The sequence below is a fragment of the Bufo gargarizans genome, chromosome 2 (genome assembly GCF_014858855.1).
Source record: "Bufo gargarizans isolate SCDJY-AF-19 chromosome 2, ASM1485885v1, whole genome shotgun sequence".
NCBI classification, from domain to species: domain Eukaryota; kingdom Metazoa; phylum Chordata; class Amphibia; order Anura; family Bufonidae; genus Bufo; species Bufo gargarizans.
The window spans coordinates 136,732,383-136,876,561 of record NC_058081.1 but is presented as its reverse complement, the minus strand read 5'-3'; the positions used below and the strand labels follow the sequence as shown (position 1 = coordinate 136,876,561).

The window sequence follows — 144,179 nt, the reverse complement described above, 5'->3', positions numbered from 1 at the left end:
TACCACTGGGGGTACTATGGGGGCTTCCGCCTACTGGTGAGTCTGGTGACGTTATCAGCTCTAATGGAAGGGCTTTAGTGCTGCCCTAGCCTGTAAAGCCGCCTATCAGTGCCGGTGACTTCACCGGGCTCACTGCTAGGTGGAAACATTGTACAAATGTAAACAAAACAGCCCTTACCCTGCGCAATACAAAGCAGGGCAGGGGAGAGCATCGGAGTATGAAATGTCAGAGAGGCTGAGTGGGGGGAGAAGGGATATGTCCGGGTTCAGAGCTGCTTTAAAGGGCATCTGTCAGCAGATTTATTCCAATGAAACTGGCTGACCTGTTACATGTGCGCTTGTCAGCTGAAGACATCTGTGTTGGTCCAATGCTCATATTTGTCTACATTGCTGAGAAAAAATAAAATTATGTTTTAATATATGCAAATGAGCCTCTAGGAGCAATGGGGGCGTTGCCTTTACTACAAGAGGCTCTGGTTTATTTGCAACTGTGGCTCCCTGTCCACTTTCACAGGGACTGGCAGTGAAAATGTCATCACAACTGGCCATGTCCGAGTGCAGAGGGCACGGCAGTTACAGAGAGAGGAGCGCCTCTAGGTGTAGTGGTATCGTCCCCATTTGCATATAATAAACCATCATACAGGGAGTGCAGAATTATTAGGCAAATGAGTATTTTGACCACATCATCCTCTTTATGCATGTTGTCTTACTCCAAGCTGTATAGGCTCGAAAGCCTACTACCAATTAAGCATATTAGGTGATGTGCATCTCTGTAATGAGAAGGGGTGTGGTCTAATGACATCAACACCCTATATCAGGTGTGCATAATTATTAGGCAACTTCCTTTCCTTTGGCAAAATGGGTCAAAAGAAGGACTTGACAGGCTCAGAAAAGTCAAAAATAGTGAGATATCTTGCAGAGGGATGCATCACTCTTAAAATTGCAAAGCTTCTGAAGCGTGATCATCGAACAATCAAGCGTTTCATTCAAAATAGTCAACAGGGTCGCAAGAAGCGTGTGGAAAAACCAAGGCGCAAAATAACTGCCCATGAACTGAGAAAAGTCAAGCGTGCAGCTGCCAAGATGCCACTTGCCACCAGTTTGGCCATATTTCAGAGCTGCAACATCACTGGAGTGGCCAAAAGCACAAGGTGTGCAATACTCAGAGACATGGCCAAGGTAAGAAAGGCTGAAAGACGACCACCACTGAAAAAGACAAACAAGCTGAAACGTCAAGACTGGGCCAAGAAATATCTCAAGACTGATTTTTCTAAGGTTTTATGGACTGATGAAATGAGAGTGAGTCTTGATGGGCCAGATGGATGGGCCCGTGGCTGGATTGGTAAAGGGCAGAGAGCTCCAGTCCGACTCAGACGCCAGCAAGGTGGAGGTGGAGTACTGGTTTGGGCTGGTATCATCAAAGATGAGCTTGTGGGGCCTTTTCGGGTTGAGGATGGAGTCAAGCTCAACTCCCAGTCCTACTGCCAGTTTCTGGAAGACACCTTCTTCAAGCAGTGGTACAGGAAGAAGTCTGCATCCTTCAAGAAAAACATGATTTTCATGCAGGACAATGCTCCATCACACGCGTCCAAGTACTCCACAGCGTGGCTGGCAAGAAAGGGTATAAAAGAAGAAAAACTAATGACACGGCCTCCTTGTTCACCTGATCTGAACCCCATTGAGAACCTGTGGTCCATCATCAAATGTGAGATTTACAAGGAGGGAAAACAGTACACCTCTCTGAACAGTGTCTGGGAGGCTGTGGTTGCTGCTGCACGCAATGTTGATGGTGAACAGATCAAAACACTGACAGAATCCATGGATGGCAGGCTTTTGAGTGTCCTTGCAAAGAAAGGTGTCTATATTGGTCACTGATTTGTTTTTGTTTTGTTTTTGAATGTCAGAAATGTATATTTGTGAATGTTGAGATGTTATATTGGTTTCACTGGTAAAAATAAATAATTGAAATGGGTATATATTTGTTTTTTGTTAAGTTGCCTAATAATTATGCACAGTAATAGTCACCTGCACACACAGATATCCCCCTAAAATAGCTAAAACTAAAAACAAACTAAAAACTACTTCCAAAAATATTCAGCTTTGATATTAATGAGTTTTTTGGGTTCATTGAGAACATGGTTGTTGTTCAATAATAAAATTAATCCTCAAAAATACAACTTGCCTAATAATTCTGCACTCCCTGTATTTCTCAGCAATGGACACATATGAACATGGGATCAACACAGATGCTTTCAGCTGCCAAGCGCACATGTAACAGGTCAGGTCAGCCCTTTAATTGTACAAGCGTATGAGGGAGTCTTGAGGGATAGCTGAAAGCCTACGGAGCATTTTACCATCAGCTATCTAAAAAATATGGACTTCAGTAGGGGGAGGAAGCTGGCACTAAAGTGGCTAGGGCAGCATAAAATCTAAATATGTCCCTGGCTCCATGAATTATTATTTTTTTACTTCCTGAGAAGGGGGACACATATCTGGGCATAGCTACTGTGAAGGGAGCACATATCTGGGCATAGCTACTGTGAAGGGGGCACATATCTGGGCATAGCTACTGTGAAGTGGGGACATATCTGGACATTATGTAACACCCCAGAGTGGTGTTACCACTCCTGCACCCTGCTACTGTCTTTATTGAGCTAACACAAGGTCATCTGTGTATTTTATTCCAGGTCCTCCACAATGTGCATTTATATTAATGTTATGCAACTGTTCATGTAATGTGCCTGGTTCACCACGCAGAGCTGTATGTAGGTAGAATGGAGCATTCTATTCCATTCTACTCCCCCTCCTGAAGGAAGGGTGGGGACCATTTTCCAGTTAGGTTTAGCTTACCCCCTGCTAGGGGAAGGGTGTGCAGGGGCACGTCTCTACTGGATCTGCCCATGTCAGCCAGAGCACCTTTAAGCTCTGCTGGCCATGGAGGCCGAAGCTTGAAGCCTCAAGAGACCGGAGGAAAGTTCCCTGGTATAACCTAGAGTCAGACTAAGAAGAGAGAAAGTGCAGCATTAAGAAGAAAGCAAAAATACTATTTAAGCTTGTCAGTACAGCAGAGTCAAAGAGAAGTGTAGAGCAGAGTTGAGTTTGCCTGCCAGTTTAATGCTAAAGCCTGCTAGAACCAAGACCAAGCCTGAAAACTGAAGAAATGTTTATTCAAATAAAGCTGCCATTGAACTTCATCTCAAGGTCTGGACTCAAGTTATTCTTTTAAATCCCTCAATTATTCTCCCTATTTATTGCTTCGGAACCAAAGCCTGGGGTCCAGCCGTATCCATGTAGGAGCACCGTGACAACCATAGAGAGACATTTAGGCCTCACTACACCACTCAGCATTCCTACTGAACCTGGGACGCGACATAGAGGGCCCTGGCTGGAGGCGGCCCGTTGCAATTACTGTGATGGGACACATTTTAGGGCATAAATACTGTGAGTGGGCACATATCTAGACAGAACTACTGTGTGGAGCACATATCGGGACATAACTACTTTGAGGGGCACATATCTGGCCATAACTACTATGAGGGGCACGTATGTGGCCATAACTACTATGAGGGGCACGCATGTGGCCATAACTACTATGAGGGGCACGCATGTGGCCATAACTACTATGAGGGGCACGCATGTGGCCATAACTACTATGAGGGGCACGTATGTGGCCATAACTACTATGAGGGGCACATATCTGGCCATAACTACTATGAGGGGCACATATCTGGCCATAACTATTACGAGGGGCACGTATCAGGGCATAACTACTGTGAGGGTCAAATATCTGGGCATAGCTACTGTGAAGGGCACATATCTAGGCATAAGTACTGTAGGAAGGTACAAGGGGTCGTCATTGATAGTAGGTATGTGTCACCGAGGTTCCTGGCCTCGGTGAAGTAAGAGCCGGTATTTTCATGTGTCAACAGCAGCTAATGCTGATTGACACTTTTGCTATTTAGTATGGCTGTAAATAGTTGATCCAGGATGGCTCTTATTGGGAGTAGTCAAAGTGCTGGGTGGGTAACTACTCCGCACGTTCCAGACCGGGTTTTGACAGCACCTGGCAATCCTTAAAAAGGCAGCTGGGCTCAGCATCAGAGAACACCCTGTGTGTTGTGATCTGAGCCCTGTTCTGGGCTGAAAAGCTGAGACCCGTGTGTTGGGAGAGCAGGCCACCTAAAGCCTGCATTTAGACTGCTGGAGGCAGAACCGCCGACAGGGTGACATTTTTTGTTATGCATGAACTCTCTACTTGGTGTGAACAAACACCAACCCTGCAAAGAGTGTTTTTTGTTTGACCTTATGTGTAAATAAACACGGACATTTGAATTACAAACTTGTACTTTGCCTCTGTACTGCATCCGCTTATCCCAACTACCAGAGCAAATCCCCACAATTGGTGGAGGATGCGTGCAAGTGCAGTGAGGCTGGCGTGAAGGCCGAAATATTTTGTTTTTTTCAGGCACGGTTGTACAGTGGATATAAAAAGTCTACACACCCCTGTTAAAATGTCAGGTTTCTGTGTTGTAAAGAAATGAGACAAAGATAAATGATTTCATAACTTTTTCCACCTTTAATGTGACCTATAAACTGTACCACTCAATTGAAAAACAAACTGAAGTATTTTAGGTGGAGGGAAGAAAACAAAAAGAAACTAAAATAATGTGGTTGCATAAGTGTGCGCGCCCTCTTATAACTGGGGATGTAGCTGTGTTCGGAATTAAGCAATCACATTTAAAATCATGTTAAATAGGAGTCAGCATACACCTGCCATCATTTAAAGTGCCTCTGATTAACCCCAAATAAAGTTCAGCTGCTCTAGTTGGTCTTTCTTGAAATGTTTTTAGTCGCATTCCACAGCAAAAGCCATGGTCCACAGAGAGCTTCCAAAGCATCAGAGGGATCTCTTTGTTAAAAGGTATCAGTCAGGAGAAGGGTACAAAAGAATTTCCAAGGCATTAGATATACCATGGAACACAGTGAAGACATCATCATCAAGTGGAGAAAATATGGCACAACAGTGACAAGAACTGGAAGTCCCTCCAAAATTGATGAAAAGACGAGAAGAAAACTGGTCTGGGAGGCTTCCAAGAGGCCTACAGAAACATTAAAGGAGCTGTAGGAATATCTGGCAAGTACTGGCTGTGTGGTACATGTGACAACAATCTCCTGTATTCTTCATATGTCTGGGCTATGGGGTAGAGTGGCAAGACGAAAGCCTTTTCTTACGAAGAAAAACATCCAAGCCAGGCTACATTTTGCAAAAACACATCTGAAGTCTCCCAAAAGGGAAAAGGTGTTATGGTCTGATGAAATCCAAGGTTGAACTTTTTGGCCATAATTCCAAAAGATATGTTTGGCGCAAAAACAACACTGCACATCACCAAAAGAACATCATACCCACAGTAAAGCATGGTGGTGGCAGCATCATGCTTTGGGGCTGTTTTTCTTTAGCTGGAACTGGGGCCTTAGTTAAGCTAGAGGGAATTATGAACAGTTCCAATACCAGTCAATATTGGCACAAAACCTTGAGGCTTCTGCTAGAAAGCTGAACATGAAGAGGATCTTCATCTTTCAGCATGACAACGACCCAAAGCATACATCCAAATCAACAAAGGAATGGCTTCACCAGAAGAAGATAAAAGTTTTGGAATGGCCCAGCCAGGGCCCAGACCTGAATCCGATTGAAAATCTGTGGGGTTATCTGAAGAGGGCTGTGCACAGGAGATGCCCTCGCAATCTGACAGATTTGGAGTGTTTTTGCAAAGAAGATGCTGCCATGCTGGTAGACTGATACCCAAAAAGACTGAGTGCTGTAATAAAATCAAAAGGTGCTTCAACAAAGTATTAGTTTAAGGGTGTGCACACTTATGCAACCATATTATTTAATTTTTATATTTTTTCTTCCCTCTACCTAAAAGATTTGTTTTTCAATTGAGTTGTACAATTTATAGGTCACATTTAAGGTGGAAAAAGTTCTGAAATGATTTATCTTTGTCTCACTTTTTTACATCACAGAAACCTGACATTTTAACAAGGGTGTGTAGACTTTTTATATCCACTGTATGTCTTACATCAAACCAGTGTCTCTCGACAAAATGGAGGCGGTCGTGAAAGCCCTCGTGGAGGCTAACTTGCAACAGTGGGAAGCTAATAAGCAGCAGGAAACCAACCAGCTGCTATTTCAACATGTGATGGCTTTACAAGCGGCAGGAGCATCCCACGATTCCCGGAAAGCAGCCCGTGTGGCGATGACCCCCCTCGGACGATGTCGAGACCTATCTGGCAGTGTTCGAAAAGGTGGCCGTGAGGGAGAAACTACCCCGAGATCAGTGGGCTGAGGTCGTCGCTCCGTTCCTGGCATCCGGACCCCAGCAGGTCTTTTTCGACTTACCGGATGATCAAGCGGCCGATCACACGACAGTGAAGGGTGAGATTCTGGCAAGACTGGGCGTGAATGTGTTGGTCCGGATCCAGCGAGTGCATCAGTGGGAGTTTAACACGGCTGAACCCGCGAGACCTCAGTATTATGATCTTTCACACCGGTTGCAAAAATGGCTGCAGCCTGACGTGCTGAGTTCTACTGCTGAGCTGTACCATCTGTTGGCTGATGTATTCTGGAGGGCCTTGCCATGCCCTCTCCAGCACTGGATCGGCCAGGTTTCTCCTGGTAATGCCCTTGAATTGAGATGGTCGACCTGGTGGAGCGCTATAAGGCTACCAGGACTCTACAGGGGTATTCTTTTGGGAGGGGGGCAGTCAAACCCCCGAAATCTCCACCCTAGACCCAGCGACTGGTGCCAGCAAAACCCACCTGGGATATACCCCCTACTGACCTAGCTCCGATAGTCTGCTGACTTTCCCTATTGGGGCGAACCAATGGATACCTCCACTCCTTGTATGCCAGGAAGCTGTGTGCAACATGTACCCCAGAGACTATAGACAATAGCCACCTGTGCTAGGTGGAAGTGGGAGACACTCTGGCGGTAGCTCAGCAGGACTCAGGGAGTCTGGTGTCCCTGGTAAGAGCTTCCCTGGTGCAGCCTGCCAAGTATACTGGCCAAAAAGTCGGGGTCATGTGCATCCATGGAGACTTAAAGGACTATCCCACCGCCCTGGTGTCTCTGTCCACGGTGTCCGGCAGGTGGACACACGAGGTGGCTGTTACCACCAACTTACATTATGAACTTATAATTGGGAGAGACTTCCTGGGTTTCCTGACACTGTGGCCTGATACAAAAGTTACTGATACCTTTGAGGTTGGCGTAACCCCAGTAGAAAGGCCTTGCTCAGGGGGAGGGCCAGAACCCTGGGAACCTAAGACCAAAGGGCCAGAGGTAGGGGTGGCCGCCACTTCGGTGGAAGAGGGGGAGACAACCCCGCTGAGTGTAATGCTGGGAGACGTGGAGGATTTGCCGCTGGGTCCTGAGGTGGCAGACCTCAACGTCTCCGTGGAAAATTTTGGTACAGCACAGCACTGGGACCCAACACTATCTCGGGCCTGGAAAAATGTTGCAATAGTTGATGGTGAACCTCAACAACCGGGGGCCGAGTCGATGTTTCCTCGTTTTGTGGTTCATCAGAAGATGCTGTATCGGGTAAACCAACTACGAGGTGAGCATGTTGAACAGCTGTTGGTACCCAAGGCGTATCGCAAGCTTGTGTTGAAGCTAGCCCACCAGCATGTTCTTGGGGGACACCTGGGATGGCAGAAAACGCAGGAATGGATACTGCAGCGGTTTTACTGGCCCACTGTGTTCAGAGAGGTGGAAGAATTTTGTAAGTCTTGCCCACCTGCCGGATAACTAGCCCCCAGCCACATTTCCGTAGTCCCTGGTACCTCTCCCACTTATTGAGGTTCCATTCGAGCGACTCACTATGGATCTCATAGGCCCAGTACCATGCAAAGAGTGATTTTTGTTTGAGCTTATGTGTGAATAAACACGGACATTTAAATTACGAACTTGTACTTTGCCTCTGTACTGCACCCGCTTATCCCAACTACCAGAGCAAATCCCCACAGTACTGTGAGGAGGCACATACAGTATCTGGGCATAGCTACTGTGAAGGGGGCACATATCTGGATATAACTACTGTGAGGGGGTTCATATCTGGGCATAACTGCTGTGAAGGGGACGCAAATACAGGCATAACTACTGTGAAGGAGGCATATCTGGGCATAGATACTGTGAAGGAGGCACAGTGTGGGCATTACTACTATGTGCAGATACAAAGGGGGAATAATTACTATGTGGGGGGCATTAAGGGGACTGGGTGTGTATAGTTCTTCTTTGGGCAGAGTTAGGGGTGGGCAGAGTTAGATGAGTGACCCAGTATGAAAAAAAGATATACATATTGTAAACATATTGACGCATATTCACAAGATGTTTTTTATTTTTGTACGTAGATGTTTATATTTGTATGTGTGGGGGTGTGGGGGGGGGGGGGGGGTGTTGCAGGTACATTCTTTGCACAGGGGCCCTCTGCTGTCTGTGTCCGCCGCTGACCATTATTATAGCCACCTCCTATACACAGCCTTTGGGAAAAGCCTACTAGGCCTCCTACTTGTATTTGCACTATAATGCCCATTATTTATTCAGTAAAAGAGAAACTATATTTTACCATAATCCAGCTTGGTCATTGGTCTCCAAATTTCATTATGCTGTCTGATCTCCTGCTTTATATCCTGCTACTCCTTCACCCAACATTAAGGGCACTCCAGCCACCACCAGGGGGGACCCGAAAATCCAGTGAATGCCCCAAGAGGAAGACGGGTTGCACCTCTCCAAGCTCTGCTATCCTTGACTGGGAAAGCACTGCAGCAGGGTTAGCCACCATGAGTACTACAACCACCCTCATTGCCTCAGTCACCACTCCCATCCTCACTGTCTCCTGAGATGCATCCCCTGTAGGCTGGCGTGCTGCACTTGATATTGCAGCTTAGCCCCATTTACATGAATGGGGCTAGTCCATGTGACTGACCGATGAATGTGACTTCACTGGCCTAGGAAGAGGCCGAAGTGCTCATGGACCGCTGCAGCCTCTTCATACAGCTGATTGGCAGAGGGAGTCATACCCCGGTTGATCTGATATTGATTACCTATTCTGATTGGCCATCAATATCAAAATCCCTGTGAACCCCTTTGAATCACAGCACTTATATTTAGTATGTGTATTGTATATTTATTATATATTGTACAGGAAAATTCTTTAACTAACACACAATCCGCAGGATTGGCGTCACTATCCGATTGGCGGGGGCCCAAAACTCTATTTTGCCACCAATCAGCTATTCTGTTGTGCAATGGAGAGAGAACAATGGGAACAGTGTGGCAGTAACCAGTTCTGCACACTGAAGAAGAGACTTAGATGTATAGATCCTGCACTAAACAGAACGCCTAATCAGCAGGGGTGAGGGTGGTGTCAGATAGGTAGTGATGGTCTATCCTGAGGAAAGCTTTCACCTGTAAAGGGTTGGACAACCCCTTTAGGTTTCATTTGTATAACCTATAAATGCAGCAGATACATCAGCAATATCAGATCAGCGGGGATTTGACCATGTTACCATTATTTTGGGAGTCAGTACAATTACAGTGATACAAAGTGTATATAGATTGTTTTTTTTTAAATGTTTTTTGAAAAAAATAATAATCTGTGCATCACTATATTTTGACACTGGTAACTGTTTTTTTATATTTCTATCTGCGGAACTGTAGTGTTTTCTGGCTTAGGCCTCTTTTACACTTGCGTTGTCCGGATCCAGCGTGTACTCCACTTGACGGAATTACACGCCGGATCCGGATTAACGCAAGTGTACTGAAAGCATTTGAAGACGGATCCGTCTTCAAAATGCTTTCAGTGTTACTATGGCAGCCAGGACGCTATTAAAGTCCTGGTTGCCATAGTAGGAGCGGGGAGCGGGGGAGCGGTATACTTACAGTCCGCGCGGCTCCCGGGGAGCTCCAGAGTGACGTCAGGGCACCCCACGCGCATGGATGACGTGATCGCATGGCACGTCATCCATGCGCATGGGGCGCTCTGCGCTCCCCGCTACACTTTACCATGGCTGCCAGGACTTTAGTGTCCCGGCAGCCATGGTAACCACTCTAAAAAAAGCTAAACGTCGGATCCGGCAATGCGCCGAAACGACGTTTACCTAAGGCCGGATCCGGATCAATGCCTTTCAATGGGCATTCATTCCGGATCCGGCCTTGCGGCAAGTCTTCAGGATTTTTGGCCGGAGCAAAAAGCGCAGCATGCTGCGGTATTTTCTCTGGCCAAAAAACGTTCCATTCCGGAACTGAAGACATCCTGATGCATCCTGAACGGATTTCTCTCCATTCAGAATGCATGGGGATAATCCTGATCAGGATTCTTCCGGCATAGAGCCCCGACGATGGAACGCTATGCCGGAAGACAATAACGCAGGTGTGAAAGAGCCCTAAAATTTTGTGGTATGTACAGTATGACTTTTTTGGATCACTTTTAATAAAAAAAAAATTTGAGGAAGTGAAGTGACCAAAACATTGATTCAACCATTTGGATTTTTTTCCATTACACATTCGCCATGCTGGATAAATACTTTTATATTTTGACAGCTTGAGCATTTTCAGACACAGTGATACCAATGACATTTATACTGTATTTATTTTGTTTATTTTTACGTGTGAAATGGGGAAATGAATGATTTGAGTTTTTAACTCTTTTCATTTCTTTTTCAGCGGTTGTTCTTGGCTCGTTTCTTGCTTGGCTTGTGCTGGTACTGCACATCCACTCACGCTACCTGGTCTATGAAAGCAGGATCCAATCCACTGCTTCGGGGTAACTGCAAGAAGTCATGCATCAAGACTAGGGTGCCTTTTTGCTTCTGCAGTTACAATCCAACCCATTTTCTACCCCAAGTCCAAAGGCAAATGAAAGTGTCAACCTCTAGAAAATCAGTTTGTCGTCCCTCATTAAAGCGTTCACAGACAGAACACGGTGTGTGTCACAATGAGGTCCCTCAGCATTAATGACATCACAAAGGGCAATGGCTGCTTACCTCCCTGGCATCAGCCATGTAGGATTATTTCCTTGGTCAGGTGTGTAACCATGCACATCAGCAGGTGAAGGCGTGTTTGTGTGGGTTTTCTTTGGCCTAGTGTGGGTATCCACAGGGGGAGGGGCCCAAAAAGGCGCTTTTTGCAGATAAGAATATGGCTACAGCATATTTTAACAGAACACAGAACAGACAAGCCACCTCACCCATTTCTAACTAGATAACCCTCTAGACCTGCATCTGTGCACACCCTTCCTGTTAAACACATCTACCAACCAGGTAATGCTACACCAAGTCCACTACCAATACCACTAATAGTAAGTGAATAATATTACCACCATACAATTACTGATCAATTAATACTGATTACAGTGCAGTAAAATCCAATGACTTACAGTTGATGGACATGTTTTCTGAATGGAGTAGTTCACTGGTCCCATTTTTTCCATCAGGCCCAGACCGCTATGATGAATTCTTTCAGTCATGACCTGTGTTTGCAGAGTTTGTAACAGAACCATCTTTGGCGTCTCATTTTTCCAGCATCCACACTACCTTTCCCAAACCTACACAAACTCCCTGTCCTGCTGATACCTCCAATTTTGTGCTTATGGATGCCCTTTTACTGTACCGTTACAGTGGCCCAAAATTCAGAATAGAATCATAAATAGTGCCACACAGACAGCAACCCTGAGAAAAGTGGCAGATAGATCCTCAAATAATAATAATAGGGTCAGATGCCCAGTGCCCCATATAGTGCCTCAGATTATTAGAATGCACCAAGCAGTAAAAGTGGCATCTTTTGTAATCCCCGTCGTAATAGCGATTCTAAATACTCCTAGAAAGTAATAATGCCGAACACTGTGCTCCTTACAAACTACTCATGCCCCACAGAAAGCAAAATTGGTTTGTGTGCCCCTTAGAAAGTAACAGCATACCTCCCAAATTTGAAAAAGCCCAAGGAGGGACATTATTAGTGGCATCTCTAACATTATTAGTGACACTAAGCTGCTTCCCAATGTCTATCTATACATGCCTCAATCCCGACCAGTCTCTTTTGTGTCCCATACAATATAATGCTGCCTTAGTGCCCCCTTCACAGTAGTTATGGCCTGTTAGTTTCCCCACACAGTAGTGATACTCCCTTAGTGCCCCCACGCAGTGGAATGCCTCCTTTAATGCCTCCACAGAGTAGTTCTGGTCCCTGTATTTTTAATTAAATAAAAAAATAACTCTTAGCCCTGTTCCCCTGGGGTATAGAGCGTACATGCTCTCCCCTGCAGCAGGCGCTATAAAGTGATTTCATTGTGTCTGCTGAGCACTAGAATGCAGGGACCAGGAAAGCCTCATCATAAGGGGTGCACCGCCAATTAGGGGAGGTGATGCGTTTGCCTCAGGCAGCAACAGGTAGGGATAAGTAGGGGGCAGTGGAAAGGCCTCGGGCAATGAGTGCTTTCATTGTGGAAGCGTTCATCTCTGCATATTCAACTGTATCGCTGTTTTCAGGACAATGATATAGTTGAATGCTGCGATGGGACATTGGAGCGATGTCTCCCTGCTCAACCATTCGCTCTAATGTAGCCTATGAGAGACTGTGTCGTCATCATCGTGCTGCCTGAGCCGGGCCGCATACAGTTCGGAAGAATGGAGGTAAGTACTTGAGTTTATTATTTCTATTTGGCAGCATGTTGTTGGGCCACAATTGGGGAGGGGGGGGGGGGGCAGTTCATTACTTTGTAATTGGGGGAAGGACCCTAAAAAGGGTTATTTGTGCACTGGAACACATTACTAGGGGGCCACTTATGGGGACATTTGTTCTACTGGGGGCGCTAAAAGGAGGTAATTTTTGTACTGGCACATTGTAAGGGAGCATGTTTTGTACTGGCACATATGAGGGTGAGGGGGGTAGTTTTGTATTGGCACACATTATAAGGGAGCATTTTGGCGCTGTCACACATTATAAGGGGGTATTTTTTGTACAACCAATGGGGAATTATTAATACTAGGGCATTATTGTTGGCTTTATTACTACTGAGTGACTATAAGGAACATGATTACTAGTAGGCAGTATGGGGCATTATTAGTTCTGGGACAAAATAAGGGACATTATTACTATTTAGGGTACTGTTACCGCATATAGCACTCTGGCAGAGAATTATTACTATTGGAGGACTGTTACAGAGGGGGGCACCCTGGCACAGTATCAGCTTAGCACAATTATTTTTGGAGGACACTGTATACAGCACTATAAGTGTCAAGGGCAGTATTTGCTGGGCACTTCTTTTTTAGGGCGCTGTGTGCCAATAGTTATTGAAGTGGGCACTATCTGTGTGGTACTAGTATTTTCAGGGAGACTGTTTCTGCAGTATAGTATTGGCGAGCACAGTTGGCATAGTAGGGGAGGCAGGATGGGGTGTTCATAAGGTGGGGAGGAGGATAAAAAGGTAGGAAACTAAGATGCAGAGACAAGAGAAGGCTGAAAGGTGTGCCAAACTCTGCAGAGACAAGTGATGGCTGAAAGAAATCATCACGATGGTCTGGTCTGAATGGAGAATATAAGAAAAGGGAACAGAGGAGACATCACTGGTTATTGTTGACCAATGTGTTTGTGAGATGATTTTATGGCACTTACTAATATAGTCTTCGTTGAAATTCTGCACCATTTTATATATTTCATACAGCATTCACCCTTGTTTGCCAAGTCTTGTGCTGTCCACATAGAGGTCTTGTCCATAAGATGGCTGCTGATGGAGGGTCATGTGACCGGGCACATCACCTCCATGTGATGTCCCCTGCATTCAAACACACTGTATCTGCAAATTCCCAATAGATCAAGTAGAGATAACAGGCGCAGTGTATTTAAATGGAGGCGGGGAGAACAGAGTTCACCACATAGCGAGACATTCAGCAGCGGGACACAGCCTGAAAGTCAGTACGGCCCCACTGGAAAAAGGGATTAATATTACGTACATTAGAAAGTAATATTGACCCTCTATTCCCCTAGGTAATAACAATGCCCCTGTGTTCCCCCTGAAGGTAATTACACCCCAAGAGTGCCAACTAAAAAAGTCATGTAGAATGCACCTTAAGAAAGTCATAATGCCTCTTAGTGCAACCTTAAAAAGTAATCATGTTCTTAAGCGCCTCCTTAAGAAGTAATGATGCTACCTAAATTGCTATAATGCTATAATTATGCTACCTAAAACTTGTAAGCACCTCACCACGATCCCCCAATGAGCACATCTAAGTGCCTGCACAACTAGAATCCCGGCGCACATACGTAGCTCAGTGCAGTGACACTGTGCCAGGACAGTTACGTCATCTGCTTGGTCCAACAGGCCTAAACCTGACTGCAGCCTGCGAGACGTCAAACGGCCCTACCACAGAATTCAACCGTATTTGCGTCCTATGGATTTGAGAAGTTTAGTTGATGAGTTGATAGTGGCACTTATTTGGGGATCGACAATCCTTTCCTTGCCCCACCATGTGAATGCGCCCAGTTCTCCCTGCCCCACACTAGCCATCCCTCTGCTTTCAAGTGACTATTTGAAAACAAAATATCTGAAAAAAACATAGTAATATTTTTTGTCCCTACCATTTTATCTAATCTAGGCCAAAAATCAAATAAAAAAGAAACAAACATAAGGCAGTTGTCAGTTGTTTCATATTCATTATTATATCATTTATGAAGCTAGTTGTAATTTGTATGTATTTATTTTACCTTTATTGCTCGTTCTGGGCTGTGGTCACATGGCTATGTCCATGCGGTTCTTTCTTATTTCCTGTGATGTAATGTCCATGGGCATGTCAGTGAGTGGAGTGTCTATGTAACTAGCTGGGTGGGAGGAGCTATAACTTAGCTCGGTGTTATGGGCAGTGATAGGGGAGTGTCTATGTAACTTGCTGGGTGGGAGGAGCTATAACTTAGCTCGTGTTAGGGGCAGTGATAGGGGAGTGTCTATGTAACTAGCGGGTGGGAGGAGCTATAAACTAGCTCGGTGATAGGGGAGTGTCTATGTAACTAGCGGGTGGGAGGAGCTATAAACTAGCTCGTGATAGGGGAGTGTCTATGTAACTAGCTGGGTGGGAGGAGCTATAATTTAGCTCGGTGTTAGGGGCAGTGATAGGGGAGTGTCTATGTAACTAGCGGGTGGGAGGAACTATAAACTAGCTCGGTGATAGGGGAGTGTCTATGTAACTAGCGGGTGGGAGGAGCTATAAACTAGCTCATGATAGGGGAGTGTCTATGTAACTAGCGGGTGGGAGGAGCTATAACCTAGCTCGGTGATAGGGGAGTGTCTATGTAACTAGCAGGGTGGGAGGGGCTATAAACTAGCTGGGTGTTGGGGGCAGTGATAGGGGCGTGTCTATGTTGGGAGGAGCTATAAAATAGCTGGGTGTTTTTATGGGTGGTGATAGGGGAGTGTCTATGTAACCAGCTGGGTGCGAGGAGCTATAAAATAGCTGGGTGATAGGGGAGTGTCTATGTAACTAGCTGGGTGGTCATCACACAGAGCGTGTTTTCCAGACCAAACAGACTTGTGAAACTGGCCTTACTCACACATATCTGAAGGACTTTCTTCCCACATCAAGCACTTGCATCTCCTAGGATGCTTGCAATTAGCTCTTGTTAAGCCCTTCCTCTCTGAAAGTAGCCCCTCACATATGGAGATACATACTATATAAGGCAGGGTTTCTCAACTCCGGTCCTCGGGACCCACCTACTGGTCAAAATTTGAGAATATCCCACAGAATAAATACCTGTGGTAAGTCCTGATGCACTGACACTAATTATATCACCTGCTCAATAGTAAGGAAATCCTGAAAACATGACTGGTAGGTGGGTCTCGAGGACTGGATTTCAGAAACCCTGATCGAAGGAGATATGTCTATGTTCAATATTTCTATGATTTTAGAAGAGGTTTGCATGAATAAAGGGGTCTGGGCTGCTAATGGGAAGAGAAGGTATCGGGGAAGCTGCTTTGAATAGTCCACCTCTAAATGCAGGAGAAGGTGGACCAAAAAAAGGGTGTTACCAATGATAAAAATGTAATTTACATAAAAACTTTTTTTTATTTCACAAGAATTGCTATTTGAATTTTATATTCATTGCATAGTAAAACTTTTTATGAGGTAATCCCTTTAATGAATGAAAGGTGTTTGGGTTGTTTCACTACGAGATGACTATGCCTGCACCGAGAGGATGAAAAGAGCAGGGTTTGTGTAATACAGCCCTTAGGGTGTCTTAACGTATGGCATAAAAATACACCACTAAATGTGCAATATTAATTCCATAGCAAAAAAATGCAAGTAGATTGTATGGCTAATTTTCTACTGATATGTGTTATGGATTTCAGTACAGAATTTCCCATAGCATTTAAGTCAGTGGCGTACCTGCAATAGAGGCAGACCACGCAACTGCTATGGAGCCTGGGGAGAGGGGGGGGGCTGGCACAGAACTTGTTCTCTTCCCCAGGTGAAAACATTGGACAGTCGTCATTAGGAGGCGCTCAAATAAAAGCATTTTTTACAGCTGCCATAGTGGTTGTATTATGTATTCACTGAGCTCCCTCTAGTGGTGGCTGCAGGCAGCAAGGTAGCTTTGTAATAGAAGAGAAGCAGGAGATTTATCAATGTATTTTTGCCAGTTTTCTGGTGTAAATACATTGACAAATATGGTGTTCAGAATGAGGCACCAACATAAAAGTCAGATAAAGAGGGTGAGGCCAAGGGAATTTGTATTTAATTAAAATTTGTATTTCATTTAAATGTCTTCCACTTGATAGAACAAATGTAACATTTTTAAAAAATCAGGAAAGTTGCACATGTTCTGCATTGCCTGGCGAGTGATTGATGAGTATACACTGGGAATCTAGGTGCAGGAGGCCCATACTAAGTTTTGCTATGGTGCCCTATGAGATCTGTGCATGCCCCTGATTGAAGTTTTTGATGAAATTCCTCACCCAAAGGCCTCTTGCACGCAACCGTATACGATCTTATGAGTGCGGGACAATAGTCCCGCGGGCTGCCCGATGTGCGCAGCCTCATTGTAATCTCTGATGCTGTGTGCTCCCGTGCGCACGATCAATGCCGCGACGGGACATATGGCCCGCTTACGGACCGTATATCTCAGAGGGCATACGGTCGTGTGCAAGAAGCCAAAGTCTGCAACTGTAACAATACAGCTTGGACCGCAGCGGCTCCCTGTGACGATACGCTGGCTTGCGCTCCAGCGTGGAACGCACCGGCCGTCTGCGATGATACGCTGGCTTGCGTTCCAGCGTGGAACGCAGCGACCGCCTGTGTTGTTACGCTGGCTTGCGCTCCAGCGTGGAACGCAGTGGCCGCCGGGCCTTCTGTGACTCCGCCCACTTACCATTCAGCCCTTAAATTGAAGACAGGCGCTAAGCAGGGTGTTCCACTAATGGAGTGCGCACCCTGCTAGCTCCATGGTATCTGAAGACTCTGTCCACATATCCAAACCTGGATGCCTAACTACATCGTGAAGGACTGTCTACCTTCTTGCCACTGGCTTTCTAGCCAGGACCAACTAACCGCAAGTATATGCCTGTTACCTGCTCTGATTAATGTCCTGGAACTCAGAGTGAACCTACTGCATAGTATATACCAAACTGTGGACATGCTATACTAACTCTGAACCTACTGCATAGTGTATACCAAACTGTGGACATGCTATACTAACTCTGAACCTACTGCATAGTATATACCAACCAAACTGTGGGCATGCTATACAAACTCTGAACCTACTGCATAGTATATACCAAACTGTGGACATGCTATACTAACTCTGAACCTACTGCATAGTATATATCAAACTGTGGACATGCAATACTAACTCTGAACCTACTGCATAGTATATATCAAACTGTGGACATGCTGTACTAACTCTGAACCTACTGCATAGTATATATCAAACTGTGGACAAACTGTGGACATGCTAATCCACCATAAGCGTTACTACGACCGTCATAGGAGAGAAAGTCCTCCCTACCAGGTCGGGGACTCGGTTTGGTTATCAACAAAAAACCTTCGGTTGGGGGTACCTTCCAAGAAATTGGGAAGACAATTCCTGGGTCCTTTTCCGATAGAAAGGATTATTAACCCCAACACGGTAAGACTCACCCTTCCTCCTCAATTACAGGTACATCCCACATTTCACGTGTCACTACTGAAGCCGTTTAGACCTAGACTGTTCCCATCAAATGACCCTCGACCCTTGCCTCCGATAGAGGTCCAAGGAGAAGAAGAGTTTGAAGTTGAGCAGCTCATTGATTCCAGAAGAAGACGGGGGAAGATCCAGTATCTCGTTAGATGGAAGGGGTATGGTCCCCAGGATGACTCTTGGGAAGATGTGCAAAACGTTCATGCTCCCAGACTCCAAAGATTGTTCCATAGAAGATTTCCCAATCGACCCTCTCCTAGCGGGGTACCCCGGAGGGGTCCATTAAAGGGGGGGGTACTGTAACAATACAGCTTGGACCGCAGCGGCTCCCTGTGACGATACGCTGGCTTGCGCTCCAGCGTGGAACGCACCGGCCGTCTGCGATGATATGCTGGCTTGCGTTCCAGCGTGGAACGCAGCGACCACCTGTGTTGTTACGCTGGCTTGCGCTCCAGCGTGGAACGCAGTGGCCGCCGGGCCTTCTGTGACTCCGCCCACTTACCATTCAGCCCTTAAATTGAAGACAGGTGCTAAGCAGGGTGTTCCACTAATGGAGTGCACACCCTGCTAGCTCCATGGTATCTGAAGACTCTGTCCACATATCCAAACCTGGATGCCTAACTACATCGTGAATGACTGTCTACCTTCTTGCCACTGGCTTTCTAGCCAGGACCAACTAACCGCAAGTATATGCCTGTTACCTGCTCTGATTAATGTCCTGGAACTCAGAGTGAACCTACTGCATAGTGTATACCAAACTGTGGACATGCTATACTAACTCTGAACCTACTGCATAGTATATACCAAACTGTGGGCATGCTATACAAACTCTGAACCTACTGCATAGTATATACCAAACTGTGGACATGCTATACTAACTCTGAACCTACTGCATAGTATATATCAAACTGTGGACATGCAATACTAACTCTGAACCTACTGCATAGTGTATACTAAACTATGGACATGCTATACTAACTCTGAACCTATGCATACTATATACTAAACTGAGGACATGCTATATACTAACCTTGCACCTATGGCATACTATATACTAAACTGAGGACATGCTATATACTAACTCTGAAGCTATTGCATACTAGATGCTAACTCTGAACGTTGCACAAGCTTATACTAACTCGTGACTCCTGTAATTCTGAGAGTCCCTCCTTACTATCAGTAAAACTAATTAGATGGATAGCGGTAAATGATTTTGTTACCCCAAACTCTCCGCCTAAGACTGAGAGTGACGCCTGGGGTACATACTGAGTAACCGCGAATCCCACAGCCAAACACAAGGGTGGTGGGATAATAGTGGATGTCCATTGCTTCCGTAGTTGAGATCCTAACTGATCAACTAGGTGCGTTACAGCAACACATGCAAAAATGCTTAGGGTTTTTGATTGATGGACTTTCCCTAAGGGCAGATTAGTAATATGGCACCCGTAGACTAAGTGTACAGGAGACAAGCCCGGGAATGCAGGGTCACCCATAATGCCATGCAGACAGCCAATCTGCAGATAGCCATACCCTGTGATGTCACAGCCCTATAAAACCCTCATCCTGTGCGGTCTCTGCCATTGTCCTGTGAGCTGAGCATAGGGAGAGACATGGGCTCATGGGCTAGGGACAGTGTTGTTGAAAATAATTAATAGAAGAATATTGGAGGGAGAGTGCAGGGAGACTGTAAGGAGAGTGCAGGGACACTTATTCTGTGTCGGTTTCATTTATTTATTCCTACATTTAATTATTCCTACAGCAGTCGTAAATGTTATTTAATACCAATAATATGGACGCCTTTATTATTCCACTGCCAACCAATACCATCCAGTCTGCACTCCTTAATGATGGCTCATCTTTTGCTGGCTATACTTTTTCCAAATCATCCTTCAAAGCCTCCATGTCCTAAAAAAGTCAGCAAGATGCAGAGAGAGGAGGAGCTGGATGTTCCTGATGACATATTCTCATCGATATTAGGGTACTTTCACATTAGCGGCAGGGGACTCCAGCAGGCTGTTCACCCGCCGGAACAGCCTGCCGGAGTCCCCTGCCGCTAGTGTGAAACTTACCTTAGATTATGTGGAAAAGGAGGAAAAGCAGATGGCAGAAGAAGGACTCACACCTGTAGAGCAGGAGAGAGATGGGGTTGGAGAAGTGAGTATGCCACAGCTGATTAATATTCTGTGTTTACTGTGATATAACCTTCAGGAGATTGCAGGCAAGAACAGCAATAATATGCATATTGTCTTCCTAACCAGCCAAAGCCCATACCAGCAACAGCCCCTGTTAAAAGGTGCATTACAAGTGACGAGTGACCATTAACAATGAAGACCAACTATACAGTTCGGTCTTCATTATTAAATGATGGGTAGCGGCAGGCTAATTGGCCCTGCGGTTCTAAACCGCAGCATGGCCACCCCGTATGGCAGTACCTTAAGGCAGAGTGGCCTGGGTATATCTACCTGATTTATAGCGATTCATGGCAAATTTATTCGTAACTAATCTAATTTCTTGGCGAACTTCAGCGAAGTTGCCGAAAAGAATTTTTCAAAACTTCACTCATTTCTGCTGATGACCTATGCTCAGGATGTACACAGATAGTACCTCCTTCAATAATTGACACACAGTGCCCTCAAAAATAATTGTGCTAAGTTGATACTATGCACACAGTAATAGTGCTCCCAAAAGTCCCATCAATAGTAATAAATCCCTCCCAGAGTGCTCTTAGTAGTAATAGTGCCCCCAGTAGTAATAATGTCCCCCGTTGTGCTCTAGAAGTAATTATGTTGCCCATAGAGCCAATATTACTAGTAATGTTCCCCATAGTCCCTCATTAGTAATAAAGCCCACCATAGTGACCCCAGTAGTAGCAGAGTCCATGAAAATGCCCCCAGTAGTAATCTTCCCATAAGTAATAATGCCCACCTATAGTGCCCCAGTAGTAATAAAGCCCACCACAGTGCCCTTGAGTAGTTATAAAGCCCACTATAATGCCCCCAGTATTATTAAAGCCCCTACAGTGTGCTCCAGTAGTAAATATACCCATTAATAATGCCGCCCACCACAGTGCCCCCAGTAACACTAAAGCCCCGATAGTATGGGCCAGAAGTAATAAATCCTGCCTATAGTGTCCCCAGTAATAATGAAGCTGCCTTGGTGTGTGAAAGTTGAAAAAATGCCTCCTTATAGTGTTTTACCCCCAGAAAAGAGTTGGAAACATGGGTAATTCAGGAATCTAAATACAACTTGACTGTCTCATAGTATAAATATGAGAAGCCATCCAACCCTGGGGTCTTAGTATCCAGCAACAGCAACTATTCCCTAAATACACTATCACTAGGCAGGTTGTCCAGCAAGGAATATAGTTTACAATTGAAGGTGTGGAACATAGCATTCGGGTCATAGAGCAGGTGCCCATCACTTCTCCTAATACCACAGATTAGATGCTCAGATTTGTCTCCAAGTGGCTTAGCCAAAAGAGAAGGTGGTTTGTTACCTATCTCATAGTAACAATACAATCACAATTTATCCACTTTTTGGAGAGCCAATCTGTTAAGCTGAGCACAGACATCTACCAAAGTCTGAAGTAGGGTTTATATGTAAAATTGGGAAAAGGATTGATTTATACTTAATATTTTGTGGGGGGGGGTTACTTTTTTTTTTACTTTTTATTTAATAACCATTTCCCCCCTTAGGGTCTAGAACCTGGGATCTTTTAATCCCTTGTCTTATTCACCCTAATAGAGCTCTATGAGGGTTAATAGGACTTTGCACTCTCCCTGCTGCCCTGTGCATAGTGCCCACAGCAGCAGGGAGATTACCATGTCAGCCAAGGCTTCAGTAGCATCCTGGCTGCCATGGTAACCGATCGGCGACTCAGGATTACACTGCTGGGGCTCTGATCGGAAATGCCACTGCACCACCAATGAAGAGGGGGGAGGGGACCCTGTGGCCGCTGCCACCAATGATTTAATACTGGGGGGGTTGGGGGGGCACTTTGCGCCACCAATGACTTTAATACTGGGGGAATTGGAGAGGCGCACTGCACAACCAATGTTTTTAATACTGGGGTCGGGGCAGGGAGGGCGCACTGCGCCACCAATGTTTTTAATACTGGGGTGGGGGGGCATTAACCCCTTAGGTGCTGCACCTGAGGGGTTAGCTGCCACTGATTGCAGCTCCCTGTCATAGAGGTCAGGTGCCGGCTATGTGATTCTGCCGCCGACACCTGCCTCCTGTATTTGTATTAATGGTTTAGTTATCTTCACTGGTGGCGCAGTGGCCACAGTCCCTCCCCTCGGTCTTGTCATTGGTGGCAGCAGCAGCAGTTGCACAGTTGGGAGGGAGAGACTCCCTCCTTCTCCACTGTGCTGCTGAGGGAACATGGCGCGAGCTGAGAGCAGCACGTGCCATGTTCTGTGATACTAGGCTGCGCATCGCTACCGGTACAAAAGTATCGATTGGGTATCGATAATTCGATACCCGTTGCAACCCTAGTCTGAAGTACAGAATATGCCTAGAAGGACGCTAGCAGACTCCAAATGCTGCAGACCAATAGCTCTAGCACAGGGGTGCACAACCTGCGGCCCCCAGAGCCATGGTTTGCGGCCCCCGCCCTGCTGGGCAGAAACACAGCTGATCCTGCAATCAGCTGTGTTTCTGCACAGAGCGCCGCACAGATGGATCACAGGTTTTGCTCCTGCACTGTAGCAGGAGCAGAAAGGGTCCCCGGCTATTAGTGAGAGCGGGGAAGCCGAGGAGAAGATAGAAGCGCTTTATTAGCGCTTCTGCCTTCTCCTCTTTGAGCACTCTGCAGTGTGGACCCATCGATCATGTGATCGCTGGGTGTCTCAGGAACAGAGGAGCGCTGCCCTGGTACAAAGCCTCCGCAGCAGGTTGGTTTCCCTGTAACTGGTGCTCCTTTGGATGCTCCAGGTACAGTGGTAATAGTACAAAAAAAAAGTCACTTATTGTCTCCCAAAGGTCTTTCAGTGACCTCTTGGGGACAAATTATGTGGTAAAAAAATATTTAAAAAAAGTTAAAAAAAAATATTTAAAAAAACGTGAAACTAAATAAATTAAAAAATTCAATAAAAAGGAAAAAGTGCTTAATAAAAGAGTGTTCACTGTCCCTCCACAGTCTTTTTATGAAAAAGTGCAAAATTTAAAAAAGTGACAGTGTGCCCCAAAGTCTTTTTATGACCTCTTGGGGGACATATTATGTAGCAGAAATATATGAAGTAAAAAAAAAAAAGATACATAAAAGAAAAAACACCCACACCAATCAAAACCGTCACCATTACCGCCCCATTCACGTGAAACTTTTCATATTATATAGCAAAACGGCCTACACAAAATAGAGAACTAATTATAATAATTTATTTTGGTGTCAGTTTGCATATTTAAAGAATAAGGAGTTATAGTTTGAAAAAAAGATACTTTTTAAAAATGTTTTGTACAGTTTCAAGCGTTAAGCCTTCCCTACTAGCAAGGTAATGTGCTTACTGGTTACTGCAGGGCGCCTATAACTGAATTGGCAGGAGATGGTAGTAACCAGTGAGCTCCGTCCTCTGCAGTGAAGGAAAACGCTGATTTATAAATAGTAGGCAGGATGGAAGGAAATGTCGCCACTTTTCTGGTAAAAAATGATTGGCTTCAGCAGTGACACGCTGCTTGTGGCCACATCACCCCGTAAGCCAGTCATTGTCTGGAGTGGTGTATGACCATGTCCATGCACTGCCTGGTGTAAACAGCGAAAGGCAATTCGAAGAACCGGAAAGGCAGGGAGCAAGTAAGTATAACTCTTCGGTTTCAGGGGTTATTCTGCAGCACGATATTTGGGACAATTACTGGGAACAAGTATTCATAGGAGCGCTCATATCTTATATCTGGCCAGTATAATCGTGCAGCTGATCAGTCGATAAACAAGGAATTGCTCATTTGTCGGCTGATTTGCATATTTTATCAGGATGAAAGATGTCCGATTATCTGCAGCACGACTGTGGCAGCGATCACTCCTCCCCAGTCACTTTGCACTGGCTTGTGTAATAGGCAGATGAGCGCCGATCAACATTTTTTTTATTTGCAGCCCCTTGAAATAGAGCGATGTGACAATGCGGCCCCAAGACCAAAAAAGGTTGTGCACCCCTGATCTAGCATTTTCTGGTTGAAGTCCTTCTTAAGCTTAAAACCAATACCAATACAGTGACCTCTCATAACAGCTTTATGAGCCTCCCATAGGCAAGCTGCCGAAGAAACAGAGCTCTCATATGTAGTAAAATAGTTTAAGGGTTAATCAAAGGTCTCTTGAAGAGAGATTCATTCAACTGCCAATGACAGATCCGTGTACGACTCTGAGAAGCTACAAAGGAGGTCAGAGGGCATAAAATGACCATGTCACAGAACCTATACGGGCTGACTATAAGGGTCCATTCACACGTCCGCAGTGTTTTGCCGATCCGCAAATTGCCGATCCACAAAACACCGGGCCGGCACACCAATAGAAATGTCTATTCTTGTCCGCAGCTGCGGACAAGAATATAACATGTTCTATTTTTTTTCCGGAGCTGCGGACTGGAAGTTCGGGGCCGCGCACCAGAAATGCGGATGCGGACAGCACACTGTGTGCTGTTCGCATCTTTTCTGGCCCCATTGAAAATGAATGGGTCCGCACCTGTTCCGCATAATTGCGGAAAGGATCCGGACCCATTCAATGGACCCGTGAATGGACCCTTAAAGGCAGTGTCAGAATTTTACCAAGGAAATTGTCAATTCTGGTATGGGTTCTATGAGGGGGTAAATAAAAGGAGAAGGATCTGTCAGTGGGGTGATTATGCTATCACAAGTTGTACAATGAATATTGACAGATAAGTTTACAGAAATCCCTAAACAAATGAAGTCGGGATGATTGGAGGGATACTCTGGCCATGGTTTCAGAAAAAGTTATATTAAAGTCTCCCCAAAATAAAACTGTAGAGTGCAATCAGATATAAACAGCGCGCAACAACTCAGAGGCAGAGCCACCACTGTCATAAAGCAAAGGATATTCTGGAAAAGCAAAAGATATTCTAGAACCAGTTTATAAAACTACGTTTAGCATGAGATGACAGGTAATTGGCTTAGCTATCTAGGCTCTAGAAGAGGATGGGGGAGGGGAGTATAAAAATGAGTATGATGGAACTAAAGCTGGTTCCTCATCGGATGACACACTAATGTGCATGGAGAGCTCCCAACTCTCCCTCAACAGATGATGTTGAGGGAGATAAGGTTCCCCCCTGAAACTGGCTGCGGCTTTTTCCATTCTCCAAATAGCACCCACAGGTGTTTAATACCATTGCAGACAGCAGAGATCTCTGATCTACAGGCCAACTTGATTTCAGATACAGGAGCTTTAATGTCCTTTTCTGTTGGAAATATATTTGCCACTTATGTTGATGTCCTAGGAGGAGAGTCAGGGCTACCCCAAAGGTCTGACTCCGTAGATGTCAATACGGCTCTTAAATAAAACGTGGCACTTAGTTCCTTAGGTGGGTCAAACCATTGCCCTTCTTGTGGCTCAGGTGTGGGTTGACCCTTTTGGGAGGATAGTTTCTCATGGCTGGGGAGGAAAAAAAGTGACCAGCTATGGTCTACAGCACAGTAACCTTGTCTTGCAGAGAAGTCAAGAGTTCTGAGCACCCCTAGGAGTAGATGTCTTGGCTAGATAAAAAACTGCTATGTCATGTGAAATACAGTGTTTTGGAGAGTGATTGCGAGTTTCCAAAGGAAGAGAAGAAGGCTGTAGCAACTTTGAGAGGGCCCATGAGAAAGAGTTGTGCTAGGAAACTGCCTGCCTCGTGGATAATGGTGTTGGTGCTCAGCCTCCCAGACCTAGTCCAGTAAAAAGTTGTGGGGAGATATAGCCCTCTTAGCATGTGATCCCTTCCCCACCTCCCCAATTAGGGCCAGACAATTCAACGCTAGGCCACCATTGCTCTTTTGAATGGCAGGAGCCATACTGAGTGGCTTCCAGACACGTCCTTCAACAGGAGCACATTTAATTATATTTACTGTAGATCACAGGAAACTTGTTTCCACTTTCACATTAAAGAATATTTTTTCTAATAAACCCTACTGTGATTCATTGTTACACATGAGAGATCAAGGGCGTACATTTATAAGCATACAGTATGTACTTTTTATGTTATTTTTACATGTAAAACTCTGTTCACTATAATGTACATGCTCCTTTAAGAGTTTATAGGCATTCTTAAGAACCAGTTACATATCTTTCTTGATTATACTGTAATAACTTTAGGCTACTTCAATTCCGCTATTGAGATCGATCATAGGATCTCAATAGTGGAAGAAAACGCTTCATAGAGAGTGACAAATACAATAATCAATTCATTATTAATCTTCCTTTCCTAAAAAGCTTCTCTGGGAATTAATTAAAAAAAATTATTGAATATACCTAATTATTAGTTTATAAATAATAAATGCTATTTGAGAATGTGTTTGTAATAATGTCTCATTTTCTCTAGGGGGAAATCATCAGGGAAAATAAATTAAATGTCTGCTGCCTTATTAGCACACACAAAACAAGTCCTAAAGCCTCATGCAGACGTCCGTGGAACACGGTCTGTGAGATACCGGACTGGCATGGCAGGAGCGCATGGCGTCATAGCAACCAATGACGCCGTGCGCTCCTGCCATGCCAGTCCGGTATCTCACGGACCGTGTTCCACGGACGACTGCATGAGGCTTAACTCACAGCTGGATGGGTCAGTTCAAAGCAAGGAGCTAAAGAGCTGTCTCAGCTCTCCTCACAGCTCTAACTGTCACAAATTACGATCCTACACACAGCAGATAACCTAGCTGATATCATCCAGCAGTGAGTTAGGATGGGTTTTGTGTGTACTAATAGGGCAGTGGACATTTTATTTCTCCTGATTTTCCCCTAGAGAAAACAAGACATTATAAATAATAAATGCTATTTGGAAATGTGTTTATAATAAAGTAATATAAATATATATTCACTAATTTTCTTAATTCCTGGAGAACCCAGTGTCATTTAGGATCAGGAAATAGATTTACTTGAAAGGTCACAAGCAGGCCAGTATTAGTGATGGACGAACATCGGCCGGGACGGTTCGCGAAAGCGCGTTCGTGATTGGCCCCATTGACTTTAATGGGAGGCAAACCTGAAAAATCTTCAGTTCATATTTGCAGCCACCAAATACTTGTGCACAAATTATCCCACAACATGGACAGTGACATACCAGAGGGGCATCATTGGCAAAAATTACCACAAAAAATATGCATTTTTATGCGTCGTACAGGCCCCAAAAATTAGGCATTCACCTGACAAAAAAGAACTTGCGATTATGTGGCTGGAGGTACATTAAGCGGTCACTGGCTAAAATTTTTACTGTAGGCCAGTACAGGCCCCCAAAATTAGGCATTCACCTGACAGAAAAGAACTTGTGATGATATGGCTGGAGGTACATTAGGCGGTCACTGGATACAAATTTAACTGTAGGCCAGTACAGGCCCCAAAAATTAGGCATTCACCTCACATAAAAGGCCTTTTATGCCGCTGTAGATACATAAGACAACGACCATTATTTGTTCTGGGTGGTGGCGGATATGTGTGGGCTGGTATGAGGAAATTCAATTACACGTGGTCATCACAGGTGTTGAATTCCTCCGAGATCCATGCCTCATTCATTTTTAGAAATGTGAGGTAGTCCACACTGTCGTGAGTTAGGCGAGTGCGCTTATCACGATCCCCCCTGCTGCGCTGAACATCCTTTCTGACAGGACACTCGACGAGGGGCAAGCCTAGAGTTCCATGGCAAATTATGCCAGCTCTGGCCACAGGCCAAGCCTGCATACCAAGTAGTCCAGGGGTTCCTCGCTTCTAAGAGCGTCCACATCGGCCATTAACCCAATGTAGTCGGACACCTGTCAGTCTAGGCGTTCCCTGACGCTGGATCCGGAGGGCGGCTGTCAATGGGTTGCCTGCAAGATTGATCTTATATCCGAAGTGACCAACACATCTTCAAACCGCCTTCTTCTTACCCGCACATGTTTAGTTGTGGGTGAAAATTCCTCTGCCAGTGCCCGCAACAGCAGAATAAAGCATCTCTCGTAGAAAGGCCTGGAAATGCTGCATTCTGCCAGCCCTCTGTGATGCTGGTAACATGTCCGCCATTTTGTGTTTGTACCGGGGGTCTAAGTACGTTGCCACCCAGTACTGGTCCTTGCCCTTTATGCTTTTTATACGAGGAGCATGAAGGCCCCCATTTGCACTAAATTGGAAGCGGTGGAGCACCCTGGCTCCTGCTCAACGCCCAGGAGAATGTCGTCCTCGGTCTCCTCCCCCTAGCCACGGACAACACCAGGGATCCCTGAAAAGTTTAAAGTCCCCCTCAAAGCCTGCTCTTCTTGCTCCTCCTCCTCCTCCCCCCAGCCACCATACTCCTCTGACTCCTCTTCAGACTCTTACTGACTTGTCTCAAATGGAGTAGCCTCCCCTGGGAATTCATTCAGCATTGCGACTTCCTCATCTTCCTGCTCCTGCCCCTCGACGGCTTGATCAATGCACGCTCCAGAAAGAAGGCGTTAGGTACGATGTCACTGATGGCGCCCTGGCTGTGACTGACCAGTTTGGTGATCTCATCAAATGGCAGCAAAAGTCTGCATGCGTCGCTCATGAGCAGCCACTGGCGCGGTGAAAAGAAACCAAGCTCCCCACAACCTGTTCTGCTGCAGAGTTCGTACAGGTAGTCATTAACGGCACGTTTATGCTGGAGCAGCCTATCAAGCATATACAAGGTGGAGTTCCAGTACGCCGGGCTGTCACAAATCAGATGTCTGACAGGCAAGTGGTGTCGCCACTGAACGTCAGCAAGGCGAGTTATGGCCCTGTTGTCACGGCTGAGGATGGGGGAAACCCTCAGCCGTGCGATGTTACACGTATGTGGAAGCTGCTTGGCCAGGTCAACAGAATTAGGGAGCAGGTCACCTCTTACAGCGTCCCTAACTCTGACCCTGACTCCTAGCTGTATGAGCCAACCCAGATGGTAGGAGGGCTCATACTCAGGAACCTCGGGTCCCTACTATCCCTCAGCAGATCCCTGAGCTAGGAGCTGGGTAAGACAACCTGTTCCTCCTAGACACGGAGGAACAGGAGTCTAAACTGGCCAAACTGCAAGGAAGAGGAAACATAACCAGCCTATGGATATGGCAGGTGAGTGAAACTACTTCCACACCTACCTGCCACAGACACACTGACTGGATCCCGTGCTCACATGCTGAATGTCCATACCAAACATGAAGGACACAGCACACACACATAAACATACAGGAACCCAGATCCATAGCTGCAGAAAGATAAACACCACACAAACATAAAATTAACATCATGACATGTTTTTATGACCACAAGGATGGCCCTCACTGGCAGATGGTATAAGACCAGGAGGATGACTCCAGCTTACAACAAGGCTGAAGTACCCCTCAGCTTCAGGTCTCATCTGAGGCTAAATAGCCCAAGTAGCCACACCCACACACAGACACACCCAGAGTTCACACACTAAGAAAGGAGTTAACCCTTCCTACACCAGGCAAGGAACGGAAACAACTTAAAGGGAAATACACACATAAAGATCACACTCCACCTGTTACCGCGGGCAACGGCATGCGTGGTAACCATGTTCTGGGAATCAGCCTGGAGGCCGAGACACTGCCACCACATGCACACAAACAACACGTTGCCGCAGACAACTGCAAGTGAAGGGAAAATGTCACAGTGCACACCATAGGCCGTGACACCTGTAAGATCTAAAATAGCAAGAGATTTTCCTGGCCTGCCGCAGGACGTCCTGGACCCTGGGGTATTTGGCCATCAATTGCTGCACCACAAGTTCAGGACGTGTGCCATGCACGGCACATGTATCATTTTGCCCTGTCTCAGCAGATTGGCACTGTTGTCGCACACCACTTTACTAACTGTCAAATTGAGCGGGGTTGGCCACTGATCAGCCTGTGACCGCAGAGCTGAAAGTAGTGCAGGACCGGTGTGGCTCTTGGCTTCCAGGCACAACAGCCACAGCACAGCATGGCAACGTCTCACCTGGGATGTCGAATAGGTTGTGGGAAGCTTGGGGGGCACAGCGGAAGAGGCGGTAGCAGTGGAAAAGGAGGAGTCAGCTGAGTAGAAGACGGAGGATGGAGCAGAAGGAGGAGAAGAAGAGGCAGGCCTGCATGCAATCCTTGGCGGTAACACCAAATCCACACGGGAGCCACAGGTTACATGCTTGACGTCCGTCAGAAGGTTCACCCAGTGGGCAGTAAAAGTTATGTACCTTCCCTGCCCGTGTTTGCTAGACCACGTGTCTGTGGTCAGATATATTCACTTGCTGCTAAACGTGGCCATATAGCTCTGGGATGCCTTTCTGGTAGAAATATTTCCTTCCGGGGACCTTCCATTGCGGTGTGCCAATGGCCACAAATTTTCTAAAGGCCTCCGAGTCCACCAGTTTATATGGCAGTAGTTGGTTACGCTTGACTTCCAGCATCTAGTCGTTGCTAAAAATAAGTGAGCTACTGGAATTCGGGAATTCGGTTATAGGGTGTTATGGAGTGCATATCCATGAAAAACAGAGCTCCGCGGGGGGGGGGGGGGGCTATATCAATGGTGAAACCACAATAATTAGACGCTATTCTAAATATGTCTGCCCATAAAGAAAGCACCTGCTGGCATGACCAGAGCACATGTAGGAGGGTACCCCTGCAACCGCAGCCCCTAGAGCAAAGGTGAGTGGCCCCCGGGTAAATTCTGCTTAGTTTGTCAGGGGTATAGTACCAACGTAAGCAAGTTTTGATTGCTGCTTCGTACATAGTAGTGCTATGAAAGGTTGCTGTAATAAATTTGAAGCTATCTGCCCACTCTGTTTCCGTAATAATGGTTTGTAGCTCATTATCCCATTCCCCAAGGGACGGTTGCTTTTGACCTTAGGGCTAAGTACATTGGCTTGATACCCGATTTGCTGAGGGGTTGGGCTGGAGCGGACCACATCTCAATAATCTCCCTATTAGCTATCACCTGATAAGGAGATTTGGATTGTAGCATGTGTCGTATTTGCAAATATTTAAAGAAGTCCACCCTAGGGATCCCAAACTCTCGCTGGAAGTCTGTGAATGACTTGATAATCCCATCTTTATATATCAGGTTAATACTCGCCAACCAGACAGATTTGTTTCTGGGAGATGTAATTCCAGAAGCTGGAGAGGGGATGAGTTCAGCAGGGAGATGGGTTGGTGTTTGCTATTATGATGGAAGGTACGCCAATGGTGAATTGAGGCGCTTAGAATAGCTGGTAGAGGAGGTGTTTTAAATGGGGAAGCACTAATACTATTTATAAGAAGGGACTTGAGATTCTTATTAAAGGCTAGTTCTGATTCAATTTGTACCAATGGAGATTTGGACTCTTGTACCCACCAATGCTTTAGGGCCTGGGTCCGGGTAGCTAAGAAATAGTGTATAAGGTTTGGGAGGCCCAATCCACCTTTGGTTCTAGCTTTCCTTATTATACCTGCGGCTATTCTCGGTTTACTCACTGCCCAAAGTTATTGAGCAGGCCTTGTGCCTTCTTAAAAAATAAGTTGGGGACCTTGATAGGAACCGTCCTGAATAAGAACAAAATGTTTTGGTAGGAATAACATTTGAAAAGTTGCTATTCGTCCTATTCAAGATATTTCATGTTTTTTATATGAAGCAATATCCTGTTTAATCGTGTCCAGTAGTGGAGCGTAGTTAAGGTGATATAACCGTGGTATTGATGGTGGAATGATTATTCCTAGATATTGTATGTGATCTTTGTGCCGGCATACATACATAATTCCTCTGGGTAGCCATCTTATATGCTTCTGGCATATGTAAAAAAAACTGTGAACTCTCATCTTCCCGAAGCCTGGGTCACCTATGATATAGATGGACACTTTTATTACCACTACTCTTTGAGGCCAGCTATAAAAGGTCATAAAGGCTATACCAGGCCCAGCTCATCCTGTCCTGTAAGATAAGATCAGCTCGCTATCAAGCCTGGCTGGAGCGTGACATCATTAATTTCCAGGTCTGGTTTGAGAAGAGCTAATAGCCCTTAATTAGCTCTGGGCATAAAACCAGTCCACGTTCATATTTCATTTATGAATCAACTTATGCCCTTTCTGACACCAGATCCAGGCTCTACAGAGTATTGTGGTTAATTGGGTATTAAATATAACTAGAGGATGTGATTCTGTAGCTGACCTATGGGTGGTAGAAGAACTACAGGTCCCAGCATTACCGTGTGTGATTCTTAGGTAAATAAATAAGGATCGCAAATATGTATTCTGTATAAAAATATGCTGATGTATCAAGGAGATACGGGCTTCAGTATAATCCTCATTGTAGGAACTGAACTTTGATGGGGTCATAAAACACTTGGAGGCCAATCCCTAGGATTGACAGTCACTCCGCTGCCATTGGCTGACAGGAGTAAGTCTCCTGCCCATGGGAGAGTTCATAAAAATCCATGCACAAGGACAGAGGAGAGAGACCCATGGAACATCACCAGACACTTAATTGGACATTGACGGCATATCCCTGTATCAGAAGAACTTTGAGTGTCTCCCCTGATACATACTGAAAAGGGGTTTGCAAGGATTCAAAAAGGACATATGAACGACCATCTGAAACCCTCCAGAGAAACTAAGTATTCTTTCATCTTTTTCCCTTTCATTTGAACTGTCGTGATTATTTATATTGTTATTATTATTCTGTAGATTTATAGTCATTTTCATTAGACTTGTATGCACTGCTTTTTACCGCTTATTAAAGATTATAAAATCTAAATAGCCAAGTCTTCCATATTCTAAGCTGCTGAACAACGTACCTTGCCTTTGAAGAGACGTTACCAGGTAGTTAATTAAATTGCATTTAGGAATTGTAGTTGGGGGTGATTGACTGCGGTTGGTCAGTAAGTGATATTCGGTTCATCCACTGATCTGTGTGATAGTGAATGACCCGGATAGTCGGCTCGTGGACCGGGAACCCACGTGGTGGCAGTTACCGAAGTGTAGTGGGGGGTGTTAGCCGGATGGTAATACCCCGGTCACGTGAGGTCTCTGTGTGTGCGCAGACTCCGTCACAGACCACTACGTCACAGCTGTGGGATCCGGAGCGATCGGATCCATAGTTCGTGACATTTTCGTCTCCAGTCAAATGGGAAATCCTTTTTAAAGGAATGCAATGTATGAGCTGGGATGTTCAATGGGAGAATTTGGGATTTGGTCTCATTCACCTTGTAGTAAGATAAGCGACCATATTCTTTAATTAAAGAGAGTGCGGTTGGCAAAGCTTTCTGTGGAGAAGATAGGGTCAGAAGTACATCGTTAGCGTATAGAGATATGCAATGCTGTCTATCGGCAATCTGAATGCCTGAGACTTCTGGGTGTGTTCTGATTGCCTGAGCGAGGGGCTCTATGGCTAAGATAAAGATCAGGGATGAAAGAGGGCACTCCTGGCAAGTGCCATTTGTTAAATAGAAGGGTGACGATAAGGCACCGTTTAGGAACACTTTTGCCGATGGTTTGGAATATAGAGCTCTCGTAGTAGTGATAAAGGCTTCCCTCATTCCCATGACTTCTAAAACCGAGAAGGCGAACGACCAGTTCAAGAGGTCGAACGCCTTCTCGGAATTGAGAGTTACCAGCAAGGCCCCCCCCCCCCCCCCCCCCCGCCCCCGATTAATATAGTCATTTAGATTTAGAGCACTACAGGGATATTATCCGTGATTTTGACAAAACCTGTTTGATCTTGATCAATCAGGAGAGGCAAGACTGACGACAATCTAGTTGCTAAAATTTTGGCGTAGATTTTCAAATCTGTGTTAAGCAGAGAGATAGGATTTAAATTTTGAGGTTTATCAGGAGGTTTGCCGGGCTTTGAAAGGGCCACTATTGTGGCTTCAAGCATTTCATTCGGGAAGGATCCCTCTTGAAAGGCCTTGTTAAACACTGGCGATAGGTGGGGTACCAATTGCTCCTGAAAAGTTTTAAAGTATAGATTGGAAAGGCCGTCTGGGCCTGGGGATTTGTGCAAGGGAAGAGAATTAATTGTTTTGATCACTTCAGCCTGATATATAGGGGCAGACAAAAGCTCGCTTTGATGAGATGATAGTAATGGAAGATTTAAATTTTTCTAATAAGCACCGATATCTGGAGTAGGTGCTACATACGTTTCAGCTTTCGGGTCATAAATCATACAACCATTGCTAGGGTGGAGGAGATATGGAATTCTGGACTTAGCTTCACATAGTTTAAGGCGAAGGGCGAGCAATTGTCCAGCCCTATTATCCTGGGAGTACTAGCGGGCTTTTGTTGACCTCAGATTTTTATCATATGTTCTAAGGGAGTGTATTTGAGTGGTCCTGTCAGAGGAGAGGGATTTTTTGTTGAGGGATTCTAGAGTGGTTAGTTGAGAAAGGAGATTTTGCATTTTAGATTCTCTCTGCTTCTTTACCTGATGCCCTAGCTTGATAAAAATGCCCCTGATAAAGACTTTATGGGCGTTCTATAAGCTGAAGGGGCTGGAGACTAAATCACTATTTAAGCTATAGTATTCTGCAAAAGCTTTGGCTAGTTCGGTTTTGTGAACCGTATTCGAGATAAGATAAGGGCTACAACGCCATAGGCATAGGGTATCTCTAATATTGTACGTTTCTTGGATAGCGAGAGATATGGGGGCATGATCAGACCACTTAATCACTCCTATGGTGGATTTAGTGACTAGCTGCAGAAGTGATCTAATTAATAGGAATAGATCAATGCGTGATTATGACTTATGCAAAGGCGAAAAGAAAGAATAATCTCGTTCAGAGGCGTGTTGGAGCCTCCAGATGTCGTACAGTTCTTCACGTATTAAATGGCCCTTTCTTATTTTCTCAACTTTGGCTAGTACTTTATTAAGAAAGTGAATTTGATGTTTTTTTGGTGTGTAAATAGCAGCTATAGTATACGCAATGTTATTTATAGTACATGCGATGATAATATATCTGCCATTAGTATCTGAAATAATGGTATTTGATGAGAAGGCAATAGAATTGCTGAAGGCGAGAATGAAACCCCTCTGCTTTTTACGATAGTGAGACTGCACGACATGTGGATAGAGATGGTGACGGATCCTATGGGCATCTTTACTGACAACATGTGACTCCTGTACACACAACACATCAGCTTTTGACTGGATTGCTTCCGACCATAAATAAAAACGCTTTTGAGGGCTATTAAGGCCCATAGCATTTAAGGAAACTATATTAAGAACCATGAGGTATTCTCTGAAAGCATAACTTGTTGGTTTGACCTATCAGAATAACTGTTATGAGCTTGTCATACCACCGCCCCCAACCGCCATACATGCCAGACTGTAAAGTGAGAAAAAGTTATAACACATACAAAAAAACTTAATGAAACAAATGAAACTAGAAAAATGAAATGGACCAAGGAAGGTTTAATAAACCAAAGTATACTCAATTACCTCGAGGGGGGGTATATATTCCGGACTTGGAGGACTTTCGGGGGTTAAAAGTCCTGGTTGATGCCTTTTCCTGAGAAAGGCTCCATGGCACTTTAAGGAAAGTTACATTTCAGTGTTTGGTTCCCCTCTTGGCACTGACTGTGTGCCATTCCGGTTCTAGATGGTGTGGGGGAGGATGTTTAGATTCTTTCGGGAATGAGATTGGAATGTTCCATGATCCCAATAAACGGCGGCCCTCATCAACGGAGGCAATGCTGTGTTGTTTTTTGTTATGGTTGAGAATCAACTTTACAGGAAAGCCCCATTTATACAAGATTTTATGCTCCCTCAGAGCGATGGTAATAGGAGCCAACAGACGTAATGTGGCAGCAGATAGATCAGCGTAGTGCTTCACCGCTTGATATGGCGCCGGCAGCTCTGGAAGTTGTCGGGCTGCTGACAGAACAACCTCCTTGGTTCTGTAGAAGTAGATCCTGGCTAGAGTGTCCCTAGGAGCTGTTTCTGGTAGATGCCTCGGTTTAGGGATCCTATGAGCCCGGTCAATGATCAGATCATGAGTGGAGCAGGAGGGTAGTAGCTTCTGCATGAGAGATTTCAGGTAGTTCATGAGATCCACAGGTCCGACATCCTCTGAGATTCCCCTGAATTTAATGTTATTCCGCCTGGAGCGGTCTTCCAGGTCATTTAGTTTAACTTTAATGCAGTCAATCTCACTAGAGATTTCCTTCTCATTATCTATAAGCTGATTGTGGGAAACAGCGAACTCCCCCATTTTAGATTCCACATGCGATAGCCTGGAGTCTATGCCTGTGATGGAAGATTGTAGTGGAGCTAGTAGAGAAGAGAAGTCCCTGTGTAGGGTTGTGCTGAACGCTATCAGCATATTTTTCAGGAGAGTGCCTTAAGCAGGCCTGTCTGAGGTGGTGAACTCCTGTAAAGCAGTACTGTAGAGATGGAGTAAGAGGCAGGGGACTCTGAGCTCACCTCGTCCGATGTTGTCTGAGAACCAGATCGCTGTTTTGCAGGACTCATCACTGCAGGAGAAGATGGCGCCCGGACTCCCAGGTGGTCCTGGCTTGGAGAAGCGCTGACTGGACCCGCTCTGACTGATCCTCCAGCAGCATGACCTGGGTTAGCTGGTGAGTAGTGAGGATGATGTGCGCTCAGGAGATCCTCACGTTTCCCTGGAGGGGAGGGTGCAGGAGCCATGGCAGTGTGCGGTGAAGACTGTTCAGGAGCGGCAGAGGCAGGCTGCGCTGCGTCCGCGCCATTATCAAAGCAAAAGTCTAGCCTGCCCTGGTTGGCTTGGGTCCTCTTTCTCCTTGGCATCGTAGATATGCTTATCTAGGGAGCCAGGCACAGTTGGTAAAGATTCTGCAGCTTGGAAGAGGGGAACTGACTGTGTTAAAGTCGGGTTGTGCCGGAGCTAGGAGTTCATGCGGCCATCTCGTTCGGCTGCCAAGCCTCGCCCCCTATCCACTAGGATTTAAAGGGAACCGGTCATTAGCTGTAACTCCCTAAAACGCCAACTCTGGAACCTGCTTCTATCTCAAGAATGAACACACATTGAGTGGAGAGCAGGCTTCTGGGTCTCTCAATTCACTGCTATGGGACTTCTGAAAATAGCCAAGCTCGCTTCCACACCTATGGGACATTTATGGCATATTCTGTGGATATGCCATAAATGTCCAGATGGTACAACCCCTTTAATATTATCTGCATTAAAGGGGTTGTCTGGGATCCTAAAAAATTTCATTTAATTGTGTAAACTTTGTATAGTCTCCTACAGAGCATAATAATTAGTGTTGAGCGAATCGAAGTTAACAAAGTGGAATTCAATACGAATTTCAGGAAAATTTTGATTCACCACGAATCTGAACGTAGACGGGCGTAGATAAGCTGCAGCTGCAACAGTTCCCATAGTGCTGTGTGCTGCAACATCAGCCAGAAATCTGCATGCCCACTACACGCTTAACTGAGCCAAAAACTCCACCCACTACACCCTCCATCAACCCCTTGCTGATTCCTCCTAATATCTTCTCCACAGAGGACGCAATCTCCGGAGAGAGACAGTAAAAGTAGTTCAAGTGCATTAGTAAGTTGGAGGCTCTTGCAGGGGAAGCACAGGGAAAGGGTAAAATGTATACCCAGAAAACCCCCTTAAAAAAGAGTACCTCAGACGCTGTATGTCAATAAGCTACTTATAGTTATGGAGAGGTAGCCACCCAGTCCATAAATGCTTCCTATTTTTGCTTGATTGATGTCCCTGAGGCAGACGCGTCATCACTATCCCTCTCTCAATCAAGCACGAATGGGCAGTGTTTAGGGATCATCCACTGTGACTCTTCAGCCGAGTGGCCCTACCTCCATGATTACAAGTAGGTAATTGGCATTAGTGGCCATTAAAGCACTTCTTCTACCAAATGCAGCTACTATTAATACACATTTAGAAAGTTATTAACTATACAACAAGACAATGAGAACTTTTTAGGGCTTTAAAGCTAATGATTGGTTCCCTTTAAATATTTCTTACAGAACATTTACAGGTCCTAGTTTTAATACATCATAGCTACAGATGTATGTTTTAACGTGACCAAAGGAGGAAGCTTTAGTTCCTGACATTTTGATGCCAGTGGCAATATGTGCTCTGCTGGCACTAGGAGATCCTGTTTATTGTGTGCACAGGTATTTACTTTTATGCATTAACCTAGTTCTGTCTTGGTAAATGGCACGGGTAACCTACATGTGCTCTGCTATTTCCTTTAGTCACAATTTGACATACTTTGAAATAAGACATCGTACAGTGTACTTATAACAACTATTTGCCTTGCTTGAAAATGGTTTATGTATAGTCAGAGGGGTAACATGTAGTATTTGAGCCTCAAAGCAAAATCTGTAATAGGGCCCCACTAGGGTTGTCACAATACCAAATTTAGATTCGATTTAGATACCAAAAAAGGTATTGCAATACTCTATACCATTCGATACCACGCAAAAAAAATAAAACACCAAAAAATCTGCGTGCATTCCGCATTTTATGGAATGTCTGGACCATAATAGAACAGTCCTATCCTATTTTTTTGGGGGAAAATACTAATATTAACAAAGACAGGTGCACTCTGCGGTCTTCCTAAACCCTCAAAAACTGATGTTAAAATTGAGAGATTAGCCAACATATCCTACTGTGGAGGACCTGTCTAAGCCTGAGCACCGTGCCAAGGTTTCTCAAGTAGCTTGGGTCCTAACACTCACCTACCTGTGCCATATGGGCAATACCAGGGGCCAGTGGGCGAATTACAGGAGCGTGAGGTCCAACTCCCAGGCAACTCACCAGTTACCTCCAGCATGTAACCATGCTTGCAATGGGAGGAGTCTGCCTGCGAGTACCACTCAAGATTGGCTGATATGGCCCAGGCCTCGCAGGTGCACCTGTAATTCGCCCACTGGCCCCTGGTATTGCCCATACGGCACGGGTAGGTGAGTGCTAGGACCCAAGCTACTTGAGAAACCTTGGCACGGTGCTCGGGCTCTGACATGTCCTCCACAGTAGGATATGTTGGCTAATCTCTCAATTTTAACATCAGTATGAGGGATTAATAAGATCGCAGAGTGCACCTGTCTTTGCAAATATTATCATATTGCTATATTGGTTATCACATCCACATAATTGCTATCTTGTGTAGGATGTTTATTGTGGTATTTGTGGTCCGCTGCGGCCATCCTTCATTGTATGCGTTTTTGCGAGTCCCACTCAAGACTGGCTGGTATGGCCCAGGCCTCGCAGGTGCACCTAAATGTGGCCTGTAGATGGAAAACAGTCTCATTTAAATTGGAGTTTATACACCTCCAGGCATCTCTATATACAAACAGATGGCGTGGTGTTACACAGGCAGGAAGTGCTCAACCCCACATGCAGTTGTGTATGTATATACAGGGGAGCAAATCCTGCACTTGTGGCCCATTGCTAATGGCGATCCCCAGCAAAAACGCATACAGTGGAGGATGCCCGCAGCGGACCACAAGTACCACAATAAACATCCTACACAGGATATCAAGCAATCTTGTGTAGGATGTTTATTGTGGTACTTGTGGTACCGAAAAACATTCGGAAAGTCTTCAAACCCATTAACTTTTTTAAATTTTGTTGTTTTGGCCTTCTGTTAAAATAAAAAAAAAGTTTCCCCCCACAAATCTGCACTTAATACCCCATAAGGACAAAGTGAAAACAGAATTTTAGAAATGTTTGTGCAGAAGCCTCCATATTTCTTAAAGGGGTTGTCCAAGTTATTTATATCCTTAGGATAGGTCATCAATATCAGATTGGTGGGGGCCCACTCCCAGTACCTCTGCCAATCAGCTATATGAAGAGAAGGCCGCGCTCCACAAGAGTGTTGCCTTCTCTTCGGTGTTTACCTGCTTGCCATCGCAACCACAGCGCTGAGCAGGTGTAATCACAAGTAAGGCTACTTTCACACCTGTGCTTTCCCTTTCCGCTATTGAGATTCGTCATAAGATCTTAAAGGGAGTCTGTCACCACATTTCAGTATATTAGACCGATCAAATAGGGTTATATGATCCACCCAGAACTTAAAAACGGTACCTTTGTTGTAGAAAACGGAGCCCCAGGCAGCACCTCCTAAACGGCTCATAACCCCGCCCTCCGTGCGCCTCTGCCCGCCCGTTTACTCCCCTCCCCTGTCCTTTTCCACTGCGGCTGTGCGGTCCAAATCGTAGCGGGCGCATGAGCAGTAGGTATTGCGATGCCCTGCCAGGAGCGGGCATCGCATTGCGCATGCGCCCGCTACGATTTGGACCGCACAGCCGCAGTGGAAAAGGACAGGGGAGGGGAGTAAACGGGCGGGCAGAGGCGCACGGAGGGCGGGTTTATGAGCCGTTTAGGAGGTGCTGCCTGGGGCTCCGAGGATTGAGAGACCGCCTTGGGCACTTGAGAGGGCTCATAACATAATCTTATAAGTTCATTTTCGGCTAAAAGAAAAGGCAGTTTTCTACAACAAAGGTACCGTTTTTATGTTCTGGGTGGATCATATAACCCTATTTGATTGGCCTAATATGCTGAAATGTGGTGACAGACTCCCTTTAATAGCAAAGGAAAGCGCATCATTGTCAATGGGGACAAAACTGAACTGAAGGGAACAGAGTGCACAAGAATGCATTCCGTTCCATTTCATTGCGTTCCCATGATGCACACAAAAGCGTTCCAAGCAGTGTTTCTCAGTGCGTCCTGGTATGCGGAGCACTTTTCTCTGACACAAAAGAAAACGGATCCGTCCCCCATTGACTTACAATGGTTTTAGAGACAGATCCGTCATGGCTATTTTAGAGATAATACAACCGGATCCGTTCAACGGATGCAGTTATATTATCATGAGAGAAGCGTTTTTGCTGATCCATTATGGATCCAGCAAAAATGCAGATGTGAAAGTAGCCTAAGCCGTCCATTTCACTTCTATGGGACGGCTCTTTGGTATTCACTGGATGGATTCGAAGGAGCTGTCCCACAGAGGTGAATGACATGGCTTGCTTGTAATTACACCTGCTCACCGCTGTGGTTGCCGGGGGTCGGACCCCCGCGATCTAATATTAATGCCCTTTACTGAGAATAGATCATCAATATAAATAAAGCGGACAACCCCTTTAAATGGAAGCAGTTTGGAACAACTAAGACTATTCCTAGTGCTGGAGGCCCACCAAATTAAGTAATTGGGGAAAAGGGCCTTGGTAAGATGGGTGACCAAGAACCAAATAGTCTAAGTGAGCTCCAAAGATCCTGTGTGCAGATAGGAGAAACTTCCAGAAGGTCAACCATTACTGCAGCATTCCACCAATTTAGGCTTTATGGCAGATTGGCAAGAAAGAAGCCTCTCATTAAGACACAGAAAAGTTTACAAAAAAGCACCTCAAGGACCCTCAGACTGTGAGAAACAAGATTCTCTATTCTGATGAAACTACGATTGAACTTTTTGACCTCAGTTATGGGCGTCATGTCTGGAGGAAACCAGGCAATACTCATCACCTGCTCAATACCATCCTACAGTGAAGCATGGTGGTGGCAGCATCATGTTGGGAGGTTTTTCAGTGGCTGGGACTGGGGAAACTGGTCAGAGTTGAGGTAAAGCTGAATGGAGCAGAGATATTTCTAATGAAAACCTGATCCAGTGTAATCTGGACCTCAGACTGGGACGAAAGTTTACCTTCCAACAAGACAATGACAGGTCTGTGACAGGTCTGTGCGATGAGCCGCACAGACCTGTCACTTACCAGTAGGAGGACCGCCGGCCAGCCACAGACAGCGCAGGTAAGTATAAGCTAAGTAACCATGGCAACCAGGACTGCAGTAGCGTCCTCGCTGCCATGGTAACCGATCGGAGCCCCAGCGATTAAACTGGGACTCTGATCGGAAATGCCGCTCCGCTGCCACCAATGATGGGGGGGAGGGGGGTTGTTAGCCTGTGGCCACTGCCACTAATTCTTTTAATACTGGGGAGGGAGGGGGGGCCGAACTGGCCACCAATGCTTTTAATACTGAGGAGGGAGGGGGGGCGCACTGGCCACTAATGCTTTTAATACTGGGGAGGGAGGGGGGTCTGGCCCCTGCTGCCTGGCAGCACCTGATCAGGGGGCTGAGATCCACACAATTAACCCCTCAGGTGCCGCACGCAGCGTTTTGGTGTCCGCCTCCAGAGCAGAATGGAGGCGGAACGGAGCCAAAATGATGCATTCTGAACGGATACGCATCCATTCAAAATGCATTGGGGCTGAACTGAACCGTTTGGGGCCGCTTGTGAGAGCCTTCAAACGGATCTCACAGGCGGACACCGAAATGTCAGTGTGAAAGTAGCCTAAGTCCTGAGTAAGGCCTCATACACACAACAGTATTTTTTCACGGTCCGCAAAACGGGGTTCCGTTGTTCCGTGATCAGTGTTCGTTTTTTCTTCCGTGTGTCTTCCTTGATTTTTAGAGGATCACCAGACATGAAGGAAAGTTAAAAAAAAGTCGTTTTGGTGTCCGCCTGGCCGTGCAGAGCCAAATGGATCCGTCCTGACTTACAATGTAAGTCAATGGGGACGGATCCGTCTGACGTTGACAAAATATGGTGCAATTGCAAACGGATCCGTCCCCCATTGACTTTCAATGTAAAGTCAGGAGTCCCTATAAGAGTTTTCTCCAATCCGTTGGTATATTTTAACTTGAAGGGTCCCCATCACCATGGGAACGCCTCTATGTTAGAATATACCATATATATATATAGAATATATGTTAGAATATATATCGTGAAAACTCAGATCTGACAGTATATTCTAACACAGAGGCGTTCCCATAGTGATGGGGACGCTTCAAGTTAGAATATCCTAAGAACTGTGTACATGACTGCCCCCTGCTGCCTGGCAGCACCCGATCTCTTACAGGGGGCTGAGATCCGCACAATTAACCCCTCAGGTGCCGCACCTGAGGGGTTAATTGTGCGTATCATAGCCCCCTGTAAGAGATCAGGTGCTGCCAGACAACAGGGGGCAGACCCCCCTCCCTCCCCAGTTTTAAATTCATTGGTGGCCAGTGCGGCCCCCCTCCCTCCCCAGTATTAAACTCATTGGTGGCCAGTGCGGCCCCCCTCCCTCCCCTGTATTACATTCATTGGTGGCCAGTGCGGCCCCCCCTTTCCCCCCCCCCTTAATAAAATCACTCCCCTATCATTGGTGGCAGCGGAGAGTTCCGATCGGAGTCCCAGTTTAATCGCTGGGGCTCTGATCGGTTACCATGGCAACCAGGACGCTACTGCAGTCCTGGCTGCCATGGTTACTTAGCAATTTTAGAAGCATTATACTTACCTGCGCTGTCTGTGACCGGCCGGGCGCTCCTCCTACTGGTAAGTGAAAGGTCTGTATTATAGCACAGACCTGCCACTTACCAGTAGGAGGAGCGCCCGGCTGGCCACAGACAACGCAGGTAAGTATAATGCTTCTAAAATCGCTAAGTAACCATGGCAGCCAGGACTGCAGTAGCGTCCTGGTTGCCATGGTAACCGATCGGAGCCCCAGCGATTAAACTGGGACTCCGATCGGAACTCTCCGCTGCCACCAATGATCGGGGGGGTGATTTTAATTGGGGGGGGGAGGAGAGGCCGCACTGGCCACCAATGAATGTAATACAGGGGAGGGTGGGGGGGCCGCACTGGCCACCAATGAATGTAATACATGGGAGGGAGGGAGCGAGGGGGGGGGCCGCACTGGCCACCAATGAATTTAATACAGGGGAGGGAGGGAGGGGGGCCGCACTGGCCATCAATGAATTTAATACAGGGGAGGGAGGGAGGGGGGCTGCACTGGCCACCAATGGATTTAAAACTGGGGAGGGAGAGGGATCAGCCCCCTGCTGCCTGGCAGCACCTGATCTCTTACAGGGGGCTATGATACGCACAATTAACCCCTCAGGTGCGGCACCTGACGGGTTAATTGTGCGGATCACAGCCCCCTGCAAGAGATCGGGTGCTGCCAGGCAGCAGGGGGCAGTTATGTCCACAGTTCTTAGTATATTCTAACTTGAAGCGTCCCCATCACCATGGGAACGCCTCTGTGTTAGAATATACTGTTGGATCTGAGTTTTCACAATGTGAAAACTCAGATCTGAAAAGCTATTATGCAGACGGATCTGCGGATCCGTCTGTGCGAAAGTAGCCTACGGACACGGATGCGGATGAGAATCTTGTGTGCCTCCGTGTTTTTTCATGGACCCATTGACTGGGTCCGCGAACCGTTGTCCGCGAACCGTTGTCCGTCAAAAAAATAGGTCAGGTCATGTTTTTTTGACGGACAGGAAACACGGATCACGGACGACAAACGGTGCATTTTCTGAGTTTTCAACTGACCCATTTAAAGTCAATGGGTCCGCAGAAAATCACGAAAAACGGAACAACGGACACGGATACACACAACGGTCGTGTGCATGAGGCCTAAAAGGTCTGAATACTTATGTCAATGCAAGATTTTAGTTTTTCCTTTCCAATAAATTAGCAAAGTTTTCTACCATTCTGCTTTCACTTTGTCATTATGGGGTATTGACTGCAGAATGATGGCAAAAAACTGGAATTGTTTTTATTTTAGCATAAGGCGAAACGTAACAAAATGTGAAACAAATGAAAGGATCTGAACTCTGAAGACTTTCTGGATGCACTTTATAATGGCAGTGTCTTCTTTTGTGGCTTTTATGGCCCAGGTCCAGGAAGCTACAGCTTTTTCATGGTTTTCAAGATCCCTGCTTGCAGTGGATAAAAATCTGCCTTGATCATGTGATGATTACACAAGTTTAGTGAGAGCAGGAGCGTACGGCGTCATTGGTTGCTATGACGCCGTGCGCTCCCTGCTGCCGGCACAGTACAGTAATACACTGGTATAGATCATACCAGTGTATTACTGTATTGCGGCGGCAGCAGGGAGCACACGGCGTCATAGCAACCAATGACGCCGTGCGCTCCTGCTTTCAGCAGGAATCCAGGCCGCGGTTCCACGGACCGCTCACGGCCGTGGAAAACGGCCGTGTGCATTCGGCCTTAACCTCCAGTGGAATTCCCCCTTTAAAGCGTGTTTGCATTTTCAGTAACCCGGCTTATTTGTGAGCTGTGCACTTAGAGACGGCACATTCCCCGCACCCTAGATCTGTTTGTCACTAACATAAAGCCTTCCTGTGTTCTCCTTTTTGAGAAAAAGTCTTTGGCCCGGTAGCCTATATGAAGAACAATGTACAGGCACATGAAGACTCCAACTGGTTTTACAATAACGTATGGGGCAGACCTTGTAAACACAGAACACATTCTTTTTATTTCCTAGGACACAGGATCAAAAGGGCAAAATCAAAGTCATCTGAAAAAGGCAATATAGCCATTTAAGCAGCTTCCTATGCTTACTTTATAGTGACATGGCACTGCAAACATCAAAGAGTAAAGAAAATGCAGCAAGCTACTGATGAGTTGTGATTAGTGTCAGTATATACTGTATACAGCCTTTATCACGCACTTCCATATCCTGTGGTGTACCTTCAGCAGCTGATCCTGCTGCTTTCCATGCTTCATGCTGAAATTTTTTCACACAACATCCGTTTTAGTATCTTTAAGGCTAGGTCTACACGACAACATTTGTCGCACCAATGTCGCGCGACAATTTTTATAATAATAGTCTATGGTGTCGCACTGCAACATGCTGCGATGCGACAGTCGCAAAAACTCAATTTGAGATGGATTTTTCTGCGACTGACGCGTCGCAGTATGTCGCATTGCGACACCATAGACTATGATTAGAAAAAATTTAGTAACTCTAATCAGATCACTGTTCTAAAAAGAGTGAATACAGAGATTAAAGGGGTTTTCTTGGATCAGGGAAAGGTCTGCTGTACTGAAATACTTCACAAAGCACTTGAAAAGAGTCACCTTGTTTTTGTGAAAAAAAATTACTTTATTTCTCTCCCTGTAGGCTTTGTTCATATCACTGTTCTGAGGTCTGGCAGGCTGTTCCAGCACAAAGCAGCCTGCCGGATCCTCTACTTCACCGTTGGATTCCCATTGACTGCAATGGGGTCAGGCAGTGATCCAGCCAATTTCCGGTATAAATGCCGGGCTTCGGCTAAACAAAAAACATTGCAAGCAACATTTTTTTGTCAGGCCAAAAGCCGGCACTTGCACTGGATCAGGCTGCTGGATCTCTGAAACAGAGATGTGAACGCAGCCTTATGTCACTGTCCCTCCCCTGACAGAGGTTAGAAGATCTGAGAGCCTGGCTGCACATTAGGTGATCTGACAGCCTATCTGTTTCCACTTCTTGCAGTGTTGTTGTTGGTAACGACCACACCTCTTGTCCCAGATGAAACTTGTGGTCATTACTGCTCCTCTATTTAGTCTGGACTCCCACTTCATACCATGCGGTTTATATTCTCTGCCTGGAGTTGGAAGAGCTGGTGTGTGGTCCTCATCTGAGTTTCTGCTCGTCCATTTTCTATTGAAGATAAGTGAATGTCTCTTGGTATTTTGTTACTCCCATTTGCTTGTGGTTTACTAGGCCTCAGGGAGATGCTGGTTCATTCACTCTCGCACCCCTCCAATCTATCCTCAACTCTGCTGCCCGACTAATCCACCTCTCACCCTATTACTCCTCTGCCTCTCCCCTCTGCCAATCCCTTCACTGGCTCCCCATTGCCCAACGAATTCACTTCAAAGTACTTACAAATACATACAAGGCCGTCCATAACCTGTCCCCTCCCTACATCTCTGAGCTAATTTCCCGATACACCCCCACACGCACTCTCCGATCCTCACAAGACCTCCTTCTCTCCTCTCCTCTTATTGCCTCTTCCCACAATCGACTCCAGGATTTCTCCCGTGCATCCCCCATACTCTGGAACTCGCTACCCCAACATATCAGACTCTCACCTACAGTGGAATCCTTCAAAAGAAACCTGAAAACCCACCTCTTCAGACAAGCCTACAACCAGTGACCCTGCTGCCTCTATACCGCCATGACCAACTTAACCCGCACCTACTGTGTCCTTCTCCCATACCATGTAGATTGTAAGCCCTCACGGGCAGGGCCCTCTCTCCTTCTGTACCAGTTTGTAACTCATTTTGTTTATGATTAGTGCAATTGTCTGTATTATGTATGTGCACCCCTTATCATATGTACAGCGCTATGGAATGAATGGCGCTTAAATAATAAATAATAATAATAATAATAATCTGGGAAGGAACCAGTAGTCTCAGACCCTGTCACTAATCTAACGGCTTTTTAGGGTTGCTAGGGTTTAGGTTTATGGTGTATGAATATTCCCACCTTCAGGATCTATTCATACTAACAGGAGTCAGGGCTAGCTTTAGGGTTTCCTTTGGTGGTCACCGTTTCCCTTTCCCTAGCCTTTAGGCCTAGTTCCTGGTCATTTTCCTTCTGTTGTCATTTTGGTGTTTCCCCCCCCCCTTACAGTGTGACACCTTAGCTGTCTGAGATCAGATTTTTTTTTTTTTCGAGGGACCAGGCAGAGGTGGAGAGACCAGGGGGATTTTCAATGTGATGGGCTGAATAGAACTTGTGATACTTCACTGGTTGTGCTCAACATAGGTGTTAATACTGCAGCAAGCAACGAGTAAGCAAGTGCCCCAGGTGCTGCTACCTACCAATAAGGAGGGACCTTTTCTGAATACCATGTTCTTATTCCTATGGGTCAAACTCTAATCAACTTGGAAGCAAGAAAAAGAGATCGGCGGTGCACTCCTAGGGTAGTGTCTTTTGACATATGTGGTGTTGTTACACGTAAGATGCATTCATCTTTTATGTCAGGGATACTCAACCTGCGGCCCTCCAGCTGTTGCAAAACTACAACTCCCAGCATGCCCTAATTGCTGTAGGCTGTCCAGGCATACAGGGCCACAGGTTGGGTATGCTTGTTTTATGTATATAGTTGTCAGTTGTTGGTCCTTTTCTGGTTCCTTAATGATTTGGCTGTGAGCAGAGGTTCCTATGGTGGTTGAGGAAGCTACTAGCTTAACGAAAATGATGGCTGCCTATATATATATATATAGAGTCTCCAGTGCTGTTGTCAATACAGCTGTGCAGTGAGGCAGGAGAGGTGCTGTGTAAAGGTACCAGAGTGAAGGATGCACTGGAAGGATTGTGTAGGAGCTTTGGCTATGTAGCTTTTTATTTACTACGCATTTTGGTGAACCATTCTCCCTTTCTTCAAGTGTTACAGGAGGACATCTTCACTTTTACAACACCGTGAACATGAAGACGTACTACCTCATTAGTAACCATTGCAACAGATACAAAGATAAATGCACCAGAATTCTGACTTAATTAATACCAAAAAAACTGTCATGCATGCCTTGTGTCCATATCAGACCACAAAGTGACTGCTCTGGGGCCCCAGGGTGGGGGCCTGTGCTTAACGCCTTCTGTTATCACTAAGAGCTAAACCTGCTGGTAGATTACCGGCGCTGGCATAGTGAGGATAAAAGGATAATACATATAAATATACAGGACATACAATGATATTTCCTAATAGCTGGTGGCAGTATCTCTACCTGTACTAGTTGGTGATCGTTCAGTAGTGTGGCCCCGTTGTTCCAAGCAGCGCTGTACAGATCTAGCAGAACGCTTTATGCTCTAACTCACACCTCACGCGCTGCTCCGGCCGGTAGCAAGCACACGCGTGGAGGAAACTGCAGGGATGAGTCCAGGAAGGTCTTCGCTCTCGGTGCCTCCATCAGGATGTCTTCTGTTCAGTCTTTCTGACTTTTGAGGATGGAGATAATACCACAGCATGCTACGGTTTTATCTCCGGCCCAAAAAACTGAACACATGCCGGATCCGGCATTTTTTTTCCATGGGAATGTATTAGTGCCAGATCCGACATTCAAAATACCGGAATGCAGAATCTATCGAAAAAAAAGTGAAAAAATAAATGCCGGATCCGTTTTTCCAGATAGCCCCGGAAAGACGGATCCGGTATTGCAATGCATTTTTTTACTGACTGATCAGGCGTTTTTCAGACTGATCAGGATCCTAATCAGTCTTACAAATGCAATCAGTTTTGCCAGATCCTGTGACGGAACTGCCTGCCGGATCACTGCCGCAAGTGTAAAAAGTGTCCTTAGTAGGAACAGGAGGAGAAAGCTGCTGACAGATACCTCTGGCAACATGCCCAGTCCTTAGATCAGGCATGGCCAACCTGAGGCTCTCCAGCTGTTGTAAAACTACAACTCCCACCATGCCCTGCTGTAGGCTGATAGCTGTAGGCAGCCTGGGCATGCTGGGAGTTGTAGTTTTGCAACAGCTGGAGAGCCTCAGGTTGGCCATCCCTGCCTTAGATGGAAGGCCGCTATACACATAGTTGGTTGGCTGGTGTAGCAGATATACATCTACTGTATGACCAGCTTTAGTTTACACTGTATACATATTAGACGGCTTTAGTAAATCCGCCCCAATATACTCAAAGGATTTAGGTGGTGTGCAGCAATTACATTATATTAGAACCGCACCCTCCCCCCTATAATTTTACTCAACCAAACTTAGATAACAGCCTTATGAAACTGGTCTGAAGTCATCTTCCCATAACATTCCATGGTGATAACTAGATATACATATTTAATTCTGAGTTAGTCATGATGATATAATACCGCTATTAATGATCATTTCATTGTGTCGTCATCTATCCTGCAGTTGAGAATCTGAATGATATGCGCTTAACATGAGCCTCCAGTAGTTGCTGGAGAAAGCAAGTATATAGGTGGAAGAACAATAGATTTTATTTTTCTAGCAAAATAAACTTTTTCTTCCATATCAGACCAGACGAGAGCACCTTAGGTTCTTTTCAGCAATTACATCCAACATCTTGACAAACGTGTTCTGAATACAGGATTTACTTGCTCGTCAGTCATAACAGACACATTCAATTATATGAGTTGCTAAATACTGAATACTTTGCTCTTCCTCCTATGAATAAACCCTAAAAAGTAATAAATGCAAATATCATTTGGGTATTTTTTATTACAATGTATTTATACGGGGACTCAATAAGCATTAGGAACCCTAAAGGACTCCTACTCGTGGAGTTATTATACCCGTTTAGAGCGGGGCTGTAATATTTATTTATTATACTCACTTCTATAGCGCTGACATATTCCACAGACATCATCGTCACTTGCTGTCCCCAATGGGGCTCACACTCTCACCACTGAGCCACCATGCTGCCCATGGGACATTGAAGGTACATCCATAGGAGACAACAACTGTGGAATTCAGCATCAGGTTTCTCCGAAATCCACGGCTGCAAAAACTGACCAAAATTTGCTTTTTTTTTGTAGAATTGCAGCACATCTCCCGCAAAGCAGCGGGTAAAACCTAGAGCAGAAACTGGCGTGGTGTGGACTGAAAACCCGCAGTGCAAGTCCGTTTTTCTGCAGGGTATGGATGAGATTTCTGAAAATCTCCGCCACTTTGTACTTTGAGGGTACGGCCACACACAGTTTTTGGATGAGGTTTTGCCCGCAGGATTTTTTTTGTCAAAGTCAGAAGTGGATTTAAAAGGAATCGGAAATATAAAGGCAGAATTTTTTGCTTCTCTTTTCTGATGGATCCACTTCTGGCATTGGCTGAAAATCCTGCAAGCAAATCCCTGATGAAATGGAGCAGCCCTGCAAATTTGTAAAGAAAGCGGGTGCAAACAGTTCTAGGGATCTGACCAGGGGCATACCTAGAAAAGGCTCAGCCCCCCCCCCCCCCCCCGTTACACAAGACCACCAGCTTTTAGCTCCTCTATGGAGCCATTTTTTATTATCTCTTAAAAACGGCTGCATAGAGGACCTGAAATGTCAGGTGAAACTTGGGCGATTTTGCTCCACTACTAGATTTTTTCCAGAGGTGGGACCCGCACCTATCAGACAATCGGGGCATATCCTAGTGATATGCCCCCATTGTCTAAGATGGGATAACCCCTTTAACTATGCAACTTTAACTTTTTCTGGGTGGTAAAAAACAGCAACACTGCCAGTGAGTTTTTACATCATAAATTTTGCGTCACTCTTTAGCGGTTTTTTTTGCGGATCAGTCATAGATCTGCAAAAACGCTTCCCTTAGGCTAGTTTCACACTAGCGGCAGGGGACTCCGGCGGGTGAACAGCCTGTCGGATCCGTCCTGCCACTAGTTCACGTGTGCCCCCGGACTGCCGCTCCATCCCCATTCCCCATTGACTATAATGGGGGTGGGGGCGGAGTTCCAGCAGCAGCACATGTCAAGAGGAGGCCGGACTAAAAGTACGGAATGCAATCCTTTTAGTCCGGCTGCCTCTCGGCGTGTGCTGCCGCCAAAACTCTGCCCCCATTATAGTCAATGGGGACGGAGCAGCAGTCCGGGGACACACGTGAACTAGCAGCAGGACGGATCCGACAGGCTGTTCACCCACCAGAGTCCCCTGCCGCTAGTGTGAAAGCACCCTTACAATAATGTGAAAGTAGCCATAAACGGAACCTATAAGCTGAATGGCATAACGGTAGTGTGAACCCACACTAGAGCTTTCCCTTTCCGCTATTGAGATCCGTCATAGGATCGCAATAGCAGGGAAAAACGCTTATGTTATTTTCCTATTCATTGTCAATGGGGACAAAACTGAACTGAACGAAACAGAGCGCACCAGAATGCATTCCGTTCGGTTGCGTCCCCATCGTGGACAGAATCTGCAAGCAGCGTTTTCTGTCCGCGATGTGGAGAAAGACGGATTCAACTCACAAGTCAATGGGGACAGATGAGTTTTCTCTGACACTAGAAAACAGATCCGTCCCCCATTGACTTTGAATGGAGACGAGTTTGCGAAGGATCCGTCTTGGGTATAGACATAATACAACCGGATCCGTTCTTAACGGATGCAGACTGTTGCAAAACCGCTGAGGCACCTGAGCAGAGCCTGTTGCTGCTGTGAAATAGGCCGAAAGGGTTAACCCGTGAGGAAGACTAGGTGAGGTGGAGGCTGCGGGATTTCCTCCTGGGAAGCCGCACGGATGGAAGGAGGTATGAGGAACAGGACAGGTTGCGGAGATGTGACTGAGGGAGGAGCGGTGCCTCAGGACAGGTGAGGTGTGCGGGGAGGAGCCGCACGGACCAGGCACTTGTGTGAGGAGGACATAGCGCACTCACTACTCTCCTCACCATGGACGGCCGGCGGGGGCTCGCCTATAGGAATGCGGGGCAGGTGGCGAGCTGAGCGTCTCCTCCGTGTGACATGCTACCGACAGGAGCTCCGACCGGGACTGGTATTATAGGGCAGCAGCGTCCCGTTACTGCAGCTGGTGCCGGGCAGTAATTAGGAGCGTCCTGCTGATGAGGTGCTAGGAGCACCCGCACACCGCCACCCGCCTGTACTGTCCGCCCCGGGCTGATGGGCTCCGAGCAGGACTTCGAGCAGCTCCGGAGCTTGTTCGCCGCCTGCGATGTGAACGGCTCCGGGCTGGTGGAGCTGGATGACTTCACGTCCGTGTGCACGGACCTCGGGCTCCAGCCGCGCCTCGTGCGTCCCCTGTTCCGCAAACTGGATGTGGACGGAGACGGGCTGATAGACTTCCAGGACTTCTGCGCCGGCTTCCAGGAGGTCTCCGAGGTCCTCAACCTGTCCGCTTATCACCAGTCTGAGCCGCCCCCTGCCTGGGAGGAGCTGGAGGGGAGGCTGGGGAACGAGACCCGGCACCTGACCAGGTAACGCCAAGTGTGCACAGCCGCCGCTAACCTTAGCGTTATGTAGTGTGTACAGGACGCGTTATTGTCACCGGAGACATGCCTCCCTCACATACATGTCATTGTCACCTGAGACGTGCCTCCCTCACATACATGTCATTGTCACCTGAGACGTGCCTCCCTCACATACATGTCATTGTCACATACGTGTGGCTGTCGCCGGAGACGTGCCTCCCTCACATACGTGTGGCTGTCGCCGGAGACGTGCCTCCCTCACATACGTGTGGCTGTCGCCGGAGACGTGCCTCCCTCACATACGTGTGGCTGTCGCCGGAGACGTGCCTCCCTCACATACGTGTGGCTGTCGCCGGAGACGTGCCTCCCTCACATACGTGTGGCTGTCGCCGGAGACGTGCCTCCCTCACATACGTGTGGCTGTCGCCGGAGACGTGCCTCCCTCACATACGTGTGGCTGTCGCCGGAGACGTGCCTCCCTCACATACGTGTGGCTGTCGCCGGAGACGTGCCTCCCTCACATACGTGTGGCTGTCGCCGGAGACGTGCCTCCCTCACATACGTGTGGCTGTCGCCGGAGACGTGCCTCCCTCACATACGTGTGGCTGTCGCCGGAGACGTGCCTCCCTCACATACGTGTGGCTGTCGCCGGAGACGTGCCTCCCTCACATACGTGTGGCTGTCGCCGGAGACGTGCCTCCCTCACATACGTGTGGCTGTCGCCGGAGACGTGCCTCCCTCACATACGTGTGGCTGTCGCCGGAGACGTGCCCCCCTCACATACGTGTGGCTGTCGCCGGAGACGTGCCCCCCTCACATACGTGTGGCTGTCGCCGGAGACGTGCCCCCCCTCACATACGTGTGGCTGTCGCCGGAGACGTGCCCCCCCTCACATACGTGTGGCTGTCGCCGGAGACGTGCCCCCCCTCACATACGTGTGGCTGTCGCCGGAGACGTGCCCCCCCTCACATACGTGTGGCTGTCGCCGGAGACGTGCCCCCCCTCACATACGTGTGGCTGTCGCCGGAGACGTGCCCCCCCTCACATACGTGTGGCTGTCGCCGGAGACGTGCCCCCCCTCACATACGTGTGGCTGTCGCCGGAGACGTGCCCCCCCTCACATACGTGTGGCTGTCGCCGGAGACGTGCCCCCCCTCACATACGTGTGGCTGTCGCCGGAGACGTGCCCCCCCTCACATACGTGTGGCTGTCGCCGGAGACGTGCCCCCCCTCACATACGTGTGGCTGTCGCCGGAGACGTGCCCCCCCTCACATACGTGTGGCTGTCGCCGGAGACGTGCCCCCCCTCACATACGTGTGGCTGTCGCCGGAGACGTGCCCCCCCTCACATACGTGTGGCTGTCGCCGGAGACGTGCCCCCCCTCACATACGTGTGGCTGTCGCCGGAGACGTGCCCCCCCTCACATACGTGTGGCTGTCGCCGGAGACGTGCCCCCCCTCACATACGTGTGGCTGTCGCCGGAGACGTGCCCCCCCTCACATACGTGTGGCTGTCGCCGGAGACGTGCCCCCCCTCACATACGTGTGGCTGTCGCCGGAGACGTGCCCCCCCTCACATACGTGTGGCTGTCGCCGGAGACGTGCCCCCCCTCACATACGTGTGGCTGTCGCCGGAGACGTGCCCCCCCTCACATACGTGTGGCTGTCGCCGGAGACGTGCCCCCCTCACATACGTGTGGCTGTCGCCGGAGACGTGCCCCCCCTCACATACGTGTGGCTGTCGCCGGAGACGTGCCCCCCTCACATACGTGTGGCTGTCGCCGGAGACGTGCCCCCCCTCACATACGTGTGGCTGTCGCCGGAGACGTGCCCCCCCTCACATACGTGTGGCTGTCGCCGGAGACGTGCCCCCCCTCACATACGTGTGGCTGTCGCCGGAGACGTGCCCCCCCTCACATACGTGTGGCTGTCGCCGGAGACGTGCCCCCCCTCACATACGTGTGGCTGTCGCCGGAGACGTGCCCCCCCTCACATACGTGTGGCTGTCGCCGGAGACGTGCCCCCCCTCACATACGTGTGGCTGTCGCCGGAGACGTGCCCCCCCTCACATACGTGTGGCTGTCGCCGGAGACGTGCCCCCCCTCACATACGTGTGGCTGTCGCCGGAGACGTGCCCCCCCTCACATACGTGTGGCTGTCGCCGGAGACGTGCCCCCCCTCACATACGTGTGGCTGTCGCCGGAGACGTGCCCCCCCTCACATACGTGTGGCTGTCGCCGGAGACGTGCCCCCCCTCACATACGTGTGGCTGTCGCCGGAGACGTGCCCCCCCTCACATACGTGTGGCTGTCGCCGGAGACGTGCCCCCCCTCACATACGTGTGGCTGTCGCCGGAGACGTGCCCCCCCTCACATACGTGTGGCTGTCGCCGGAGACGTGCCCCCCCTCACATACGTGTGGCTGTCGCCGGAGACGTGCCCCCCCTCACATACGTGTGGCTGTCGCCGGAGACGTGCCCCCCCTCACATACGTGTGGCTGTCGCCGGAGACGTGCCCCCCCTCACATACGTGTGGCTGTCGCCGGAGACGTGCCCCCCCTCACATACGTGTGGCTGTCGCCGGAGACGTGCCCCCCCTCACATACGTGTGGCTGTCGCCGGAGACGTGCCCCCCCTCACATACGTGTGGCTGTCGCCGGAGACGTGCCCCCCCTCACATACGTGTGGCTGTCGCCGGAGACGTGCCCCCCCTCACATACGTGTGGCTGTCGCCGGAGACGTGCCCCCCCTCACATACGTGTGGCTGTCGCCGGAGACGTGCCCCCCCTCACATACGTGTGGCTGTCGCCGGAGACGTGCCCCCCCTCACATACGTGTGGCTGTCGCCGGAGACGTGCCCCCCCTCACATACGTGTGGCTGTCGCCGGAGACGTGCCCCCCCTCACATACGTGTGGCTGTCGCCGGAGACGTGCCCCCCCCTCACATACGTGTGGCTGTCGCCGGAGACGTGCCCCCCCTCACATACGTGTGGCTGTCGCCGGAGACGTGCCCCCCCTCACATATGCGTGGTGTGGATTTTAGTGCAGGGTTTTAGGATGGCGGACGACATCCCCCATCAGAAGACGGGGCAGTGATTGGCGTATTTTGTGGTGGATTTTTCCGCCGTGTGATATACAGGAGGCGGCCGTCTGACATGTTACTTATAGGCTTCCTTCATATTTCCCAGAGCCTTTCAATACATGGAAAAAGCACTGTAATTGTTAGGTGTTTTTGAAGCATTTTCAACATTTTGGTTTTTTCCCCCACATTTTTGAGGTGTTGTAGAGGAGGAAATACCGTACAGACGTTATAGTCACTTCTGTACAGACACCAGTGTTACTATCACACCACATAAACCTAGCAGATGTGCCAAATGTATCGGTGTTTCCGGCTGTGTGGTAAGTTTGGTGCGTGTTATACTCTTTGGCTGTGTTCACACGGCATGTTTTGCCATGCTTTTTTACCTCCTTCCAGCGCCGTTCGGCCATTTCGTCCAGACATGGCTCCAAGTAGGGACATTTCCTTTCTTGGCGCAGTCACACCTTCACCATTTCAACCACGCTTTAAATTCGCTATAGTCACACAAGGCTGACTTGTCCGCGGTGTACGGAGTACGGGTTCCTTGCACTGTATCAGTGGGGCCGCAGCAAACGGTGGCCGAGCAGGAGCACACATTGTGGGATACACAGAGAGTCTGCTACCTCTGTAACTGCTCACATGCAGCGGGTGCCATAGCCTGGATCGGCAGTCCAGTCCAGGCTCTTAGAGTAGGAGTGCGGCTCTTATGTGAGAGCAGGGACCCGTGCAGACTTGACCGCCATAAAAAGGTGTTTGGGTGGTCACTAAGGGGTTAAAGGTAATCCTCTAGCCACAGGATGGCAGAAAACTATTAGATCAGTGGAAGTCCTACCGCTGGGACCCCCACAGTCACAAGAACAAGGAAAGGCTACTTTCACAAGCACGCTTTCAATTCTGCTATTGAGATCCGTCGTAGGATCTTAATAACGGAAGAAAACGCTTCAGTTTTTTCCCCATTCATTGTCAATGGGAACAAAACTGAACGAAACGGAGCACACCAAATGCGTTCCACTTGGTTGCGTCCCCGTCGCGGACAGAAAAACACTGCAAGCAGCGTTTTTGTGTCTGCAGTGTGGTGCGTAGCAAGACAGATCCGTCCTGACACAATAGAAAACGGATCCGTCCTGACACAATAGAAAACGGATCCGTCATGGCTATAGAAGACATAATACAACCGGAGCCGTTCATGACGGATGCATGCAGTTGTATTATGGTAACGGAAGCGTTTTTGTAGATCCATGACGGATCCGCAAAAAACGCTAATGTGAAAGTAGCCTAAGGGTCCATTCACACGTCCGTAGTGTATTGCGGATCTGCTAACTGTGGATCCGCAATACACCCGGCAAGCAATTGCGGACAAGAATAGGACATGTTCTATTTTTTTCCGGAACTGCGGACAGGAAGATGGGCAGTGCGCTCCGGAACTGCGGACAGGAAGATGGGCAGTGCGCTCCGGAAATGTGGATGCAGACAGCACACTGTGTGCTGTCCGCATCCATTCCATTACCTTAGAGAATGAATAGGTCCGCACAATTGCGGAACGGATGCAGACTTCAATTGCGGGCGTGTGAATGGAGCCTAACTCATATCCCATGGAGACCCCGAAATTAATGGTGTGGCATGTCACTGGTAGCTGTAAATAGGGGAGGTGTTATCAGTGATATCATTTTCTGGGTAAGTGTGTATACATAGATGTCAGTCACTGATAGTTGTACATGGGGAAGGTGTTATCAGTGATTGGTAGCATTCTCTGAGTAAGGCCTCTTGCACACTGCCGTGTTTCACGGCCGTATGCGGGCCGTGGAACCGCGGCCTGGATCCCTCCTGAGAGCAGGAGCGCACGGCGTCACTGGTTGCTATGACGCCGTGCGCTCCCTGCTGCCGCCGCTATACAGCAATACACTGGTATGATCTATACCAGTGTATTACTGTACTGTGCCGGCAGCAGGGAGCGCACGGCGTCATAGCAACCAGTGACGCCGTGCGCTCCTGCTCTCAGGAGGGATCCAGGCCGCGGTTCCACGGCCCGCATACGGCCGTGAAACACGGCAGTGTGCAAGAGGCCTAAGTGTGTATACATAGATAGCTGTCAGTCACTGATAGTTGTACATGGGGAAGGTATTATCAGTGATTGCATTCTCTGTGTAAGTGTGTATACATAGATAGCTGTCAGTCACTGATAGCTGTACACAGGGGAGGTGTTATCAGTTATTAGTAGCATTCTCTGAGTAAGTGTGTATACATAGCTGTCAGTCACTGATAGTTGTACATGGGGGAGGTGATATTAGTGATTGATAACATTCTCTGTGTAAGTGTGTATACATAGATAGCTGTACAAGGGGGAGATGTTATCAGTGATTGGTAGCATTCTCTGTGTAAGTGTGTATACATAGATAACTGTCAGCCACTGATTGTTGTACATGGGGGAGGTGATATTAGTGATTGGTAGCATTCTCTGTGTAAGTGTGTATACATAGATAGCTGCCAGTCACTGATAGCTGTACACAGGGGAGATGTTATCAGTGACTGATATAATTCTCGGTGTAAGTGTGTATACATAGATAGCTGTCAGTCACTGATAGCTGTACACACAGGAGGTATTACCAGTGATTAACAGCATTCTCTGTGTAAGTGTGTATACATAGATAGCTGTACAAGGGGGAGGTGTTATCAGTGATTGATAGCATTCTCTGTGTAGGTGTGTATACATAGATAGCTGTCAGTCACCGATGGCTGTACATGGTGGTCTTAAAGGAGTTGTCGCTTCTACAAATGGTATTTATCATGTAGAGAAATGTAATACAAGGCACTTACTAATGTAGGGTGATTAACCATATTACCTCCTGCCTGGATTCATTTTTCAATCACATTATACACTGCTCTTTTCCATGGTTACTGCAAACCATCAGCGGTGGTCGTGCTTGCAGACTATAGGAAAAAACATTGGCCTGTCTGGTGGCCAGGGCCGCAGGAGCGCACATAGGGTGGTGCTTTTTCTTATAGTATGCAAGCATGTCCACCGTTTCTGGATTGCAGGGTGGTAGTAACCCCTGGATACGAGCAGTTTATAATGTGATGGAAAAATGAATCCAACCAGCAAAGAGGGCAATATGGACAATCACAATACATTAGTAAGTGCCTTTTATTAACTTCTTCTACATGATAAATGCCATTTGCAGAACCGACACATTATAGAAAGAGGAGAAATGCAAGTGTATAAATGACTCTTTTCTAATAAAACTATAAATGGATCTGCTCCGCTCCTCCTGCTCTATAACATGGCGGCTGCAGATTGCACTGCGTTTTGAATATGCAGATGACGCAAGTCAATATTTGCCGTGAGGGCACTGTCTTCTTGTTCTGTCAGAATGTGTGTGTTGGCTGTTGTACACTTGGCGTCTTGGTCTGAGGTTCGCTCTTATGTCGGGATTTCTGTACTAATCTGTTGTTTTGCGGCACTATTGTGCAGATCCTGCTGAGGGCCAAACAGATGCTTCTCGGCAGAGAAATAGAGCCCAAGTATGTCTACAAAATGTGTTACACTTAAGGGGTTTCTGTCACCAGATTTAGCACATCGCTAACGTCAGCTAAACCTAACTAGCCTATTCCTACTTTATCTCTGCCCCCATTACGCCAGAAATCGAACTTTTATCATATGCTAATTAGTCTCGGGGGAAGGGGGGGGGGGCGTTGTTTCTGCTCCTAGAGCAGTGATGGCTATCCTTGGCACTCCAGCTGTGGTGAAACTACGACTCCCAGCATGCTCCATTTATTTCTATAGAGTTCTGAGAGCAGCCAAGCAAGGGGGGCATCTTGGGAGTTGTAGTTTTACCACAGTTGGAGTGCCAAGGTTAGCCATCACTGTCCTAGAGGCTCCGTTCTCCCTCCAAGTCCTGATTGACAGGGCCAGGCAGCGCTTGGATCTGTCTGCCAGCCCTGTGCTCTGGTGAAATCTCCTGCCGTTCAGTATTCAGCGCAAGCGCGGTGAGGAAGCTGCGAGCCTGTCAATCAGGACTTGGAGGGAGGTGACAAAGGTGGGAGAACGGAGCCTCTAGGAGCAGGAACAACGCCCCCCCCCCCCCCCCCTGCTCCTAGGGGCTAATTAGCATATTATAAAAGTTAGATTTCTGGAGTAACGGGGGCAGAGATAAAAGTAGGAATAGGCTAGATAGGTTTAGCTGATATTAGCACATCGCTAATGTCAGCTTGTTTAATAGGGTTAATTCTGGTGACAGAAACCCTTTAAAGGAGGTCTCTGAGACTTTGTTTGGGCAATGTAAAAAAAGGAATCTTCCCTTTATATATCCCACTGCTCCAAACACCAGCTGGGCTTTTCAGTGACTGAGTGGTGGGGACTGGGACTGGTGGGACATCTTAAAGGTGCGTTACAGTTGTTTCTTTTATTTTGCACTGCCCACTGCTTCCTGACAAATTTTACAAAATATTGGAGAACACCTTTAAAGAGGACCTGTCGCCGGTCCTGACTTGTCTGTTGTAGTGACTACTTGCATTCCCCATGTAATAACAATTGTGGAGCATCTATTCTTAAAGGGAACCTGTCACCTCAAAAATGCATCTACACCCGCCAGCAGTACCTCGACAGCCTGTTAATAATCATATGTTTCATCCTGTTGTCCGATGCTGCATTAGTTAAAAAAAACGCATTTTTATTCTCCATCAAGCGCTATAGTGCCGGCCAGCTTGAAGTCACTATAGCGCTGATGGAGAATGTAAAGGGGGAATATTAATCACCAATATTATGCGAATATCGATAATTAATATTCATAAATAGGAGGAGCCGTCTATTGATGACTCCGCCTATTTATGCCTTTATATAATAACACAATACCTTCGCTATGCTTTACACTGATCGCTACACTAGCTGCATGCACCTTACTGTACTATCGCCAATAACTACACGTTACACAGATAGGTACAAGTAACACAGTATTTATTACTACAATACACTGCGCACACAATACACTAACAATACAGCACTAAATATACAGTACTCAACTACACTACACGTTCCCAAATTCCACCCACAAACTAACTATACAATACACACATACAAGTAATATTAACAATAACCTACCCGTCTGCACTGTCCCTACGGGGTACACCGAGGGTTAACGGTGGTCTTACAGGGGTGTAAGCCGACCACAAACACAAAGGATTAACAATAGGGATAATATCAGAACTGTACAGCAATGCAGGGGATAAATACCCTGCAAGTGTACAGTGAAGGGGGGGGGGGGGGGTGTGTGGCAGGGTTTAACCACTTCAACCCCGCTAGCTGAAACCCCCTTCATGACCAGGCCACTTTTACACTTCGGCACTACACTACTTTCACCGTTTATCGCTCGGTCATGCAACTTACCACCAAAATGAATTTTACCTCCTTTTCTTCTCACTAATAGAGCTTTCATTTGGTGGTATTTCATTGCTGCTGACATTTTTACTTTTTTTGTCATTAATCGAAATTTAATGATTTTTTTTGGCAAAAAAAAAAGACATTTTTCACTTTCAGCTGTAAAATTTTGCAAAAAAAACGACATCCATATATAAATTTTTCGCTAAATGTATTGTTCTACATGTCTTTGATAAAAAAAAAAAATGTTTGGGCAAAAAAAAAAATGGTTTGGGTAAAAGCTATAGAGTTTACAAACTATGGTACAAAAATGTGAATTTCCGCTTTTTGAAGCAGCTCTGACTTTCTGAGCACCTGTCATGATTCCTGAGGTTCTACAATGCCCAGACAGTAGAAAACCCCCACAAATGACCCCATTTCACCCTAAGGTATTCGCTGATGGGCATAGTGAGTTCATAGAACTTTTTATTTTTTGTCACAAGTTAGCGGAAAATTATGATTTTTTCTTTTTTTTTTCTTACAAAGTCTCATATTCCACTAACTTGCGACAAAAAATTAAAAATTCTAGGAACTTGCCATGCCCCTCACGGAATACCTTGGGGTGTCTTCTTTCCGAAATGGGGTCACTTGTGGCGTAGTTATACTGCCCTGGCAATTTAGGGGCCCATATGTGTGAGAAGTACTTTGCAATCAAAATCTGTAAAAAATGACCGGTGAAATACGAAAGGTGCACTTTGGAATGTGAGTCCCTTTGCCCACCTAGGCTGCAAAAAAGTGTCACACATCTGGTACCCCAAAACACATTCCCCAGCTTCTCCTGAGTACGTCGATACCACATGTGTGACACTTTTTTGCAGCCAAGGTGGGCAAAGGGGCACATATTCCAAAGTGCACCTTTCGGATTTTGCAGGCCATTTTTTACACACTTTGATTGCAAAGTACTTCTCACACATTTGGGCCCCTAAATTGCCAGGGCAGTATAACTACGCCACAAGTGACCCCATTTTGGAAAGAAGACACCCCAAGGTATTCCGTGAGGGGCATGGGGAGTTCTTAGAATTTTTTATTTTTTGTCACAAGTTAGTGGAATATGAGACTTTGTAAGAAAAAAAGAAAAAAATCATCATTTTCCGCTAACTTGTGACAGAAAATAAAAAATTCTAGGAACTCGCAGTGCCCCTCACGGAATACCTTGGGGTGTCTTCTTTCCAAATGGGGTCACTTGTGGGGTAGTTATACTGCCCTGGCATTCTAGGGGCCCTAATGTGTGGTAAGTAGTTTGAAATCAAAATGTGTAAAAAAATGCCCTGTGAAATCCGAAAGGTGCTCTTTGGAATGTGTGCGGCTTTGCCCACCTAGGCGGCAAAAAAGTGTCACACATCTGGTATCGCCGTACTCAGGAGAAGTCGGGGAATGTGTTTTGGGGTGTCATTTTACATATACCCATGCTGGGTGAAAGAAATATCTTGGCAAAAGACAACTTTTCCAATTTTTTTATACAAAGTTGGCATTTGACCAAGATATTTATCTCACCCAGCATGGGTATATGTAAAATGACACCCTAAAACACATTCCCCAACTTCTCCTGAGTACGGCGATACCACATGTGTGACACTTTTTTGCAGCCTAGATGCACAAAGCGGCCCAAATTCCTTTTAGGAGGGCATTTTTAGACATTTGAATCCCAGACTTCTTCTCACGCTTTCGGGCCCCTAAAAAGCAGGGCAGTATAAATACCCCACATATGACCCCATTTTGGAAAGAAGACACCCCAAGGTATTCAATGAGGGGCATGGCGAGTTCATTGAATTTTTTTTTTTTGGCACAAGTTAGCGGAAATTTTTATTTTTCTGGTATTTTCTCACAAAGTCTCCCTTTCCGCTAACTTGGGACAAAAATTTCAATCTTTCATGGACTCAATATGCCCCTCACGGAATACCATGGGGTCACATGTGGGGTATTTATACTGCCCTGGCATTTTAGGGGCCCTAAAGCGTGAGAAGAAGTCTGGAATATAAATGTCAAAAAATTTTACGCATTTGGATGCCGTGAGGGGTATGGTGAGTTCATGTGAGATTTTATTTGTTGACACAAGTTAGTGGAATATGAGACTTTGTAAGAAAAAAATAAAAATAAAATTCCGGGCCAAAAAAAATGTCTGAATGGAGCTTTACAGGGGGGTGATCAATGACAGGGGGGTGATCAGGGAGTCTATATGGGGTGATCACGTCTGTATGATTTTTACGGATCCACGGATACATGGATCGGATCCGCAAAACGCATACGGACGTCTGAATGGAGCCTTACAGGGGGGTGATCAATGACAGGGGGTGATCAGGGAATCTATATGGGTGATCACCCGCCTGTCATTGATCACCCCCCTGTAAGGCTGCATTCAGACGTCCGTATGCGTTTTGCGGATCCGATCCATGTATCCGTGGATCCGTAAAAATCATACGGACGTCTGAATGGAGCCTTACAGGAGGGTGATCAATGACAGGGGGGTGATCAGGGAGTCTATATGGGGTGATCAGGCGTTCATAAGGGGTTAATAAGTGACAGGGGGGGGGTGTAGTGTAGTGGTGTTTGGTGCTACTTTACACATCTACCTGTGTCCTCTGGTGGTCGATCCAAACAAAAGGGACCACCAGAGGACCAGGCAGCAGGTATATTAGACGCTGTTATCAAAACAGCGTCTAATATACCTGTTAGGGGTTAAAAAAAAATCACATCTCCAGATTGCCTGCGAGCGATCGCCGCTGGCAGGCTGGAGATCCACGCGCACGTTCCCAGGAAATCTCGGCCCTCACGAGATGACGCGTATATGCGTCACTCTGCGCAGGGCCGCCGCCTCCGGACCGCACATCTGCGTTAGGCGGTCCGGAGGCGGTTAAGGAGGGGTTACAACCAGGGGTTAATCAGGGTAGGAAAAGGGTAAACCAGGGGGGGTATAATCGTAATCTAATTATACGCTATATCTATATATATTTATAGATCAATGGTTATAAATATATATACATATAGACGTACACACCACAATACAAATCTAGCTACAACAGACAATTCCCAATTCCACCCCACACTCTAGCTGTACATACATTCCTTAGCAGCCCACCCCAAAACACACACTCAGCTGCTACGGGAGTAAGCAGGCAGCAGTGAAGAGATAGGCAGGGAAGGGGTGAATATGGTTGGCACTGCAAGGGCAGAGGTACAATGCCATCCCAGCGTATACTCAGCCATCTCCAGGGGCAAATGGGCCTCTCTTCCTTCAGGCAGCAGTCCTCATGTGTCTCTGGTTCTAGTCTGGTTGCAAGAGACCCCTGTTCCTGGTTTCAGGCTCCTATATCAGCCTCAGAAACAGCTCACTGCCCCCTCCTCAGGGATGTGACATCATAGTGTGACTGTGACGTATGCCTGCCAGTTGGCCCCCTGAGGCTAGCAGCACCACACGCCCAGCCATGTCACAAACACAAGGTGGGGCCGCATAGTAAATAGGCTGATAAACTCAACAAAGTGCCTGAAATCAATTGATCCCTTAGGCTGGTTTCACACGGGCGTTGCGGATTGGGGCCGGATGCGTTCAGGGTGCGTTCAGTGAAGCTCGCACTATTTTGCAAGCAAGTTCAGTCAGTTTTGTCTGCGATTGCGTTTAGTTGTTCAGTTTTTTCCGCGCGGGTGCAATGCGTTTTGATGCGTTTTTCACGCGCGTGATAAAAAACTGAAGGTTTACAAACATCATCTCTTAGCAACCATCAGTGAAAAACGCATCGCACCCGCACTTGCTTGCGGATGCAATGCGTTTTTTACGCAGCCCCATTCACTTCTATGGAGCCAGGGCTGCGTGAAAAACGCAGAATATAGAACATGCTGCGATTTTCACCCAACGCACAAGTGATGCGTGAAAAACAATGCTCATGTACACAGACCCATTGAAATGAATGGGTCAGGATTCAGTGCGGGTGCAATGCGTTCACGTCACGCATTGCACCCGCGCGGAAATCACGCTTGTGTGAAAGGGACCTTAGCCTTTGAAGTCACCAGCCACCTGGAGACATATCCACCCCCCTGCAGGAACTGGCTGAACGCCGTACCTATGGGGGAAATTTAAGTATAATATATATATATATATATATATATATATATATATATGTATGTAGATACTTGGGGCGCATCTATATACATATATATACTAATTATAAACCTGGGGGCATACATGGGCAGTTATAGGCCCATACATATATATATATATATATATATATATATTTACACACACATACACCTGGGGGAGAGCCATGGCAGATACACATATGTCCTCCTGATAATATATATACACATATATAAGGGGCATAATGTATATTATAGAGATAGATAGATATATATTATAAGGGGCACGGTCTAAAGGAGGCACATATTTCCCACAGGGGCCACCATGAGCCCCTTGGGGATCACCATGGGCAGACGTGCGCAGATGCTGGGCACATCTGCGCACATCGTCCCATGATGCTGTGGTTAATGTATGCACATATATACCATACATGCCCGCACGTGTTTGCAGGCATGCATGGATATCTATGCATACATCTCAACCCTTCCTCAACAGAGAATAAAACTGCGTTTTTTTTGTTTGTTTTTTTTACTTGCGCAGCAGCGGACAACAGGATGAAACATATGATTATTAACAGGCTGCGGGCTACTATGAGGTACTGCTGGTGGGTGTAGATGCATTTTTGAGGTGACAGGTTCCCTATAAGGGCTGTTTCACACGAGCGGATGCCGTGCGTGACATCCGCTCCGTGAATGGCAGCCAAGACCCGATGCAGACAGCAGAAGCACGGAGCATTAACATGACTGATAATGCTCCGTGCCTCGAAATCACAGTGACAACTTTATCTCACCGGGATTTCGTAGTAAAGAGATAACAGAGAAGCACGGAGCATTATCAGTCATGTTACTGCTCCGTGCCTCTGCTGTCCGCATCGGGTCTTGGCTGTCATTCACGGAGTGGATGTCACGCACGGCATCCGCTTGTGTGAAACAGCCCTAAGGCTCTATATTCTGTCATTCCTGTATTATTCTTGGTAGAAGCCATGAATGAATGGTCAGCAGCTTCTAGTAAAGTTCTAGTAAAAGTACAGATGGGTGTTACTAGTTGGGGGGTCCCTGCACAGTCTACCACCAGCAGTGCTGATTGGACAGAGTCACACACTTACTACTGGTAACACCCAGCTGTACCTTTTACTGCAGACTGCTGGTGATTTGTTTGTAAACTTCTAGCAAGAATAATAGAGGAATTGCACAACATGGAGTCATAAGAATAGATGCTCCAGAATTGGTATTGCACAGAGGATGCAGGTTGTTACTAAAACTGACATGTCCACTTTAAGGCCCATAAACACAGCGGCACATAGCGCTTGTACAGGGGATCCACAGAAGCTAGCGTTTGGGGAACCAAGGGGATTTTTAAAGGCAAGTATGTTACAGACGCTGTGATTTTGCCATGGGCTCTGGTGTGTTCCCCCATGTAATGAATATCTCATTCTGCTGGACAAGAAAATACTACATATACCGTCAGGTTCAATTCACACTCATCTGGTGGCATCCACAGTTTGTGCCAAATGGTCATATGATCACAAAGTGCTGAAATCTGCACAAAGCCCCGATGGCATATTCAAGCAAGTGGTTTGATTGCTGTGGACCCCAAACATGGCTACTTTACTGTATGTATTGCAACCAGGAATGCTGAGAATCCAGCAGAAGCATGTGAGGAACGGGCCTGCGCTGTGTGTCCAGTTCTTGGTTTTTCAGTCATGTCACGCCGTTGTGGCATCATCTTCCAGCAGTCTCTGCTGAATCCGATGACATTTGCCCTTAAGCAGGATTATGTTCTCTGAAAGCAGCTTGGTCTGCAGCCGACGCGCACACTTACCTCTCACCTTCTCTGCCACACACATACTTCACCTCCATGTCTTGCCTCTAAAACAAGCCCAGGCAGCTGAGTCACTGACATTTACATGACGTTTTAAATTTCACTTGTGTCAGCCCAATGGAATAGGAGTAAATAGGAGTATATGTGTTTTCATGCCCCCAAAGACCTAAAAACCTTACTCACCTTTTACATGTCCCGCTGCTCCAGTCCCCGGCCATGGGCCTGCAGTATTCATGTGCCGTTAATCCTCCACATGACTGCTGTAGCCAATCACTGGCCTCAGTGGTTTCATGGCGTGACGCAGTGCATGCGTGACGCTGTTGAAGTCAGTGATTGGTTGCAGTGGTCAAATAGGTGATGAACGGAACGTGAACGCTGCAGGCCGGCAGGATGTTTTTTGTTTTTTTTCTTCATTTTATACCTCTGCCTGCTGCCTGCCCCTTTAAAAAAAAACAAAAAAAAAAAACATAGAAGTGTATCGATAATAACCCTGACCTGTAAAGTAAAAAAATGGAATGAAAATTTTGGCAGTACGTATATTAAAGATTTCCGGGTTGTCTCCCTTCAGCAAGTACCATTTATCATGTAGAGAGAGTTAATACAAGGCACTTACTCTTACTAATGTATTGTGATTGTCCATATTGCCTCCTTTGCTGGTTGGATTCATTCTTTCATCACATTACACACTGCTTGTAACCATCGGTTACGACCACCCTGCAATCCAGCAGTGGTGGTCGTGTTTGCATACTATAGGAAAAAGTGCCGGCCTCTATGGTGGCTGGGACCGTGGGATCACTCATATGCACGCAGCAGCTCCTGTCCCGGCCACCTATTATCTGTGCTGCAGGGTGGTCGTAATCCCTGGAAATGAGCCATGTGTAATGTGATGGGAAAATGAATCCAGCCAGCAAAGGAAGCAATATGGATGATAACAATACATCAGTAAGTGCCTTGTATTCACTTTCTCTGCATGAGACAACCCTTTAATGAAGCCTGAGAGGTGTGATACCTGTAACCTATAGCTCTGACCATCTTACAATTATGTGGGAATGTGGCAGTGGCTGGGACCTGTGTGGTAGAACCAGTTGGTGGAGGGCCGGTCAGGGTGAGTCACTGGTCATTGAGTCACAGTTAGAATTCTCCACCTAGACAGCAAACATTTGTGAGATGTGAGAGTAGGTATTTGTGACGGAGGAGTGTAAAACTGGTCTTAAGAGATACACCTGTTTGTAGAAGATAAAAAGAAAAGTGCCATCGCCCACATTCCTGGCGATCCAGCCGTAGCCTGCTGAGTCATTGCTTCTTACGCTGTTTATACGCTCATAATCCAGCTTTATTACTCTGCGTTCTGCATGTAAGCAACGGGCACTCGTTAGCAGTGATCACTTTCTGCAAACAGAATCTTTTCCTATGAAAAACAGAATCCTTTTCCTAGAACTGTTAAGAGTACTTTTACAGGTGTATACTGACGTGTATTTACTAGAGGATCTGCCTTCAGAAATAAGAGGCTGGCACCTTGAGGTGCCATAGATACTTGGTGTTGTCATGTGGAATATGCAAGAATGAGTGGCAATCTTTATTTCTGCATGATCCTATTTTGTGGTTCAGCCAAAATTCTGTAGAATGTGAAGGGGTTTGTGGAAACCTTATTTACATGCATGAGATGTGTGTTCCCCCATTTTAATGGAGCGGCAATCATGTAGGTGCACTGCCACTCCATTCAGTTCTATGGCACTGCTGGAGATGACGGAGCCCTGTACTCAGCAGTCCCTGGAATGGGGCCACCTGCAGTCAAACCCCCTCCTGTGGATAGGGGATCCATATCTGCCGGGATACAGCCCCCGGGTTCTCCTGTATGCCGACCTGTCTGCTCACTACTTACCCATCCAGAGAACCATTAAGTCCACAATCTCGGCTGCGCTCAAGTGACTGTAAGCTCTTTGCTCAGGTCCCGACCAGATTTGCTCCCGTCTTCCTGTTCAGCTTTATACTGTTCAACCCGCATCCATTCCCGATGGTCACATGAGCACAAAGGAAGAAGTACTGAGCAGGCGGTCTTCCCTCCACAGGCCAGCACACAGAGGGATTTTTATTACAGCATGGACAACCCCTTTAAGCCAAAATCGGCTGTTTATATAGTGTCATCTTATTTTGAAGATTTGTACCAAGACGGTCAGTTTTATGGGAAGCCACTTAACCTATGCATGCCCTCTGGGTATGGGGTAAAACCAGAGCAAGCACTTGGAGATAAATGTTATCAGATTTGAGGTTTTACCCTAGTGCTGCCAGTCGCAGTACAGTAATAACATCAGTAACATTAATTATATAATATAGTGTGTGTGTGTGTATATAATATATTATGAAGTGGGATTCACCCTGACAATACATTGAAGCTAGATGGATCTAATAGTATGGGGAACTTAAATCACTGGGATTTTGTGTATAGAGCTGAGGACATGGGCTGCTAGATGGCTGCTAGCATCCGCAATATCCAGTCCCCATAGCTCTGTGTGCTTTTATTGTGTAAAACGAAACTGATTTGATACATATGCAAATTAACCTGAGATGAGTCCTGTACATGAGATGAGTCAGGGACAGGACTCCTCTCAGGTTCCCTGGTGACAGGTTCCCTTTAAACCTGAAAATGAAGAGAAGGTTTTACACTGTCGATAAATGTAAAATAAATGTTATGTGCCGTGAATCGTGGAAACCCTCAGCGTTCTAAGAAACCTTTCTGATCCATGTGTTTGCAGGGAGACCAGAGAGCAGCTATGGGGCTTACACCAGGAGATTCAGGAGGTCTCTGTACCTGGCCTCCTTGAACAGTATGAAAAACTGCTTGAGAACGTGTCCCATGACCTCCGTGCTCATCGGCTGAACACTGAAAAACTGGAGTCCATTCTGAAAAGGTTTGTTTGGAGTCTGATCAGAGTTTTCCTCCTCCGTAACCATGGCTAGAAGGGGGTTTGCAGGGGGCACCTGACAATAGGACACAAGGGTCAGTTAGGCACGTTGTGCAGGATACAATGGCAGCAGCACAGCATGAAAGCAGGACATGGGACAGAATGCTCTCTAACAAGCTGTCTGCCCCATGTTGGTATTCATATGTGGGTAAACAATGATTTTCCATTTCAGCATGTGTTTTTCATCTTTATCTGACTGAAAATGTCTGGATGAGAGGGAGCAAGCCGTCCTTTCATCCATGACGTAGTTCATGAAACTGGAGGAGTGAGGTATTCCCATACCTCCGCTGAGGTCTGCTCCATATGACCTGTGGGACCTCACATGCTTTGGTTTATCTCAGTGATCCAGAACAATATATGTTTGCAGGGATTTCTCAGTTTGCCTTAGGCAAGTCCTGGAAATCCTCTTTGTGCTCTGCACTCCACTTCACTTATGCTACTTTTCCTGCTCTTTGGTATTGTGTGATGCTGCCATAACTTGTCTGCCTTGTAATCCCGGCTCATAAATGTTGTAGAACTGAGGAGACGACAGCCTTACAGATGGCCGAGTTGGAAGAAGATTTCCAGAGTCATCTGGTGAAGGCAGAAAGTCAAATTCGTGATGAGGTAAGATGGAGCCCAGTCGGTGAATCCTGTGCTACGTATTGTGTTTGTCATATAGAGTGTTTGGCAGTAATATATTTAGGGTATGCCCACATGGCAATTTATTCACAACGATTTGGGCGTATATTCAGTGGTGAAGTCTATGTAAAGTAAAGTAGTGGGAATCCGCATTGCCGTTCATATGGACATTAATTATTATTTTTTCTGCATGGATTTGAAATCTTCACCAATAAGTAACATGTCCCATCTCGACAGGGAAACCGCAGCAGGTAGCCATACACCGGGCAGCTCATTCTGCAGGTGTTTCTGTCGCTGTTTTTCACTTTGAATGCCGCGGACCCGCTCGCGTTCAATGGAGCTAAACCGCAAACAGACATCCACTGCAGCTCGCAGCAGTGTCCGTCTTTGGTTGGGCATCCCTGGTGTAAAGCGTCCCCCTGATGTGCATTTTGGTGCTCAGCCTTCATCTGGGGGTAAAACACAAATAGTAGACCTTTGTTTTATAGTACAACGTAATCTGCTGAATGGGCATTTCTTGCCTGCTAATGATAAATTAAAATAGACTCCAGGGAATGTTGACGTCGCAAATAAATTAAGATGAACTAGGTCAAGGCACATTCTCTACATTTTGGATTTGGCAAGCTTCCTGTAATTTGCATGTGGATAATGCATAGTTGGAGGATTACTATTAAACCTATAATTTCTTAATTGTTCACAACACTGCATTCATAAGGAAGGAACATGCTGCTATGTAGGCATTTGTTCAAGTGCTGAACTCCATGTGTGTCTATTACTCGCCGGTACCAAAACCCTGTGCTGAAAGTCTATGTATTGTCTCAGGAGCAACAAAGACTTGAAGCTACAGTTCAAGAAATGCAAAGAAGACACGAGATTGAAATATCAGACCTGCAAGCCAGGGTTACCAGGATGGCAAAGGTAGGATATGTGTAATTAGTATCTGATCACTTTGCCTTGTCCATATTAATCTATATATCAGTATATAGTCTACCATAATGAAAATGGTGTCAGGACCACCAGTAACCAGTACAATCCATATACAGAAATGTTATGCACAGCTTTTTTCCTGGTACTTAGACCTCTGTGTAAAACGCTCTTCAACATCCAGTTGTTCAGTTCCTCTTCTGAGATTTATGTGGTTGAACCTTACATAAAAATGTCTATCCAAAAATAGAAAAAAGTCAATTTAGAAGTTTAGCAGTTGTGATCTTATGGTATACCGCAGTTGCAACAGATGATGCAGTACTAAGTTACTGACGTGTAGCTCACGTTTCAAAAAAACTGATGCTACGTTAGTTTTTCCTAGTTCCACAGTGCTCCTCAAATACAGGCAGCCATATTAGGCTACTTTCACACCTGCGTTCAGGTGTCCGCTCGTGAGCTCCGTTTGAAGGGGCTCACGAGCAGCCCTGAACGCAGCCGCCTGGCCCTAATGCATTCTCAGTGGAGGCGGATCCACTGAGAATGCATCCGTCTGCCAGCGCTCAGCCTCCGCTCCGCTCAGTGAGCGGACACCTGAACGATGCAAGCAGCAGTCGGGTGTCCGCCTGGCCGTGCGGAGGCGAGCGGATCCGTTCCGACTTATAATGGAAGTCAATGGGGACGGATCCGCTTGAAGATGACACCATATGGCTCAATCTTCAAGCGGATCCGTCCCCCATTGACTTTCAATGTAAAGTCTGAACGGATCCGCTCAGGCTACTTTCACACTTCGAAAATTTTTCTAAGTTATAATGCAGACGGATCCGTTCTGAACGGAGCCACCGTCTGCATTAATATGAGCGGATCCGTTCAGAACGGATCCGCCCGAACGCTAGTGTGAAAGTAGCCTAACAATAATAATAGTGGAAGTCCATGGTGAAAATATGTAGCCTTGTACTACTACTACAGCTCATGTCTGAGAAGTCACGGTTTTTCATGAGTTCCACCACTCCTTGCACACCTGCCGATGACTAGCAGCTTCTTTCTTAGGCCCCATACACACAACCGTGTCCGTTTTGCGGACTGCAAACCGCAGATCCGCAAGACACAGACCCCAACCATGTGCACCCCCCGCATCTAGTTGCGGACCTATTGACTTCCGTGGGTCAGCAATCCACAAGATGCTGTTAAAGGTAGGACATATGGAGACACGGGCCCGGAAGCACACAGAAGCCCATCTGCGTGCTTCTGGGTCCTATCTTTGGCTGCATCTTACGGATCTTGGACCCATGGAGGTGAAAGGGTCCGCACAGTGGTATAGAGTGCACACGTCTGGTGTTGTGGAATCGCTGTTTGTGGTACGCAAATGGAGCTTTAGTAGAAAACTGTCAACTGGGCAGGAAAAGAGGAAGAACTCCTGAATAACTGGGACTCTTCTCTGGCAGCCTATGACTCTTCTCGGGCATGCTCTGCCAGCATTAAACTGTACATTAGCAGTTGAGGGACTGCTGGGGGAAATTTATCTAGATTGGCCTGCCCAGGAGCAAGCTGCAATAATGTATCAATTTAGGTGTATCTCTAGCACACCAGGTGCTAGAAACTCATATCTACACCACCCAGGGATCCAGCTATGTTACACAAGTTTCTGCTGTAAAGTACAGTAAATCACGCTAAGCCTCGCGCCTTTTTTGGCCATTTCAGAAAAGTGATGAGAAGTTTGAAAAGTCGCAGATTATGGCAGAGTTTTCAACTTTTTTATGATACGGTAGTGGTGTAAAAGCTTTCCAAAATGTCCCCCAATGTGTCTGTAACTACATCATGTTGCTTTCAGTGAGGGCAGCATAAAAGGATGTGACGGGTACCCTTTAACTATATCTTTATCTTTTTCTGCTATCTAAAGCACAAAGATGAACAGAAAGCCCAAGAAACTAGAGAGGAAAGTGGAAAACTTAAGAAACAAATTTATGAACTTTCTGAGGTAAGCTGAACTGCGTCCCATATACGCTCATTGACGAAAAAATAACGCACCCAGATAGAAATGTCAGATTGCTCCAAAACTTGGAATGCAGTTATGTGTCTGGCAGAGGTGTAAATGATTACATGTGCAGTCTGATTAGACACTGAGTCTTGCCAAATGAGGGCGTAAATGTGTTTCCCCCGCTGCCCTATAAAAAGGCTCTCGGAGGCTACTTTTGGGGTAGTGTACCTCTTAGTGAGAGATCATGGACTGCTAGACATGCCTCTATGATGCACTCGAAGACCTTTTCCTAAATTGACCTGCTTTGAGAGGGAGTGCATCATTGGATTGAGAGAAGCGGTCGTTTCAACGAATTGCCCACCATCTAGGCCTAGAGGTGTTGGGAGATGTTGGGGGCAGTGGTTATGTGAGAGCATGCACACACAGCAAATAGGCTGTGGACGGGCCAGACAGACTAGAGGACAAACAGTAGAGAGGACCTTTTGATCCACCTAGCACCTTCATTACGCATCCCTTTCTAAGTCACTTAGCCGAAGCAAATTTTCTTCCACTGCTCCATTACATTGACAGCCAGCCACCTTTGTTTGCTGTGGTGTCAGGAATAAGCAACCTGGACTTATTATCTTTAGTAAAAAACCCAGGTTGCGTTTGGGATCCCACAACGGTCAAATTTAACTATGGAGGCCTCATGGTGAGTGTTTCAATTGCGCCGAAGATGGGACGGAGGCCGATGCCCATAGGATTGTATTGGGCATGTGCCGGATCTTGTGAAGTCTGGGACAGTAGTAGCCGCCCAGCGAAGTGAATATTGATGAGCTGGACGGCGGTTGGAGGCGGCTGGCTGGGCGCAAGTGGAGATGAAACGCCGCCCCTTGGCAGATTGAAGACGCTTCAAGCAGGTTTTAAAACTTAAGTTTTCTGTATTTATAAGGTGGACAGGGGGGATACTTAGATGATTTTAATACACTCTATAAGACCTGTACTGTGATATATATACCTAAATATGCTTATTGGGCCTGTCAGTGTCCCTTTAGGCATTGTTCAAGGTTTACATTACATGAATTGAGGGTGCACCTTGTACCAGGATCTACGTTATGGCATGAATGCTTTTTAGTATGAGACTCTCATTTTCCTTTTTTTTATAGCATAAATTAATAGGAGCTGATGTGCAGTAACCCTGCAAGGTCACTACTAGGGATGAGCGAGCGAATTGACTTTGGATGAAACATCTGAAGTCTATTCGCATAAAACTTAATTCTAATACCGTAAGGAGCAGGAGCGCTGTACAGTATTAGAATGTATTTGTTCCGATGAGCCGAAGTTATTGCTTTGCGAAGTCTCGTGAGACTTCACGCAATAACTTCATAAATTAATTTGTACAGTAAAAAAAAAAAACATTTTCCGAACTCTGGTTCGATTCCAAGGTACCACTTGGAACTGAACCCGAGTTCGGGAAAGTAATAACTTCGGCTCATCGGAGCCAATACATTCTAATACTGTACGGAGCTCCTGCAGTACAGTATTAGAACAAAGTTTTATGCGAATCGACTTCGGATGAAACATCCAAAGTCGATTCGCTCATCCCTAGTCACTACACTTCGGACAGAGCTGTGCTTTCGGATCCGTTCAGAAGTGCTAGTTTCGGGACTGTGGTGGTGCGGAGGATAGATCATCAATATTAGCAGTGTGGAAACCCCGTTAACCTACCTATTTAGAAAACAGGAGGACCCAGAGGAAACACGCACACAATTCCACCAAGGACCTCAGTGCTGCAAGCCAACAGTGCTAACCACTCAGCCACCTAATGTCACTCCTGTGACGCAGCCAAGAGTTAAAAGATTAATATAAATACAGCTGTCTTATCTTCAAGTATCAAGGCTGTGACCAGTGAACTGTACCACACAAGGCAGGTTCCCTGTATTTACACTGTACATGCTTCAGTACTAGGTATTTACTTATGTGATCCGCACTCGGAAGTCATGAAAAGATCTTTCAGATGCCTGCATACATCGTAGTTTGCAAATAAAAACTTGCATACCCTTTCAAGACATTGTTTAATTTCTGATTCATGGGGGGCATCCCTTCATCCAGATAACTTGTTTCAGTTCAGAGTTCCTAAGCTTTCTATAATGTGACATAATGTAGCTTCCCGGCCCACCCACTTACTGCAGCTAGTTTTGGCCTTGATTATTATTTTAGTTTTTTTTTTCATCCTTACTTTCCGTGTGCCCTAACTTTTTGTATTTTTACTTGGATATACAGTTGCAAGAAAAAGTATGTGAACCCTTTGGAATGATATGGATTTCTGCATAAATTGGTCATAGAATGTGATCTGACCTTCATCTAAGTCACAACAATAGACAATCACAGTCTGCTTAAACTAATAACACACAAAGAATTAAATGTTACCATGTTTTTATTGAGCCCACCATGTAAACATTCACAGTGCAGGTGGAAAAAGTATGTGAACCCTTGGATTTAATAACTGGTTGAACCTCCTTTGGCAGCAATAACTTTAACCAAACGTTTCCTGTAGTTGCAGATCAGACGTGCACAACGGCCGGGAGTAATTCTTGACCATTCCTCTTTACAGAACTGTTTCAGTTCAGCAATATTCTTGGGATGTCTGGTGTGAATCGCTTTCTTGAGGTCGTGCCACATCATCTCAATCGGGTTGAGGTCAGGACTCTGACTGGGCCACTCCAGAAGACGTATTTTCTTCTGTTTAAGCCATTCTGTTGTTGATTTACTTCTATGCTTTGGGTCGTTGTCCTGTTGCAACACCCATCTTCTGTTGAGCTTCAGCTGGCGGACAGATGGCCTTAAGTTTCCCTGCAAAATGTCTTGATAAACTTTCATTTTTCCTTCGATGATAGCAATCCGTCCAGGCCCTGACGCAGCAAAGCAGCCCCAAACCATGATGCCCCCACCACCATACTTCACAGTTGGGATAAGGTTTTGATGTTGATGTGCTGTTCCTCTTTTTCTCTACACATAGTGTTGTGTGTTTCTTCCAAACAACTTAACTTTGGTTTCATCTGTCCACAGAATATTTTGCCAGTAATGCTGTGGAACATCCAGGTGCTCTTGTGCAAACGTTAAACATGCAGCAATGTTTTTTGTTTGGACAGCACTGGCTTCTTCTGTGGTATCCTCCCATGAAATCCATTCTTGTTTAGTGTTTTACATATCGTAGATTCGCTAACAGGGATGTTAGCATATGCCAGAGACTTTTGTAAGTCTTTAGCTGACACTCTAGGATTCTTCTTCACCTTATTGCGCAGTCTGCGCTGTGCTCTTGCAGTCATCTTTACAGGACGGCCACTCCTAGGGAGAGTAGTAGCAGTGCTGAACTTTCTCCATTTATAGACAATTTGTCTTACCGCGAAATGACGAACAGCAAGGCTTTTGGAGATACTTTTATAACCCTTTCCAGCTTTATGCAAGTCAACAATTCTTAATCGTAGGTCTTCTGAAAGCTCTTTTGTGCAAGGCATCATTCACATCATGCAATGCTTCTTGTGAAAAGCAAACCCAGAACTGGTGTGTGTGTTTTTTTTTTGTTTTTTTTTTAATGGGGCAGGGCAGCTGTAACCAACACCTCCAATCTCATCTCATTGATTGGACTCCAATTGGCAGTAGTTGGCTGACACCTCACTCCAATTAGCTCTTGGAGATGTCATTAGTCTAGGGGTTCACATACTTTTTCCACCTGCACTGTGAATGTTTACATGGTGTGTTCAATAAACAAAACATAGTAACATTTAATTATTTGTGTGTTATTAGTTTAAGCAGACTGTGATTGTCTATTGTTGTGACTTAGATGATCAGATCACATTTTCTGACCAATTTGTGCAGAAATCCATATCATTCCAAAGGGTTCACGTACTTTTTCTTGCAACTGGTAGATATGAGGGGTTAATATTTTTTTGGGAGGGAATAGAAAAAAACTGCAATTCTCCAATTACTACGGTAGTTTTTGTGTTTTTGTTTTTACTGTATTCACCATGAGGTATAAATGACAGGTGAACTTTATTCTGTGCGTCGATACATTCAAGGTGGTACCAAACTTATGCAGCTACTATGTTTTGCTACTGTTGCACAAAATAAAACTATTCTGATATCTGTATCTTTTTTTATTTTATCACCAATTTAGCTGTATGAGGACTTGTCTGTTTGCAGAATGAGTTGACATTGTTGATACCATTTTTGGGTTTCATGCAACGTGTTTGTGTGTGTGTGTTTTGGGAGACCAGATGAACACAAACATTAATTCTTGCGTTGTTTTTTTGTTTTTCTACATTATATTTTTTATGCAGTTTAAATAGTGTGATCAAATTTGTAGTTCAGGTCATTTAAGGGGTTCTCCTGGAAAGAAAATGAAAATACTTAAATATAATTTTTTCCCAAATACCTTTCATTAGTTACAATGCCTCGTTTTGTCTGGGGAGCATTCATTAGGAGAAATAAAATGGCCTCCATCCTATTAGTACACACAGAACCTGTCCTAATCACGCAGCAGGACAAGTTACTTTAGAGCACTGAGCTGCCTCTTCCTACTCTTTTTCTCTGCTTGTTGGGGATTATAATCCTGAATACAGCTGATAAGATCTTCAACTGAATCTGTGTAGGAATAGAGTTCATGAGGAGACATGAAGTACAGAGAGGACAGACTGTGGTAATGTCTGGCTCTGGTAATGGAGACTGCATACAAGTGTTTCTGCTCATCAGCCACATCCTCATCTCCTCTCTGTACTTCATGTCTCCTCATGGTCTCCATACCTACAGATTCAGCTGAAGATCTTATCAGCTGTATTCAGGATCAAAATCCCTGACATGCAGAGAGGAGGATGAGGCAGCTCTTTACCTCAGTGCTCTGAAGTAACGTCCTGCTGTGTGATTAGGACAGGTTTTGTGTGCACCGATAGGACAGCGGCCATTTTATTTCCCCTGATGATTGCTCCCTAGAGCAAATGAGCCATTATAACTAATGAAAGGTATTTGGGAATACGTTTATAGTAAAGTAATATTTAAGTATTTTCAGTAATGTTTACTTTATGAATTCAGGGAGATCCCTTTTAAAGGAAAACTACTGTATTTGTAGTTTTTCTTTTTTTGTGATTTGAGAAAGGGAAAAAAATTTTTTATTATTAATTAATAAATGGCAGATTGCTGTCCCTGTAACACATGGACATGCCACTTCCCCCATAGTGAAAGCATTCTTGGTTTAAGGAATCCCAGCCTGGCCAATGTGCTTTTAGCATGCTATTTGTTTAAGGCCTCTTGCACACGAACGTTTTGTGCCTGTGGCTGTTTTGCGGGCCGCATACGGCGGGTCCGCAATACACGGGCACCGGCTCATGTGCGCTCCGCATCACGGATGCAGACCTGTTCACTTGAATAGGTCCGCAATCGCGGAGATGCGGAACGGAAGCATGGATCGGAAGCACTACGGAGTGCTTCTGTGGTGTTTCTGTCCGTGCCTCCGCACCGCAAAAAATATATATATTTTTTTTTTTTTGCGGTGCGGACGGATCACGTTGCCTGTGCATTAGGGACTGCAAATTGCGCGGAACGGATGCATAACATTCGTGTGCAAGAGGCCTAACGCTGTATGGAATAGCATGGAATCCTGTAAAAAATATCTCACTCTTTATTTTTTATTTTTTTCTACGGTGGTACCCTACGGGCAATGTTTAACTATTCATTTGGCATAATGCATGCCAGAACCTTTATATATACCACCCAAGTATAGCACTGATTGATTAAAGGCTCACATGCATTGTGAATGGAGCCTAATATTAACGCACACTTGAAAAACTGAGATTTAGAACATGGGTAATCTCCATTTTTCTTCAAGCCTCTTTACAGAACTAGCGTTCATAGTATTCCTTGCTAACTAATTACACACATTGACTAAATTTATTACACACATCGTGGGCCCGGGCGGCCCCTAGACTGCACCCTTGTTTCAAGTGGCAAGTCAAAGTGTGGCGGTAACCATGGTGTAATAGCATGCTATCCGCTGTAAGTGCCAATGCTGCTAATAACCACTAAAATCAGATGTAACCTCTAATGTCTGATAGCACTGCCTGTCCCATATTTACTGTAAAGTTTGCTTGCATATGCAGTGTCATGGTACAAATTTCATAACCCAGAAGTTTACTGACAGGTTACAGAACTTAATAGTATTTCTTTTCCTTTTGAAGGAAAATGCAGACTTGAAACTATCCCTACTAGAGACACAGACAAACATCTCGCTACTACAGACTGATCTGGACAGGCTTAAAAATGACTTTGCTGATCAACAAGCACATCATGACAGGTGAGGAACGGAGGGAAATTAATTATTTAACATTAATCAAAAGTACGGTTTTAACTGGTTACCATGGTAATCACAAAAAATGTATAGGAAAAAGAAATGGGGCTAAAAGAGCTGAACACCTACATTGCTCTATCTATAGTAAAAGGTTGCTCCAAATGTAAAAATAATACTGCCAGCACATATGGAATAAAAAAGAAACTACATTACTCACCTGTTCACCTGCCACACTAGTGCTGATGCCTCCATGGTCCCCTGCCAGTGTTCACATAAGAGCAGCAATGGCATGTCACCTATGAGGCCCCTGATTGGTTGTTAGCATGTAAACAAAGGGAACCATGGAATCAGTAGCGCTAGAATGATCTAGAGTTTAGGCCTCCTTCTTCCGTTATTTGTATAAAAAAAAAATCAGCAAAATACGGACACCAGCCGTGTGCATGCTGCATTTTTCCCGTGGTCCATAGTAGAAATGCCTATTCTTGTCTGCAAAATGGACAAGACTAGTACGTGTGCTATAATTTGCAGGATGGACACACAGATGCGGATAGCACACAGATGACATCTCTGTGCTGTCTGCATTTTTAGCAGTCCCATAGAAATGAACATGGACCAAAAATACAGTCGTGTACATGAAGCCTTAAGAGGCGAGTGTTTTTGTTTAGTTTTTTAGTTATTTTATTTTTATTCTTTTTAGTCCATATTCTGGTGCTAATGTCGAGGACAATTTATAGTTTATTTCCAAAATAAGGGTCCATTCACACGTCCGCAATTTCATTCCGCATTTTGCGGAACGGAATTGCGGACCTATTCATTTCTATGGGGCAGCATGTTGTGCTGCCCGGACACAGAATAGCGGACCCACACTTCCGGGTCCGCAATTCCGTTCCCGAAAAAAATAGAACACGTCATATTCTTGTCTGCAATTGTGCGGTCTGCAAAATACGGAACGCACATTGCCGCTGTCCATGTTTTGCGGATCGGTGGATCCGCAAAACACATTGCGGACGCGTGAATGGACTCTTTTTCTGCAAAATTTTTTGGGGGGAATTGTACAAAGAGGACAGGTTTACAACTAAAATATAACTTTGCCCTGCTGTAGTTCTTTTATACAGTGCGTATGTATACAAGGCAGTGCCCTGTGAGCGGTGTGTTAGGAAGCTGCTTCATTACTGCATTCCCATAATTTACAGAGTAAGGCCTCATGCACACGACCGTTCCGTTTATTGTGGTCCGCAAACTGCGGATCTGCAAAAAACGCAAGCCGCCCGTGTGCCTTCCGCAATTTACGGAACAGACGGCCCATTGTAGAAATGCCTATTCTTGTCCGCAAAATAGACAAGAATAGGACATGCTATATTTTTTTGTGGGGCCACAGAACGGAGCAAAGGATGCGGACAGCACACAGAGTGCTGTCCGCATCTTTTGCGGCCCCGTTGAAGGGAATGGGTCCGCACCCGAGCCGCAAAAACTGCAGCTCGGATGCGGACCCGAATGATGGTCGTGTGCATGAGGCCTAATCCACACCATCTAACTTAACAAAATGATGCAAAGACAAAACAGTATAATTTGGTTTCTTATGTTGCAAGTGCACAAATTTAAAAAAGGGATTATTTAGGATATATGTTGTGGAGCTGACAAGGTTTGCATCTTCCTCTTTCCCGAGGAAAAGAAAAACGTAACATTATCTGCCTTTAGGCATGTTATCCCTTAAGCTGGAGATTTTAGCTGGCCAAAACCCCATGATGTGAACACGCATAACAGACCCAAACCAAATGCAGTGGGAAAGTTAATCTGTCATGTTTAGTTAGTTTGTTTAAAGGGGTTCTCATTAGAGACAACACCTTTCAGATTGAAGCCACTTTGGTGATCCGCAGATTCCCAACACCCTTGGCAAACAGCTGATTTTGCTGCTGGCAGCTGGCCACCGGGAAATGTAGTATTTTATGGAAAACAGGTGATACATGGATAGTTGAAGTATACCAGAATGGACGCCAATCTTACAACTGCTTATGGAAGGGTCTATGTGTCCTAACAGAGCATATGGACAAGGGCAGGGATGCTCAACCTGCGGCCCTCCAGCTGTTGTAAAACTATAACTCCAACCATGCCCTCCTGTAGGCTGTCTGGGAATGCTGGGAGTTCTAGTTCTTCAACAGCTGGAGGGCCGCAGGTTGAGCATGCCTGGACAAGGGTTCTCTTCACTGTTCAACCTGTTCTGTGCTGAGTCAGATGTCCGCTGATCTGATATCGAAGACCTACAATAAGAATAGGCCATCAAAACTAAAATCCCAGAGAACAGTCCAATTCTGCCTGCTCGGTCAGCCCATGTAAAGGGGCCTTTACACTGCAAATGCTGTCAGTCACTGATAAAACTTTAAATGTGTTTTTTGCTGATTCTTTCCCCCATAAAACTATATACAGTAAATCTGCTCAGCTGCTCTATAACCTGCTGCCTGCAGACTGCATTGCGTTTTCAAGGTGACAGGTTCTCTTTAATATACCTGGCTTCTCTAAAGCCACCCCTAAGAAATCCTTGTGTTGTCTTTGTAACATCAAAGGGTAGAGAAGCTTTAACAGGACTGCAGTGTAATCTGTCTAGACTCTGCTTTTGGTAATGACATACGTTTAACTTTAGAATGTAACTCTATTGTCTCCACGTAAAACAGAGAAAAATTACTGCTGAAATCCATCATAGACGAGAGCACAGGATACAGCAACCAGATTCAGTTACTGAAGTGAGTAGTGATTTTATATCTAGAATTTTGCATCATTCATATTTGATTAATAATAAGATGGGATTCTGCTGGCATATTCTTTAACCAGGAGCTATAACTTTTTTTTTTTTTTTTTTGCTGGGCAAGTTGTAGTTTTTACCTTTTGGGGTACACTTGACTTAGGCTATTTTCACACTTGCATTTACATTTTCCGGTATTGAGATTCATCATAGGATCTCAGTACTGGGGAAAAACGCTTCCATTTTGTCCGCATTCATTGTCAATGGGGACAAAACGTAACTTGGACAGACCAAAATGCATTCCGTTCCGTTCGGTTGCGTTCCCATACTGGAGAGCAAACCGGGGACAGATCCGTTTTCTCAGACACAATAGACTTTCAATGGAGTTCATGACGGATCCATCATTGCTATGTTAAAGATAATACAACCGGATCCGTTCATAACGGATGCAGACTGTTTTATTATCAGTAACTGAAGCGTTTTTGATAATCCCTGCCCGATCAGGCAAAAATGCAGGTGTGAAAATAGCCTCTTCCGCTTAATTATTTTTTCAATAGAAAAAGGTGTATGTGTTTTTAAACTTGGAGATTTGTTTTACTAAAACTTTAAAAGGGTTGTCCAGCCGTTAATATTGATGACCTATATGCCGGGTGTCGGACCCCTGCCGATCAGCTGTTTGACAAGGAGGCGGTCTTTACACTATACACTCTTTACAGTGTACTAAGATGAAATACAGTGTAATGAAGAGGAAGTGGCACTCGCATGGATCACCACCTCCTCTTCAAACAGCTGATTGACAAGGGCTACTGGCAGCCCATCTAGACCGTTACAGCAGGAGCCAAGCTTTCATGCAAGCGCTGAGCTCCTGCTTGCATGAGAAACCCATGCAGTACATATTCTAGGAAGTCATAAAAAGGAATAAAGTGTATCGGTGATCATTAAGAGGTTAATGACGCTGCATTATTTTATTTTATTTTATTTTGCTCTCCCCTTATTTTACAAGCTGTAAATATTTAATTTTTCAGTTTTTTTTTTTCTTGCACAATGAATTGTTTTTATTTAATGCACAATTTTGATGCATATGTAATGTATTGTTTAACTTTATCTGATGTGGAAAACTGCACTTTTTGATTGATATGAGAACTTTATTTTGGGGGATGTTACGATTACAGCAATATCAAATTTTTTATTTTTATTTTTTAAGTACTTTTGTCTGTCAGTGAAACAGGCAGCATATTTGGCCTAATAGACTTCCATACCTGACAGACCTGGAGGCCATTATTTTATGCCCATGTCTGCCATAGCAGTCCATCAGCACACCACGATTGTGTTATGGGAGGCCAATGGCTTGACAGAAGAATCCACCCCTCCCTCTGTCTAACCACTTACATGTTGCAGTCAGCAGTATCTGTGAGAGTAGGGTGTCACTTGTACCTGCTCCATCACTGCAGTCTAATAGCATGGCGGCTTGTGTGCACTATGTAGGTACTGGGAAATGGTTAATAATTCTATATTCTAATATATATTGTAATATGTTTTATACATTGTATTTATCTAATAGAACACAATTCTTTACTAGAAATACCAGTTGCTTTAGTAGATGTAAATATAAAAGACACAGGATGGTGCAGTCTTCTTTGTGTTATAAGTAGATGTAGGAAATGCTGGAAGTAATTAATAATAATATTATTTATTAAAGCACCATTCATTCCATAGCGCTGTATATATGAAAAGGGGTATACATACATAATGCAGACAATTGCACTAAGCATAAACAAGACTAGTTACAAACCGGTACAGAAGGAGAGAGGGCTTACAATCTACATGCTATGGGAGAAGGACACAGGTAGGTGAGGGGGAAGTTGGTCATGGCGGTATAGAGGCAGGAGGGTCACTGGTTGTAGGCTTGTCTGAAGAGGTGGGTTTTTAGGTTTCTTTTGAAGGATTCCACTGTCGGTGAGAGTCTAATATGTTGGGGTAGCGAGTTCCAGAGTGTGGGGGATGCACAGGAGAAATCATGAAGGCGATTGTGGGAAGAGGTGATAAGAGGAGAGAAAGGGGGTCTTGTGAGGATCGGAGAGTGCGTGTGGGGGTGTATCGGGAAAGTAGCTCAGAGATGTAGGGAGGGGACAGGTTGTGGACGGCCTTGTAAGTATTTGTTAGTATTTTGAACTGAATTCACTGGGCAATGGGGAACCAGTGAAGGCATTGGAAGAGGAGTAACAGGGTGAGAGGTGGATTAGTCGGGCAGCAGAGTTGAGGATAGATTGGAGGGGTGCGAGATGCTAGATGGAAGGCCACAGAGGAGAATGTTGCAGTAGTCTAGGCGGGAGATGATGAGGGCATGTACAAGCATTTTCGCAAATTCAAAGTTAAGGAAAGCGCGGATTTGGGAGATGTTTTTGACTTTGAGGCGGCAGGTGGTGGAAAGGCCTTGGATGTGCGGTTGGAAGGAGAGGGCAGAATCCAAGGTCGTTCCAAGGCAACGGACTTGGTTGACCGGGGAGAGTGTGCAGCCTTTGATCGTGACAGGTTTGTTGGGGGGGGTTGAGCAAGATGGGGGAAAGATTATAAATTCTGTTTTATCGATGTTATAGAAGATAGACATTGTGGGATTCTGGATAATAAGGTGGTGGTGTCTGGACCAGAAAGGTAGATTTGTGTGTAGTCAGCATAGGAGTGATACTGAAAGCCATAAGACTATATGAGCTGTCCCAGGCCAAAAGTGTAAATGGAGAAGAGCAGGGTCCTAGGACAGAGCCTTGTGGGACACCAACAGAGAGGGAGTGAGAGTGGGAGACGCTAAACGTCCAGTCTGTGATGTATGATGTGGTCCAGGAGAGGGCCAGGTCAGTGATGCCAAGCGATAAGAGAGTTTGCAACAGAAGGGAGTGGTCGACAGTGTCAAAGGCAGAGGGCAGGTCAAGGAGGAGGAGGACAGAGTAATGCTTTTTGCTTTTGGCTGTCAGTAGGTCATTGGTGACTTTGGTAAGGGCAGTCTCAGTCGAGTGGTGGGGATGGAAGCCAGATTGTAGCCGGTCAAAGAGGGAGCAGGAGGAGAGGTGAGAGGACAGTTCCAAATGGACATGTTGTTCAAGTAGCTTTGAGGCATACGGATAAAGTTATATGGGGCGATAACTGGACAAAGAAGATGGGTCAAGTGAAGGCTTTTTGAGGATGGGTGTAATGGTAGCATGTTTAAAAGCAGAGGGGGAGACACCAGAGGTTAGTGATGGGTTGAAGAGATGAGTTAGGGCTGGTATAAACACTGTGGTGAGGTTAGGGATGAGGTGGGATGGGTAATATCTTTGTCAGGTGCTTCTCTATGGCTCTGAGGTTTATTGCATGTCTCTGTTTTACCCTGCAGTGAGGCCAACAAGTTTCTGTTTGACAATAATGACAGCATGCGGTTTGCTTTAGCGAACGTTGAAAATGAAAAGAAAAGGGTGAGTTGTGTCCAGATAGTGGCTGAACCAGGTAATATGAAGCTGCACAGAGACTGGTTCCAGGTTCTGTCAATGTCTACTTCCAGGGGCATAGCTAAAAGCTCTTGGGCCCTAGGGCAAGATTTCAGGTTGGGCCCTCTTTCCCTCACTGCTTTGTGGCTGGGGCCAAAAATTGAAATGGCACCTCCCCCATGTCAAATTCTTGACCTAACCCCTTCCCTCCTGCCAGACATGTAACTTAACCAGCATGCACTTTCTATAATACTGGTGTCTTCTTATGTGGCACAGGGGTCTTTGTGCCCCCTCAGGCTCCTGGACCCGGTAGCGACTGATACCTCTGCACCCCCAAAAGCTATGCCCCTGTCTACTTCACATCTTGCCTTATCAGTCTGCAATAAATATGACTACACACATATCACATGGATCATATCCGCGGCCTCTATTACCATTTATCTTATAGTGAAGGCAGCATGTTTATATTATACAAGTGTCATTCGTCTCTAGTTTGGTTTTATATCCAGTTAGGATTTCAGTGTCAATGTCTTAGTGATATTGACTATACTGACATTACGTAGGGCAGTTGTCCAAAACTCCAGACAAATAATCATAAGAATTTCATCCAGGAGGTTACAGGTTTAACCTTTAAGTGGATTTCTGGCTAGTATGTAAAATATATATGAAGTACGTTCACATATGGCAGATTTGTTGCAGGGATTTCTACGAGTGTCCCATGCATCTAGATCAGGCGGACATAAACCACTCCTTTCAGAGACCCATCAGGAATGGATTTTCCAATCTGCCATGTGTGAACATACCTTTTTAAAGTTTGGTTTCTTGTGACATTTACAGGTATGAGGAAGTAAGCCTTGTTATAAATAGAATCATTTTATTTCTGTCATTGTGACAACAGTTTCCTTCTTCTGTTTCAGCATTCCTCCCCTAATCCTCCAAAGAGCGCTCCTGTGATTACTTATAGCAGGTAGGCTGGAAATGTATAGCGCACAATAGAAGCTGGTGGGAAATTACCCAGAATCCTTAGTTAACAGAAAATATATGTATGAACTGCTAAATTTAATCTGTTAAAGGGTTTTACCAAGACTTTTATACTGATGACCTATCCTCTGCATAGAGAAATTTGTATCAAGGACAACACCAACGTCCTAAGGTTGGGTTGCCATTTGTTTATATTTCAGCTTCTTTCCTTTATACATGTCCTACTTTTATGATCCAGACCAGGGGCGTTGCTAGGGTCTCAAAAGATCCAGGGCACAAGCCCCAATAAATGTGTCCCCCCCCCCCCGCACTATGCTGTACTTGCTATACAGCGGCACTTACCTGTCACATCCAGGGCCTCCAGGTGACGTCTCCTCTCTGTCATCATCTTCTCCACTCAGTCTGGACAACTTCTCTCAGCCGCCTCGTCTCTGCAGAGTGTGACACACAGACATCTTAACTTCCTCACATTCTATCATTATCCCCCAACTGGAGTCCCCCCACAGTGTTATCCTGCTGCTTGCTGTGCCAAAACCTCAACCCCCCCCCCCCCATACACCCAAATACTATCCTAAAGAAACATTACTGCCCCCCATAGTAATAGTGCTCCTCATAGTCCCACCAATAGTAATTCCCTTCTAGAATGCCCTCATTAGTAACACCAATGCCCCCATTATTAGAAGAGCCCTCCCATATTAATAATACCCTCACATAGTCCCCAGTAGAAATAAGGCCCCCTATTGTTCCCCCAGTGGTAATAAAGCTCCCTACAGACCCCTCAGTAGTAATAAGGCCCCCATAGTGCGCTTAGTAGAAATAAGGCGGATCTATAGGACCCTCCTATAGAGCCCCCAGTAGTAATAAGACCGCCTATAATGTCCCCTGGATCTGCAGTGCCCCCTGCAGTTATAATCCTCCCTCCACCATACAGTCCCATGTAAATAACATCACCTCCTCCCCAGCCACCTCCAATACTTTCACGCTTGTGTTTTCGTGAGGATCTGTCCTGTACTTGTACAGGACGGATCCGCACCGATATAATACAAATGAATGCATCCGTTCAGGACCGACTCGTTTGTATTAGATTTGAATTTCTAAGTCCCAATACGGATCTGTCCTGACTTACATTGAAAGTCAATGGGGGACGGATCAGTTTGAAAATTGAGCCATATAGTGTCAACTTCAAACGGATCCGTCCCCATTGACTTACATTGTAAGTCTGGACGCATCCGTTTGCCTCCGCACGGCCAGGCGGACACCCGAACACTGCAAGCAGCGTTCAGGTGTCCGCCTGCTGAGCGGAGCGGAGGCCAAACGGTGCCAGACTGATGCATTCTGAGCGGATCTGCATCCACTCAGAATGCATTAGGGCTGGACGGATGCGTTCGGGGCCGCTTGTGAGAGCCTTTAAACGGAACTCACAAGCGGAGCCCCGAACGCTAATGTGAAAGTAGCCTTAGATATACATTCCCAATACGGATCCCTCCTGACTTACATTGAAAGTCAATAGGGGACGGATCCGTTTACAATTGCACCATTTTGTGTCAATGCAAAGAGATCCGTCCCTCTTGACTTACATTGTAAGTCAGGACGGATCAGTTTGGCTCCGCAAGGCCATGCGGACACAAAAACGCTGCTTGCAGCATATGGGGTCCGCCTCCAAAACGGAACGGGGGACCGTACAGAGCCGAACGAATGCATTCTGCATTGGGGTTAAACTGATGCATTTGGGGCTTCTTGTGAGAGACCTGAAACGGATCTCAAAAGCGGATCCCCAAACGCAAGTGTGCACGTAGCCTAAACATTAAGTCCCATGTACATAAACATCATCCCCCCCACCATCCACTTTCAACATACAGTCCCATGTAAATAACATCACTCCCTCCCCCAGCCACCTCAATCACACAGTTCCATGTCAATAACATCCCTCCCTTCAGCTCTAAAATACATCCCAGTTAAATAACTACAACTCCCAGCATTGCTCTGCCTCTCCCTTCACTTACCTCTCCTGTACAGACATCACCATTAGGCTCCTTCTCCTCTTCACTCCGGTCCAATCCTGCACTGGTCACATGATGGTGACATCATCCAGGTCATCCTATCACAGCCTGTTTTGCTGATCACATGACCTGTGATATCACCACAGGTCCTTCACCTCTTCCCAGTGTAAGATTCAATTGTATTGCCGTTCTGTGTACGGCAATACAGTTGTATCTATCAGGCAGGCAGGACATTCGGGGCATGGGACAAAACATCCGGGGCCCAGGCCCCGAATGTTTTCACCTAGCGATGCCCCATTTCAGGATTTATTTTTAAACCAATACCCTTTGAAGCTATATTCTCTCTATTATTCCAATGCATCTAGATTGAAAAATTAGCCCAGATTTACTAGTATTCTGTGCTAAAAATCTGTCAAAAACATACACAGATTGGTGCAATTTGGCACAGGTAGAATTTCTACCTTTGTTTGACATACTAGAGAAGGGATAGGGCTTAGCTGATGCTCCATTTTCTGCCACAATTCTGCTGTAAAAATCAGTCTCAAAGTAAGTCAACCATCCGATAGTATGTAGTCAGATAGTGCCTATACCTGCACCAGGTTTATTATCCAGCCCCTGTGATAAATCTGCTCTCTAGACAGCCTGGGGCCATAGAGGGAAGTTTAACACATCCTGCACTCTAGAATTCTGGCTTCTAAAAAGTTGTAAAATAGGGCCTTGCGAATTTCTGCGCTTGGTTACTAGAAAGGCGCAATCTTGCTCCTGTAGGGGGTGACATAGAAAAACCGGAGTAAAGCTAGTTTTACACTAGTGGCAAGGGACTCCGCTAGTACAATATGTCGTACTTTAATTCCAGCCGCCTCTCGGCCTGCGCTGCCGTGCTTCCTCCGGAACTCCGCCCCGCCCCCATTATAGTCAGTGGGGCCAGAGCAGTAGTCCAGGGGCACGTGTGCACTAGCGGCAGCACGGATCCGGCAGGCTGTTCACCCGCTGGAACAGCCTGCCAGAGTCCCTTGTCGCTAGTGTAAAACTAGCCTAACATTTCTAGACAAAGGTGTCCTATTTAAAATACACCAAATTTATCAAACGCTTGACATTTGATAAACTTAGCAAACATTATTCCAATGCAGATGCAAGAAAAGCCCCCATAGGTGTATATAGGAACCGTGTACAAAGGTGGCTTTGTAATTAAGACTTTTTGCAAAGTTGCTTCATTTTACATTAATTTAAATAGCCAAAAATATGAACACTTAACAGTCCACAACGTGTGGTGGGGAATTTATGAAGGTTCTAGTGCAGAAAAGGCACACATTTTGAGCACTGTTTTGCTAAAAAATGTGATACTTTTTTCCCGTTTGCTAAAGACTTGCCACATTTGGAAATAGGGGCCGGGTAGTGGGTGTATTTCCTGCAGCAGAAAGAATATACAGTGCCTTGCGAAAGTATTTACACCCCTTGAATTTTTTCGTATTTTGGTGCCTCACAACCTGGAATTAATATGGATTGTTTCAGGATTTGCATAATTTAATTTACAGAACATGCCTGCAACTTTGAAGATGTTTGTTTTTGTTATTGTGAAGCAAACAACAAATAGGACAAAATAACAGAAAAAGTAAATGTGAATAACTATTCACCCCGCTAAAGTCAATACTTTGTAGCACCACCTTTTGCGGCAATCGCAGCTCCAAGTCGCTTTGGATAAGTCTGAGCTTGCCACATCTTACCACTGTCTCCCACATGCCTTTTGGCAAACTCACAACGTGCCTTTTTGTTTTTAGCTGAAAGTAATGGCTTTCTTCTGGCCACTCTGCCATAAAGCCCAACTCTATGGCGCGTACGGCTTATTGTCGTCCTATGTACAGATACTCCAGTATCTGCTGTGGAACTCTGCAGCTCTTCCAGGGTTACCTTAGGTCTCTGTGCTGCTTCTCTGATTAATGCCCCCCTTGCTCGGTCCGTGAGTTTTGGCAGGTTTGCTGTTGTGGCATGTTCTTCCCATTTGGTTATGATAGATTTCATGGTGCTCCTGGGGATCATCAAAGATTTGGATATTTTTTTTATAACCTAACCCTGACTTGTACTTCTCAACAACATTGTCCCTTACTTGTTTGGAGAGTTCCTTGGTCTTCATGGCAGTGTTTGGTTAGTGATGCCTCTTGCTTAGGTGTTGCAGCCTCTGGGGCCTTTCAAAAAAGGTGTGTATATGTAATGACAGATCATGTGACACTTAGATTGCACAAAGGTGGACATCATTTCTCAAATTGTGTGACTACTGAAGGTAATTGGTTGCATCAGAGCATTTTTATGGGCTTCCTAACAAAGGGGGTGAATACATACGCACATGCCAATTTTCTGTTTTCTATTTCTAAACAATAGTTTTTTTAAATATATTTTTCTTATTTCACTTCACCAACTTAGGCTACTTTCACATTTGCGTTCGGGGCTCCGCTTGTGAGTTCCGTTGGATGCGGATCCGCTCAGAATGCATCAGTCTGGCAGCGTTCAGCCTCCGCTCCGCTCAGCAGGCGGACACCCGAACGCTGCTTGCAGTGTTCGGGTGTGCGCCTGGCCGTGCGGAGTCAGACGGATCCGTCCAGACTTACAATGTAAGTCAATGGGGGCGGATCCGTTTGAATTTGACACTATATGGCTCAATTTTCAAACGGATCCGTCCCCCATTGACTTTCAATGTAAAGTCTGGACGGATCCGTCTGCGGCTACTTTCACACTTAGAATTTTCTTTACAATATAATGCAGACGGATCCGTTCTGAACGGATCCATCGTCTGCATAATATGAGCGGATCCGTCTCAGACGGATCCGCTCTGAACGCAAATGTGAAAGTAGCCTTAGACTAGTGTTCTGATTCATCACATAAAATTCATATTAACAAAACATTTAACTTAAGGGCTGTAATGTAACAAAATACGAAAAAGTCAATGGGGGTGAGAACTTTTGAAAGGCACTGTACAGTATAAGGGGTTCCTACTATACATTTGCTAATAGCAACAAAAAAAATCATTGTCTAGGTGGACAAAACCTTTAAGTGTTTAGAAAAAGTGCTTCAATCCATATACATGGACCATGGGCATGCCCCAAGCCACTCTATGCACCCTTGCTCCTCCTGCTTCCTCTGTCATTTCCTCCTTCTCCTTGATTGACAATACCTGGTTCTGCATAGTCCTCTCATCTGGACCTGTCAATCAAAAGGAGATGGAGGAGCTGTTAGAGGAAGCAGAAGGAGCAAGGGTGCACGGAGTGGCTTGCGGCCTGCCCTCAGTGCACTTAACTGCTAATTTTGCATATGGATTAAAAGTACTTTTTCTCAGGGGGGGCGTGGTCAGCAGCGCATGGAGTGATGCACAGCTCCGGCGCTACAGATCTGAGACAGCGGCTCTCAGCACAACTTCTCCGCTCAATACCCACCTATACAGAGGGAAGATCTTCCTGACACACCCGGAGATGACCAAAGCCCGGAAAAATGCAGCCTCGAGCAAGTTAACTGAGTTATTCTCCGCAACAAGCGCTTCACAAGATGGCGGCTGAGGCCCTGAAGAAACAGCGCGGGCAGCAAGTTCTCCTGCAGGTACTCAACTGAGCTTATGTCCTGCACAAGGGCACTTAATACAATACCCTGCCTCGTCCCCCAACAGCTCAGGGGCACATATACCTAACACCCTGCAGGGAACAAATATGGCAACGCCACATGTCAGCCACAAATCCTCTCCGGGACTGTACTATGTAAACGCTGGGAGGACCCAAGCACAAGTAGCATCACTGGATCAGCATTATGGGGAATGCTCCACTGTAATATACCCACAACAATTTACCAATGTTAACACTGGTAATGATAGACCAGTTACTGAATCGTTTCTTAAAGCACTAATAGTGACATGAGGTCGTCTTTGCAAGCAGACCTTCGTGCTATGTTAACTCCTCTACAGAAGGAGAGATCATAATGAGCTGGTGGACACTACAAATGAAAAAGATGAAGAGCTTGCAACACTACGTGCAAAAGTGATAGATTTGGAAGACAGGTCTCGTCGCAGTAATATAAGATTTTGCGGGATTCCGGAAGCGGTGAAACCTGAGCAACTGCACAAATTTTTTACAGCCTTTTTTTTACGGTTGTTACCCACAGCATCTCAAACTGAGCTCTTTATCGATAGAGCTCACAGGATACCGAAACCTAAAAGATTACCAGCAGACATCCCTAGGGATGTCATAGCATGCATTACTTTATATCATATCAAAGAAAACCTCATGGCTGCTGCTCGCAACAATCCGGAAGTAGCAGAAAGATTTTGCTCCATTTCGCTCTATACGGACTTGTCTGCAGCCACTCTCAGTAGACGACGGGACTTCCAGGAAGCTACAAAGCTACAGAATTCCATATAGATGGGGCTTTCCAGCTTAGAGTCTATTCACACGTCCGTTGTTTGTTTCCTGATCTGTTCCGTTTTTTGCTGAACAGATCTGGACCAGATCTGGACCCATTCATTTTCAATGGGTCCTGAAAAAAAACGGACAGCACAATGTCAGATTTTTTTTCAGGACCCATTGAAAATGAATGGGTCCAGATCTGGTCCAGATCTGTTCAGCAAAAAACGGAACAGATCAGGAAACAAACAACGGACGTGTGAATAGACCCTTAGGGTACTTTCACACTAGCGTTATTCTTTTCCAGCATTGAGTTCCGTCCTATGGGCTCAATACCGGAAAATAACTGATCAGTTTTATCCTAATGCATTCTGAATGGAGAGCAATCAATTCAGGATGTCTTCAGTTCAGTCTTTTTGACTTTTCAGGATGTAGATAATACCGCAGCATTTTGCGGTTTTATCTCCGTCCAAAATTCCAGAAAACTTGTCGGAATGCCAGATCCAGTACTTTTTCCTATTTGACATGCATTAATGCTGGATCCGGCCCCGAGTGTTCCGGATGACACCGGAGAGACGGATCTGGCATTTCAATGCATTTGTCATATGGATCAGGATCCTGATCTGACAAATGCCATCAGTTTGCATACGTTTTGGCGGATCCGGCAGGTAGTTCTGGCAACGGAACTGCCTGCCCAAATCCTCTGCCACAAGTGTGAAAGTACCCTAAATTGTTGATATCCTAAGGAGGCGACAAACTGGTGGTATCCACCCCATAAGAAGTTCTGCAATTGATTTCTAACTGTAACTTATCTGTACCTCTTGGATCTGCGACACCATCAAAACCTGCTTTGCCTACCCACTTGGAAGAAGAATGGACCACAGTCAGGCAGAGGAATTCTCCAAATGATTGAACAATATTGTGAGCAAATAAGCCTTCCTCATTTTTTTCCCTTAGGAAATAATCCTTCATATTGTCAGGCCTGTTTGGCCGAATCTGACTTTTTTGTATCCCCCCCCAGCCCCCTAGTAACGCCACTTACCATCTGAATTGGGCATTAGGTGTTCCTTGAGATGGGACTTATGTTATTTGGTCTACCTTTTATTGTTTCTTCCCTTTTTGTAGCCGGAGAAAACGCTTTACTGCAACTTAAAAATGTCTGGAGCCTGAAAATGTGTATGTCGCAAGTGATTTGGGTGGGTGGAGGTCGCCAGCTGGCGGTCTTACTGGTACATTATAATGATACTTAAATTTACTTAAATTAATGCTAAAGGCTTAAATAGCCCATTCAAGAGATCTCAATTATGGCGTGAGGCTATTAAAACTAAATCTGACATTCTTTGTGTACAAGAGACACGTTTGCTTGCGGGCGATCTTCACAGACCAAGACACAAAGTTTTCCTGTTATAGTTTCAGCAATTGGGGATTCAAAGAAGAGAGCAGTCTCTTTTAGCAATAAGGGATACTATAGCATTTAAGCTAATAGACTCTTACACAGATGCAGGGGGCAGATACGTGATCTTAAATTGTGAACTCAATAATGTGTTATACACTCTAGTAGCTGTATATGCTCCTAATAAGAAACAACTTAGATTTTTCAGGAGGCTTTTCGCGAAGGTGGGGACGGTTGGGAAGGGGTCTCTTCTTTATATGGGTGATTTCATCTCACTTATGTGGCCTGAACTAGATTCCTCGGCGGTCTCTAAAACATCACACCCCTCTAAATTATTCTGCCTCACGCAAAAAGGATTATTAGATGTATGCAGGTTGAAACAATCCACCAAAAGGGATTACAGTTTCTTCTCATCTGCTCATAAAACGTATTGCAGAATTGATCTCTTCCTGACGGACCATAACACCTATCAAAGGGTAACCTCCTGCACAATAGGTCACATAGAATGGTCTGACCATGCCCCTATTTCAGTTATGATCTCTGAGCAATATAACTCGCCTACTACAATACCTTGGAGAATTAATGGAAGGGTTTTACATTCCTCCAAATATCTACCCCAGTCAAGGAAGACTCTTGAAGAATACTTATTTTTTAATGATCAGGGAGAAACTGGCATTGCCCCAATTTGGTATGCTCATAAGGCCTTTATTTGTGGACATTATATTAGTATAGCATCACGAGACAAAGTAGAACGGGAAGCCCAATGTGTGCAACTTAATGACTCTATTATTAAGTTCACCCAAATGAATAAACATTTGGGTCTTATGACCAGGGAAGAGTAGGTTAGATCTTCTTCAGCTTCATAAGTATAAGCTAGCTTCAAGAAGACTTGGGCCTCTTTCACACGAGCGAGTTTTCCGCGCGGGTGCGATGCATGAGGTGAACGCATTGCACCTGCACTGAATCTGGACCCATTCATTTCTATGGGGCTGTGCACAGAAGCAGTGATTTTCACGCATTACTTGTGCGTTGCGTGAAAATCGCAACATGTTCTATATTCTGCGTTTTTCACGCAACGCAGGCCCCATAGAAGTGAATGGGGCTGCGTGAAAATCGCAAGCATCCGCAAACAAGTGCGGATGCAGTGCGATTTTTCACGCACGGTTGCTATCGGGATGGGGACCCGATCATTATTATTTTCCCTTATAACATGGCCACCTCTCTTGGCATCTAGATTGAAGGCCTTACAGGCCAAATCTAAAAGATCCTATATACGTGATTCTAAAGGGGATAAGATTTTTGACCCTAAGGGGATAGTGGATTCCATAGCCGGGTTTTACTCTCCATTGTATAATTTAAAGGAGAACAGTAACACTCCCGCTAATTGAAGCATCTCAATTGGAATTCTTATCGTCAGAATCTACATATGCAGAAATTACTGGGGTAATTAAATCCCTCAAATCTATTAAAACTCTGGGTCCAGATGGACTTTCCAATGATTATTACAAACAATTCTCCTCCATTATGACACCATACCTTTTACAGATTGTTTGTTTAATTATGTACGTGACTCGGGGTCCTTCCGTAAAGAATTACTTTCCGCAACGATAGTTGCTTTACCTAAATCGGGGGAAACCCTGGATAAACCGGAGAATTTTGCCCCAATTTCTCTCCTGAACACAGATCTGAAATTGTACGCAAATATATTAGCTACTAGATTAGCAGATCAAGTGGGATTTGTCAAAAGTAGGCAATCAGTAGATGGCACAAGGAGATTTCTGGATCTGGTGGGGAGAGTGGAGACCTGTCGAATGCCTTCTCTGCTGCTTTCCCTCGATGCGGAGAAGGCATTCCACAGAGTACATTGGGGGTATCTAGAAGCTGTACTAAATAAATTCGGGACCATTGGCCTGGCCCAAAAAGCCATATTGGCACTATATTCAACCCCATTAGCGAAGATATTGGCCTCTGGTCACTTTTATATCGGACTTCTTCTATATTACGAATATAATTCACCTTGGTCATGGAACCTCTAGCGCAGGCATGCTCAACCTGCGGCCCTCCAGCTGTTGCAAAACTACAACTCCCATCATTCCCTGACAGCCTACAGCTATCGTCCTACAGAAGGGCATCGTGGGAGTAGTTTTACAACAGCTGGAGGGCCGCAGGTTGAGCATGCCTGCTCTAGCGGAAGCTATCAGATCCTGAAAAGAAATAACAGCCATTAATATTAATGGGGTAGATCACAGAATAGGGCTATTCGCTGATGTCATTATAGCTTTAACCAATCCCCAGAAGACTTTACCGGAAGTTATGAACCTTCTTTCGCAATTTAGTGACATTTCATATATAAGCTCAACGCTAACAAGTTCCGTATACTAAATATGGGGCTTTCACCAACGGTTAACTTCTCAACTAGCATCCCAGTACCCGTTTAAATGGTCACATGAGGGCTTGCCGTACCTGGGAATAACACTTTATCCGCAACTATGTTCCTTTTGAATAGGACAATCAAATCTGCTATATCCACCTAATCTAAGGTGGAGGTATCATGGGTGGGAAGGGTAGCAACTACTAAAATGATTATGGAGTGATAATGTGCCACAATGGGTTCAAATAGAAAGATCCTATACCCTTAAAGAACTATTTAATAGCAATCCTTGTAAAAAAAACACGTTATTAACTCTGTCACTACCACCGATGAAAGAAAGTTTAGACTCGTGGACTAAAATGGTGGTAAGGAAACAATTACAATCCCTTTCGGGCTCCCTTTCATGAACCCCGAGAAATGCTACTTCAACCTTTTTAAGATGTTGTGGCAAAAAATAAAAATAACTACTTTTAGAGCATAACTCCACAGATAAAGTATCGGGGTTAGTGAAATGGACATCTGAACTAGATCTACCTAATGAAGAACACATTTGCCATGTAGTATTTACTGCAGCAAGGAAATTTTCAAACTGTGCAACACATCTTGAATCTACACGTAAAATGCTATATAGATGGTATATGACACCTCAACGCTTATCACAAATATATACAGAGGTATCAGCAACTTACTGTGAGAAAGCTTTAGGTGACATAAAACACATCTTTTGGGACTGTGAAGCTCTTATTGACATCTGGGATAATACATTATCATTACTGAACAGAATATTTGGTGCCTCCATACCCAAAGATCCTGCTCTCTGTTTATTACTTATAGGGATTGAAGATTTCCCAAGAGTAGAGCAGGGATTTTTAAGACTGATCAGGATCCTGATCAGTCTTACAAATGCCGTCAGGTGGCGACAGAACTGCTTGCCGGATCTCTCTGCCGCAAGTGTTAAAGTAGCCTTATTTGCAGTATTGGAATAGTGGCTGAAAGTGTATCCAAACTGAGAATACCTTGATGTATATTTGGCTCTACCTAAGTGATTATTTCTCATTTTTATTAATATTGATCTCATGATCTGCTCTTTTCCGGCACTAGTTGTGTTTGTCTTTTTGTTTCTTGCTCCCTCTTCCCCTCCCCCCTTCTTCCTTACCTTACCTACCCTTTCCTGGGTAACCATATAACAACTGATTTCCCGTCACTCGACTACTACAGAAATATACATCTTGTTAAACGTACCTATTAAACTGTGGATACAATGTAATTACCTCTGATTTTTGAAAAATTGGGCTACATGTCTGCATACTGTCAAATGTTACCTTCTTGTTACCAATAAAAACTTTGTGGGAAAAAAAAGTACTTTTTCTCCAGAATAATGCCCCATGCACACGGCCGTGTTTCACAGCCGTGTGCGGGCCGTGGAACCGCGGCCTGGATCCCTCCTGAGAGCAGGAGCGCACGGCGTCACTGGTTGCTATGACGCCGTGCGCTCCCTGCTGCTGCCGCAATACAGTAATGCACTGGTATGATCTATACCAGTGTATTACTGTACTGTGCCGGCAGCAGGGAGCGCACAGCGTCATAGCAACCAGTGACGCCGTGCGCTCCTGCTCTCAGGAGGGATCCAGGCCGCGGTTCCACGGCCCGCACACGGCTGTGAAACACGGCCGTGTGCATGGGGCCTAAAGCAACAGATCTCTAATTGAAAGTTATAGTATCATTATATTCAGCTGAGCTAGCCCACAAGATACTGTGCCTGGTTTAACAGTGATTTTCCTGGTGACAGCTTCCATTTAAAATTTGTATTATCTGACTTTTCTTATAGATATGGAGCTGAGGATGAGCCATATAGCAAGTATTCTAATGTAGCCAGCTGGGCCAATGGATGTAGAGACAGTGGTGTGTCCCTACCTCGAAGCCTTGGGTATAGTGACCTAGACTGCTCTGCAAGTGACTTTGGAAGCGAGAGGAGCAACAGCTCTGATGAGCCCTGGGAAGGGAGCGTTTCTTATGTCAATTCTGAAGCGGAGGTAAGTAGAATATACACATGTGCTATTTGGTAGCTATGAAACGGTTCTCACCTGGAGAAGATGCCTGTAGAAGCAATGTTGCTGTGCTATCCAAATTATTTGTTGCCTTCATGTTTGCAGACAATGGAAGCCAGATCACAGGTTGATGGACGGACTAAATGGACCCCCTCACGACCAGTAAGCCGCACTGGTTCCGCTGCCTCTTCGAAAAGGCGACTACCCGCATTTACTCCTAAAGTGAGTGGACCGCTTCCAATCTTAGTGAGCTACGAGAAACCAGTAGCATTCAATTAAAAGGCACCTTTTCATTTGTTTCTGATGTTTTTACAAAAATTTAAGTCAATTTGCAGAAAATGGACATTGTGTTTTGTTCATTGCAGAAAGAAAGTTTGATGGCTGAAGGATCTCAGACCTCCTGTCCAATATACAGACTCGTCTTGGCTGGAGACGCGGGGTCTGGAAAGTCCAGTTTCCTTCTAAGACTATGTTTGAATGAATTCAGAGGGGACATTCCCACCACATTAGGTTGAGTGTTTGAGCTTTTCGTATTATCCTAATTGCAGGATAGCCATGGCTTTTGTTCTTTCATCTTTACATATAGCACAGCAGGAAGGCAAATGTGAATATGCCCTATCTATCACCTGATGGGTAAACCTTCCACAGTAATCACATAATCTGTTTTAAAGCAATATATATATACTGCATCACTGCTATACTTACTATATGAAAATTAGAAGCTCTTTGCGTAATTTTGATCAAAATTGTGTCAGGCCCATCTACCAGCGACTGGACCTACTCTTGTAGCACGTGTTTTTCCTGGGCTTTTGGCCTACAAAATTTCAGGGCAATGTAGCATCCAGATATGTGATAATCTGATTAAATGCCCTTTTTTCCCATATATATATATATATATATATATATATATATATATATATATATATATATATATATTTTTTTTTACATTATATGTTGTGTGTTTTGTATATGGATATGAACACATACAGCAGATCTGTGATACTGTGGTTGTAAGGAATATATTGTCCTTCTAATGGTACATATCTTATTCTGAGATCTGTGGTGTGCCTCTCGCCCAGTTTGGAGCCTTTGCCCTGGATGTTGTTTGTTTTTCCATTTCAGAGCAGGTTGTTAACAGTATAAGTCTGTTCTATCTTCAGATCTGTTTTATTCAGTCGTGACTATGCGGTTGCTATAAACATGTCAGTAAAGAATTTCTCTATTTTAGGGGTGGACTTTCAGATGAAGAAACTTCTAGTTGACGGAGATTATACAACCCTGCAGATCTGGGACACAGCTGGACAAGAAAGGTGTGTGCAAACCTTGAAAATATGTGCCTATCTACTTTGATAAAACGGTGCAGCTTAAAATAGCTGTTCATACATAAAGGTATTTAAACATTTATGGAAAATATTATCTCTGCAAAGAGACTACAGGTGTTATGGAGTGAAATTAATTTGGGTTACAAAACAGTGAGCAATTGATTGTCTTTGGTGCTGGTTGATGAAAGGGAACTGACAGTTGCTGTGGGTACATTGTCATCAACTTATTCAGATGCTTTAAAAACTGCTCATAACACTGGTCGTTGTATATTGGGGATAAACGGGATGGGTTGATCAGCTCTGTGCTAGGGTTCCATCTGGTATCTAACTTTCGATACCCAATTGATTCTTTTACACCTGGACTGATCAGATACCGAGATTTGCAATTTTTTTTATACTAAGCTGCGCTACTGCAGCGCCCCTCCCCTCAGCCCATTATGATAATCATTAGTGGCGCCCCTTCCCCCCCCCAGTATTATATTTAGGGATGAGCGAATCGACTTTGGTACCTTGGAACCAAAACTGAGTTCGGTACCAAGGTTCTTTTACAGTAACAATTCACAAAGTTATTACACAAAGTCTCGGGAGACTTCATTAAGTAATAACTTTGGCTCATCGAAGCCAATACATTCTAATACTGTACGGAGCTCCCTCTACGTACAGTATTACAAAGAAGTTTTTATGTGAATCGACTTTGCATGCTTCATTTTGCAAAGTTTATTATTTTGCAACTTTGAACTTTTTAGGTTTGTCCTATGGTCAGAAGTGGATCCAGCAGGAAGGAGAAGCAGAGGTCCCTAGTTTATATTTCCCATTCCCTTAGAATTCACTGTAGTCTTCAGTTCTATTACAGGAACAAAATCTCCAGTTATTGTACTACTATCTGATACCTTTTTAATGTGCATAGGTAGAAAACATGAAGGTGTGAATTTTATTTGCAGCTAGTCCCTTGGTCACATTAGCTCTGTTCAGTAAGTCATACATATATTTCCCGTATTCTTTTCAGGTTTCGCAGTATAGCAAAGTCTTATTTCCGCAAAGCACATGGAGTGCTACTTATGTATGATGTCACATCCGAAGCCAGCTTCCTCAATGTACGACAATGGATTGATGAGATCAAGGTAAAAAATGTTTGTGTATTACTCCCTGTTAAACCGCGTGGTCATGATTTCATTGGAATGAGTTGCTGCTCAACAATGTTTTTAGGTAAAATTTACAATGACTCCCATCTCAGCCTTTTCCCATGCACGTGGCAGCAGCTGCTTAGTTGTGGCTTTCATTTGTTGGGGATGGCGTTGCTTGGCTCTGTGGAAGAACTTTTCAGGTCTATATCGAGAACCTCCTCATTCAGGCACCCTAGATATTAACCTGCTTACCATACATGTACAGCGCTTGGTCCTGGGCTTTAATTCAGAGCTCCGTAAATGTAAAGCCGGGGACCCTCGAGAAGACAAAAGCATTTTATTACCACTTCTGCTTTTTCCTGTGCTCAGTGCATAGCTCTTATTGAATGCTATGCTGTGAATAGAGACAGCTGCAGTCATGTGATTGCTGGGTATCTCGGGCATAGGAGAGCCTTCACAGACCCTGTTTACAGTATCCTCACAGGGGGTTGTTTTACCCTAAAACTAATAAAGTTATAAAAAAAATTAAAAAACAATCGTCACACACAAATCTATATTATAAATCAAATGGACTGACACAAACTAAAGAACCCATATTTAATAATTTATTTGTCAGTTTGTATATTTAAAGAATAAAGAGCTATAGTTTGAAAAGTAAGACTTTTTTAAAAATTGTTTGCAGTTTTCCCCAAATTAAAGTTACAGCAGTTAAAGGGAAGCTGTCACCTAAAAAACGCCTCCCAAACCACCAGCATTACCTTAAAGTAGCCAGCAGTATGTTCCTAAAGATCCTTTTCTTCCTCCGGCCAGATGCACCAAAATCTTGAAAAACGAACTTGAATCCCCTGTACGCCCTATGTAACAGCAGAGTTTGAAGTCAAAGGGGCAGCAGCAAGTCAAGATAACCACGCCATATTTCCCTGCTCCTTCACCTCTGATTGACAGCCGCGTACGTGAACGGCTGTCAGTCAAAAGCGAAGGGAAAGGGGGGGGTGGTTATCTTGACTTGAAGCGAGGAGGCCGCTGCCCCCTTGGCTCCAAACGCTGCTGTTACATAGCGCGTGCAGGGGATTAAAGTTAGTTTTTCAAGATTTATTCTCCCTATTATAGTGAAAGTAGAAAACAGGGGAATTGAGAGATGCAAGTACAGGTGAAGAAAATGATGTATAGAACAATAGAAAAATCTAAAATGTAAAACATGTTAGTTAAAATATATTAAAATATAGATAATAGCCAGAGAGGGAAATATATTCGATCAAAAAGATTAATAACAGTCAATGTTCCTATTAAGGATCAGTGTTCCTGTTGAAGATCTCAATTGGTCAACAATGGTATGGTTACTGTATGGCTTTGATAACCAATATTTGCAAAGACAGGTGCACTCTGCGATCTTACTAAACCCTCATACTGATGTTATAATTGAGAGATTAGCCAACATATCCTACTGTGGAGGACATGTCTGAACCCAAGCACCGCGCCAAGGTTTCTCAAGTAGCTTGGGTCCTAACACTCACCTACCTGTGCCGTATGGGCAATACTAGGGACCAGTGGGTGAATTACAGGAGTGTGAGGTCTGACTCATAGCCAACTCGCCAGTTACCTCCAGCATGTAACCATGCTAGCAATGGGAGGAGGGAGGAGTCTGCGAGTCCCAATCAAGACTGGCTGATATGGCCCAGGCCTCGCAGGTGCTCCTGTAATTTTCCCACTGGCCCCTGGTATTGCCCATACGGCACAGGTAGGTGAGTATTAGGACCCGAGCTACTTGAGAAACCTTGGCACGGTGCTCGGGCTCAGACATGTCCTCCACAATAGGATATGTTGGCTAATCTCTCAATTTTAACATCAGTATGAGGGATTAATAAGACCGCAGAGTGCACCTGTCTTTGCAAATATTATCATATTGCTATATTGGTTATCACATCCACATAATTGCTATCTTGTGTAGGATGTTTATTGTGGTACTTGTGGTCCGCTGCGGCCATCCTCCATTTGGATGCGGTTTTTGCTGGGATCACCATTTGCAACGTGTAAAGTGTACTCCTGTTCGGCATCCCACGGGCGTCCCACGTGATGCTATGTAGATTCAGCTTTCCACGTAATGTTGTGTAAATTCGGTGTGTCACGTGGTTGTCCTTCACTGGTAGTCTATATATCAGGGAAGCTAAGGTAGATCTGTGGGCTAAGTTTTATATGGAAGCGCTTCCTATTAGGTCTATTTGTAATCTAGACAGGCGGGTAATCTAACTAAGCCTTGAGACATGGCTTGGATATTAAATAAGCCAGCACCTCATCTGCAGACAGCTGTTTCGGGTGATTGCCCCTCATCAGTGCAGAGCAGAGAGTACTGGCTTGCTGGGTGAGGGCCTGTCAAGGTTAGGGGGTTACTAGATCTCCTTAGGGAGAGAGCGCCTTAGTCATGTCTCAAGGCTTAGTTAAAGAGCTGAACATTGACTTATAGGATAGCTGCCTTACATCTGGTGGCATTAGAGGCAGAGCTTGTTAGGAGCTCATTTGCATCCCTTTCCTCCCAGAATTCCAGAGGAGCATGTATGGCCTAGAAGTCTTCTCATGCTGATTAAGGCGCTCTCTCACTAAGGAGGGAAAGTACCCCCCTAACTATTTTCTACTTTCACTATAATAGGGAGAATAAACTATCACCATACTTTATAACTGGTGGCAAGTAGAGGGCAGACAAGTTAGGTAGTGTGCCAGTCTATTAACAAAACTTAACAGATATGAATCTGATATAAGTCCAGTCCTATGGGTGGCACCTCCACTATTTTTATTTTATTTTTTTCATTAGTGTCCAAAGATAATTCCCCAGTGTGTTTTTAGTATTGAAAAATCTAGAGATTCATTCCTTTCTCTGCAGTAGCGAATATTGAGGTATCCTAATCTAGAGATTCATTTATTTCCCTGCAGTAGCTGATATTGCAGTATCCTAGTCTTCATTGCATTCATGTGTGTATTTTTCCCATGTTACAGAGCTCCTGTGAGAGATCCATTCCCCTGATGCTTATAGGCAATAAAACAGACTTGAGGGCAGAAGGTAATGAATCTGGAATTCAGACTTCAATGGGGGAGAAGCTAGCCATGGTAAGTTTAGAGTAATGTCTGAAGTCTAATGCATTAAGTTTTTGTATGTGGATCATTGAGAAGAGTTTTATGTCTGTATTTTTTCATAGGCCTATAGCTCGCTCTTCTGTGAGACCAGTGCAAAAGATGGTACCAATGTAGTGGAAGCTGTGCTTCATCTAGCTAGGTAATGTCCCACTATATCTGTATATAAATTATATCCCTATCTGTCATTGCAAATATGTGTGAGCCGTCCTACGACTATGCAGTCTAGGAGAAACTGGAGGAGAGAAAGGTTTCAGCCATAACCATGAGGATAGGACACTCCATATAATAACAATTCTGAAGCATGTGTTGTCATGACTCTGTTATTACTACTAGAAGTTTATGAATGAATTTCCAGCAGTCTGCAATAAAGGTCCAGCTGGGGATGTGTCCCTGCACAGTCTGCCACTGGTAACAGTGATTGGATAATGTCAGACTATACAGGGACACCCATTCCCCACTGATAACACCAGATTGGACCTTAATTGCAGACTGCTGGCAATTTTTTTAGAATCCATTTTGCTGCAAATCAGTTTGGCCACAGATTTCCCACTTGCAAATTTGGACAACAGATCTGCAGCAATTCTTCTACATGTATACGTAAGGGCCGCTTCACACGAGCGGATGCCGTGCGTGGCATCCGCTCCGTGAAAGAGTGCCAAGACCCGCTGCAGACTGCAGAGGCACGGAGCGGTAACATGACTGTTAATGCTCCGTGCCTCTCTGTGATCTCTTTACTACGAAATCACAGTTGTCACTGTGATTTCGTAGTAAAGAGATCACAGAGAGGCACGGAGCATTAACAGTCATGTTACCGCTCCGTGCCTCTGCAGTCTGCAGCGGGTCTTGGCACTCTTTCACGGAGCGGATGCCACGCACGGCATCCGCTCGTGTGAAGCGGCCCTAAGAGTTTGACTGATTTAGCTTCCACAGGCGGTCAGTGACGTTCTAGTTACTGACTCGCTGAAAAGCATTTCTGAAAATGTACCAAATAATTGGTGACTTATTAGCCCTGGTTGACATAGTACTGATTTGGCGTGTCTTTAAAAGCAGGCATGCTCAACCTGCGGCCCTCCAGCTGCAACCCCCACAATGCCCTGCTGTAGGCTGTTCGGGCATGCTGGGAGCTGTAGTTTTGCAACAGCTGGAGGGCCGCAGGTTGAGCATGCCTGTTTAAAAGGAACCGGTCACCTATTTTGGAGACCTTAAACTACAAGCATTCCATTTATGAAGCTGAGGTTTAGGGTCTAAAACCTGCCCATAGCAAACCCATCCATCTACGCAAAATAAAGTTTAAAGGGTAAAAAGCACATCGGACAAATGCACATGGCACCGATGATGCAGAGGGCATTGCACATCACTTCACTGCTCATACACAATTAAGCAAGTTGTACCTGCATCAGCACAGTGCACATGCACCAAAGGTCACTACAAAGAGTCCCAACCTCTTCTCCTGTTGAGTTTGAATTTCATTAAAAGGGTTCTCCAAGAATCGCACAAAATGGTCGCCAGCAACCTTCCCGAGAATATAAGCAAGACGAGCTGCCTAGGGGTGGGGGAGGGGCAGGGCCTCACTATACGCTATACTCTGGCACTTGCGAGTACTACTTATTGGTGAGTTTTCCTGTCGGGCTGCTCAGACATGATGGCATAGCATAGGCAGGATCACATCGTTAACATCTATTGTAGAGCAATGTAGTTGGGCTCTTTCCCCCTCATCCCACTAAGTAGCTCTGCAAGTGGTTGCAACCAGTCTCACCTTGTAGGACAGGATGCTGGTGGCCATTTTAAATAATTCCTGGAGAGATCCGTTAACCCCTTCACGACCAGCACTGTACATGTACGGTGCTGGCAGGTACTTTAAACATGGCGCTTGTGCAGCTAAAGCCCGTGACCGGCGGTAATGCCTGTCGTGGGCTTTTAACCCTTCAGATGCCGCTGTCAGACGTGACCACGGTATCTGAATGTGCTAAAAACCTGGAAGCTTCCAAGTGTGCTCCTGCATACCCCGGTGGAGATCAGGGGTGCCGGATGCATTGTGCAGCAGCGTCAGTCTTCCGGAATGAATTGAAGCTTCCGCACATTAGTTCCTGTGGGGCCGCTGCCTGAAATCTCCCGCCTATCCGCAAAATGTAAATAAAAAAAATACACATCATGCGAAAACACCTGTATTAAAATATAAAAATATTTTTCCCATACGGCAAATAATGAAACAGAATATTTTTTTTTTTTTATAAAAAGAGATCAAAAAGTCTTACACACCGAACAATGGTATCAATGAAAAGTACAGATCGCCCCGCAAAAAAATGACCCCTTACATAGCTCCGTACACATAACTACAAAAAGGTTGGTCAGAATATGGCGATGAAAAGAGAGGTTGTTTTGTTTTCAGCATTAAAATGCAAGAAAAACTATACATATGTGGTATCGCCATAATCACACTGACCTGGAGAATAAAAGTAACAGGTCAGTTTTACTCTATAGGATACGCCGTAAGGGCAAACCCCATAAAACTGTTGCGGAATTTCGTTTTCTTTCTAATTTCGCATTATTTAGATTTTATTTTTTTCAGCTCCCCACTACATTGTATACAATATTAAATGGTGGAATTGGAAAGTGTAACTTGTCCTGCAGAAAAACAATCCCTCATTCGGCTATATGAACAGAAAAAGAAAAAAGTTAGCGGCCCAGAAAGGCAGGGAGTGGAAAATGAAAATAAATAAATAAACCTTCGGGCTGAAATGGTAAACCTTTCTTTTGTGGGGGGTGGATGGGTTTGTTATGGGCAGGTTTGGACCCTAAACCCCAGCTGGTTGTATAGTGGTCCCAAACCAAGTGACAGGTTCCGTTTTTAAGCAAAAATTTAAGCAAAAATAAGGAATGGATCCTAAACATATAAAGGAAAGGCTTACAGTTCTTCTTTTTGCCATTTTTTTAAAACGTTTATTATGATTATTAAAGCGCCATTCATTCCATAGCGCTGTACATATGAGAAGAGGTATACACAGGCATGGGATCCAGCCGGTTCTCTCCGGTTCTGCCGAACCGTTTGTTAAAATTTACAGGCGGTTCGCAGGACCGGTGAGAAGCAGGGATCCCGACCCGGTCCTGCAGCTGCGCCTGCACCAGTGGCGTAGCTATAGGGGTGGGGGCGGAGCGGAAGCCGAGAGGAGAGGCCCTGTGTGACGCGCACTGTGCAGGGCAGCTGGGCAGGCGAAGTGAGGAGGGGCCGGGGGAGCGGCTTCAGTTGAGGTGCGACGCAGGACTTAGTCACGTACCTCACTGTGACCTCCTGCGGCGGATCTCGCGAGATGACGCGGCGCGGGAAGGCACAGTGAGCAAGGCATTGGTGACCGCCTGTACCAGGATGCCACAAGCTGTGAAGGAGAGAGAGGTAAGTATTAATTATTTCTCCTAAGCAGGTGCCTACTCCACCTTCCCCTCATCCTGACCCAATGTTTAGATTCTTTTAGCCAAACAAGAGTTATGGATGGGGTTGATGACAATATTTAAGGTGGCCACACACAGGGAAACACATCTATTTTGCCCACAGAGTAAGAGCAGCTTTTTTAAGCGGTACTCCACTATGTAATGGCCCCCTCTTTATTATTAATATAATGGCCCCCTCTTTGTTATTAATGTAATGGCCCCCTCTTTGTTATTAAAGTGGGGGCCATTATATTAATATTAAAGTGGGGGCCATTATATTAATAAAGTGGGCATATAATAAAGTGGGGGCCATTATATTAATAATAAAGTGGGGGCCATTATATTAATAATAAAGTGGGGGCCATTATATTAATAATAAAGTGGGGGCCATTATATTAATAATAAAGTGGGGGCCATTATATTAATAATAAAGTGGGGGCCATTATATTAATAATAAAGTGGGGGCCATTATATTAATAATAAAGTGGGGGCCATTATATTAATAATAAAGAGGGGGCCATTATATTAATAATAAAGAGGGGGCCATTATATTAATAATAAAGAGGGGGCCATTATATTAATAATAAAGAGGGGGCCATTATATTAATAATAAAAAAGAGGGGGCCATTATATTAATAATAAAAAAGAGGGGGCCATTATATTAATAATAAAAAAGAGGGGGCCATTATATTAATAATAAAAAAGAGGGGGCCATTATATTAATAATAAAAAAGAGGGGGCCATTATATTAATAATAAAAAAGAGGGGGCCATTATATTAATAATAAAAAAGAGGGGGCCATTATATTAATAATAAAAAAGAGGGGGCCATTATATTAATAATAAAAAAGAGGGGGCCATTATAGTAATAACAAAGAGGGGGCCTAAGGCTTTTTAAAAGTTGAGTGGTATGTGTGTAGTGTATATATAGTGTATTTGTGTGTAGTGTATGTAAATATGTCGTGACTGTGTTGCATATATATGGTGTATGTATATATGTGTCATGACTCGTGACGCGCTGCGTATCCACCGCTGAGTAGGGAACCTGTTGTTAAAAATTTGAATCCCACCCCTGGGTATACATACATAATAATGACCATTGCACTAATCATAAATGGTCATTCTGGTACAGAAGGAAAGGGTTTGACTTTTTGTGAGTTTAGACCACTTAAACCACTTTTTTAAAACGAAGTGGGAAAGAGGGCTAGGTTAGCTAGGTTATGGACAAAAGTTTTATAATGAAAGATGCGCCAAATTTATTAATGTCTGACGTTTGATAAATTTGGTACAAAATACAACAACACAGACTCCTATAAACTGCCTTGAAATGTTCTCCTCATAATAAATTTCTTTGTCTTTCCAGGGAAGTGAAGAAATCTGTGGATGTGACAAAAGAAAACTCAGAGTCCGTGACAAAACTCAGTATTTCAGAGAAAAAGTCTACTTGCTGCAAGATTTAGCTCTGCGTACTCTACAGCCCAACTGCTGTCCTAAATATGGAAGACGTTCCAATGCGACCTGTTCGCTGTGATAGGAAATCATCTATTCCAATAGGGACAAGAAAACATTTTCCAGATTGAACAAACATTTGGTGTTCATTTCTAGCACATAAGTTTGAATGAGCTCTCAGGGGAACAAACACTTTGTATTTTTTTGCATCACATTTTCTATTTCATTTGGATATATTTTTATGACTTTACTGCCTTTAAGTATCTGGTTTTGGAATTTTGATATTTTAAATTCAGGGTGACCAATGATGATGATGATTTTCAAGACAACATTATTTTAGTATAAAACTTGTTCTGTAAAGTTTAATGTGTTGCTGTGACACAAGACAGAACAGTACAGAAATGCTCCTCTATGAGGTCTTTTACTTACTGCAAGTTTATATTGCACTGTGGTGGCTGCAGCTCATAATTCTGGAATGAACGCTCTTGAAGTTTCATGGACTACATGTTCTGCTACAAGTATATTGGACTATGAGCTTTGATAAAAAGTTATAATTTTTAAGGTAAATAAAGCTTTTAAATATTTGACTATCTGATTTATTTGGAATTAAACTGTATTGAAATTTTTTAATTTATAAAACCCTATAAAACGGTATTTTCAAGTCAAAGAACATGGCAGCCCGATGTTAGCTGTTACCTTGTGCCACATGAAAAATATGAATTTACTATGTGTATTTTTTCCTAGAAACAGGGATCAGCAACCTCCGGCACTCCAGCTGTTGTGAAACTACAACTTCCAGAATCCTTCTGTCCGAGTTACAAGAACAGCTGAGTAAGTTTGCATGCTGGGAGTTGTAGTTTCACAGCAGTTGTAGTGAAAAAGGTTGCTGATCCCTGTCCTAGAACATGCTATTTTTCTTTTTAAGTTGCAAAATGCTCTAGGTTTCTCATTTCCTACAATGTCTTGTGTGTTATTATACATTAAGGCAAAATTTCTAGAATGGCTCCAACAAAAAAAAAACTGTCATGTGCAGAATTATTCCTACAAACATGACGTTGGCAAAATTACTAGAAAAACGTGGCTCGCATAAGCTTCAGGTATGCAACCATTTCCGGAATACCGTTCTGCTGCTGGTCCATGTTGGCTGATCTGTCTTAGGCTATATTCCATCTTAAAAACTGATATTATATATGGTGTTTTTTTTTTATTTTATAAAGAGAAAAATTGCATATTAATATATGAAAATACGATATGCATGCAGTAATAAAATGTGTAGACACTGCGGTTGAGAAGTGTCATACAGACTATAAATACGCTAGCTCCTGCTCATCTCAGTGAAGAGACATGCATTTGTGAATAACTGAGGAAAAGTTGATCTGACCCACAAGTGGTGACTGCGGCATACTTAAAGGATTCTGCTAGTATGTGCCGTAATGGGTGCACATGGCCACCATCTCCAAAGTATTAGATGTGAAGCTGGTGCTGTCTGTGTGAGATGCCGACTGCTGCCCCTGCTCCCAGTCATTACCAGTGTCGGCAAAGTACAAGCATTGAAACAATCCAAGCATTTTCTGTTTTAGACACTACCCATAAGGGCTCACGCACATGCCCGTAAATCTGCATCCATGTTTCCTAATTTAATTTAATTTTTTGCGGATAGCATGCATAGCCATTTTTTTTTGTTAAAAAACATTTGTTTATTTTCAAAAGCAAAGTATAAACAAGGAGTAATAAGTGATCAATAAAAGATTTATAAAATAAAGATTTTTTAATAAGTATTTCTGATTATACCCCTTTGTGTATAGGTGAGAGAGAGGTCAGAACTGTGGGTAAATTATGATGACCGCAACAAGTATTATTGGTTATTAACCCTTTCATGACCAAGGGTCATTGATGCCCCAGTGTCCAGGTCAAAATTTACAAATCTGACATGCGTCACTTTTACTTATCCACGCCATTCTGAGACTGTTTTCTCGTGACACATTGTCCTTCATGATAGTCATATATTTGAGTCAATATATTTCACCTTTATTTATGAAAAAATCCCAAATTTACCAAAAATTTGGAAAAATTCACAATTTTCCAAATTTCAATTTCTCTGCTTCTAAAACAGAAAGTCATACCTAATAAAATATTTATTACTTAACATTTCCCATATGTCTACTTTATGTTGGCATCATTTTTGATATGTAATTTTATTATTTTAGGACGTTAGAAGACTTAGAAGTTTAGAAGCAATTCTTACAATTTTTAAGAAAATTTCCAAAACCCACTTTTTAAGGACCAGTTCAGGTCTGAAGTCACTTTGTGGGGCTTACATAGTGGAAACCCCCCATAAATGATCCCATTGTAGAAACTACACCCCTCATGTTACGCAAAACTGATTTTACAAACTTTGTTAACCCTTTAGGCGTTCCACAAGAATTAAAGGAAAATGGAGATGAAATTTCTAAATTGCACTTTTTTGGCAGATTTTCCATTTTATAATTTTTTTTTCTTTAACACATTGAGGGTTAACAGCCAAACAAAACTCAATATTTATTACCCTGATTCCGCGGTTTACATAAACACCCCACATGTGGTCGTAAACTGCTGTACGGGCACACGGCAGGGCGCAGAAGGAAAGGAATGCCATACAGTTTTTGGAAGGCAGATTGTGCTGGATTGGTTTTCTGAACGCCATATGTTTTTTATTTTTCTGCCCACCGTCTTGTGCAGGGGCTCGTTTTTTGCAGAAAGTGTGGAGGTTTATATTGGTACCATTTTTGGGTACATAGGATTTTTTGATCATTCATTATTACACTTTATGGGGCAAGGTGACCCAAAAATTGGCTGTTTTGGAACAGTTTTCATTTATTTATTTTTACAGCGTTCATCTGAGGAGTTAGGTCATGTGATAGTTTTATAGAGAAGATCGTTACGGACGTGGCAATACCTAATATGTATACTTTTTCTTATTTATTTAAGTTTTACACAATAATAGCATTTCTGAAACCAAAAAAATGATGTTTTAGTGTCTCTATAGTCTGAGAGCCATAGCTTTTTTATTTTTTGGGCGATTGTCTTAAATAGGGTATCATTTTTTGCGGGACGAGGTGACGGTTTGGTACTATTTTGGGGGTCAAACGCCTTTTTGATCGCTTGCTGTTGCACTTTTGTGATGTAAGGTGACAAAAATGGCTTTGTTTTACACAGTTTTTATTTTATTTTTTTTAAGGTGTTTATCGGACTGGGTCTATCATGTGATATATTTATAGAGACGGTCGTTACGGACGCGGTGATACCTAATATGTGTAGTTTTTTAATTTTTAATTTTTTATAGGAAAAGGTAATTTTTTTTAATTTTACATTTTTATTTAATAATTTTTACTTTTAGTTTTTTTTTTCACTTTTTGTATCAAGTCCCTCTTGGATCATGAAGATCCAGTGGGGCTGATGGCTGTACTATACTTTGCAATGCTCTTGCATTGCAAAGTGTAATACATTCAGATGCCCTGTAGGTGGCAACAGCGGACGCTTTTGCGAAGCGTCCGGTTGCCAGGGCAACCATCGGGGCTGCCATCGCAGCGCAGCAGCCCCGATGGTGGAGAGAGGGAGCCCCCTCCCTCTATTAACCCCATGGATGCCGCTGCCTCTATGGGGTCACAGAATTTACAGCAGAGTGTCAGCATAGAGCTGACACTCTGATGATGGCGGCGGCTCAGGAATGGAGGTATGACAAGGCAGCAGGGGGCGGACTCAAGGAGGGGGCAGTGCCGCAGCACTAGGAACAGACGGAGGGGGCACAGATGAGCCTGCACAGATCGGGGCGGGTAAGTGTCTGCACGCACAGATCGGGGCGGGGGGGCTGCACAGATGGGGGGCTGCAAGAACACTGCTTTCAGGCTCTGATCTGCAGAGCGCAGATCAGAGCCTGAAACCGGCATTTTAACACTGCCGCGATCCGATTGGTTATTCTGCACAGACTAACCAATCGGATCGATCGCCGGCAAGGGACCACTCTGATTGGTCCCTTGCCGGCATTACTGCACTGTATGCTGTCCGTGACAGCATACAGGGCAGGGGCAGAAGCTTTAATCCAAGCGCTTTGCAGCGCTTGGATTAAAGAGCTGCCAGAACGTATATATACGTGGTAGCTGCACGGGGTATGTGCAGCTATCACGTATATATACAGATTGCGGTCGGGAAGGGGTTAATGTATCATGAGTGTTTATTATGCAAATTAATGATCGCAGGTAAATTTTAAAATGTCAATCTGGTGGGACCGCGCTGCTCCTCAGTCACACAGAGCTTTTTTCCTCGAATGCAGGTATTCACTTAATCCGGCTCAAGACAGACACCTCTAGATTAAATCGCAGTATACTTCCACGCAGGTTGGAAAGCTCAGCATGTCATCTCCGTATGGTTCAGAGCCGCCCACACCTCTATGCTGAGCCGTCGTGGGCTATCTGCAAGATGTCATAAACCGCACAATAGTGAGAGTACCACCAGCACAGTTAAAATCCTCCGTTTTATTATACTCACAGAAAGAAAGTTTATTTTTCAGCATGTCATTACAACACTGGTCTTTCGCATAGCCCGACCCGGGTTTTGCATGTAGCTTCGTCAGGGGCGAGAGTCTAACACACCTAGGGTAGGAGGTTATTTAACCCCCTCCCCCCATGTTACAGAGCTAATGATTACAAATTGCATTAACCATCCCATTGCATGTAAAAATATTTATATTTTTTATTTTATTTTTTTAAGTCACATTACCAATAAGATCACATTAAACTGTTATACCAAAATCCACATAAAATATTTCTCACTTTTAAAACCTTCTCATACTACCTTCCCCCATTGGGACTTATATTCCAGACACGTACTGATCTACCAATAACATCCTTACAACTCCTCTTCATTCAAAAAAAACACACATCCGCATTACTCCCCTTCCCATACCAGCCAATCTCTTGCTCCACACTAAAAATATTCAGGTGCACTACAATGCCAATGAATCGGGGCATTCAAACTAAACAGGGCTTGAGATCGAACTCGATATTCATCCCCCTAGGTTGGAGGGTGTTCAATTTGTATATCCATTCGATCTCTCTTCTATTTATTTGCATAACTGGATCCCCACCCCACCAGTGGGGTTTGACTAGTTCCACTCCCATAAATTTCAAACCCCTCGGATTTTTTCCATGGTGTTCCTTAAAGTGCATTGAAACACTATGTGTAGTCAAACCTTTTTTGATATTCCGTATGTGTTCCTGTACCCTAACTTGCAATTTTCTGAGGGTTCTTCCTACGTACTGGAGGCCACATTCATTGGCATTGTAGTGCGCCTGAATATTTTTAGTGTGGAGCAAGAGATTGCCTGGTATGGGGAGGAGAGTAATGCGGATGTGTGGTTTTTATGAATGAAGAGGAGTTGTAAGGATGTTATTGGTAGATCAGTACGTGTCTGGAATATAAGTCCCAATGGGGGAAGGTAGTATGAGACGGTTTTAAAAGTGATAAATATTTTATGTGGATTTTGGTATAAGAGTTTAATGTGATCTTATTGGTAATGTGACTTTAAAAAATAAAATAAAAAATATATTTTTACATGCAATGGGATGGTTAATGCAATTTGTATTCATCAGCTGTGTAACAGGGGGGGAGGGGGTTAAATAACCTCCTGCCCTAGGTGTGTTAGATTCTCGCCCCTGACGAAGCTACATGCGAAACCCGGGTCGGGCTGTGCGACAGACCAGTGTTGTAATGACATGCTGATGAATTACTTTCTTTCTGTGAGCATAACAAAACGGAGGATCTTAACTGTGCTGGTGGTACTCTCACTATTGTGCGGTTTATGACATCTTGCAGATAGCCCACGACGGCTCAGCATAGAGGTGTGGGCGGTTCTGAACCATACGGAGATGACATGCTGAGCTTTCCAACCTGCGTGGAAGTATACTGCGATTTAATCTAGAGGTGTGTCTTGAGCCGGATTAAGTGAATACCTGCATTTGAAAAAAAAAAAAAAAAAAGCTCTGTGTGAATGAGGAGCAGCGTGGTCCCACCAGATTGACATTTTATAATTGTGAAGAACCAACTTCATTCAAGGTGACCAGCAGCGCAAGTACCATTGAAACCTATCGACTTATTTTACTCCTTTTTGCAGGTAAATTTTAGATTGTAGGGTGTGAAGGGGATGACTGAAAAGGAGAAAGATAACAATTACTCTTAGCGGCAATTGGATTTTCCATATAGCCTCCACAACGGCACCAGCAGGAGGTTTGACTCTTTTCAAGGCCTGTGTTGCAATGATTATGATGCGGGTTCTCAGCAACCACTTATGAGTGATACACCGCTGAAATCAGCATTTGTCACTATTGGCGACAGGTTCCCTTTAACAACATGGAGACCAATCATTTAAAAGCCCCCTCTACTTTTACCTCCCTCACTTAGTAACCTAGGACATGGAATTGATGCAGAACAGAAAAAACTTTTATATAAAAAACAAGATAATAAACATCCGTTCATCATAACTTGTCAGAAAAATAACAATTTTGTTAAGCAAGGGAGGGGAAAAAAGTGGTGCCGTTGTGGAGGCTATATGGAAAATCCAGTTACCGGTAAGGGTAAAATTGATCTTTTCCATACGCCTCCCCAATGGCACCAGCAGGAGGATTAACAGAGCAAACATCCTCTAGGGTGGGACAACCGCAGAAATGACTTTACGTCCAAAGGATAAGTCCTTGTTATATGCAATATCTAGCTTAGTGTCTGAAAAAGTAGATGGATTTGCCCAGGTAGTAGCCTTGCAGATTTGATTAAGGGACGCTGAGGCACCGTCTACCCAGGAAGTTGATACAGCTCTTGTAGAATGGGCTTTCAACCCTTTTGGAATATCGACCCCGTTCTGAGAATAAACCAGAGAAAGTCATTTTTATCCAATGTGCAATGGTTGCTTTACTTGCTGCCTGTCCTTTATTTAGATCCTGAAACTGGACAAATAAATGGTCTGACTTCCTGAACTGCTCTGTGGATTGTAAGTATTGTAGAACGCACCTCCTGACATCTAGATTATGGAATTTTGACTGTCTAGACTCTAGAAGAATCTCCCTGAGGACAAAAGGAAGGTAGAGAAGCCTCTTGCTCACTGTGGAATCTAGAAAACATAACTTTTGTTAAAAAGGTAGGATAATACTTCAGGATAATTCTGTCATCCAGGATAAACAAGTAAAGGGGCTTACATGAAAAAGCCTGAATTTCTCCTACCCGTCTGGCTGTAGTAATAGCCACTAAAAAGGCAGTTTTTAAAGGGAACCTGTCATCAACTTTATGCTGCCCATACTAATGGTAGCATAAAGTAGAGACAGGTCAGTTGATTTCAGCGGTCTGTCATTTGAAAATTAAAAGTAAGAGGTTGCCGAGAACCAACATCACAATCATTGCAGACTGGGCATGGAAAAGAGTCCCAGCCACCTGAGAAGAGTCATGGTTATTTATAAATTCCTGCCCACCTGCTGATGATTGACAGTCTTCTACCTAGTTTTCTCCCTTTCTCTCTAGCAGAGAACTGCCTATCATCAGCAGATGGGCAGGGAAAGCAGGAGATTATGAATAACCATGACTCTTCTCAAGTAGATTTGACTCTTCAAGGCCTGTGTTGCAATGATTATGATGCGGGTTCTCAGCAACCACTTACTTTTAGCTCATGAGTGACACACCGCTGACATCAGCATTTCTGTCACTATTGGCGACCGGTTCCCTTTAACGAGAGTAACTTAGGGAGCTATCACTAATGGGCTCAAAGGGAGGATATAATGAGCCAGATAAAACTAGGTTTAGATCCCAAGGTGGAATTGAAGAACGGAAGGCAGGTCTGATTCTATAGGCTCCTTTTATAAATCTCTTTACTAGCTATATTTCTGCCACTTTGATGTCTAGGAAGGCAGATAGAGTAAGTACCTTCAAGGTACAGATAGCTGCCCTAAGACCCATGTCTAGGCCTTTCTGAAGAAAATCCAAGATGAAGTCTGTCTTGATAGGACAGGGACCAGAAGGGAACTATTTTCTTGTTGTCTATTGTCGCAAAAAGATCCAGAATCGGGGATCCCCGTCTTTTGCAAATCTGATCAAAGACTTTTTGATGATCTTCTGCTAACCTGAGAATTCTGGCTGCTATGGAGGCCAGAGCTCTGCTCTTTGTTTCACCCTGCTTGTTGATGTATGCCACAGACGTGGTATTGTCTTTACATTTAGATTTTGGAAGAAATCCCCTCAGAGTATTCAGGACTGCCGTCAGTTCTTTTAGGTTTTGAGGAGGATCTGGTCAGGGCTATGTTCCAAGAGCCTTGTATCACACCTTGATTGCAGTGTGCTCCCCATCCCGAGCCACTCGCATCCGTGGTGATGACTACCAGGTTTTGTTGTTGCCAAGTAACCCCCTGGTTTAGATTCTTTTGGATCAGCCACCAGTAAAAGGTAGTGTTTTACACTCTGAGGGGGATTAATACTTTTTTGTCCAGGGATGACTGACTTCTGTCCCAAGGAGAAAGGACTGGAGCACTCTGACATGGGCCTGAGCCCATTTTACCACTGGAATGGTTGCAGGTAAAAGGCCCAACACTGTCATAATGTCTCTGAGACCAATTTTGAAACCATTTTATTTTCTCTACCAAGACTAGTTTCTTTTGAGGAAGAAAGGAGGTCATCAAGTGGGAATCCAGCTCTTCCTCTTACAAGGCTGGAGATCAGATTTTTCTGTATTTATCATCCAACCTAAAGAGGTCTGCTTCTTTCACTATTATGACTTGTTAGACTGTCTGGCAGATTTATCCTGGTTGAACAGGAAGCCTTTTCCTCTGCCTCTGGATGTCTGCCAGCGGTGCGTAGTTTCTTTTTTCTCCTGGTCTTGCCTGCCCCTCCTTTGCGTACAAAAGGATCAACACTAAAAAAAATATTTTGATTCCATGGGAAAACCCTTTTCTCCAAAATATCATCAAGAATGGGGCCCAAAAAGCATGTCCCCCTGGCATGGGATGTTGCACAGTCTGGATTTGGACGTTGCCTCGCCAGACCAGGATCTTAGCCATATTGTTCTTCTGGACGAGTTAGACAAAGCAGCTGATCTAGCCGCCAGTTTAATCACATCTGCGGAGGCGTCGGCAATCAGATTTGAAGCCGGTTTTAGGACAGATAAAGAAGCCAGAATATTTTCCCTTGGGGTATCTGAGGTTATGTGCTCTTCCAATTGAAATAACAAAAAAAACAAGGTTCTAGCTGTATAGGTTGCGGCAATCCCTTGTCTAAGAATAGCAGTGTTTGCCTCCCAGAACCTTTTCAAGATGGACTCGCATTTCTTATCCATACTCTCTCTCTCAAAAGTCCTACATCCTCAAAGGGTAAAGAGAATTTGAGATTTTTGCTACTGGACCATCAACTTTAGTTTTGTCCCAGAGAGCAGAATCCAGTTCCTCAAATGGATATTTTCTCTTGAACAATTTAGAAATCCCTGATCTTTTTTCTGGATCTTTCAATTCATTATTCATTAACTTCTTAATTGTGTCATGTACTGGAAACACCCTCCCTTTTTTTTTTTTCTCTCCAAGCCCTTTAAATAATTGATCTTGGTATCGAATGCGTTTCTTTAATGTATTCAACATTGGCACGTATAGTTTTTAATAAGGCTTCAGTTTCATCCACTGAACACGGCAGCCTTCCAGAATAGTCTTCAGAGGAGGCAGAATCTGAATAGTCATCCAGCTCTAAGCCCTCCTCCATAGACTGATGAGGATCTGATTTATAGGTGGAAAGTCTCTGGGGTAGATTAGATAACTTGGAATCTATGGCAGAGCTAACCTCTTATTTAAGGAGTTCTCTGAGATTTTCCATAATAAAAGGACTTTCTTCTGAAACTACCTTCTCCGTGCATCTGACACATATCTGCATTTTGTATGAGGAAGACAGCAGTTTCTTGCATAAAGCACATTTTTTGCTTTTTAGTAATGGTTCTGCAGATTTCCCAGAGGTCTTGCCCTAAAACATTGAGGAAATCCTGATGAAAATAGACTAACTGAGTAAGAACCACCACCAAAAGGCAAAAAAAAGAAGAAATACTATTGAAAAAAACTTCTCAGGCATTGCCACTATCACCCAGTGCATTAGCCAAACACATGAGGAGGAAAACCAATTAATCTTACCGGGCTGAGGGCCCTAGGAGGGTCAGAGATCTTTTTTCCCACATCTGCCTCAGGAGGGAGATACATCCTGCGATCACCATGGCAAACACACAAGGCTCTGTGTCAGCCTCCATTTTTAAACTGGCCTGCCACGCTATTTCCAGCGTCACGTGATCACGTCACTGCACCGCTTCCTCCCTGTCCAAAGCAAGAGGAAGGCCCGGCCCTAGCCTTCCTAAGATGCGGGCCTAATCCTCCTGATCCCACTCAGCCATGGCAGAGCCCGGGGCTGCCTGAATCCATGCAGGACTTACACCAAAGCACAGGTAGGGAGATAATATAGCCTGCCTCCCCCCGAGTCCTGCGCTCCGCTACAGCCCTCCTGAGAAGTTCTCAGAGCCAACAAACCAAAGGCTGAGCGTTTTTCCAGGGTCAGAGAGAAAAAAAAAAAAGAGAGACCCCTCTGCCTGGGAAGGTCTCCATCCGTCCTGGGGACAGGAAACAACTGGAGGAGGTAAAGGAGAGGGGGCTTTTAAATTATTTGTCTCCATGTTGCTTCCTGTCCCTGGGAGGCGGGATAGCCTCCTGCTGATGCAGTTGAGGCGTATGGAAAAGGGCTTTTTTTTTTTTGCAGTCGGTGAGAAGGTTATGCGCAGGTATTTCCTGCCTATAGCAAAATAACATGCTTTAAATACATGACGCCATGTAAATGCAGTGTAATCTGACAGCAGCATGGTATAAAACAAGAGGACCAGAGCAGAGCGAGATATAGTCTTGTGGGAAAATATTCAGTACAACCTATACTCATTCTGGGCTTTAAAGTCAAAGAGGCGGTCCTATCAGTGAGTGACTGCTATCTGTATACACAGTCATAGAGGAAAGTCTGTCATTTACTGACAGGATCGCCTCCTGGACCTCAAAGCCCAGAATGAGCACATAGTAACATAGTATATAAGGCCGAAAAAAAAGACATTTGTCCATCCAGTGCGGCCTGTCATCCTGCAATTTGATCCAGAGGAAGACAAAAAAACTCTGAGGTAGAAGCTAATTCTCCCCACTTAAGGGGGAAAAAATTCCTTCCGACTCCAATCAGGCAATCAGAATAACTCCCTGGATCAACGACCCCTCTCTAGTAACTATAGCCTGTAAAATTATTACGCTCCAGAAATACATCCAGGCCCCTCTTGAATTATTTTATTGTACTCACCATCACCACCTCCTCAGGCAGAGAGTTCCATAGTCTCACTGCTCTTACCGTAAAGAATCCTCTTCTATGTTTGTGTACAAACCTTCTTTCCTCCAGACGCAGAGGACGTCCCCTCGTCACCGTCCTGGGGATAAATGGATGATGGGAGAGAGCTCTGTACTGACCCCTGATATATTTATACATAGTAATTAGATCTCCCCTCAGTCATCTTTTTTCTAAAGTGAATAACCCTAATGTTGATAATATTTCAGGGTACTGTAATCCCCCCATTCCAGTTATTACTTTAGTTGCCCTCCTCTGGACCCTCTCCAGCTCTGATATGTCTGCCCTGTTCACTGGAGCCCAGAACTGTACACAGTACTCCATGTGTGGTCTGACTAGTGATTTGTAAAGTGGTAGGACTATGTTCTTATCACTGGCATCTATGCCCCTTTTGATGCAACCCATTATCTTATTGGCCTTGGCAGCAGCTGCCTGACACTGGTTTTTACTGCTTAGTTTGCCGTTTTTTAAAATTCCTAGGTCCTTTTCCACGTCAGTGTTTTACCATTTAGTATGTACGGGTGATTTAGATTATTCCTTCCCATGTGCATAACTTTACATATCCAGATCCCTCTGTAGTAGTATACTGTCCTCTTCAGTGTTAATTACTTTACACAGTTTAGTGTCATCTGCGAAAATTGATACTTTACTATGCAAGCCTTCTACAAGATCATTAATAAATATATTGAAGAGAATAGGGCCCAATACTGACCCCTGAGGTACCCCACTAGTGACAGTGACCCAATCTGAGTGTGTACCGTTAATAACCACCCTCTGTTTTCTATCACTTGAGCCAGTTACTTACCCACATACAGAGGTTTTCTCCCAGTCCGAGCATTCTCATTTTATAATGGTACAGTGTCAAATGCTTTGGAAAAGTCCAGATATACAACATCCATTGATTCACCACTTTCAAGTCTAGAACTTACCTCCTCATAGAAACTGATTCAATTATTTTGGCATGACCGATCCCTCATGAAGCTATGCTGATATGGCGTTATTTGCTTGTTTTCATTGAGATGCTCTAAGATAGCATCTCTTAAGAAAACCTTCAGTTTACCAACAACAGATGTTAAACTTCCCGGCCTATAGTTTCCGGGGTCTGTTTTTGCACCCTTTTTGAATATTGGCACCACATTTGCTATATGCCAATCCTGGAACACTCCCAGTCAGTATAGAGTCCGCAAATATCAGAAATAAGGGTCTGGCTATGACATCACTTAATTCCCTTAGGATACGGGGGTGTATGCCATCCGGTCCTGGCGATTTGTCTATTTTAATCTTTTTAAGTCGCTGATGTACTTCTTCCTGGGTCAGACAGGACACTTTTAATGGGGAATTTACTTTTACATTCTGCATGTCATCTGACAGTTTATTTTCCTCAGTGAATACAGTGGAGAAAAAAAATATTTAATAGCTTTGCTTTCTCCTCATCGCTCTCTGCGACTCCCCCCTCATTTCTCTGTAGAGGGCCGACACCTTCAGATTTATACTTTTTACTATTTATATAATTGAAGAACATTTTAGGGTTAGCTTTGCTCTGTTTGGCAATTAATCTCTCGGTCTCTGCTTTGGTGGCTTTTATTTGTTTTTTACATATTCAATTTTTTTCCTTATAGTTTTTCAGTGCTTCCTCGCTGCCCTCCTGTTTTAGTGATTTAAATGCTTTCTTTTTGTCATTTATTGCTTTATTTACAGTTCAATTTATCCACATTGGTTTCTTCTTGCTCCTTAACCCTTTATTCCTATAAAGGTATGTACCTCTCACACTTAGATTTTAGGATGCTTTAAAAAATATCCCATTTTGTGGCTGGTTTTATTTTTGAGGACTTTGTCCTAGTTAGTTACGCCTATGGCCTCTCTAAGGCTACTTTCACACTTGCGTTCGGGGTTCCGCTTGCGAGTTCCGTTTGAAGGCTCTCACAAGCAGCCCCGAACGCATCCGTACTGCCCCAATGCATTTCTGAGTGGATGCGGATCCGCTCAGAATGCCTCAGTCTGGCAGCGTTTGACCTCCGTTCCGCTCAGCAGGCGGACACCTAAACGCAGCTTGCAGCGTTCGGGTGTCCGTCTGGCCGTGCGGAGCTAAACTGATCCGTCCAGACTTACAATGTAAGTCAATGGGGACGGATCAGTTTGAAGTTGACACAATATGGTGCAATTTCAAACGGATACGTCCCCCATTGACTTTCAATTCAAAGTCTGGACGGTTCCGTCTGACTAACTTTCAGACTTAGAATTTTTTCTGAAAGATAATGCAGACGGATCCATTCTGAACGGATCCCATCGTTTGCATTATAGGAACGGATCTGTCTGTGCAGACACCAGATGGATCCGCTCCGAACGCAAGTGTGAAAGTAGCCTTAGTTGGCTAAATTTAGCTTTTTTGAACTTTGGTATTTTTGTTCCTCCCTGTAGAAATGCTCGTTTGAAGGATAATTAGAAGGTTATTACTTTATGGTCCCCATTTCCCAGGTGTCCCCCGACCTGCACATCTGTTGTTCTGTCCGGTCTATTGGTTCATACTAAGTCCAGTATGGCCGTCCCTCTAGTCGGGTCCTGAACCAGTTGGGAAAGGTTATTGTCTTTGGTTATTGCCAAGAACCTGTTTCCTTTATGAAATGTACAGCTTTCAGTTTCCCAGTCTATATCTGGGTAGTTGAAGTCCCCCATAATAACCACCTCATTATGATTTGCTGCCTCGTCTATCTCGTCTAGTAGTGATAAAAATTCTAGATGCCCTTGGCTGCAAGCTGGAGATAGACTGGGGGTTACATGGCAACAATACAACCTGGCAGTTGCTATAAATCTGGCCAACGTTCCCTAGAGAATGCAGACATGATGGTGCTCCTTGGACTATGACTGGGGTGCTGGTCAGTGTTACTAATGGTAGATATATTTGTATCTGTGACAATCAGATTTACTGCCTCAAAGAAATGTTCATTTAGTCCGATTGGTTTAAAAAATAACCACAAGACATCATCCACGGAAAAGAAGTCACTTTATTAAATATTTGACTGGGTCCACTGTGAATACAAAATGACAATTTACTTCAAATCATGGTGAAGTGCTTGTTCATCTTTGATTTCCATCAGAACACATTTTCTAGAGCTTACTTAACCAATGCTAGATCAGCATGCAGAGAAAGCCAGGAGATTAAAAAAATTATGGGCAGAACTTTGTGCAAGGTTGGGATAAAGTGGTATATATATATATAATATATGTACACAAGGCAGCATCTATGCTACTAATTTATGACAGAAGGAAAAGGCTGGAAATGATGCACAGTGGAAAAAACTCTGCATTGGGGCAAACAAAGCCGTTGGCCAAATGTTCTTGTTCAGGGATTGGGCTATGTATCGTCTCGTCGTTTTCATCCACCACATGCAATTCTCCAATGCTATTTTGGCTCGTCTTTTTTCTCGGATGCCTTTTTCTGCTTCTCTTGCATTATCTGAGCATCTCTAAATAAATTAAAAAAAAGTGAAAAACCATGACTGAAAGAACTGTGTTTATGTACAGAATTAAGGGTTGTCCTTAAAGTGGTCAGGAAGTGGGATAAGGTGTCCGATTGCTGGGGGTAGGGCTGTGTGACTAATCAAATTAATTTGCTTTCTTTTAGAAAGAAAAGGAGCGCCCGGCAGCCACAACGCACGTGAGTATAATGCTGCTCACTAACATACCATGGCAGCCAGGACTTCAGTAGCGTGGCTCCTGGCTGCCATGGTAACCGATCTTCACTACCGCTCCGTGGCGATATCGCCGTCCGGCGATATGCACAAATTTATATCGCCCACCCCTACTATATACACCCTCCTCCATTCCTCCAACTATACACGCTATATACCCTCCTCCAGCCCTCCCTCTATATGCAGTGGGGCAAAAAGGTATTTAGTCAGCCACCAATAGTGCAAGTTCTCCCACTTAAAAAGATGAGCGAGGCCTGTAATTTTCATCATAGGTATACCTCAACTATGAGAGACGTAATGAGAAGAAAAAATAAATAAAAAAATCCAGAAAATCACATTGTCTGATTTTTAAAGAATCTATTTGCAAATTATGGTGGAAAATAAGTATTTGGTCACTAAAAAAAGTTACCGTATTTTTCGCCGTATAAGACGCACCGGCCTATAAGACGCACCTAGGTTTTTGAGGAGGAAAATAAGAAAAAAAATATTTTGAACCAAAAGGTGCACTTTTGGTGGGTTTTGAACTTATGGGGGATCTGTGGGTGACACTTATGGGGGATCTGTGGGTGACACTTATGGGGGATCTGTGGGTGACACTTATGGGGGATCTGTGGGCGACACTTATGGGGGATCTGTGGGTGACACTTATGGGGGATCTGTGGGTGACACTTATGGGGGATCTGTGGGTGACACTTATGGGGATCTGTGGGTGACACTTATGGGGGATCTGTGGGTGACACTTATGGGGGATCTGTGGGTGACACTTATGGGGGATCTGTGGGTGACACTTATGGGGGATCTGTGGGTGACACTTATGGGGGATCTGTGGGTGACACTTATGGGGGATCTGTGGGTGACACTTATGGGGGATCTGTGGGTGACACTTATGGGGGACACTTATGGGGATCTGTGGGTGACACTTATGGGGGATCTGTGGGTGACACTTATGGGGGGATCTGTGGGTGACACTTATGGGGGATCTGTGGGTGACACTTATGGGGGATCTGTGGGTGACACTTATGGGGGATCTGTGGGTGACACTTATGGGGGATCTGTGGGTGACACTTATGGGGGATCTGTGGGTGACACTTATGGGGGATCTGTGGGTGACACTTATGGGGGATCTGTGGGTGACACTTATGGGGGATCTGTGGGTGACACTTATGGGGGATCTGTGGGTGACACTTATGGGGGATCTGTGGGTGACACTTATGGGGGATCTGTGGGTGACACTTATGGGGGATCTGTGGGTGACACTTATGGGGGATCTGTGGGTGACACTTATGGGGGATCTGTGGGTGACACTTATGGGGGATCTGTGGGTGACACTTATGGGGGATCTGTGGGTGACACTTATGGGGGATCTGTGGGTGACACTTATGGGGGATCTGTGGGTGACACTTATGGGGGATCTGTGGGTGACACTTATGGGGGACACTTATGGGGGATCTGTGGGCGACACTTATGGGGGATCTGTGGGCGACACTTATGGGGGATCTGTGGGCTGACACTTATGGGGGATCTGTGGGCTGACACTTATGGGGGATCTGTGGGCGACACTTATGGGGGATCTGTGGGCGACACTTATGGGGGATCTGTGGGCGACACTTATGGGGGATCTGTGGGCGACACTTATGGGGGATCTGTGGGCGACACTTATGGGGGATCTGTGGGCGACACTTATGGGGGATCTGTGGGCGACACTTATGGGGGATCTGTGGGCGACACTTATGGGGGATCTGTGGGCGACACTTATGGGGGATCTGTGGGCGACACTTATGGGGGATCTGTGGGCGACACTTATGGGGGATCTGTGGGCGACACTTATGGGGGATCTGTGGGCGACACTTATGGGGGATCTGTGGGCGACACTTATGGGGGATCTGTGGGCTGACACTTATGGGGGATCTGTGGGCTGACACTTATGGGGATCTGTGGGCGACACTTATGGGGGATCTGTGGGCGACACTTATGGGGGATCTGTGGGCGACACTTATGGGGGATCTGTGGGCGACACTTATGGGGGATCTGTGGGCGACACTTATGGGGGATCTGTGGGTCGACACTTATGGGGGATCTGTGGGCTGACACTTATGGGGGATCTGTGGGCGACACTTATGGGGGATCTGTGGGTGACACTTATGGGGATCTGTGGGCGACACTTATGGGGGATCTGTGGGCGACACTTATGGGGGATCTGTGGGCGACACTTATGGGGGATCTGTGGGCGACACTTATGGGGGATCTGTGGGTGACACTTATGGGGGATCTGTGGGCTGACACTTATGGGGATCTGTGGGTGACACTTATGGGGGATCTGTGGGTGACACTTATGGGGGATCTGTGGGTGACACTTATGGGGGATCTGTGGGTCGACACTTATGGGGGATCTGTGGGTGACACTTATGGGGGATCTGTGGGGCGACACTTATGGGGGATCTGTGGGTGACACTTATGGGGGATCTGTGGGTCGACACTTATGGGGGATCTGTGGGTGACACTTATGGGGGATCTGTGGGTGACACTTATGGGGGATCTGTGGGTCGACACTTATGGGGGATCTGTGGGTGACACTATGGGGGATCTGTGGGCGACACTTATGGGGGATCTGTGGTGACACTTATGGGGGATCTGTGGGGACACTTATGGGGGATCTGTGGGTGACCACTTATGGGGGATCTGTGGGTGACACTTATGGGGGATCTGTGGGTGACACTTATGGGGGATCTGTGGGTGACACTTATGGGGGATCTGTGGGGACACTTATGGGGGATCTGTGGGTGACACTTATGGGGGATCTGTGGGTGACACTTATGGGGATCTGTGGGCTGACACTTATGGGGGATCTGTGGGGACACTTATGGGGGATCTGTGGCGTGACACTTATGGGGGATCTGTGGGGACACTTATGGGGGGATCTGTGGGTGACACTTATGGGGGATCTGTGGGTGACACTTATGGGGGATCTGTGGGGGACACTTATGGGGGATCTGTGGGTGACACTTATGGGGGATCTTGTTGGGCTGACACTTTATGGGGGATCTGTGGGCGACACTTATGGGGGATCTGTGGGCGACACTTATGGGGGATCTGTGGGCGACACTTATGGGGGATCTTATGCTGTCATCCACAGATCCCCTCCATAAGTGTCCCTGTAGTGAATGGGGGTCGCATCTGCTTTAATAATGACAGCGGGGCCCGTGCAGTGACTATTCTACTACACGGGCCCCGCTTACTGTATAATCATATCTCTCTAATAGTTAATTGTTCTATGCATGTAATCGCATAATGAGCGCTAATGAGCGCTGTGTATTACCGTACTTAAAACTAGCAGCGCTCGCCGTTCGGAGCAGAGAGGAGGCAGGAGGCAGGCCGGGAGGACGGGCGCTTGCAACGTGAGTCATACATCACGCGCCTGCGCCGCCTGCTTCATTCATAAGTGGGCGGTGCAGGCGCGTGACGTATGACTCACGCTGCAAGTGCCCGTCCTCCTGGCCTGCCTCCTGCCTCCTCTCTGCTCCGAACGGCGAGCGCTGCTAGTTTTAAGTACGGTAATACACACTATTAGAGAGATATGATTATACAGTGAGCGGGGCCCGTGTAGTAGAACAGTCACTGCACGGGCCCCGCTGTCATTATTAATGCAGATGCCGCCCCCAGCCCCTCCTCCCTCACAGCTGATACACCCGCCGCGCGGCATCGCGGCGGGTGTATCATTGAAAACTGGGCAAAATCAGCTACATTCGCCGTATAAGACGCACTGCTATTTTCCCCCCACTTTTGGGGGGAAAAAAGTGCGTCTTATACGACGAAAAATACGGTAATCTCAATACTTTGTTATATACCCTTTGTTGGCAATGACAGAGGTCAAACGTTTTCTGTAAGTCTTCACACATTGTTGCTGGTATTTTGGCCCATTCCTCCATGCAGATCTGTCGCTGGACAACACAGACTTTCAACTCCCTCCAAAGGTTTTCTATGGGGTTGAGATCTGGAGCTGGCTAGGCTACTCCAGGACCTTGAAATGCTTCTTACGAAGCCACTCCTTCGTTGCCCGGGCGGTGTGTTTGAGATTATAGTCATGCTAAAAAGACCCAGCCACGTTTCATCTTCAATGCCTTTGCTGATGGAAGGAGGTTTTCATTCAAAATCTCACGTTACATTGCCCCATTCATTCTTTCCTTTACACGGATCAGTCGTCCTGGTACCTTTGCAGAAAAACTGCCCCAAAGCAAGATGTTTCCACCCCCATGCTTCACAGTAGTTATGGTGTTATTTGGATGCAACTCGGCATTCTTTCTCCTCCAAACACAAAGAGTTGAGTTTTTACCAAAAAGTTTTACTTTGGTTTCATCTGACATTCTCACAATCCTCTTCTGGATCACACAAATGCTCCCTAGCAAACTTCAGACGGCTCCGGACATGTACTGGCTTAAGCAGGGGGACACGTCTGGCACTGCAGGATTTGAGTCCCTGGCGGCGTAGTGTGTTACCGATGGTAGCCCTTGTTAGTTTGGTCCCAGCTCTCTGCAGGTCATTCACTAGGTGCCCCCCATGTGGTTCTGGGATTTTTGCTCACCGTTCTTGTGATCATTTTGACCCCACGGGGTGAGATCTTGCATGGAGCCCCAGATCGAGGGAGATTATCAGTGGTCTTGTATGTCTTCCATTTTCTAATAATTGCTCCCACAGTTGATTTCTTACACCAAGCTGCTTGCCTATTGCAGATTCAGTCTTCTGTTTGAGGTTGTGGACAGGTGTCTTTTATACTGATAACAAGTTCAAACAGGTGCCATTAATACAGGTAACAAGTGGAGGACAGAGGAGCCTCTTAACCGCTCCAGGACTGCATAACGCACAGATGCGTCCTGGAGGCAGGTCGATTCATTCCTCCTGGACGCATCCGTGCGTCATCTCGCGAGAGGCGAGATTTCCTGTGAACGCGCGCACACAGGCACGCGCGTTCACAGGATCGGCCAGTAAGAGACTAGATCTACAGCCTGCCAGCGGCGATCGTTCGCTGGCAGGCTGTAGATTCGATTTTTTTAACCCCTAACAGGTATATTAGACGCTGTTTTGATAACAGCGTCTAATATACCTGCTACCTGGTCCTCTGGTGGTCCCTATTGCTTGGATCGACCACCAGAGGACACAGGTAGCTCTGTAAAGTAGCACCAACCACCACTACACTACACCCCCCCCCCCCCCATGTCACTTATGAACCCCTGATCACCCCATATAGACCCCCTGATCACCCCCCCTGTCATTGATCACCCCCCTGTAAGGCTCCATTCAGATGTCCGTATGTGTTTTACGGATCCACGCATCCATGGATCGGATCCGCAAAACACATACGGACGTCTGAATGGAGCCTGACAGGGGGGTGATCACCCCATATAGACTCCCTGATCACCCCCCTGTCTTTGATCATTCCCCTGTCATTGATCACCCCCCTCTAAGGCTCCATTCAGACATTTTTTTGGCACAAGTTAGCGGAAATAGATATTATTAGACATTTATATTCCAGACTTCTTCTCACGCATTTGGGCCCCTAAAATGCCAGGGCAGTATAAATACCCCACATGTGACCCCATTTCGGAAAGAAGACACCCCAAGGTATTCCGTGAGGGGCATATTGAGTCCATGAAAGATTTTAATTTTTGTCCCAAGTTAGCGGAAAGGGAGACTGAGAAAAAAAAAAAAAAAAAAAAAAAAATATCAATTTCCGCTAACTTGTGCCAAAAAAATAATAATAATTCTATGAACTCGCCATGCCCCACATTGAATACCTTGGGGTATACTGCCCTGGCTTTTTAGGGGCCCTAAAAGCGTGAGAAGAAGTCTGGGATCCAAATGTCTAAAAATGCCCTCCTAAAAGGAATTTGGGCCCCTTTGCGCATCTAGGCTGCAAAAAAGTGTCACACATGTGGTATCGCCGTACTCAGGAGAAGTTGGGGAATGTGTTTTGGGGTGTCATTTTACATATACCCATGCTGGGTGAGAGAAATATCTTGGTCAAATGGCAACTTTGTATTAAAAAAAAAAAAAAAAGGGAAAAGTTGTCTTTTGCCGAGATATTTCTCTCACCCAGCATGGGTATATGTAAAATGACACCCCAAAACACATTCCCCAACTTCTCCTGAGTACGGCGATACCAGATGTGTGACACTTTTTTGCAGCCTAGGTGGGCAAAGGGGCCCACATTCCAAAGAGCACCTTTCGGATTTCACAGGGCATTTTTTACAGATTTTGATTTCAAACTACTTCTCACGCATTTGGGCCCCTAAAATGCCAGGGCAGTATAACTACCCCACAAGTGACCCCATTTTGGAAAGAAGACACCCCAAGGTATTTCATGATGGGCATAGTGAGTTCATGGAAGTTTTTATTTTTTGTCACAAGTTAGTGGAATATGAGACTTTGTAAGGAAAAAAAAAATTCATCATTTTCCGCTAACTTGTGACAAAAAATAAAACGTTCTATGAACTCACTATGTCCATCAGCGAATACCTTAGGGTGTCTACTTTCCGAAATGGGGTTATTTGTGGGGTTTTTCTACTGTCTGGGCATTGTAGAACCTCAGGAAACATGACAGGTGCTCAGAAAGTCAGAGCTGCTTCAAAAAGCGGAAATTCACATTTTTGTACCATAGTTTGTAAACGCTATAACTTTTACCCAAACATTTTTTTTTATCAAAGACATGTAGAACAATAAATTTAGCGAAAAATGTATATATAGATTGTTTTTTTTTAAAAGAAATTTACAACTGAAAGTGAAAAATGTCATTTTTTTGCAAAAATTTCGATTAACAAAAAAAGTAAAAATGTCAGCAGCAATGAAATACCACCAAATGAAAACTCTATTAGTGAGAAGAAAAGGAGGTAAAATTCATTTGGGTGGTAAGTTGCATGACCGAGCAATAAACTGTGAAAGTAGTGTAGTGCAGAAGTGTAAAAAGTGGTCTGGTCATTAAGGGGGTTTCAGCTAGGGGGGCTGAGGTGGTTAAAGAAGAAGTTACAGGTCTGCGAGAGCCAGAAATCTTGCTTGTTTGTAGGTGACCAAATACTTATTTTACTTCAATGGGGCCACAAAAGATGCGGACAGCAATCCGTGTGCTGTCTGCATCGATTGCTCCGTTCCGAAGCCCTGCAAAAAAAAATATAGCATGTCTTATTCTTGTCCGTTTCGCGGACAAGAATAGTCATGTCTACAATGGGCCGCCCATTCCATTCTGCAAATTGCGGAAGACACACGTACGACTTCCGTTTTTTGCGGACTGCAAAAAACGGAACGGTCGTGTGCATGAGGCCCAACTCATTAGAAATCCTACAATGTGATTTCCTGTATTCTTTCCCACCATTCTGTCTCTCATAGTTGAGGTATACCTATGATAAAAATTACAGACCTCATCTTTTTAAGTGGGAGAACTTGCACAATTGGTGGCTGACTAAATACTTTTTTGCCCCACTGTACTCTATATACCCTCCCTCTATACACACTATATACCCTCCCTCTATATACCCCCCCCCCCCCCCCCGAGTCCCTTATTTAAATGGAGTGACGGCCATGCATTCACACTGCCAGTCCATCCTAAGCATGGGCAGCGGTGCACTGTGACTGATGCTTCATTTAAACAGGAGATGGGACCCCTCTTCTTGTTGTGATGGTGGGACAACCCCTTTGAGGTACCCTACTCAATAGAGGCACTCATTTTCTGAATTGTCTATGTCAGTATCTTACAGGGCTCACTGACTTTTGAGAAAACTTGATATGTTTGAGAGACAAATCAAGTTTTGAGTGGCGCGGGTCTGATTGCTGAGACTACCACCGATCGGTACAACGGTACAACGAGGAGAGATAAGGGCTTGCAAATGGCGCTCTCTCTTCAATGCATGAGAGGAAGAGAGACAGACTCAATAGGAAGTCGGTATTTGACACCTATAAAGAGAAGAGTGTATATGGTGGTGGAGAATAAGAACGGAGGTTAATGTACCCTGTTGTCCCTATCAATAAAGTTGTGTGAAGAGAGACGCGATGTGACATGCGCAGTCCAGTGAATAAAACGTGCGATATGTAGGATAAGGACATGCGCAGTGGATTGTTGATCACGCTGCGGAGACATACGGCGGCCATGCTGCATTTTACATGTATATGGATGACGCCTGGGAGAAGATGTAAGAAGGGGCTACATGTATGGGGAGGATAAAATGTTCATTTATATAGACACAGCTAATTGGTTTTAGTCTGTTATATACCTCCTCCACAAGGGGTTGTACCATTTATCACCAATAAAATACTTGTATATAGGTTATAAGGTCACACTGTGACCTTTATTATGGCTTGAGAAAGGCTAGTGTTCAGCCGAAACGTTGCCCGGGAATATAAAACTTGCGCAAAGAAGACGCTGGTCATAATCTGTTTTATTTCAATAGAAAGTCTGTCAGCCCGTCTCAATCCTTTCTTCTGCAGTGAAGAGAGAGTGTGATATGAGAGTGCTTCTCTCTCCTCATTTGAGGAATCGGTGGAGTCTCAGCGCTCAGACCCCCACAGATCAAAACTTTTGTTATATTTCTATTACATATCAAATGTTTTCTTAAAAATCACGACCCTTTAAGACTGTGCCACGGGGCAGTAGTGTGCCACATAGCAAAAAATGCAGCGTTTGCCATGGCTTCTTGACCGGTACAGGTGAAGAATGTTTTCTATGTACCTTACCTGGGCAATCTGCTGTGGTCTTGCAGCGTGGAACACACTACCACCCTGCGGCCACTGCCTGAGTATCCAGCCTAAATGGTCTAACAGGTTATAGGAAATTGACCCTGGCAAGTGGAGGGTCTGTTCTAGCCAGTACCCATATAGAAGTATCCACGGCGCTCCATAAGATATGCTCAAGTGAAAAGTATGCCTTCCTCATGAAAAGTTTCAGGCAATGTCCCACACAGTAGTTGATATATAACTACAGCAGACGTTTCGGACACATGAGACCTTCTTCAGCGGTAAGAATCTGTGGCGGAAAGCAAAGTGGGCTTCCAGTTTGCACGAATAAAGAACACTTTTCACTTGGGCGCGATTCCTGGAGCGGATATTACATCCAGGGATCACTGCCAGGCGGAAACACAAAGGGTTTCCGCCTGGCAGTGACCCCTTTTAATTGGGAACGCCTACACCTTCTCTTTTGGCCGTGAAATCAGATATTACAGCCAGACTCATCTGGAGACACTGAATCCTCACTTTTCACATACACACATTACCTCTCCTTTCGTGCAGCTGCTGACAATCCGTCATCTTGCTTTTTCCCCTTGTCTTGGGTTTTTTTCATGTTCTTTGCTCGGGCAAGTTCACGCTGGTTTCCACCTGCAGAAGCAGAACGTATTACTTCTTCACATGATGGATCCATGAGAACAGGCTTTCAAATGATAGATGTGCCCCCAACAACAGACCTTAAAGGGGATCTCTCTCTGCAGCAAATGGCATTTATCATGAAGAAAAAGGTAATATGCGGCACTAATGCATTGGGATGCAAAGCAAGCAATATGGACAGATTCATTTTTCCATCACATTGTACACTGCTTGTTTCCATGGTTACGACGACCCTGTAATCCAGCAGCAGTGGTGGTCGTGCTTACACAATATAAGAAATGGCACCGCCCTCGGGAGTGTGCGAAGGGTGACACTTGTTCCTATAGTGTAAGAGCATGCCCACCGATGCTGGACTGCAGGGTGGTGGTAACACCTGGATATGAGCATGTGATGAGGGGGGCCTCCAACAGTAGATGTCATCAAGAATGATTGGGCTTGTTGGATTTTATTTGTATAATCCTCTGACTCCATAGAAGATCAGCCGCTCCTATCTTCCATTGGTTTATTCCCCCCCTCAATATTTTGCATCTGAATTTTTAAATTATAAACTAACAGTATCCTTAACCCCTTCCCGGCCAGCGCTGTACATATATAGCGCTGGCCAGGACATTAAAGATGGCGTCCGCTTGAGAGGGAGTGGGTGTACACGATCAGCAGTAACTCCAATTGCAGGCTTTTAACCCTTCACGTGGTCAAATGTGACAACAGCATCCGAGGAGGGGGGAGGGGGGAGGGGGGGGGGGGAGGGTGTAAGAAACGTGCGCTTCCAGGTGTGCTCCAGTGAGGCAGTTTCTGTCCTCCTGAATGAACAGAAGCTGCCAAACATTAGTTCCTATGGAGCCTCTGCCAAATCACCCCCCTTTCCCCAAAATGTAAATAAAAATAGGTAAACAATAAAAAATACACATCATGGGCATCACCGCGTGCGAAAACACCCGTACTATTAAAATATCCCATATGGCAAACGGTGGAATGGAAAAAAAAATTAAAAAAAAAAGTCAAAATGGCCAATTCGCAGTTTTTTTGGTCACCTCCCACAAAAAAAAGGTATCAATGAAAAGTACAGATCACCCAGCAAAAAATTTGCCCTCACACAGCTCCGTACACATAACTACAAAAAAAGTTATAGGGGTCAGAATTAGGGATGAGCGAATTTCATATTTTGAAATTCGTTTTCGGTTCGGGTTGTGGTATAATCTGAATTACGTCATGGATTCCATTACCACGGACCATAACGCAATTCCATGACTGAATGCCTTTAGAGGCATTCAGTTATTCATTTTGTCATAATAGAAGTCTATGGCCTGCAAAATGGATCCGTCCGGTTTCCGTTATGCAGTAGAGGACTCCAGCATAACACCTGCAGCAGTCCCTCTAATTATGGCCTTGCTGGCTGGACCGCGTCAGAGCTCCTTGCTTGACTACACCGTGTGCTCCGAGGTCTGGTGGCCGCCCCTTTGGCAGTTTGGGGGTTGATTTACATATTGGGCACCATAAATAACTCAGCACGCAAGATGGGGAAAAACATTAGGTTTTAGCCCTGCACATCTCCCATAGAAGTGACTGGAGAGATCTGCACGCCAGCACAGCCACCGCTCCATTCTCCACCTGGATGTTGCTGACTCATTAGGAGGGTTGGGGGCGTGCCCACATGTCTAAAAATGGGTCCGCATCCGTTCCGCAAATTGCAGAACGGGTGCGGACCTATTCATTCTCTATGGGGACGGAATCAATGCGGAGAGCCCACAGTGTGCTGTCTGCATCCGCATTTCCGGAGCACGCAGCCAATCTTCCGGTCTGCGGCTCTGGAATAAAAATAGAAATGTCCCATTCTTGTCCGCAATTGCGGACAAGAATATGCATTTCTATGGGGGTGCCAACCGGGTGTATTACAGATCCGCAATGCACTACGGGCGTGTGAATGGACCCTTAAACATATTCCTCTGGCGCACTGCAGGGCTTACACAGCCGATCACTGACCTCAGCAGTATACGTCAGGGGACCAGAGAATGGTAAACCTATTTAAAGGGGTCTTCCTGTCCTTTTATATATCTGATCAGCCGAGGTCCGTCACCCCGCTGACCAGCTGTACCGCAGTGGTTCTGGGACTACACCGCTCTGTCCACTGCTGCTCCGACTGACGTGAATACTTAGTAGTCACTTCCATCCCCTACGCAACGAACAGAACTACTCCACTGATCAGATAGTGATGGCCTACCCTCAGGATAGGCCATCAACATAAAAAGGAGTGGACACCCCCTTTAAAGGGAGCCTATCACCTACTTTAACGTTCTAGCCCACTCTTATCACATTATCGTTCCGTTCCCCCTCAGTACCTTTATTGTATATGTCCCACGTAAAGAAGCTAAAAAAAAATTAAAAAAATAAGTTGATAACCATATGCTAATTAGGTCTCACAAAGGCCCCTCTTGAAGTCCTCTAGCCTGCCCTGCCCTCCCAGTTCAGCAGTGGACAGCACAGGCGCTAGATCTCAGTGGCAGAGGAGGGGCCTGGGCACAGGGGGAGTGGTTAGGCGGGCACATTGGTGAGGGGTCTAGGCACTTGGGGCCATAACGCCGCCCCTGGGCACTTGTGAGACTTAATTATCATTTTTTTACGCTCCTCTACGTGGGACATATACAATAAAGATACTGTTTAAAAGAGGGGAACAGCACAATATCGCTAGGATATACCCCCATTGTCTGATAGGTGCGGGGCCCACTGCTGAGACCCGCACCTATATCAGAGCGGGGTAGGTGGTGGGCAGAGGACCTTGGGTTTTCCAGGGTCCGGCCACCACTAAGCGCTCTCCCCAGAGTAGTGAATGGGAACGCACCGCACTTGCACAGCCACCGCTCCCATTGATTTCTATGGGGCTGATAGAAATAGGCGCACTTGTCTGTTTTCGGCGGCCCCTAGAGATGAATGGAGGGCAGCTGCGCATGCGTCCTCCACCACTTTCAGGGCTCCATTTCTGGCGTAGGTCCCAGCGATGAGACCCGAACCTATCCGACAGTGGGGCACATCCTAGCGACATGCTCCCATTGTTGGAGATGGGTATACCCCTTTAAGCCCTGCCATCAATGTCTAAGGTAGGAAGACCCCTTTAGTAGGTTGAGGTGCACTTTGTCTTGGCTCCACTCACTACATAAGAAATCCAGAGGAAGCCGCCGCCACCCTATGAGGCAGCGGCCCGGGGGGACACTACAGAGACCCAGCATCTCCTCCCATGCAGTAACGGGACTCGGAGCACCCTCCCAGCCGCCCCCGGGCATCCAGGCCTTGGCGACGTGGCACGCAGGCCGCAGCCTCCGGCCTATAGGCTCTGCGCCCACAACCCATTCTCGCAGCCGCACCTTCTGCGCCCATGTGGTCACATGACCGTCTTCATGCCCCTCATATACTCACGGGTCATGGCTCCGGTTCTCCGGGACTCGCTTCCCAGTCCAGCACCAACTTCCTTCACAGTCCGCTCGCTGCGGTTCACCGTTTGCCGATCACTGATTGGCTATCCCACATCACATGACCCAGAGCAACATTCCCGCAAAACAACTATTTCCAATGTGTAACCCGAAGGCCACGCCCCTTAGGAAGGTGAAGCCAGATGGGAGTGTCCACAGCCAGTGTACGCGTGGTCACGTTGTTATCACCGGGAGTTTTATGGTTAAACGCAGTCTTCTGGGAAGCGTCACGTGTCATCCTCAGATGGTAGCGTGTGGTGTTCGTGTGGTAGGCGCTAGAGGGCAGCACTGCAGGTGTACTCAGGAGGACTTCATTGTTTCCACACTAGCAGCAGTTTGTAGAGGGAGGCCCCGTGACCGAATCCACGGTGTCCATGCAAACCAAATGGCTGCTCCTCTTAACTGTCTTTTCTCCACAGTCCTCTTAGGGCTCATGCACATGAACGTGTTTTTTATTCTCCATGTCCGTACCACTTTTTTTTTTTTTTTTGCAGCCCATATGTGAAATCATGCGCTTCAAGGGGGCCACAGAAAAAACGGGAATGTGTGCATTCTGTGTTCGCATGGTCGTTGCACAAAAAAATACATTACGGACAAGGACAGAACTGTTCTACTAGGGCAGTGATGGAGATCCTTTTACAGACTGAGTGCCCAAACTGCAACCCAAAACCCACTTAGGCGACTTATACACTAGCGCTAAAGTTCTCCGGTATTGAGTTCCGTCATAGGGGCTCAATACCGGAAAAAACGCTTCAGTTTTGTCCCCATTCATCGTAAATGGGGACAAAACTGAAGTGAACGGAATTCTCCAAAATGCATTTTGTTCCGTTTAGTTGTGTTCCCAAACCGGAGAGCAAACCGCAACATGTTGTATATCATCCAGATCCGTCCCCCATTGACTTTCAATGCAGTTAATGACGGATCCGTTTTAGCTGGGTTAAGAAAAATGTTAAAGATAGTACAACCGGATCCGTTTTTGCTGAACCCTGCCAGATCCAGCAAAAACGCTAGTGTGAAAGTAGCCTCGTTTATCACAAAGTGCCAACGTAGCATTTTAACCTGAATGCTACAGTCCAGTATAGTGTATCCTCCATGTACTTTATCACTTAGCTATAATGGCCTCGGCCTGCCTACATTCAGTGCGCTGCCTGTGCTGTTCATAGTGCGCCCCGCGCTGATGAGTGGCAGGAAAAGTCTAAGGCAGTGGCGAGCCGGGGGGGGGGGGGGGGCTCTCAGGGGACGCAGCATAGTGAAGTGTGCGCGTCTGTCATCACGTCCCTGGACATAGGTGAGTGTTTAGCTTTTTATTTTATTTATTATTTTATGTAAAAATATAATGGTGGGATACTGTGTGGGAGCAAATTATTATAGGAGGGATTACTATGTGGGAGAAACTACTGTATGGGGGCAGTGTGGGGGAAATTACTGTGTGGGGGCAGTGTGGGGGAAATTACTATATGGGGGCAGTGTGGGGGAAATTACTATGTGGGGCAGTGTGGGGGACATTACTATATGGGGCAGTGTGGGGGACATTACTATATGGGGCAGTGTGGGGGAAATTACTGCGTGGGGGCAGTGTGGGGGAAATTACATATGGGGCAGTGTGGGGGACATTACTATATGGGGCAGTGTGGGGGAAATTACTGCGTGGGGGAAATTACTATATGGGGGCAGTGTGGGGGAAATTACTATATGGGGGCAGTGTGGGGGAAATTACTATATGGGGCAGTGTGGGAGAAATTACTATATGGGGCAGTGTGGGGGAAATTACTGTATGGGGTAGTGTAGGGGAAATTACATATGGGGTAGTGTGGGGGACATTACTATATGGGGCAGTGTGGGGGAAATTACTGCGTGGGGGAAATTACAGTGTGGGGGAAATTACTATATGGGGGCAGTGTGGGGGAAATTACTGTGTGGGGGCAGTGTGGGGGAAATTACTATATGGGGCAGTGTGGGGGACATTACTATATGGGGCAGTGTGGGGGAAATTACTGCGTGGGGGCAGTGTGGGGGAAATTACTATATGGGGGCAGTGTGGGGGAAATTACTGTGTGGGGGCAGTGTGGGGGAAATTACTATATGGGGCAGTGTGGGGGACATTACTATATGGGGCAGTGTGGGGGAAATTACTATATGGGGGCAGTGTGGGGGAAATTACTATATGGGGCAGTGTGGGAGAAATTACTATATGGGGCAGTGTGGGGGACATTACTGTATGGGGCAGTGTGGGGGAAATTACTATATGGGGGCAGTGTGGGGGAAATTACTATATGGGGCAGTGTGGGGGAAATTACTATATGGGGCAGTGTGGGGGAAATTACTGTGTGGGGCAGTGTGGGGGAAATTACTATATGGGGCAGTGTGGGGGACATTACTATATGGGGCAGTGTGGGGGACATTACTATATGGGGGCAGTGTGGGGGAAATTACTATATGGGGGCAGTGTGGGGGGAAATTACTATATGGGGCAGTGTGGGGGACATTACTGTATGGGGCAGTGTGGGGGAAATTACTATATGGGGCAGTGTGGGGGACATTACTGTATGGGGCAGTGTGGGGGAAATTACTATATGGGGCAGTGTGGGGGAAATTACTATATGGGGCAGTGTAGGGGAAATTACAATATGGGGGCAGTGTGGGGGAAATTACTGTATGGGGGCAGTGTGGGGGAAATTACTGTATAGGGCAGTGTGGGGGAAATTACTGTGTGGGGGCAGTGTGGGGGAAATTACTATATGGGGGCAGTGTGGGGGAAATTACTGTGTGGGGGCAGTGTGGGGGAAATTACTGTGTGGGGGCAGTGTGGGGGAAATTACTATATGGGGCAGTGTGGGGGACATTACTATATGGGGCAGTGTGGGGGAAATTACTGTGTGGGGGCAGTGTGGGGGAAATTACTATATGGGGGCAGTGTGGGGGAAATTACTGTGTGGGGGCAGTGTGGGGGAAATTACTATATGGGGCAGTGTGGGGGACATTACTATATGGGGCAGTGTGGGGGAAATTACTATATGGGGGCAGTGTGGGGGAAATTACTATATGGGGCAGTGTGGGAGAAATTACTATATGGGGCAGTGTGGGGGACATTACTGTATGGGGCAGTGTGGGGGAAATTACTATATGGGGGCAGTGTGGGGGAAATTACTATATGGGGCAGTGTGGGGGAAATTACTATATGGGGCAGTGTGGGGGAAATTACTATATGGGGCAGTGTGGGGGAAATTACTATGTGGGGCAGTGTGGGGGAAATTACTATATGGGGCAGTGTGGGGGACATTACTATATGGGGCAGTGTGGGGGACATTACTATATGGGGCAGTGTGGGGGAAATTACTATATGGGGGCAGTGTGGGGGAAATTACTATATGGGGCAGTGTGGGGGACATTACTGTATGGGGCAGTGTGGGGGAAATTACTATATGGGGCAGTGTAGGGGAAATTACAATATGGGGGCAGTGTGGGGGAAATTACTGTATGGGGCAGTGTGGGGGAAATTACTGTATAGGGCAGTGTGGGGGAAATTACTGTATGGGGGCAGTGTGGGGGAAATTACTATATGGGGCAGTGTGGGGAAAATTACTGTATGGGGCAGTGTGGGGGAAATTACTATATGGGGCAGTGTGGGGGAAATTACTGTATGGGGCAGTGTGGGGGAAATTACTGTATGGGGGCAGTGTGGGGGGAATTACTGTGGGGGGGGGCAGTGTAGGGGAAATTACTGTATGGGGCAATGTGGGGGAAATTACTGTGTGGGGGCAGTGTGGGGGAAATTTCTGTGTGGGGGAAATTACTGTGTGGGGGCAGTGTGGGGGAAATTACTGTGTGGGGGAAATTACTGTATGGGGCAGTGTGAGGGGAATTACTGTGTGGGGGAAATTACTGTGGGGGGGGGGATTAGTGTGGGGGAAATTACTGTGGGGGGGGCAGTGTGGGGGAAATTGCTGTGTGTGGGGGGAATTACTGTATGGGGGCAGTGTGGGGGGAAATTGAAGTGTGGGGGGAATAACTGTGTGGGGGAAATTGCTGTGTGTGGGGGGAATTACTGTATGGGGGCAGTGTGGGGAAATTACTGATGGGGCAGTGTGGGGGAAATTACTATATGGGGGCAGTGTGGGGGAAATTACTATATGGGGGCAGTGTGGGGGAAATTACTATATGGGGGCAGTGTGGGGAAATTACTGATGGGGCAGTGTGGGGGAAATTACTGATGGGGCAGTGTGGGGGAAATTACTATATGGGGGCAGTGTGGGGGAAATTACTTTATGGGGCAGTGTGGGGGAAACTACTGTGTGGGGGCAGTGTGGGGGAAATTACTGTATGGGGGCAGTGTGGGGGAAATTACTGTATGGGGGCAGTGTGGGGGAAATTACTATATATGGGGGCAGTGTGGGGGAAATTACTATATATGGGGGCAGTGTGGGGGAAATTACTGTATGGGGGAATAATTACCACACTCTTATATATAAAACACACATATTTAAATAGATGATATAAAAATCAAAATCCACTCATACATTAATTATTATAAAAAACCCAATGAAAATTAGAGTCTCTTTCTATTCACTGAGAATCACCAAAACTCAGCACATTTCTACTACATTGTCTTATCTGGGTAAATACTTTTCATTAGACCTTGTGAAACCTCCTTCTCACAAAAACAGACTTGGGTAAACACTTTGGTACATATTGTTAATCTTAGGTTAGTAATCCTGAGTTCAAAAATCCTGAACTCACCCTGCCCTTTCAAAATAAGACAAAATGGTTGTTCTTTAGGTCCATACATCTGCATAGGCCTTATACTATGGACTCTTTTTATACCCAATAGTTCTGGGGGTGGGGGGGATTACTGTGGGAGGCAGTGTGGGGGAAATTACTGTATGAGGGCAGTGTGGGGAAACTACTGTATGGGGCAGTGTGGAGAAATTACTGTGGGGGAAGGGTGGGGGGAAGTTACTGTGGGGGTAATTACGGTGGTGGGGAAGTTACTGTGGGGGTAATTACGGTGGTGGGGAAGGGTGGGGGTAATTACTGTGGGGGGCAGTGTGGGGGAAATTACTGTATGGGGCAGTGTGGGGGAAATTACTGTATGGGGGCATTGTGGGGGAAATTACTGTATGGGGGCATTGTGGGGGAAATTACTGTGGGGGGGCAGTGTGGGGGAAATTACTTTGAGGGGGGGGGAAATTACTATGGGGCAGTGTGGGGGAAATTACTATATGGGGCAGCGTGGGGGGCCTTGCTATTGGGGAGGCACTGTAGGGGCAATTCTATTATTTCTGGGGACACTATACAGGGATTATTACCTGGAGAATAGGAATAGGGTACCGGGGGCACTCTAGGGAACATTATAGCTGCTGTGGACACTATAGGGACATTTGGGGTAATTTATCAAACTGGTGTAAAGTAGAACTGGCTTAGTTGCCCATAGCAACCAATCAGATTCCACCTTTCATTTTTGACAGCTCTTTTGGAAATCCAGTTCTACTTTACACCAGTTTGATAAATTACCCCAATTACAGGGATCTCAAGTCTCCCGGACGGTCAGGGAGTCTCCCGCTATTAGATAGCGGCTCCCTGACACCCTCATGTGAAACAATATATCCCGAAAAGGTTTACTGATAGCAGAGCAGAGAGATAAGAGAAGTGACAGGACAGAGTTTAGATTACAGGTTGAATTAACCCTTTAGGGTCAAATTGGCTTCTCAAGGAGATATATATGTTAAAGGCATCACTTCTTCTGTCTCATTCAGTAGCTATAGAACTATTGAGAGAGATGTATTTTTTTTTAAATACATTTACACATTTAACCCTCCATTTTAATTATATTATTTACCCCAGTGTTAAATTCACCCTCCCCCCCGGATGCTTGTTTTTTTCCTACAGTGGGGTAGATAATTACACACAGGGTTTTAAAAAATAAACTTCCTGACTCAGACCAAGAGCCGACTCAGCGAGTCAGCAAGCGAATCGAAGCGTCCGCGCATGCGCATTGCGCAAACTAAGCTTCGGTTCACTTGCTTCTTGTCAGCTCAGCGAATGAACCGATTGATGTGAAAGATCCGAACTTCCCATCTCTAGTTTACTCGCAGTAAACCTTTCCGGCAACCTGTAGCAGTGTCCCCTTCTCGGCGCGTGCGCACAGTGCAAGAAGAAGCCGATGCCAGCAGTCCGCAACGGCGCATCAGGCTGAGCCTGTGCGCACGCGCGGGATCTCAAAGCAAGAGGAGGGGGAGGGAGGGAGGGAGAGGCGGCA

General features: G+C 45.5%; 2 protein-coding genes across 2 annotated transcripts; one reads left to right on the top strand and one right to left on the bottom strand.

The window, feature by feature from the left end:
• The first annotated feature begins 52,426 nt into the window (after positions 1 to 52,426).
• LOC122929593 (ras and EF-hand domain-containing protein-like) lies at positions 52,427 to 110,588 on the top strand. The gene is made up of 17 exons (XM_044283214.1): positions 52,427 to 53,023; positions 70,149 to 70,304; positions 70,874 to 70,964; positions 71,802 to 71,897; positions 73,801 to 73,878; positions 80,088 to 80,203; positions 82,867 to 82,935; positions 86,302 to 86,380; positions 87,310 to 87,359; positions 99,345 to 99,549; positions 99,670 to 99,786; positions 99,930 to 100,074; positions 100,793 to 100,874; positions 101,893 to 102,007; positions 104,999 to 105,109; positions 105,199 to 105,275; positions 109,925 to 110,588. Exons 1-17 carry the CDS (start codon positions 52,710 to 52,712, stop codon positions 110,019 to 110,021), a joined length of 1,998 nt encoding a protein of 665 aa, XP_044139149.1. The 5' UTR covers positions 52,427 to 52,709; the 3' UTR covers positions 110,022 to 110,588.
• Positions 110,589 to 124,397: 13,809 nt separating this feature from the next.
• On the bottom strand, positions 124,398 to 138,024 carry SERF2 (small EDRK-rich factor 2). The gene is made up of 3 exons (XM_044283213.1): positions 137,871 to 138,024; positions 134,354 to 134,456; positions 124,398 to 124,877 (listed from the first exon to the last, which is right to left on the bottom strand). Exons 1-3 carry the CDS (start codon positions 137,875 to 137,877, stop codon positions 124,814 to 124,816), a joined length of 174 nt encoding a protein of 57 aa, XP_044139148.1. The 5' UTR covers positions 137,878 to 138,024; the 3' UTR covers positions 124,398 to 124,813.
• Between the last annotated feature and the right edge of the window lie 6,155 nt (positions 138,025 to 144,179).

Bases quoted from the DNA above. Each gene is read 5' to 3' on its own strand.
- SERF2 (XM_044283213.1), bottom strand. The intron at 124,878-134,353 runs GTAATGTGTGTA...TAATTTATTTAG, and splicing joins GCAGCTGCACGAAAGGAGAG to AGATGCTCAGATAATGCAAG.
- LOC122929593 (XM_044283214.1), top strand. From the start codon at position 52,710: ATGGGCTCCGAGCAGGACTTCGAGCAGCTCCGGAGCTTGTTCGCCGCC. The intron at 71,898-73,800 runs GTAGGATATGTG...TGCTATCTAAAG, and splicing joins GGGTTACCAGGATGGCAAAG to CACAAAGATGAACAGAAAGC. The intron at 105,276-109,924 runs GTAATGTCCCAC...TTGTCTTTCCAG, and splicing joins GCTGTGCTTCATCTAGCTAG to GGAAGTGAAGAAATCTGTGG.